Below are 144,179 nucleotides of genomic sequence, written 5' to 3' on the forward strand. Positions count from 1 at the left end.
CAGCATTCATGCAAGATAAAACTGTGAAGGCCCTCGCACAAAATTTCTAAGAATTTCCAGATGCTGATAGCAGAATATTAAACCAAGCAAAACACCCTTCTGAAGGCAGGGCCCTAGGTAGTTGCATAGGTCACACACCTGTGAAGCCAGCTCTGACTATATGCTATAACAGCCACTCAGGTTATTCGAAAGTGACATGCTCTTGGGTGGCCTGGAAGGAATAGCCTTTCCCCATTAAGTATCCCTCTTATCATGGAGAAATCCAAGATTCTCCCAGTCTAATTCACAGAAGAATTGACAGTCGTGACACCTAGAGCTCAACGACACAAACATGGCAACATTTTAAGCCTGAACAATATACAAATAGATATATCAAATGCCTCGTGTGGCCATTAGAATATATAGAAAAATGTACATATGTAAAGCAGCTGTAAAACATTTACTCTTGAGAAATAAAAATTCCTTGTACATACTCTAAATTGAAGTGTTAAAAGGTGTATCCTGGGTAACCAGATAATACACTTTCCTGAACATAGTTAATTATAATCCAGTTACTATTAGAAGAGTCTAACCTATCATGGTGAGTCTACTTATGAGGTCCTTCCTTCTGGCAACTAATAGATAGCAGGGCTCTTTGCTTATTGGGGCCCCTTAGATTGTGGTTAGAGCCACTGCATTGTACGTAAAGAATGTAGGACCTCTTACTCTCTTTAAAGCGAGAGGGAATATACATCTAGCACATTCCAAATGAGAATCAAGTCCAGAAGAGCTGCAGTGAGTCTCTGATTTAGACATGGAGAAGAGATGTCCCTTATTTTCTTTCCTCTTATGCTTTCTTTTTTTTTTTTATCCTCACCCGAGGACATTTTTCCATTTTTTGTACAGATAGAGTGGGAGGGAGAGAGAGGAAGGGAGAGAGAGAGAGAGAAACATCGACGTGAAGGGACACATCGAGTGGCTGCCACCCGCACGACCAACCAGGGCCGGGGACAAACTGCAACCAAAGTACATGCCCTTAGCGGGAACCGAACCTGGGTCTCTCCGGACCGCAGGCCGACGCTCTAACCGCTGAGCCAAACTGGCCAGGGCCTCTTATGCTTTCTTAAAGAACACATCCCACCCACAGGAGCAGCCCTACCAGCTCCTGCCAGCTGAACCAGTTGGTGTTTGTTAGGATATATTATTACTATTAATTATTATTATCCTAGCATGCATTATACATCCTAAGATATAGCATACATTACACGTTTCTCAAACGGCTTAAACAAATAAATACTTTTTTAACTTTCTAATGACAGGAAGTCCAGGGGTGAGGCACACTCTGGGTTGATTCACTGACTCAAAAAGGTCATCGAAGACTCAGGATTTCCCTGCCTCTCTGCTCAGCCCTTCTTGTGTTGCCCTCCTCCTTGGGCCACTAGCATAGCAAGATGGCAACACAAGCAGACACAGCAGTGTACAGAGACATTGTGTCTTGTTCTGATGATTTATGAGCCATTCCCAGAAGCCCTCCAGAAGTTTCTCCTCAGTCTCATTGGTCAGAATTGGGTAATGTTTTTTTCCTAAGTGAACCACACACAAAGGGACCAGAATTACCACGATCAGCTGGGGTGGGATAGATGCTAGGCAGTCAGTTGCAATGATCTCTACCTGAGCCCTGGGCCACTACTAAATAGACTAGGTTTGAACACATGACCTAAGAGGAACCAATCCATGGGCATGGTTGAGACATTGACATTCTTGTTCTCCAAAATTTGAATGAACAAGCATAGAGCCTGAGGGAGTTGGAAGCTAGGGTCTATGAATGGCAGAACACTAGATTAAAGTTCCATAAACTTGAGCTGCTGAGGTCCTTAAGGCCACATGAGTCTCACATTTCCTGGAGCCTGGTTGCTCAGTTTTTCTTTGATGTCCATATGACTCTTTATAATAAATCCTCTTTACTTAAGCTAGTAAGTTGGAGTAACAGTCTTGCAAATAAAATTCTGTGTTCAAGAGAGCCTTACTGGCCCTGGCCGGTTTGGCTCAGCAGTTAGAGCGTTGGCCTGCGGTCCAGAGAGACCCGGGTTCAGTTCCCGCTAAGGGCACATACCTCAGTTGCATTTGTCCCCCGCTCTGGTTGGGTCGTGTGGGTGGCAACCACTAGATGTGTCCCTTTCACGTTGATGTTTCTCTCTCTGTCTCTTCCTCCCACTCTATCTGAACAAAAAATGAAAAAATGTCCTCCAGTGAGGATAAAAAAAGATAGCCTTACTAGAAATTAAGACCCCAGATCCAAACCAATTATGGTCATATGATGATACAGCTGTGACCAGCTCCTCTAGTTTGTTCAAGACTGAGAGCTTCCTGAGATCTAGGACTTTCAGTGCTAAAATCCAGGACCATTGGTTATCTCAACTCCAATAATGGGCCTCTACCATATTCATAAAGCCCCTCCCATATGCACTGTTTGTTCTTAGAATCAAAATTTGAGAGTAGACCAACAATAATTTTATACCCACAAACTACCTTATGTTCTCACTTTCAAATTTCACTACAGTTTTCAGGTTCAGAATATCACAATTATGTTCAATCCAGGTCCCAAGAGGACATAAAATTCACAATGGTAGTTCCGTAGACATTGAGAAAATAAGTCCAAAATGAGTACCATTGACCCTAACATAAGGCAGTAGTTTTCCTCAAAAAAAAAAAATGAACCATCATGTTAAAGTCAAAATGCATTCTCTGAGGTGACCCGAAAGTGTCCCTTCACAAAGGAAGAGTTACCCTCGGTGTGATCCAAGTTCCACTGAGGCAGTGTTGGTGATGAATAAAATAATTATGATTATAGTGCATTGCATTTCCTCATGAAATAGTATATGAAGCCTCTTGTTGCTTTAAACACCCACAAGGAGAAAAATATGACAACATAAGCAAAGATAGTTGTCAGAAGAAAAAGTATAGTATAAAATGACAAGAAAATGGGACTCAACAAGCAGACATCTTCTCTCCCTGTCTTTAAAAGCATAATCAGAAATGTGACAAAACAAAATTTACTCTCCTTCCTCACAGATATGAAAGGACATTTTTTTTTGTACTTGTTGTAGAAAAGACAGCAAGAAAAAGAACAGAAAACTCAACTGCACCTGAGGCTGTGCGCAAACTAGCGGAATCCCACCAAAGTCAGTAATAATGTCAGAAAAAAAAGTCCCAGGTCTTTCTCCAACCTATCATTTTATGTCAGAATTAGCAGGGTATTCAAATCTCATTTTTTTTAATGGTACATAACTCTGATCTCTTTAGCCTGTTTTTCCTCTCAAGTGTTTATACACTCAAGTAAGACGTATGCTCGTTGATGACAATTTGATAATTTTATTCATTTTCATAGAGACTTCCCCGCCTAAAAATTCAACATATTGAGCACCAAGAAATATTTGTTGGACAAACATGTGAAGGAAATGAACAAAGGGGAAAGAAAGTACTTGTTGGATTAAAGAAGTTGCTAATATCAAAACTTAAACTTGGTTGGCAAACTTTCAAATAAAAATTAATAAGAAATGATTTCTGCATGAAGACATATAGTAAATGCATATATGCATATATATCTCACCTCTTTCCCAAAAGGATAAGAGGCACTTGGTAAAATAAAGACAAAATAAATTAATTAATTAAGATTTTTAAACAGGAGGAGAAAAGTAATTATTCAAAATATAACAATGAGTCAAGTGGCTGTGATTGAAAAGAATAACTCTAACTTTCCTGGCAAACAAGACGAAGAGGAAAAGGTGATAAGTGACACAGCAGTTTGATCTGAGAAGAGGAAATGGACTACTTTCCCAAGGGAGATAACGCTCTTCCTAGAGCCAACTCTTATGGAAACTGCGTGTCAGGAGGAAGCAGGGATCCCTCAGTGACATAATAGACAATATCTTTACAAATTCGGGGAAAGTGCAGAAACATTGAAAAGATGGCAATTGGTAGGGTTGAAGCAACAGTTCAAATGGTTTGCTCACAAATAAAAATGTAGGTTCACATAGATTCGTCCATAAATAAGTAAACAGAATCAGAAATCAATAAAGAGGGACATACAATCTTGCATAGATGTTGACAGATTTCTCCCTGTAATATTAAGACTGGATAGTAATAGTCAAAAGTAACATCAACAAATTTAAACAAAAACGCATTCATGTGCATCAACTGTATACCAGGTTCTGGCCTCAGTCCTTGACCAATATTATGTCATTACCATTTGCAACAACACTAACATGTACTGCTGATGTCTACAGTGAGAAGAAAACTGAGACTTGAACAGATAAAGAAACTGTGTCCAAGAAACTCTTCACGCAGCAAAGTCAAAATGAAATCTCAGGATTCCATGACTCCTAACTATTATAATCATAACCTCTGCATCTTCCTGCCTCCCCTAGAATCATAGTTATGCCTGAAACCCACCAGACCAACAGACTCAAATATGCATTTTTTTTAGAACATAGAATGAAATTTTGAAAGTTTATTTAGAAAAGTGATGATTCCACAGCTTTTGATATTCTATAATTTGTCTAAACTAAACTTTAGGCCATTTAGAGGACATATTATCTGAGAAACTACTTGAAGGAACTTGTCATGAATCAGAGCTTCCTAGTTAGAAAGAGCCTTGAAACAATTTTGGAAATAAGAAATATACACCCAGAGCTCCAGGTGGTTTATTAGTTGAATTACTATGGTAAAGAAATTACAAAGTTCCATTAAAAACAAAAACAAAAACCCAGTATCTATAAAATCTTAATCATTCTCTGATAAAAAAAAAAAAAGTAGACTTTTCAGGTGTCCTCCACGTCATCTCTAACCAATGTCATGCCATAAAGTAATGGTGGTCCCCTAATTATACCACTAGTGGTCCTAAAAGTCTATCCCCACTAGGATTTGCTATACTTGAGTCTGGGGAAAGGGGTCTCTCCACCACTCTGAAGTAATAAAAGTATGCATAGTAAGATATAAACTCTATCTTCATGATTAACTTCTTCCTTTTTTTGGTCCAGTTTTTTTGAGGTATAATTGACATGTAATATGTATAAGTTTAAAGTATACAATATGATGCTTTGAAGCATCTATTGTGAATTTGTTACCATACTAGAATAAGCTAAGATTTACCTCACATAGTTACCCTTTTTTTGTGTGTGGTGAGCACATCTAAGATCTACTCTCTTAGCAACTTTCAAGTACATAATACAGTGTTATTAACTTTAATCACCATACTGTACATTAGATCTCTAAACTTATTTATCTTATAACTGGAAATTTCTACTCTTTGACCACCATCTCTCCAAGTTCCCCACCCTCTTGCCCCTGGCAACCACCATTCCACACTATGTTTCCATGAGTTTGGCTATTTATTTATTTATTTTATTTTATTTTATTTTATTTATTGATTTTTGAGAGAGAGGAAGGGAGAGGGAGAGAGAGAGATAGAAACATCAATGAGCAAGAACATCCATTGGCCACCCCCTGCATGCCCCCCACTGGGGATCAGGCCTACAACCTGGGCATGTGCCCTGACCAGGAATCAAACCGGTGACCTCCTGGTGCATGGGTCGGTGCTCAACCACTGAGCCACACTGGCCGGGCGAGAGATTCCCCATATAGATGGGATCATACAGTATTTGTCTTTCCCTGTCTGACGTACTTTACTTAGCATAATGTCCTTAAGGTCCACCCATGTTGTTGAAGATGGCAGGATTTCCTTCTTTCTTATGACTGAATAGTATTTTATTCACTATATGTATGCCATATTTTCTTTATCTATTCATCCATCAGTGAATGCTCAGGTTGTTTCCATGTCTTCTCTATTGTGAATAATGCTACAATGAACATGGGAGTACAGATACCTCTTCAAGATCCTGATTTTATTTCCTTTGGATATATACCTAGTAGTAGGATTGATTACTGGATCATATAGAAGTTCTATTTTTAATTTTTGAGAAACTTCCTTTTTTTTTTTTCTTTTTCAGAGTAGCTGTATGAATTTACATTCCCACCAGTAAGGGACATCCTGACCAACACTTATCCGTCTTTTGATAGTAGCCATTCTAAGTGGTATGAGGTGATAGATATTTCATTGTGATTTTGATTTGCATTTTTCTGATGATTAGTGATGTTTTCATACACTTGTTGGCCATCTATATGTCTATGCATGCTCACTAACCATCTGGCAAAGCTTGCTCTCACCACCGTCAGAAGCGTGCGCAGAGAGCCAGCCGCAGGGTGGGGGGCCGTGTGGGTGAGGCACACGGAGCACAGGGGTGCCCACGGACGAGACTTGCCCAGCAGCTCATGGGTGGGCTTTTTGATGAAGTCTGAGATGCAGTCTCTAAGATCCACATGCCTTTAATTACCCTCCCACCCCAGAATCCCACCTGTCACTCTTCCAGCTTCCTCCCACCCCCACCCAGCCACTCAGTACTCTGGATGGCGTGATCCAGAAATGGGCCTCTTTGGCAGCATCCCACACAACTGGAGATCCAGGCACACCCTCACAGGTTGTCACTTTCCCAGCGAGGGGATATCAGGCCAAGAACATCTATCCTGGCACAGAAATTTGCTGCCAGGGGTGGGGGGTAAAGTTAAGCTGTACCTCTTACCTTCTCCAGTGCATCCAAACTCATGTTTTTTGCTCCAACAGTGTGCTGGAAACCTGGCCTCCGCAAGGCTCTCTGGTCCCTGAGTGGCTGTCCGACTTTTCCAGGGACTGTCAGACCACAGCCACAGGGGCTGGAGATGACTCAGGGGCCACTGCAGGGTCCCAGGTCACGTGATGTGTGGTGCTGGACCCCATCGCTCCCACAAAGACACTCTTGTCCACAGACAGATGCCAAATTGTTGTCGAAGAGGAGGGTTCAAACGAGGGGCACCTGTCAATCATGCTGCGGACGTCACTCTAACTTCTGACTTTCCCCTAATGTGTCATTCAGGAGACTTATTAAGCCTGTTTTTGTTCTGGTTTCCTTTCTCAGTCTTTATTTATTTAAGGGTAAGAAGAGCAAAAACTTTTTTAAAAATATTAATTAATATAGAATTGTCATGGCTTTGAAAACTCCCAAAACTTTATTATAAAACATAAGAAAAAAATTGGGGGTCAGGCAACTAGATTTAGGAAATATCTTTTATTGATGGAAGATACTTGAAAACTGTAGTGGCCACACTCCATCTTACCCTTCGCCTCAGTCCACTTGTGGCTATCAGCAGGGCTGAAGGGTTCCTTTTAGGGTAAGCGTGAAAGGAAAATGATAGCTTTTGATGCCACCTATAGGAGATTACAGAAGATACAACTTTTTTCATTTCCAAAATGCTGTCCATTATACTTATTCTGGTCCCTCTGGGAAAATATTATTGAGGCGCCCAATCATGACATACCCTCAGTCACCAGCTGCAGCTACAGAAGTGGGCAGGTGAACCAAGCCCAGCCAATCACAGCCCTGCACGTCTCTAGAACCAATGATTGGCCATGAAACTGGCACATGACCCCCAGGAGGCCGACAGGAGTCTTCCTTGAACTATCTGAATAATGGACATTAGAAAAAAGACTGTCCTTAGCCTACCAGACAGAGAACTATAACCCTACAAGCTGAGGGTTCCCAGGAACAACTTTCTGTGACACAGGGAAAGGGCAAGTCTGCAGCAGGAGAAACGTACACAACAGGCAAAGTGGAAGAGAAAAAAGAAGATCCCAATAACACTGAGCCCCTTGATTCAGCCACCTACCTATGTCTGCAGTCTACCACTGGACTTCCCTGAAAGGGGGTCCAATAATTCCCTCTGTTATTTCATGTGCATGGATTTGGGGTTACTTTGTCTTAGAATATTGGTTCTGTGGACAAACCAAAAGAGGGTTAACTTGTCATCTAAATCACAAGCCCCTAAATTAGAGGTGTAGGTGACATGTCTCCCCAATTTGTCTCACAACATGATTTTAAGTGTTTATGTACTGATGAAGGCTGTACTTATATACTTATGGGAGACATACTGTCTACATAAAATTTAGAAATCAGAGACTACAGATGATAATACAGGCCTATGGACCCTGCTGGATGTTACCGTGATCTCTCTACCCTGGTCTCTTCTATGCAAGAGGGGTCACAGCTCAGAAATCTGGGCTCTCTTGATTATGGAAATTGAAACCACTAGAAGATTTAAACCCCGAACTGTAAGCCCTGGTGTTTTCAATTAACGGACTACTGGCTAATAGGTTTGTTCAACCTTGTGTGTTGTCAGGATGTGAAATTATAACTGCAAGTGCGGTAGTTAAATGCACGTGTCGGACATAACTTCAGAGACCACCTCGGCGGAGGCTGTGTCTGCAGGAGGCACGTAGGCAGTGAGGATGACTGGGGGCCAGGGTGACCCGAGATCCTCCTCACCTCACTGTCAACTGTACAATGAAAAGTGACAACACTTGTTACTTCTCTTAATATTGCATACAGTTAAATAGGTTGTCAACTGCCATGATAACTAGCAAATATATATATATTTTTTTATCCTCACCCAAGGACACTTTTCCATTTTTTGTTCAGGTAGAGTGGGAGGGAGAGAGAGGAACAGAGAGAGAGAGAAAGAGAAACATCGATGTGAAAGGGACACATCGAGTGGCTGCCACCCGCACAACCGACCAGGGCCGGGGACAAACTGCAACCGAGGTACATGCCCTTAGCGGGAACCGAACCCGGGTCTCTCAGGACCGCAGGCCGACGCTCTAACCGCTGAGCCAAACTGGCCAGGGCAACTAGGAAATATTTTTAATAACAGATATTTTCTAGTGCTGAAAAGCATACAGAACAAAATTTCTACTCCTTACTTAAACCCTAACTCTTTTCAATAAAAAAAATTATTACACACACATAGTAAAATTTTCACGCAGTTTAGAAAGACACAAGATAAGATGTAACATTCTCTCTCCTCCAAATCCCACTCCTTTCTCTCCAACTCTATTAACATTTGTATTTTATGCATTCTGCTAAAATAAAGCTATAATTGACTAGCATACTGTATCTCTGCATATATCATTTTATTTGTATCAAAGAGCTCATGCACACTGTTTAGCATTCTTTTCTTTTTACTTAATTTTATGTCTTGAGAACATTCATAGCAGTGCAGGGAGATTTGCTTCATTCTTCTTAAAGGCTGCTTCATAAAATCATTGTTTATTTAACCCATTCCCAATTGATATCCATTTAAGTGGTCTGTTTCTAGGGTTTTCTGCTATAGCAAATAATGTTGCAGCATATATGTAGATGCATGTATAATATATATGTATGTATATCATACATACATATGTGTATCACAAATACACACATATATGTCTCACAAAACACACACACATAACAAATATACCCTTATAGAAATCATGATATTTTCCCCCTGTGGCAAAACTGCTCTGCTACTTAATTCACAAGGCAAAGTACAATTAACAAAGTTCTTGGAATAAAGGTGGTACATTCTGCAAATACAAAGAATCATCGTTAACTTCTTATCCTTGAGGATTTAATAGTTTCTTTCATTTGAGAAGAGTTGTCACTAAGGTTTTGTTCTAGAGAGTAAAGTACAATGATCCCTTTTTCCTATGTCCTATTTCATGCTTTTTTGAAATTCTTAGATATAATAATTTGTTTGTCAATCTTTCCTACATTTTAGAAAAATATTAACAGTAAAAAATAGAAACAATACTCATTCTTTTTTTATACTAAAAAAAATAAATAAATAACACCTTGTGGTGTGTTTGTGTATGTAAGTGTGAAAGGACAGACTTTTCTCGGAATTCTTTACCAGGGTATCTAGTCCTTCCAGGAGTGTAGCACTCAGTCTCGACTCGGGGGCATGTTGATCCATAAATCATGTCCATGCATGTGTATTTATTTCAATCAATATATACACAAGAACACACAGTTGATTTTTTTTCAAGAGCCAGGTTTTTGGCTCTTTCTTGAAGCAAATATCTCTTTGTAATCACCAAAATTGCACCTCTAAGTGTAAGAATACACATCCTTTTATTTACTGCAATTTTTATTAATAATTCTCAATTTGCATGCAAAAGCACTCATTTAGCTTTTGCATATGTATTTTAAAAGCCTCAGACCTTCTAATATAGTTACACAGTCTTTTTTCAAAATGCTTTTTTATTGATCTTTCAGAGAGAGAAGAAGGGAGATGGCAAGAGAGTAAGAGAGAAACATCATTAATTAGCTGCCTCTTGCATGCCCCCACTGGGGATCGAGCCCACAACCCAGTCATGTACCCTGAATGGGAATCAAACCAGTAACCTTTTGGTACATGGGACAACACTCAACCAACTGAGCCGCACTGGCCAGTTGAACTTCAAAACTAGTTAACTCAGTTCCATTCACAAGTAGCATACCCCATAGTGTATTCATTGTGACATTCCACACTGCATTCCTTGTGCATTATGAAAATAGGAGAAAGGGAAATCATTTGCACAAGGTTTCCTCACCAAGAACATATTAAGTACACTTCCAAGACAGTTTGCCCCTCACACACAGTGACTGGTTGCCATGGGTTACCATCTTCTCTGATGCATTTATCCCTGGAGGAAGAATACAAGATACCAATGAAGGGAAAGACTACCAATGACTACAAAAGAATAATAAATGCAAGTAGAATCTAGCATGAAGTTATTTTCAAACCACAGCAAGGACTTTCCACTTTTTCAGCTACCACAACTCCAGCTATTCTATCGGAAACATTTTTTCTTTTTTTTACTGAATCTTTAAAATAAGGTATTCAGCCATTGTAATTCCTTTCTACCAAAGACCAGAGATTGTTGGTTAAATATAAGGACTTTCCACATGAAATTAACTGCTCCAAGAAAAGAGAAGTTGAGAACACAGATAATAATGTTTGGTACTAATACTAAATTGTCCTTTCGTGTGTGTGTGCGCGCGCGCGTGTGAGTTCCTAGAGAAGCAAAAACACTTGATCGGAAGCTATGTGAAAGGCTTTAAAGTCTAGGATCTGTTCAAACTAAAGGAACCTTTGAAAAGCTTCAAACTGGCGAAGTAAATTGCAGGATGTCTGCCCACCTACCAAAGTCTCCACGCTAAAGCTCTTCAAACCACCAACCACTAAATGGCATCGAACAGGGAAATGTTTCCCCCTCAACATCTTGCTATGTTTGTGTTTTTATCTGGTTCTTAGGAAGATTCTAAAATGACAGTAGGGAATTTTAAAAGTTAGAAGCATTTTTTAATGCATTGGAAGTACCATCTCTCAGAAGTAAGTACTGTCGATGTTCACTTTACTCGTATTTAGTGACTAAAATTGGATGAGAGTTTTTCCAACTCTTGATACAGAGTTCCAAAGTGCCCTTTAGAAAGACTGCACCAATTTGCATCGCACCAGCAGTGTATCAGCATGTCCATTGCACTGGCCACTGCGGGTATTCAAGGATATGGTCATACTGAGACATTAACATTTCTTTTCCTTTGCCAAACCTTTTGACCCAGTGCAGGAGTCACCAAAGATTTTCTGTGAAGGGCTAAAGAATGAATATTCCAGGCTTCTCTGGCCATAGAGTCTGTTGCAAGTAACCAACTCAAACGAAGCCACAGCCAATGTGTAAAAAAAATGGGCAGGCTGTGTGCTGGTAAAACTTGTTTTAAAAAAACAGGCAGCTGGCCGAATTGTGTCCACGTATGTCAACCCCTCTCAAAACTCTGTGTGATTTCTATAACTGATCTCCTGGCAATTCTTAGAAATCTACAAGCAAGTGTATGGTGTGTGTGTCTACGCGTGTGTGTATTCTTATTGCAATACCTATAAACAAGACAATTCATGTTAAGAAAACAACACGAGGCAAAGGCAGCGTCAAGTTCACAGTGCAGAGCCTCTAACTTCCAGAAATGATGTTCATCCTCCTCATCATAGCTGAAGCTCTTACAGACTCTGCAGCTTACAAACCATTTCTCATTCACAGTCCATTTGATCTTCAGACACGATGAAGCAGCTTTGATTATCCCAGCTTTTCAGATGGGGAAACCAAGGCTCAATTGACCAGCGGTGAGACCCAAGGCCAGAGGTGACCTTGTGACCGCCGTTGCCCGTCAAGGTGTACCACCCAGAAAGTCAGCACTGGCAGTTCTCCAACGAGTCTACCCGCAGGGTGAAATCACACGCATGTCTTGCCTCTGCTTTTCAGGTGAATTGTTTGTTTTTTCTTTAAGACCTGAACATTTTGTCAGTGGGAATGAGTGGTAATTAGTAAGATAAGATATTGATCTTGTATTCTATTCTGTTAATGTCTGTTTTGTGCCAGAACTGTCCCTGTGGCATGGAGCCAGAATGGATGCAGCAACTATAAATGTCTAGGCGAAAGACTGCAAAATAAATTCACAAGAAAGAAAATCTATTATTAAGGATACTGTGAACTAAATTTAAAGAGATAGGCACGAACTGAGTTTATGCAGTAGTAAAGATAGATTTAGATAAACCAATAATGGCAAAAGAGAACTACATTTTTTTTTTAACCCAAAGAATAAAAGATACCAACAAGGGTGCTAAAACATTTTGAAAGAAAGAGGTAGATAATTTTTTCTTAACTAGAGAGTCAGTATTAGTCTGTGGCCACAAATAACATTCTGCTGATGTTGACCATCCTTTTCTTCTAACCTGGACTCTGCACTGTCCTTGGGCGGACATGCAGCAGCCAGGCACAGCCCTAGCACTCCAGGGCACTGAGACTGACCATCTGTCCTCACCTCAGTCGGTGAAGGACTCTTCCAATCCCAGCCGTTAACAGCCAGGCTGGTCTAAGGCCACACTTGCCCACTTACTCCCAGTACTTCAGCACTGGAGGCAGGGTGTGAAGAAGACCCTCACAAGTCTTTCTTCCCCAGTTTCCACAGCTCTTGAATTTAGCTCACTACACAACAGCTACCTGGGCATCCCGTTGTCTTTTCCTTGGATGCACTAGGCGAGTGAGATTGTGCTGCCAACAGCCACTCATTTCCCGCTCCGCTGCATGCAGATGGCTGAGCTTTCCAAGTGCACCTGCTTGACGGGACGTTTGCAAAGTCAGCACTGTATTTTGGAATAAGAACAAGCCCAGGGAGAGCTGAGGCCGTTCACCAGAATGCAGCAGGGAACTGCGGAGACTTTCCTTAGAAACACAGCCTTGAAAATGTCCGTAAAATCCCACTACATAAGCAAAATTACCACTACTCATGGTCCAGTGGTAATTGAACCCACAAAATGGGGAGAACCAAATTGGAAGGAGAAAAGCAAGTTGCAAGAAAGCTGGAAATCGATCTCTAGGTGGAAAAGCAACAGTGCCCGAAGTGATTTATAGTTCTAGCACCTTCCTTTAGGCTATGTAACCTCAACGGGCGAGTTCAGTGGTCTCAGTTGTCCCTTCTCCATTATAAATATGGAGAAGACAATGTATTCTGTGATGTTTGTATGACGACGAAAGGAGAATGAGCTTTCTAAACTGCCAAGGGCAACCCTAACATAGGCACTGTAATGGACCTTGCCCTACTAGATAACACTAGGGATGTCATAAATGATTCTTGTGCAGATGTAGCAATACCACCTAGGAGACACACGGAACATCAACTGGCACGTCAGTAGCATCACCGCCCACCTGCATGGAATGGTGCCGTAAGTGAGAAGCTACATTAAGGGAGGAAACAGCTTGTATCCATGATCTCGAAGGGCTGCAGTGTACTCAAAAAAGAACTGAAATTTCAAGAGTAGATGAAAAAACATTTTAAAAAAATCACTCACCCTGCCCAAGCTCATGCATTCTTCACATAAAGTATTTGATTACCTCCATCTTATACTTAGCTTACTGGTCAGAAAAATAAAACCTGATTCTAAATAAAGGAAATTACTTACCTGGGAAAGAAGCTAGAAATGCTCTTTTCTGGCCATTTTCATATAAAACTGCACTTCTGTTAGATTGAATCATATCTAATTGCTTTTTTTTATAGGTCAGACCCATTCAAATACTGGCCATTTCAATACAATAGATCACAGATTGAACACGATATAATGCAAACGACCTTGTCTTCCATGAGTTCACCATCTAATACTTGCTGAAATGTGTCCCACATAATCTACTTCTTATTGCAGCTTTTGTTCCAATTCATTAAGTGCTTGCTTAAATGAAGCACCTTTAAATGATTTATAAACTTATACATTCAAGGGGCAGTGTTTTAAAGGAAGTAATAGAGTCTATACCATTTAAATAAATTCTTACAGGGAGCTACTGCGAAAATAAGCTTCTTTCTCTCTCTCTCATTAAATAATAAAATTCAACCTCTGTATTAGGCTGGATTCTCCCGAGAAGTAGAATAAAACCAATGGGGGGGGGGGGGGAGAGTGGTTGATTTTAAGAAACTGGCTCATGCAATTATGAAAGCTGATAATTCCAAACTCTGCTGGGGGTGCCAGAGGCTAGCAACCGTGGGAGGAGCCAGTGTTGCAGTTCAAGTCCAAAAGCCACCTGCTGTCAGAATTTCCTCTTGCTTGGGAAGGGTCAGTCTTTGTTCCATCCCAGACCTCAAATGATTATTGAGACCAACGCACATTATGAAGGGCAATCTGCTTTACTCAAAGTCCACCAATTTAAATGTTAACCTAATTCAAAAACACTCTCAGAGAGACATCCAGAATCACGTTAGACCACATATCTGGGTATTAGCACCCAACCAAGTGGACACATCAAATTAACCATCATCAGCTCAGACGAAATATTCTATGTAGTAAAGTGGGTACAACTGAAGACAAGAGGGATAACACTGGGTTTCCTATTACTATCACATTTATATTTACTTTATTATAATAAAATTGTGGCTGTTTTTCCAGTGAGTCCTTAAACAGAAGCTGCTTCCTTCATACCTTCAGGAAGCGACCACAGGCACAGCCTTCTCCCGTTCTGGGACCATTTCTGCGGGAGACTCCATGTCATCCCTCTAAAAGCACCTTGTCACAGGTTGTTTTCAAAACTCGGGTTTAGCTTTAAGAATTTAATGGCACTTCTTGAGATAATGTTATTTTATAATACCAAGTTCTGTACACTTGCCTCTTCTCATCAGAAACAAATAGAGACTCTGCTCTGTTGAACTGTTTATAAAAGACGGAGAAGATGATCCACGGCCAGGAGACACTAAATTATTTTTAAATCTATTGATCATCTTTGCCCATAAACCTCTAAATTCATTCACTTAAATTGCATATGCTAAACTGATCTTTAAGGATCATTAAGAGACAAGCAACAGTAACTAGAAAAAAACTCACTTTGAAGTTCACTGTCATCACCCAGGAGTTCACAGGTGCTTCTGAGCCCCTTGGGTGCAGGCTCTGAGAGCAGCTGCAAAGCCCTCTGGGAGCAGGGAACAGAGCCGTGGAAAAGGCAAAATTAAACTTCCAGCAATTTCCCACTCTGAGGACCTAAGTCAGTGTTTAATCTCATCGAGATGTGTTTTTTCCTGTTGGCTTTTTAAAATTAAATTTGTCAAATACAATTCACCTAATCTTATATGTAGTATTATTCTTATTAGGGTATTACCCTGTAAAATATATTATCATTATAGGACTATTACAAGGGCTAAAGCTCAGAAAAATAGAGCAATTACCATCACTTACAGAACTATGGAGAGACAGTATAGCATAATGGAGAGAGAAGTCTAAAAAATTTGATTTCAAAAATCACTAGTGACATTCAAAAACATTTCAGTACCACAGTCACCTCCTCCCCAGCCAGGCATGTCTCAGGGTTTCCCGCCAGCCTTTCCCCTCTCTCTCTGGGGAGGAGGGGTGCACAGCTGGGCCTTTTCCTCTCTGTGCCTGGAAGACTGACCCAGCAGGTACACAGGAGGCCCAGGGAGAAGAGGGCTCCAAGTGTTCTATTCCGCTAGACTTTGTGACAGTATCAATATCATAGTCATATGTCATATTCGAATATTTTAAATCTGATATTATACAGCCCTATTCTCAATTTTCCTTTCATTCTTCCAACAGATAATAAGCCTTTTATTTTATGTTTTGCAAGATTCATGCCTTATGCTTCCTCTGCATCCCCCATATCAAGCTCCACAATGCTAAGCACTTAGGAGGAGCTAAGTGAAAACACAATGATCTATTGGGTTTTGCTTTTTAATTCCTTGTGCAGGTGGACTGAAGTGGAAAAGAGGAAAGGGTAGCTGTTCAGTTCAGTCTGTTTTTATGGTTTTACTAAATTAGAAAAGCAAATGGAGTGTACTGGCTATTGTTTTCTGGAGATTTCGCTATGGATCTCAGGCACCACAATTTTCTAGGGCTATGAAAAACAGCCCGTCCATGATCCTGACACCCACTGGTCATGAGAATAAAGAGAGGAATCGAGAACTTCACAGGTGGAACTAAAAGTGTGTGGTGTGCTCCCATCTCCTTTCTCTCCTTTCTCCCTGGAGAGATCTAACTAGCAACGACCCACCCCTCCCACTTCTGACCTCCGTCTCTCAGTCCCAACCTGATCCAAACCCAGGCAATCAGATCTGAAACCAGGAAAGTCCCTCCGTGTGTGGCTGCAGCGACGGTGGTTAGCTCTGGAGACCAAAGAGAATGAAGCTAATGAGCAGAAAGACAGAAGGAGAGACAGGGTGAAAACCCCAGGCCCAGCCCCTTTCTGAGACCAGGCTACCTTCCTCCACCTTGGTTCCATTAATCTATTCCTGCATCCTTACCAGTAGTCATTTTTTGTTCAGCCTGTTTCAGTGGACTCTTGTTACTTGCTAACAGGATTCCAAGTTAATACAGTGGGGATCTATTTTGGAAGGCAGGGGTAAAAAGAGGACAATTACCTGCTGCCTTTGGGGACAGATACATTCACTATAAAAATGATTTCCAGTGGAGACTCTGAGCCGGCTTGGGCATCTGGTATTTCAGCTACTCAGACACTCAACCATCATTCTTATCTTCTGGTTTCTTAAAGTTGAAATTCAGTAACCTTGAAGTGTGAAAAAATTCTGTACAGCATGTTCTTTTCCCTCCAGCCTAGCAGATGCACAGCTGCCTTCTGAGATTGTGCTACTTTCCCACAAGCCATAAAAGGATCTCTTCACTGTTGGTGGGATCACACATACTCCTGGGGAGACCCACACATCATGAATGCGTAAGAGAAAAATCAGCATAAGAAATGTTACCCTCCCATGCCTGCTAACTTTTAAAATTCCTCTATTTTTACTTCCATTTCCTTTATTCATCCTCTTTACATATATGCCTAGAATCCTCATTGGCCTATCACCCATTTCTGCACCTTTAATGTAAGCTCATCTCAATGTGTCTACCAGCCTGATTGCTCTCCCTCGATGTTCACATGGCATACATACTCACATCCATCATGCTGTATCCTAAAACACACACAGTTTGTAAATGTCTTCTTGCTTTTGTACCTCTCCTCCCAGGCTGGTGCGGTACACTTATTGAAAATAACTGTATCTGGTAACCGCGATGCCCCATTCAGTAGCTAAAAACAAATGTTTGATGAATGAGCAAGTGATTGAGTGAATTAATGACTTGGCTCCATCCAGCATTTCTCAGATTCTAGCCGTATATTTTAAATGCATTCTCCCCTTCTTTTATCATCAGAATTAGTAACCGGCAGGCTCCTTGGCTGAGTTCCTACAAATAGAGGCCTTTTCATTTAACACCTCATTCTTACCAAATTTTCTTCAGAGCGTTGGATAGTGTCTTGGCTAGGCTGCAATCCCAGTCACTCAATCAGACACTAATTTAGCTATTAGTGTGAAGGTATTCTGTAGATGTGATTAGAGTACATAGTTGACATTAAGGGAGACCATCCTAGATAACTTGGGTGGGCCTGAGTGCATCAGAGGAAAGGCGTTAAGAGCAGAACAAAGGCTTCTCAGAAGGAACTCCAGCCGTGGTCAGCAGCTTCAGCCCCTCCCTGAGAGTTCTAACCTTCCTTTCCTTGCCCTGTGGATTCTGGGCTTGCCTAGTAAGCCCCATGGTTGCGTGACCAGTTCCTTGAAATAAATTTCTTGATATATGTCTCCTAATTATTCTGCTTCCCTGGGGAAACCCCACTAATGGAGAGATTATCAACAGACCATGCCTGGAATAAATCCATGTACTGGCTACCATTTTTCATTGTCCTCACGCTTTCATTTCCTACCATTTCCCATCAGTGGTTTTAAAAATAGTACCATAGCCCAGCCAGTGTGGTTCTGTGGACTGAGCATCATCCCATGGGCTGAGAGGTCCTGGTGTGATTCCCAGTCAGGGCACATGCCCTGCTTGCGGGCTCAATCCCCAGTAGGGGGCGTGCAGGAGGCAGCCCATAGATGTTTCTCTCTCATATCGATGTTTCTCTATCTCTAAAAAAATCAGTAAACACATATTTAAAAAAATATTTTTAAATAAAAATAGTCCCATGGGTTGGCCACAGAAACCTGAGGGTAACTTAAAAAGCTTTCAACACATCTTATTAGCATTTAACATTTTTGCATGATCTTAAAGGAAAATAATCATAATTTGTTGGATCAAAAAAAATGCATATTAATTCAAATATAGCATACATTCTATTTACCTTTTCCTTTGAAATGTTTTGATTTTCCTCCAGTTCCTATTTTTCCTACCACATATGCTATATTACAACACCTTGTAACATGCTCTTGGTTAGCCCACCAATCACTGCAGGGAGCCCTATAGGTCAAGTCTACTGTAATAAATTTCCAGCGATGGCTGTGGCCTCCAGTTTCTAATATCTTTCTTAGTCTTTGATGTTCTTTTTTTTATTATTATTTCTTATTCATCCTATTTGCCAAAGGTTTTCCCATACAGTCCTCTAAGAGCTTTGTATAACACAAAAATGAATCCATAAGCCCTAGATCACTTACATTCTTCAAAACTCGATTAAGTGATTCTGGTCCTGAGCTACCACGTCAGATAAATATTTTGTTTCTTCATGTTTGGGGCCTTAGCTTTGCTTTCACTTTTCCAATTTTTAACCACGCTTCTTGCCAATGAGATAGTCCCACAATAAAATTTTCCAGCTGCACAGTTCTTCCTCATTGTCACCTGGATTGTCTATTTTTATTTCATAAGCTGATTATCCCTTATCTTCATTGTTATTATAAGAATTCTAGTCTCTTCCAATTTTTACCTGCCAACTTTCCCTAGCTTCTTAGGAAAAAAAAAAAATCAGCTTTGCCTTAGCTCAAGTTTCAAAGTTTTTTATTGACGTCACGATCACATCTATTTATTTGTTATAGCATAGAACTCTCGTGGGTCCCATTCATCAACTTTCTCATTTTATGTCTATGTTACAAATTCCACTTGAATGTTGTGCTTCAATTCCACATTCTGGCCAATTTATTCTAAGTAGCTGGCTTCATATATCAGATATTGGTTGCTTTGGGTGTCACCATTTTTTCTCAAGGTGTAAATTAAATTCTTACCCCAAAAGTTCATCCCTACAATGCAGAAAGGTGCATGCCCTTAACTAATTTTTCCACTTTATGTACCTTTGAGGAAGACATGCATTCACAAATCTCATTTTTCATGAACTACATCCTCACCCGAGGATATTTTTCCATTTTTTGTACAGATAGAGTGGGGGGGAGAGAGAGAGAGAAACATCGATGTGAAGGGATACACCAAGTGGCTGCCACCCGCACGACCAACCAGGGCCGGGGACAAACTGCAACCGAAGTATGTGCCCTTAGCGGGAACTGAACCCGGGTCTCTCCGGACCGCAGGCCGACGCTCTAACCGCTGAGCCAAACTGGCCAGGGCTTCATGAACTACATCTTCCAACTCAGGCTCCATGCAAGAGAAATCTCACCTTGGTACAGCTCTCCTGTCCTGCTTCCTGAACAGTGGGATTCCCCTTCGTGTTCAGCTTGCTTGTTGGAACTAAACTTACATCGAGTGCCTCTTCTCTTCAGCCACATACTCTGTACTATCTGTCTCTCTCACTCTTTTTGTGTCAGGTGTGCCTACTCCAGCTTGTATTTACTTTTCCCAAGAAGCTTTATGTTTTATCCCATCTCTCTGTGTCCCAATTAAAAGCCCAGCTCCTTGTTATCCCCTCCCCCAGCCCTTTCTTTCTGTTTTTGTTAATCCTCACTGGAGGATATTGTTCTATTGATATTTAGACAGAATTGGAGGGAGGGACAGAGAGAGAGAAACATCGATATGAGAGAGACACATCAATTGATTGCCTCCCAAATGACCCCGACCAGGGGTGGGGATCGAACCTGCAATCCAAGTACATGCCCTCAACTGGGAATCAAAACCTTGACCCTTCGGTCAGAGGGCCAACACTCTAACCACTAAGCCAAGCTGGCCAGGACATCCCTGCCCTTTTTCTTGGTCCTCCTCTTCTTCCCTCTTCAATAACAGTTCTGGACATCTTATTTATATCCATTGTACGGATCCAGCTTGCTTTCTTGCCTTAGTTTTTAAAATGTTGATTAAGCAACCAGTATATGGCAAGAAGAACACAGAGGTAGACAGTGTCTTATAAATCAAAGAGCTAAGAGTCAGGTAATAAAGAGAGGCTTGGGCTAATATAGCAGCATCTGCTCCTAGTGCTGATGAGCTCTAAATCATCTTCTACATCGCACTAAGAAAGGGAGATCTTTCTAAAATGCACATCACATTGCTCTCCTGCTTAAAATTCTTCAGTAAATTCTCACAGTCTGAAGGATGAAATCCAAACTACTTAGGAGGGCATTAGTCATCTGGCCCCTGACTACTACTCCTGATTCATCAGTAGAAGTATTATACTTCTATTGGCCTGTATCTGTGTGTATGCATGTGAATATATGTGTATACCTGCGCACGTATGTGCAGGTACAGGTAGGCAAGTAGTACAATGGACTTAATGTTTAGGCCCCCCCTCCAAATTCATAAGTTGAAATTCTAACCCCCAATTTGATGGTATTTGGAGGTGGAGCCTTTGGGGAGGTAATTGGGCCACGAAGTTGGAGCACGTATGGGTGGGATTTATGGCCTTACAAAAGCGACTCCTGAGAACTCTTGCCCTCTTGCTGCCATGTGATGACATAGCAAAAAGACCACTGTCAATAAAGTAGAAAGTGGTCCTTCACCAGACACCAAACTTGCCAAGGCCTTGATCTTGGACTACCCAGCCTCCAAAACTGTGTGAAATAAATGTTGTTGTTTTAAGCCACCCAGTCTATGGTATTACAGCAGCCCAAATATAAGACCAGTGGGGTTGGTGAGCTAAAGCCAGAAGACTTAAAGAAGAAGATAAGTCCAAAATCCTGGTGGGACAGGTAGAAAGCATGACACATCTGGAAAGGGGTGCAGGTGGTTGTCAAAATCAGAGGGCAGGTTTTGGAGACAGAGTGAAGGCAAGTGGTCAGAATCAAAGAGGAAGGTGCCAGTGGAAGTCCTGAACGCTGCCAGCTAGCCTCTGCAGCTTTGTTCATAGTTGGCCGTTTAAAAAAGCTGGATGGGCCCTAGCCGGTTTGGCTCAGCGGTTGGAGTGTCGGCCTGCGGTCCGGAGAGACCCCGGTTCGGTTCCCGCTAAGGGCACGTACCTCGGTTGCAGTTTGTCCCCGGCCCTGGTTGGTCGTGTGGGTGGCAGCCACTCGATGTGTCCCTTCACATCGATGTTTCTCTCTCTCTCTTCCTCTCTCTCTCTCCCGCTCTATCTGAACAAAAAATGGAAAAATGTCCTCGGGTGAGGATAAAAAATAAATAAAATAAAAAATAAAAATAAAAAAGCTGGATGGGATGATGGTTGGTACACGCCCTTCTTCTATGACCCTTCCCTAGGCAGTGGCTCTTGAGACCACCCTGGATTTGCCAGATGGCACACATTGGCATGACTGAGAAATTACTGAGATGATTGGTGGTCTGTCACCCAATCTTTATAGTCAGGTGTTGGAAGACATTGTTGTTCTCTGTGGTGGCAAAGTCTGCTCCCATATACTCTGTCTACTTTAGGCTTGGAGGGCTAGATCGAGAATGTGAGGTTGGGAGAAGAGTTTCTGAGAGTCAGATGTGATAAGGAGCAATGAAAACCAGGGTCCACAGGCACAGGATAATGGAAGTGAATGCCATTATTTTTCTTGACTTTAAATAGTTCCAAGGAGTGACTTCCAGATTTTGTCTGGGATAGGTTCTGTATTTGCACTGATCTTCCGTTCAGATTGTTTTCCTGATGTTTGAACCTATAAGAATTAGCACTGAGTTGCTTCTCAACTTGGAAAAGGGTGTCTTACAGATATTCTTAAGCAACTGGTAGCTTTTCCAGGTACCTGCCAAATGTTGGGGTTGTGGAAGTATTTGGAGGAGCAATAAAAAAATAGGGAGGAAAGCTGTAGGGTTTTCCGCATGGAGGTGTGGTAAATTACTATATGTATCATACACCAATTTAGCAGTGTTAGCATGTCAGCTTCCATGTCAAAGGGGTCACAGTACATTTCAATGGACCACTAGTGTGAGGACAGAGGCCAGAAAGCAGATGGTTTTGGACCAGCAGGATCTTGAATTTTGTCCAGTAGATTCATAATATAAACAGATACCTGGAATCAGACGTCAGATTTTACATTAATTGTGGAGGCAAGAAATTCCTTAGTGAACTTAGTATGACCGACTGCTATGTGCTCTGTGTTCTAACATTTTGGTGAGGGTAACAACCTTCACTGTGGCCATGGGAGGGGGGCAATTCCATCATAAAATCCATAATGATAGCAGCCTATCAGACCTGGTGGATTAAGGGCACAGCTACTTTCTCCTTTGGAATTGTGGGCTTATCTTGCCTAAGCACAGGTGTTGCAATAGTTGGTGTGCAGAAATGGGCTCCATTGTAGTCAGGGCTACCAAGAGTTCCTCCAGCCAGGCTGAGTCTTGAATGGCTTTTAAAAGTCAGCCAGTTAGTAATACAGCAACATGGCAAACTCTTGTCAATTTGCATAAAAAATATCCGCCCCCAGAAATAACCCAAGAAATTCAACAATTTTCATCCTTTACCCCTAAAACATACCTCATGACGGCATATTTATACTCCAGTGATTGCTTGGGTTATATCTATAGCCTGCTTATCTTTGCTGTTTCCTGGACTGGTTAAAATTCTTCTTTATTTCTAAATGGAAAATGCAGGTGTTCAGATCATCGCATTCTCACCTGCCAGGTCCGAAGCGTGTCTGTGACTGCAGCTGTTAAACACCAGTCTTCCATCTATTCAACTCACTCTTCTCCCAGTCTCTCTAGGAGTTAGTGTTTTGGGTAAGCTAAACAGGAAAACAGAGGATTCTAGAAGTTCTGATCCAACTTGCCTTGACTCTGTCGTTCATGTAACTAATAGAAACAGTGTATGAAGGAGACCCTGGTGGGTTCACAGTTCATTAAAGTCTAAATGTTGGGCAAATGCCTCAAGGTCAGACTTTTTAATACTTTCTTAACACACCTCTGAGCATATCTACAAATTCACCCCATTTTACCGGGGCAGCTACTACTTTCCAAATCACACATACACACAAAAGAGAAGCTGTACAAATCGCCCTAGTTTTTGAAAGACAAATCTTTAGAATGAAAGCACAAAAAAAGATTCCTTTACTAAGTAGAAGTCCCCAAACTATGCTTACATGGTCACTTCTTCTAGCATATGAACAAGGTCCTGAAACCACCCCTAGGAGCAGCAGCAGCAGCCAGGATAAGAGCGCTCTACCTGCTGCACCTGGTTTGCACTTCCAGGGCCTTGCACCCACCTATCTGTGTACCTCACAGTCCTCATATTAACCTAGGTGCGCAGTCAGCAGATATGAGTGGTGCATTCACTCATTTATTCACGCAACGCACATTTATCTGGAGATTGCTTTGTATTCTCGGGGGGTTAAGTTACGCCCGGGATCCACTCATTCATTTATTCACCATTCAACAGGCGTTTACTGGTAACTGCTCTGTCCCAGCACCTGGTATGGATGTGCTGGGAGGACAGAAATGACAATATCGTGCCCTGGAGAAGCCAGCAGTGCATAGGGGTCCTCACAGTTGGATTCATAAAGAGAGGTGCTGCCCAGCTTCTCTCATTAGTGAGGCATGAAACATCACAACTAACTTTCCCCGAACTGCATCTGTCTTCTCTCGCCTTCCCTTTCCAAAAATTGCAACATTTTTCCAATCTTCCCCCTTCTGTCCTCCCATGGACCGTACGAAAAGCAAAAACGGTCTTTTTTCTGCACCCCTCTGTTTTCTCCTCTTCTCCACCCTCAGGCAAGGGGTCCATGTTCGTGTGATTCCGGCAGGTTCAAAGTTAGTGCTCAAAACACTGTATCCTGGGCCTAACTGCTATTGGGAATATTTGTCAAACAAGAAAACAGATGCTGAAATTCAGACACTGCCCCAGACCTAAGATCCAGGTCTTTTCATTGTGTTGTACCAATGCCAACATAATCTCCCCTGAATCGATCAATATTATCTTCCAAGAGCATATGAACTAATTTTCATAAAATCAATCTAATTTCAGTTTTCTTTTATTCTTGGAATCACATCTATTCCTTCATCTAAAATCTTTTTTTTTTTTTTTTTATTCCTCACCTGAGAATATGTTTCTATTTATCATTAAATAGAGTGGGAGGAAGGGAGAGAGAGAGAGAGAGAGAGAGACAGAGAGAAACGTCGATGTGATAGAGATACATCAACTGGTTGTCTCCTGTACAACCCAACCAGGGCCGGGCACAACCGAGGTACGTGCCGTTGACCGGAATCCAACCTGCGATTCATTGGTCCGTGGGCTGACGCTCTAACCGCTGAGCCAAACTGGCTGAAGCTAATTTTTTTTTTTTTTACTTCACAATTAGAAATGACAATCAAATGATATTAAGTTGAAGCCAAACTGGCAGGTTTTCCTGGCCACGTTATGACTTTACCTGTTACTCTCTGACCCCACTAGAGTTTGTCTGCAGACAAAAGGCAACTTTATAAATGCTGAGGTAGCAAGCTTGCTTCTAAGGATGCTGAAGGGCTTCCTTTATTTATGAAAAGAGGGCAAGATAAGAATCTACAGACACTCTGGCTCTCTCCATCCTTTAAATCCAGGCACTGTTGAAATGCACATTACAGAGATAAAAAGCACTAGAAACATAAACACGGACTTCCTCTAGCAACTGATTGGTGTCTGGAGGCACAAAGAGACTAATATGTTCCTTAAGTAACCTTCACACGTTTCTAGAACTAGAAGTCTTGTGAGCACAGACCCTGGGCGACTCACCAGTTTGAAGAAGTAGATGATCAGAGCATCCTAGCTGTCTAGATTGGGATTCTGAGGTTCTCTGGGTATGAAACTGGATCAGCTACCATCTGAGCACATACGTTTATGGACAAAAACATCTAGGAGCTGTTTCTGAATAAAAGAGAGGGCAGAAATGTTGGTGCAAGGGTGTTCGGGAGAAAGGGAGACACGGAGGAGGAGAGGAGAGCTGAGCAGAGTGGAGGGACATCCTGTGGTTCCTCTTGGACTTAGGAACAGGTCTCGAGCCCAGCGGGGAAGGCCGGGGGACCAGAGCTGAAGGCACTGTGTTCAGGAAAGACTGAAATTCTGAGAACGAGGGCTGCTTTGAAGCCTGAGAGCCCAAGTTCTTGGCAGAGCTGGAGAGAGGGGTGTTCTCTGGTTTCATCACTGAAGCATAGCAACACCCTAGAGTTGTGGAGCAAAGCCGCCCAGCAGTGGGTCCCCCCACCCACCAGACTGGCAGGTGAGCCGTGTTTTCGTGGAAAGCCAACAGCCAAGGAGGCAGCAACAAGCTTTCCCCAAGTGACTCTAGTTAGCAGACTTCCACTAGGAAACCTGAGGCGTCCATGTGTAAAACTCCTGGGGCCCTGGCCGGTGTGGCTCAGCAGACCAATGCGCCGCGGGTTCAGTGCCGGTCGGGAATGCCTACCTTGGTTGCAGTTTGTCCCTGACTCTGGCTGGGGTCATGTGGGAGGGAACCAGTCAACGTGCCCCTCTCATGCCCATGTTCCCCTCTCTCTCCTCTCTTCCTCCCTCTCACTCTGTCTGAAGATAAATGGAAAAATATCCTCAAGTGAGGAAAAAACAAACAAACAAAAAAGAAATAAAAACCCTTGGGAACTTCCAGAAACACACAGTGGAAGAAACTTGGCCAAGAATCGGGTTCTCTGTGTCAGTAGGTGGGTGCTAGAAGCTAACAAAACATAGTATTAAATGCTAATGTTTGTACTCAGAACCTGGTGAAACCCAGGACATTCAGGTAAAAGAGATTGAATAAAGCAAAGAATTCTATAGTTGATTGTTTTAAAACTTTAATAGAAAAAGTCCAACAGAAATAAAAGGATAGTGAGTGAAAGAAATAAACCTAGTCCAGCTTCACAGCATAAAAATCCTGGGTTCTGACCTTCCTCTCAACCAGGCTGCTTTAAAGGTCATTCCCCACAATTTCCTTGGACACATTTGTCCATTCCTTCTGCATTGAAGTCAGATCAACCCAATCATATACACAAAGCTGAAGCAACATTTTTTAAAGCCCTAGGCAGACGGAAGTCCAATAGAGGTCACTAAGAAGATAAGCACCGTCTGCTCCTTCCCTCATCCAGTTCCCTACCCAGGACCCCATGCCCTCTGCACAGGCCGGAAGCCAGAATCCTAGCCAGGATTTCTCACACTCTTTGACCTTGGAGCTAAATTCAATTAATCCTGTGCTTAATGAGAGTAAACTGGAGGGTAGATGGGGTGCATTGACAGTCACTCTGGTCAGCATTTCCTCGGGGAACAAAATACTAAAAAGATGAGAAGGATGAGGTGAGGTTCTAGTTGCAGCCTGGGCACAAAGTCCTGCCGCTGCTTCTCTAAAGCCCAACAAGATCCCTGGCTGGTTTGGCTCAGCGGTTAGAGCGTCAGCCCGCGGTCCAGAGAGACCCAGGTTCGGTTCTCGCTAAGGGCACAAACCTCGGTTGCAGTTTGTCCCCAGTCTCAGTTGGGGTCATGTGGGTGGCAACCAGTAGATGTGTCTCTCTCACATCGATGTTTCTTCTCTCTCTCTCTTCACCCCTGTCTCCTCCTCTATCTGAAGATAAATGCAAACAATGCCCTCGAGGAAGATAAAAATAAAATAAAATAAAATAAAAATAGATAAAGTCCAACAAGAAACAAGCTCCAAAGAGGAGAGAACATCTTTGTTTCCCCCAAGGGGTCTCTGAACAAAGGGACAGCCGATCTATAGACAGCGTTCTTAGGGAAGTTCTAGCACCACTGCTCAGTCAGGAGAGTGACTTACTGATGATGTCTAGGGTGTGCAAGGAGAGCTGGTGACCCTTCAAGGGTTGAGGGAAGATACCAGCCCAAGGGGTAGACAGTGGCCCTTGAGGAGGTACAGCTCAAGACCCTACGAAAGAGGACGAGGGGGCCAACACTCCTCATGGAACCCTAATACTGCCTTCCCAGCCCCGAATGGAAGGGGCACACAAGGATTTCAAGTAGCTCGTGCCAACAAGGGCTGTGGCCAAAAAGATTACTCATCGCACTTCTGTGAACAACACTGGAGAATAGCGCAAAACTTAAGAGTGGTAGAGAGCTTGCAGCCTCACGGAGCTTTAGATTAGAATAATTTATCTCCTATGAAAAGAAGTGATACACCACTTTGGGAAAGATTAGGATGTCTCTGCTAAAGCCAAACATAAATATGTATAACCTATGGCCCAGAATTTCTACTCCTGTGTACATGCCCAGATGGAAGAGTACATGTGGCCACAAAAAAAAACATGTACAGGAATGATCATGGTACTGTTTTTCACAGCAGCCTAAAAGGGGAAGTAACTAACAAGTGCACCGACAGCTAAATGGGTGGATAACGGTGGTGTGTTCTTGCAGTGGAATACCAAACAACACTGGAAAGAAAGAAAAACAAAACTGCTGTTACAGGCAATACCACAGATGACTCTCACAGACACAATGTTGGACAAAAGTAGCTACAAACAAAAGAGTAAATACTGTATAATTCCATTCATATAAAAAGTTCAAAAACAGGCAAAACTTATCTATGGTGACAGAGGTCTGAAAAGTTTCTACTTTACTGGGGGACATGAAGGAGTCTACCATGGTGCTGGAAAAGTCCTATAACACAATATAGGTAGACACGTGGGAAAATACAAAATGTATTGAGCCAGAACACTTAAAATCAGTGAGCTTTCTATCTGTAAGTTATAGTTCAATAAAAAGGAAAAAAGGCAAGGGCTATACATATTTTTTAAATAAAAGAATTCTGGGCATGCCCATGAAGCACATGGCACTAACTAGGAATGAAATAAGCAAAAGCCAACGACGTTTTTGAGCAGGTTAAAGAGCTGGGACTAAAAGGGACTGTGGCTGTTCAGTGGTTGTTGTTTAAGACGGCAGCTTCGCACCTGGGGGGGGGGGGGGAGGAGTGCACAGTCTGGAAGGCCATCTTCATGTAGGGCCAGGGAGGATAAGTTAAGAAAACCCTCTCTGGGGAGAGCCAGCTGCCTGGAAAAGTATCTTCTGGAACAGAAGTGAAGCCTACCCAGGAGTAAGTGGCCTGCACGGAGGTCAGGATCGCACAACCAGAGGCTGCTGTGAATTCGCTTCCCCTTACTGACGGTAGGAATTAATGGAGTTCTTTCGTTTCTGTCCAGAACTGTCTGCTGCATATGTGGGAGGTAGATAATTCGGCAGGGGGCGGGGGGAAGCAGGTGAGTAGATCTGTTTCCTGATCAAGAGAAGCCAGATCCAGAAATGACATCAAGACACTCACGAGATCCTGGACCCTGAGTTGAATGTCATCGCTGTTACTATCTCCGTTTAAAAAGGAAGAAATGCCACACCCAATCCATTCATTCTGAAATGCTGTCTATGCACATGAGAGGGTTCTCCTTCTGGTTGAGGTTAATTTCTGCATTTATCCTCTGGCTCTCGTGACCAGCACCCTTTTATCATCTTCAAAACATCACTGCATCAACTGAGCCTTTTTCTCAGATCTTCAAACTCTCTGGCCCTCTCTCTTGGCTCATCAGCTCTGTCTCCTTTTCTGTCTTTTGTTTGACCCCTAAATAGTAGCGTTCCCCAAATCCCCCCTTCACCTTGTTCCTCACTGTGCTCTTTGCAGTCTGTCTCAGGTTTACGTTTACTTCCAAGGCTTGAACAACTCTATCCTTGGCTCGTCACTCCCATATCTAAATCTAAACTAGTACACTTTGGTCGAGTGTACTGCACTAACTCATCAGTAGCATTACTTCTGTGGTGCTTCACTAACATAGCTAAAAATGTTGTTTTTAAGAAGAGAGTGTACGGGAAGCAGACACAAAACCCACATGTTGCCAAATTTTCTTCTCTCCCTCGGAGCTAAACAATTTGCTAACTCCGGCATTCAGGAACACAATATTTTAATTGTGCGTTTATGTTTCTGTGTTTTCTAGTTTGAAAACAAAGCACATGTCAACTCTGGGTTTCAGTCTGACTTATTATAGTAACATGTTGTATTCAATGCTTTTGAGCTGACTTTGAGCTCAGTGTGGATGTCTGTTATTGCCTTTTTCTCTCTGTGAATGAGATAGACCTTTCTAAGTCATTAAAAGACAAATGATTTCTCAAAAAAAAAAAAATTAGGAAATGGAGGCACAGAGTGGTTCAGCAACCTGACAAGCATCACAGGGTGGATGAGTGCTGGGGCAGCTTTTTCTTTGGGCAGTGTGGCTCCAGGGTCATTTAGTGGCTACATATAAACTGGAAATTATATCGCCTGATGCTATAAATATTCTACATTTCACACAGCCTATGTTTGCCAGTAAATAAATAATAACTCCATTTGATGTGTAAAAGTACCCTATTGTATTCTTTAGAAGAGGCTTATAAGATTTTTAGAAATACTTTAGAGAGCTAGGAGGAGCCTAGAGAAAACAGGCGAAGGAAACATTCCCCCCACCGAGATGATGAGGGCCCAGGACTAAACTCAGAGGAAGGAAGCAGAGGCCGGGGGTGGATCAGGACCGGAAGCTGCACAGCCAGAGGTTTTCATTACAGTCATCTCACTTCTAACCTCAGCACAGCTCTGCAAGGGCAGGTGAGCACAGCTCCGGCCTCCAGCACAGCTCTGTCCTTTCTAGGTAAACAGAAACAAGTCTTCCAAAGGCTTCCCTTGGAGCAACAGAAGCAGAAGGCCTTCACGAAGCACAGCAAGGGCATGCGAAACATTTGCAAGCCTGCAGGATGCTTCCTCTGAGACACCTGGAAACGCAGCTTTTGACAACTGAGTCCCAAATCCCCTGAAGTGATAACAGGGGGACGGCCCTCAGAACAAGGCCAGATCACCTTGATGACACTGGAGAGCCTCAAGACCTCTTCCTACTTGGATAACCTTGGGATTTCCAGAGCTAATGCAACGTGACAAGCTCTAATTCAGCCAGAAGGTGCAACCTTTCATTAGACACCTTCTGCCTGCTCTGCCTGCTGATTTTGTGGCTCTCCAAACAGAAATGGAAAACGGGACTTTCCTTTTTTTGTCTTTGCCCCACCTCTAGAACTGCTTGAGAGGAAACACTGTGCTGAAAACCTCTCTCTGAGGAATGCCAAGTGGAAAGAGATCCTAATCAGGAGGACACGGCACCCCAGTCTTCCCCAGGGAGACAGACGCACGCTTGCAGCAGGCTTGTGGGGGCGCACGTCGCCGGCAGTGGCCCGCTGCAGTCCTTTTCACAGGCAACCATACTCAGGTGCTTTTGTGGCAAGCTGCCAGCTCAGGGCTCTAATTAATTAAAGGGCTCTTCTTGCCAAGGATATTGGCCATTTTGACATCTCACTTGGAGACTGGAGCTCAGGAAGGTTCAGCTTCAGAAGAGCAGCTTTGCGTTTTAACGTTTGATCTCCCCACTGGGAGAAGCCAAGTGCCCGGAGTTGCAATAATCACGTTAAGTGCCAGTTTCCTTTGCCAAAAGAAACAGTACACTCTTTTCTTTATCCTTCCCTTGGGGGAAACTCCCACTGAGTCATTTACTGGGTTCTCTGCTTATCTTGCAACTCCCCATCAGCAGCACCATTTCTTTTTTTCAACATATGCAGGCAGTTCTGCAAGCCTGCATGGTCTGTGGTTTTAAAGATCATTAAATTGAGGCTCACCCTCAGAGCAGGACAGAGTGCACGGTCTCTGTGACAACGTTTAAAGGGCTAGCAACACTGGAGAGTTATCTCACTCATTACCATGGGGCAGGCACGTCTTTGATTTAGACCATCCACCAGTCCCTGGCTCAGAAGATAAGTCATCCCGGCCACCTAGTGAGAGAACCCAGAGGTGCATTTAGACATGGCCCTGGTAAGTGTTTAGGATGGGAAGGGAAGACCAAGTCAGTGGCTCTCCCAGGGAAGGCTATTTACAACCTTTTCTCTGCCAGCAAAGCATTGTGTTTACAGCTATTATAGAACTCAACCCTTTGTGATTTATCCGAGCAAAGTAATGTTCCCTGCCGCCACCACCAATGAACTGCGAACTTATTCAAGACAGGGATTCATTTGTCTTTTATCATCCAAATAACCATGGGTGACTTTCAATATTTATGAAACGAGTTATTTGGTCTAAGTGAATCCGAACCTCCTTCGCAGTCAGGGCCTAAAGAAGGACTGAACAAGGTTGGTGTGTCTGTGGGGAGTAGGGTGGGAGATGGAAACGATTTATAACTTGCACCTTGTTACCTGATATATTAGGTCAAGGGAGGGAGGGAGGAAGGAAAGAAAGAAGGGCAGAGAAAGCTAACTAGAGAAATAAAGAAAATTAGAAAAAAGACAAAAAATTATGGAAAGTTACTGATGTTCAGTTATATGAGTTCCTTATCAAACAATCCAAATAAAAAATGGGCAGAGGCCCTGGCTAGTTTGGCTCAGCAGTTACAGCATAGTCCAGTGGGCCTGGCAGACCAAAAAGTCAGGAGTTAGATTCTAGTCAAGGGCACGTACCTCAGTGGTTTGATCCCCAGCCCTGGTCGGGATCATGTGCTAGGCAGCCAATCCATGTGTCTCTCTCACATCAATGTTTCTCTCTCTTTCCCTCCTTCCCTCCCACTCTATCTGAAAATCAATGGAAAAATATCCTTGGATGAGGATTAAATAAATAGATAAATAAATAAAGAAAATGAGCAGAGCTCTGGCTGGTTTGGCTCAGCGGTTAGAGCGTCGGCCTGCGGTCCAGAGAGACCCGGGTTCAGTTCCCGCTAAGGGCACGTACTTCGGTTGCAGTTTGTCCCCGGCCCTGGTTGGTCGTGTGGGTGGCAGCCACTCGATGTGTCCCTTCACGTCGATGTTTCTCTCTCTCTCTCCCTTCCTCTCTCTCCCTCCCACTCTATCTGTACAAAAAATGGAAAAATATCCTCGGGTGAGGATAAAAAATAAAAATAAAAATAAAAAAATAAAAAAAAAAGACAATGAGCAGAGCTCTGGCTGGTTTGGCTCAGCGGTTAGAGCATTGGCTCACAGACCAGAGAGTCCCGGGTTCGGTGCCTGCTAGGAGCACGTATCTCGATTGCAGTTTGTCCCCAGCCCTGGTTGGGGTTGTGTGGGTGGCAACCAGTCAATGTGTCTCTCTCACATCTCTCTCTCTCTCTCTCTCTCCCTCCCTCCCTCCCTCCCTCTCTCCCTCCTGCTCTATCTGAAGATGAATGCAAAAAATGTCCTTGGGTGAGGATAAAAAAATAAAAGAAAATGAGCAAAGGACCTGAACAGACACTTCTCTCAAGAAGACATACAAATGGCCAACAGATATAAGGGTAGGGCAAATGCAGGTTTACAGTTTTTTGTACAAAAAATAATACAATATTTAATAAATAATAATACAAGAATATAATCTGTTTCGCATTCTCAAAACTATAAATCTACTTTTGCCCCACCCTGTAAGAAAAGATGTTCAACTTCACTAGCTATTAGGGAAACGCAAATCAAAATTGCAATGAGATACCACTTCACACCTGTTAAAACAGCTATTATCAACAAGACAAATAATAACAAGTGTTGGAGAGGTTGTGGAGACAAGGGAGCCCTTGTTTACTGCTGGTGGGAATGTAAACTAGAACAGTCACTATGGAAAACAGTCTGACAATTTCTCAAAAAATTAAGAATAGAGTTACCATATGACCCAGCAACCCCTTTGCTGGGTATGTATCTACCTGAAAAACTTGAAACATTTCTTAGTAAAGATATATGCACCTCTGTGTTCATTGCAGCATTTTACACAGTGGCAAGACATGCAAACAACAGAAGTATCCTTAAATAGATGATTGGATAAAGAAGCTGTGGTACATATATACAATGGAATACTACTCAGCCATAAGAAAAGTCGAAATATTGGCATTTGCGACATGGATGGTTGCAATATCATGCTGAGCAAAATAAGTCAGATAGTAAAAGTTAAGAACCATATGATTTCACTCATATGTGGGATATAAAACTAAAAGAAACAAATAAACAAACAAAAACACAAATACTCACAGACAACAGTATGGTGGTTACCGGAAGGAAGGGGAACGGGGAGAGACAGTAGTAAAAGGGTGAAGGGGTCAAATATATGGTGACGGAAGATGATTTGACTTTGGGTGGTGGGCACACAAAGCAATGTGTATAGATCATGTATCGTAGAAATGTACACTTGAAACCTGTATAATTTTATTAACCAATGTCACCCCAATAAATTTAATAAAAATAGTTATTGAAATGCACAAGCTAGGAATTATGACTATAAAAATGCCCAGTGCTAGGTTATATCTTTTTTTTTTTTTTTTTTATCCTCACCCGAGGACATTTTTCCATTTTTTGTACAGATAGAGTGGGAGGGAGAGAGAGAGAGAGAGAAACATCGATGTGAAAGGGACACATAGAGTGGCTGCCACCCACACGACCAACCAGGGCCGGGGACAAACTGCAACCAAGGTACTTGCCCTTAACGGGAACCGAACCCGGGTCTCTCCGGACCGCAGGCCAACCGAACCCGGGTCTCTCCGGACCGCAGGCCAACGCTCTAATCGCTGAGCCAAACTGGCCAGGGCCTTTTAAAGACAGACAATTACAGGCTCTTTGCCCAACACAATGATCTTTTTGTGGTCAAAGCCTCAGTATTAATGGAATGCTACAAAGCTAATTTTTTTGTTGTTGTTAATCCTTAAAACGAATGTATTAAAGCAGCTACAACCTCCATAAATATGAACAGGCTTCAGGTATCAAACTAAACTTGACTAAATATGATACTTATCGATGCTTGAACTGAGTAGAAGTAAAAAACTTAAACTATCGAAAACTGGTTACATGAGAATTTGGTAATAGGTTCAGAGCTAGTCCTGAGACAAGGGCAAAACTAAAGAATTCCTGGAGGCTTCAAACTTCAAATGTCACAAACCAACCGCTAACTCTGCAGGCTTTTGTAATGAAATAGCTAAATTAACACTGTCTTTGTTCCTGGACTCCTGAATCTGCCTAAAGGCTCAGGCAAGACACAAACTCAACAAGACACAGTGGCAGGAGGTGAGGGTGCACCCCAGAGTCTCTTCCTTTACCCAAGGAAGAGTGGCACTAGAGATCATCTCTGGTCACTTACAGCTCAAACACTCTGTGGCCATTACTTGCTATGATTGAAGATGGTGGTGGTGGTAATAGTAGTACTAGTAATTCATTTAAAGTGTATATTTTGAGGAGCTACTCTGTTCAGGTCTCAGTTAACATCAGTGAGTAAAACAGATTAAAAAAAGACCCTGCCATCTTGGAATTTATTCTATTGGTGAGAAAACAGATATTAATACACTAAATAAATTAATTACATATTATCTTAGAATGTGAAGTGAAATATAGGCAGCTTGGAGGTTCTTCGGGCAGGAGCAGGTTGTAATTTTAAGTAGGGTGGTCACTGAGAAGGAGTTGATAAGATGATACAGTTGTGTCCTGTTGCACAGAGGGGAGGTGGCAGGACTCCCCCCTTCCCTCCTCTCCCTGCTCACTGCCCCAGCATAGAGAGAGCTCTTCGCACTCATTTGCAATGATTGGGGTAAAGACAGGTGGTTCTGCTGGCTCCTTTCAGCTCTACTGCCCAGTCTTGGTTTTTACCGCTGCATTGTCTAATCCTACTCCCGAGAGGCAGGATGGTGCAGGGGGTAAGAGCACAGGCTCCGGAGACTGATTTCTGGGACTGGAATCCCTGCTCCACCACCTCTGAGCTCTACCACTTTGCCCAAGTCATTCAGCCTCTGTGTCTCACCTATATCATGTGTAAAATAAAACAATGGTATCAACTGTTAAAAAGAGAAGACAGGTCCCAAATGGAGTCACTTGTGCTAAGCCCCATGTTAGGAAAGACAATATTTAACTTCAGTTTCAACCTCTCCCAGGAAGGTAACCTAAAATCTAGAAGTGCATGGTTAGCACTCATGAAGTAGTCCGCCTGATAGATCCCTCTCATTCCCCATAGGAAGGTGACCTTGCCTGACACAATCCACTCTTTGCCAGTAACTTCCTTTTCCCGCCCCCTTCTGCCTATAAAAGGTTTTCATTTTGTACAGGTCTCTGGAGCTCTTGTCTATTTTCTAGATGGGATGCTGCCCAATTCATGAATGGTTGAGTAAAGCCAGTAAGATCTTTACATTTTACTCAGTTGAATTTTTTTTGGCACAACCTATAGAATTATTCTAAGGATTGAATAGGTGAATGCATATAAAATTCTTAGAGCAGCCCGGCCGGTGTGGCTCAGTGGTTGAGCATCGACCCATGCACCAAGAGGTCACCGGTTCAATTCCCCGCCAGGGCACATGCCCAGGTTGTAGGCCAGATCCCCAGGGGGCATGCAGGAGGCGGCCAATCAATGTTCTCTCTCAGATGTTTCTCTCTCTCTCTCTCTCTCTCTCTCTCTCTCTCTCTCTCCCCCTTCCTCTCTCTCTGAAAATCAGTTAAGAAAATAAAAATAAAAATTCTTAGAGCAGTGTCCAAAGCTGGCTCTGGACCTGGCAGTGCAGTCAACACCATGCTGGCCCCTAACTGAGGGCCCTGCCCCCAGCATCACCACAGCTGTCTTCCTTAGTGGTTGGCTTGAGCAACGACTTCAGGAGATTATAGTAATCATCAGAGTGTAGAATTAAAATAATAAAGAAAAACAATCCGTGTGGGAGGAGAGAGCGGGGAGAGATCATTTGGCCTGTACAGATCATTTATGAAAACAAAGGAAAAGCACAGAGCTAAGCAGCTAAATCAGAGGTTGCAATTAGCTCGATTGTAGAGTGACTTGGTCCCATTTGGAGCAACAATAGCAAGAGTGATCACTGTTAATTGAGGTAAATTAAGAATTCTCACTACTCAGCTTTTATAAAGATTTGTAAGCCAGTACAACAATTCAATTTTTATGAACTCTTCTCCATGCTTCTTATCGATTCATCTTTTATTTTTTATGCTTCTTTTCATACCTAGCACACTTTTCTGTAGACCAAGAAAAGATAACTATCTCTATGAAAGCTCATCTTCCAGAACACATTATGTAAACTTAAATGTGTGTGCGCGCACACCAGAGGATTTTAAAATAACTATAGCCCAGCCTTGATTATGTAAGATTCTGAAAAATTTGAAAGGAAACAGGAGAAGAAAGGGAAGGAGAAAAAGTTACTGCAGTGTCCTTGAGACTCAGTAATACAGGAGCCAAGAAGAAAACTCTCTACAATCACAAGGGAAACTCGCAATTTACCAAAAGTTCACTGCAAAATCTTTAGTACTTGCACACAAAAAAACCTAGTGAGATCAGAGTGGTGATTACACAGCTGAAGGGAGTACCGTTTGTGGCATTTACCACCCCCCACCACACACACACAAAAGGCACAAAACAGTATATCAAATACAATCCTTAAGTGCCCCCTTTGCATGTATAATTTGTATGATTCATCAACATCCCTTTATTTCTGCTACCCCATTATACTATTTCGGTAGTCTGCAACTGCTGTGACAAAAACTCATGCTTTATTTGTAGCTCAAAATAGTTTTTTCAGGTGTATGGGATGGGAAGGATGCTGCTAATTTTTATACTCTCAAATACACGGGCAGCTATGCATGAACCATAGACGGTGAAGGTCATGGTCTCAAAATTTGTTTTCGTGCAAATGCAGCTGGGAGAATTACAGCTCAAATGGGATTAGAGCAACTTTTTCATGACATTTGCCCTTAACTACCTGCCTTCCTATTAGCAGTGTCACTGCTGCAGACAATGACCAGATCACACAATCTGTGGGTCTAAATGTGCTGTTGATTCTGGAGTGACAGTGACAACCACAGCAGCTGCTGGGAGAGAATAATGGGCACTCTGGCCTTGGCAGTGGTAAAGTTAGCAGTCAGACCTCATTCACGAAAATGCCCACACCCCAGCAGGCATGAGGCGTGATGGGACTCTATTACTGTATTTCAAAAATATATATCTAGCCCTGGCTGGTTTGGCTCAGCGGTTAGAGCATTGGCCTACAGTCCGGAGAGACCGGGGTTCGGTTCCTGCTAAGGGCACGTACCTTGGTTGCAGTTTGTCCTCGGCCTTGGTTGGGTCGTGTGGGTGGCAACCACTCTATGTGTCCCTTTCACATCGATGTTTCTCTCTCTCTCTCTCTCTCTCTCTCTCTCTCTCTCTCTCTCTCTCTCTCCCCTACTCTATCTGAACAAATATCGAAAAATGTCCTCGGGTGAGGATAAAAATATATATATTAAACTGTAAAATTAAGACCACTATATTTTACTTGTAAATTATACCTCAACAACAATAAAATGATTATAAGGTATTCCTTGGTTCTTGCTGAAGGTAGGAGACACACAAAACAGGAAATACATTTCTTCTAGTCAGAAGACTGTTTTCTGCAACCAATTTTAATCCTGTACATCATGACTGCTTGATTTGACCTCGGGTGTGTGTGTGTCTTTCTCTTTCAAAATTTCAAGATCACAGGGTTAAGAATAAAAAAAAAATTCCTAGGCTAAGGATATAACACAATAATACTATGGAGGAATCACCAATTTTCACTCTATTCAATTGTTTCCACCGTTACTACACCAAAAGCAAGTAAGCCCATATTTCCATAGCATTTTGTGTTCACCAACCCAAATCCTCCACCCACTGAAATGCCTCCTTTCAATGAAGATAAAAGCCACAGGCCCACTACCCACAGTATTGACTTTATCTGGCCCATTTAAAAGGATACTTGCCCAACAAATGATAATGCTAATGATCAAATGGGGCCCATATTAATATTTAGAAAGGGCAATGACTATTTATTTATTTGAGGGATAGGAATATTTTATATTTTATTCTGTACCTATACACATGGAATAAGATATTTTTACCTGCCTGGTAATGTTCTAGGTACAGGCATAAGAAAGCATTCTAAAAATAGACTCTTCCCCTTCCTTTCTCTCCCACCTCAAGCCCTCTTCTCGAGGCCTTTGGAGGAACAATAATACTATGCCAAGCTTATGAATTAATGAGCATTATTAAATATCTACTATGTGTTCAAAATTACGCCGGGTACTGAAGACACAGTAAAGTATGTTTATTTGACTATTGGGAAGGTTTGATGTTTTATTCAGTAAGAAATGCTTTGCCTCTACAGAGCTGGAGCCTGTAGCAGAATTGAGCTTGAGTGCATTCTAATGATTAAGATTTAGAATTACTAGGAATTAGAGATCCACACAAAGATTTCTCCACTGCAACTACAGTGTACTTTTTTCTAGAAGTAAACTTGATGTGGTTGCTCTTTTAGAGCAAAGAGGGACTAAAAGCACCAAGGCTCGAACTATTCTCTACTGGCACAGAGGTAGGATTATAAAGGAGCACCTCTCACTGAGTGAGACATTGTTCTGAGAATTGTACAGGGATCCACCTGTTCAATCCGCACAGCAATCCTATAGGCTGACGTGATTATCAGACTCGTTTTATACGTGAGACAAGGGAAATACAGAGACGCTGAGTAATTTGGGCAAAGTTGTAGCATTCCGCAGCCAGTCTTCAGAACTTGTACTCTCTTAACCACCTTGCCTCTCAGGAGAGCGGGATTGGGAAATGCCATGATACAAACAAAAACTGGGCAGTAGAGCTGAAAGGAGAGGGTAGGGAATCCAGAACCACCTATCGTTATCCCTAACATTGCAGATGAGTGTGAAGAGCTCTCTCTTTGCTGGGGCAGTAAAAGGAGAAGAGAGAGAGAGAGAGAGAGAGAGAGAAAGGGAGGGCGGGCAGGCTGCAGTGCTTTCTCTCTGTTCAAACTGGTACAACTTTCTTTCCCATAAATTAGTGGTTTGTGTTGGCACACATGAAAAAAGGATAGAACTTTGCAAATGCATATATATCATCCTTTATCCAGCAGAGAGCCCCACAGCAAGTCAGCAAAAACAGCACTCTGCCAAAAATGAACCTTCATCGCTTCCCAAAAAATCTATTTAGAAAGCAAACACCATTTAAATTTACTTGAAATGATACCCTTCAGTGTGACTGTTCCAAAACATGGGATCCTGTCCTCCTGGGGGGAACTAAGGAATTTCCTCAATGCTGACTTGGGTTGATTTGGACCTTGTGCCCTTTCTCAGGGTACAGGAAGAAGTCACCGTGACCTGCCAGCCAGGAAATTTTGCCAAGAGGCTGAGTCATGGGAATCTGCCCAGCCAGCTTTGTGGAGGTCAATGAACGCAGTCTAGATATAAGTCTTAGTCTTAAAAGAGGCAGGCTGATAGGATATAGTTTCAAAAGGCTAAGGAACCAACTGTGGGTAAATATCTTAACCACTGATATACTATCTTGGGCTGTGTTTTCCCAGAAACCCATTCATCAACATTGATGACAAATTTGAATCTTCTAATAGCTCATTACATTCTATATTCTTAATTATCTTTTCCTGAAGGAAAACTTCCTTCTCTGTGTGAGTAAAGCATCATTTATGTCTATTAAAATAAAAACATCCTCCAGTGGGCTAAGAGACCATTTAGGTACATACTCTGCACACTCATACATCATTGGTAACAGCGGAGGGGCCCAAGTGAAAGCCAAGGGTTGGACAGAATAGAAGTCAACATGACCACAAATAATCCCACAAATTACAGCCACCAACAGATGGATTTCCTTTAGGTTCCCACATATTCTCAAACCAATACTTTTTTGATGATAGGGATACATTTCCTAAATAACCTACTTTTTTAAAATTGTCATTTGTATGGGTTAAGATCTCAGAAGTCCAGGGAGAACAGAGAGGGAGACACAGAAAGAGAAATGGAGCTATTTCCCTGAACTTTTTCAATAAACTCTCCAACCTGGGGAACCTATTCCTATGACTATAGGCAAGGATTCTGGATAGGGCTCTAGGTTACCATATGTAGATGGAAGTTACAACAGGATAAAGCAGGGCATTTTGATAGCAAATTGGAAAACCACTGTTTTTCATTTCCCAGTAATTTGTGAAACAAAAATCTCTAACCTTTAACCCATCCCTGGGATTCATCTTATCCCTGACCCTCACCCCATTCATCACCCTCAGCTGTCCATCAGCCCTAGCCTATCTCTGGCCTATGCTCCAGGGGTGGGAGTCAGGGTCAGAGCAAGGAGCCAGGGGGAAGAAGTGAAAATCTCTTTTGCACATTACCTTTAAATTAAAATGCTGGAAGTTCAATGCTGTGTCAGAATATCCCTACACAAAAATTACTGAGCCAACATACCTAGGTCCAAATATCTTGCACTGAGAGATGGAAAAGTATCAAGACACAAAGATCTAAATATCAATAAACACAACACGGGTGGCAGGAGATGCCATGGAGCATGCTCGATGCTCGTTCTCTGCTGCACATCCACCCAACACCCCCACCCCCATGTGTCAACTCTAGTTAAATAGTGTGGGCTGGAGAAGTTACAGAGGAAGACAATCAGAAGATATGAAATAGGTCTATCCTCCATAAGTCTCCTTGAGTTTAATGCGTACCCTAGAGTAAGCCACTTCCTGTCTTGGCATATTTGTTTTTCCTCTATAACATATTCACAATAACAACTGCCTTGCAATAGGAGGCACTCAATAAATAATCATGAATGAGTTCATGTATCTCCCTTGGATATTTTAAGGCTTTCTAGAACTGGTTGGTCTTTGGCTGAAAACAAGAACAGGGGTTCTTACAACTGCAGAAGGTGGTGTTTAGGAAGTAGGCCTTGGGATACTTGCTGTCTTTGGCTAAACACTTTGGCGTACCATCCTCCTCCTTGCCCAGATAGCCATTAACATCTTATTTTAGTGTAAAAATTACCTTTGTAAATAAAACCAGAATATCAATATTCTTTTCTCAAAAACTATGAAAAATAAAAAAGCTGCTTTTTAGAAAAAAAATGGTCCCAGGATGATATCACACTAATGAATAATCATGTATGTAGCAAATCCATTTACTAAATAAATCCTTATTGAGTTCTTACTACCTGTGGGATATTATTTTATTATTCCTAAGAGAATCAGCCTTTGTTCTTTCCCTTTATGAGCTGACATTTTAGGGGAAAGCTGGACCCATAAATTAGTAGCTAAAACCCAATGGCAGAAAGAGATAGCAAAACACTAAAAGCAATGGTCCTGGTGTCCAGCTGCCTGGAGACACATCCTGGCTCAAACACCTACTCCTGGCTTTTCCTTAGGCAAAGTCTTTAATATATCTAGGCCTCAAATTTGTTATTGCAAATGGTAGTAATAATATTACCTACCTCAGAGGGCTATCGTAAAAATTAAAGGGGATTATCTATGTAAAGCATTTCTCACAGGGCTGAGAACATGGTCAACATTTGACAAGTTGTGTGGTTGTTCTTATACTTGGAGTAAGTACAAAAATATAACAAACCCAGTAGGTAAAACCACTCACCCTTCCTGGAGAGACCAAGAAAGTCTTTGAAAGGGAAGTGACAATGTGAGGGTCTCTCCATGGAAGAGTGAGTTTTCCAAGCCAACAGGAGGGGGAGGAACGCATTCTCAGAAAGGAAACAGCTTGTACACAGGCATAAAGTTGTCAAAGAGTTTGCATTCAGGAGCAGTCTGCCCAAGGCCTTCACACTCCAGTGCCTACTGGAATACCAGGAGACGAGGCTGGAGATGTTGGGGATGACTTCTTAAGTTATGCAGAAGAGTCTGGAGTCTATTTTAAATAAAGTTGAAATCCCAGAGATGTTTTAAAGTAAGGGTTTGAGCCCGTGGAGAAAAGAGAACCCTCGAGCACTATTGGTGGGAAAGCAGACTGGGGTAGCCGCCATGGAAAACAGTACAAAGGTTACTCAAAAAAATTTAATTGAACTGCCTTAAGACCCAGCAATGCCACCTCGGGGTATATATCCAAAGAAACCCAAAACACTAATTTGAAAGGATATACGCACCCTTATGTTAATTGTAGTGTTATTCCATATGTACAATGAAATACTAATTGGCCATAAAAAAGAACCATGAAATCTTACCATTTACAATAGCATGGATGAACCTAGAGGGTATAATACTAAGCGGAATAACTCAGACAGAGAAAGACAAATACCATATGTGTCTTTATATATGGGATCTAAAGAATAAAATAAATGAACAAACAAAATAGAAACAGATTCATAGATACAGAGAACAGACTGATGGTTGCCAGAGGGGAAGGGGTCAGGGAGATGGGTGGAAAAGGTAAATGGATTAAGAAGTACAAGTTGGTAGTTACAAAACAGTCATGGGTATATAAAACACAGCATGGGGAATACAGTCAATAATACTGTAATAACTGTGTATGGTACCAAGTGGGTACTTGATGCGATGCCAGGGGTATTACTTTATAAGTAGATGATTGTCTAACCACTATGCTATACGCTGAAACTAATACAAAATAATATTGAATGTAAACTGTAATGGAAAAATAAAATTTTTTAAAAGTAAGACTTTGACATGAACAGATATGTTTGTTGTTGTTTTCTGGAAAGTAACTGGTAGTGTTTCGGAAAATGGGGTCGAGAAGGGAAAACTTGGTATAAGAAAGGAGCAAGGAGAGAGTTGGTACAACCTTCCAAAGGAAGGATAAGGACACATGGATTTAGATATTCTAGAGGTGTTTTAAAATGGAATTTATAGGATTTGATAGCTAGTTGGATTTGGGAAGTAAAGGGAGGAATCAAGGATGACAGTGAGGTTCCTAGCTTAGAATGGTAAAGCAATTAACTGAGGTGCTGAGTATAAGAGAAGAAAGAAAGTGCAAGATAGGAGAGAATATGTGGGAAAGATCTGTTTACATTTAGACATGGTCTGTGGGACACCAAGGTGGCAAAGACTCTAGTCAGTCAGCAACACAGGCTGAGGCTCAGAAGAGATTTCATGACTTGGGACACAGATTAGAAAGTGAACAGGCAAGATTGCCAGAGATTGTTGATGATGTGAATGGTACTACATATGCAAAATATTACGGGGGACTATCTATAGATTAAATAGATTGAAATGGTATAGTTGTGCAAATTCAAAGCTGGTTGAATAATCATCCCTTCCCTCTCCCACCCCCAAAAGAAAAGTAGATGAATTAACCAGAATTATCTAATGGCCCCATACTGATTCCCTGCTTCCATAACTATTACCCACATGAATTCTAGCCTTGCTTCCTTCCCTTCTGTTATACAGCAAGGTGTATCCTTCCATCTACCTAAGGTTAATTCTGTGCTTTGGCATCTGAAGTCTTCAGTCTCCTCAATAACTTCACTCAAGGGACTGCCCCACTTTTCTTGGATCCTTAGCCCTTCCCTTTCTATTGTCTTTTTTTCTAACTTTATTTAAACACACTAACTCAAATCTATCCCATCTCAGGGCCTTCCCTCAGTCCTCTAATCCTCTTCCAAATACTCATCTCTCTCCTTCCTTTTGAAATCCCTTTGAAGAAGACTCTATTCCACCATTTCTATTTCCTTCCTCACTCAACCCTAAAGCCACTGCAATCTGGCTTCTGTACTCGTCACTCTGACCTCACCGAAACCAACAATGACCTACGATATTGATAAGCCCAGTGGATACTCTTCAATCTTTATTTTACTTAACCTCTCAGCAACCATTTTGATACTACTGACTATTTTTTTATTGACTTAACTTCTGTGAAATAACATTCTTCTGGTTTCTTCTAACCTCTATGGTTCTATCTTCTCACTTTCCTTCACAGGTCCATGGTCTCCTCCAGCCCTTATGTATCATGCTTCTCAAGGTTCTTGTAAATCCTCCTCCTTTTCACTCTACACACCCTCCTGGACAATCTCGCCCATTCCCACTCCTTCAGTCATCCTCTGTATACATAATCCTCCCATGTTCACCTCTCCAGCCTAGAATGCTTTCCTGAATTATAAATAGACATGCCTAGCTGCCTGTTGGTCATCCCTACTAGGAGATCTTACAGACACCACAAATTTGACATGTACCAATCTGAATTTATCAACTTCCTAACTCTGTTTTCTATCTCAGAAAATAGCACTGCTATTCTGCCAGTTGTTCATGTCAGAAATCAAGGAACCATCCTTAGCTACTTCCTCTCCCATATATCCAAACCATTATCACATACTATTGGGTTTACCACCCAAATATCTCCTGATCTCTCCTGCCATTATTATGATCCTGGTCACTATCGTCTCTTGCCTAGATTATAGCTTTACACCTAGACTTCATATCTAAAAATTTTGTTTCTTCTGTCCTTCAGTAGCCAAGTGATCTTGAAATAAAAATCATATCATGTCACACACACCTATTCTCCTAAGTTCAAAGTGCTTTAAAAAATTTGTCACCTTTCAGCCCTGGCCGATTTGGCTCAGCAGTTAGAGCATCAGCCTGCGACCCGGGTTCAGTTCCCGCTAAGGGTATGTACCTCGGTTGCAATTTGTCCCGGACCCTGGATGGGTCGTGTGGATGGCAACCACTCGATGTGTCCCTTTCACGTTGATGTTTCTCTCTCTCTCTCTCTCTTCCTCTCTTTCCCTCCCACTCTATCTGAACAAAAAAAAAAAAAAAAAAGGAAAAATATTTTTTTGTTGCTTTTCAAATAAATCTAAACTCAATATGGTTTTGCAAGGTCCTGCATGATCAGGCTTCATTTTGTCTCACTGTTCACCATTCTGTTTCAGGTTGTAATTTCCAGATATTCTGAACATTTTATAGTTCTCAACCTCTCACCTCCAGACTTTCACACTTGCTGTTTCCTGCCTCCACCTTGTCTTCACATGGCCAAATCCCATTCATTCTTTGGGTATCTGTGTGAAGGTCATGTTTTCAGGGAAGTTTTTCCTGAACCCTAGATTATATGAAGCTCTCCTAGATGATCTCATAACCTCCCTACTTAAAAAAATCATCATTTATCACAATTTTACTATCCCAATATATCATCTATCTAAATTTTACTTTTTTAATGATTATAAGTTCTATGAGGATAACAATCATATGTGACTTGTTCATCATGATATTACAGTTCATGTCACATAGCAGGTGCTCAGTAAACACTTGTGAACTGACTGAGTAAATGAATGGATGAATTAAAATGAAGTCACAGAAACTGACTATGCTACTCTAATTTGTACATGACATATAACAGGGAAAGGTTGTAAGTAAGTTGGATAACAGAACTGGGTTTATAAGTTATCTTGATTAATCAAAAAATTTTAAATAAATAAAAATAAACATAACAGCCTACATTCATACTCAAAGAATTATTTATATAAATATAAAAGAGGGTCATGTTTTAACAGCAGCTGATGTGAAAATGTATTAAGGGCACATAAAAGGACTTTTAAAACTTCATGTGGCCAACAGAAGGATATGGCTTCCAAGTAGAACTGATGCCATCTTACACTAAGTCCACAAAATATTAGTGCTACACTGAAGAAAGTCTACAGTTTAGCCTTTCACCATAGCCCATGTCTGACACTGCCTGGCATCATCAAGCATGTTGGATAAAGCTTGTTGAATGAAGAGTGAAAGTCTCACAATGCTTTGCCACGTGGACAACATGCAGAGAATGCTACACAATTCTTGACATTGGTATTAAAGGCTATGAGGAAAAAGATAACCTGGTCTAACAGCAGTAATAATAATAGCTAATATAGTACTTATTACGTGTTGGGCACTGTTGTAAGCACTTTATTTATATTAACTCATCTACCATATGAGGCAGCTACATTTCTTATCCTCATTTTACAGATGATAAAAGTGAGGCACAGAAAGGTTATGTAACCAACCCAAGATCATGTAAGTAGTAAGTGGCAGAACCAGGTTTCAAAACCAGACAACCAGCTCCCAACACTCCATGCTTTTGGAAATCAATCATATCAATGTCCTAGTAGAAATGAAGGGAAATCATTAGCCTACTGGTGGGGGGAGAAGATTCAGAAGAAACATTTAACTGACTTCATATGTAAATAACCAGGCAGAAATCAAAAGGAGGCAGATATTGACTCAGTAAAATGGAGAACTCTAACACTCTGTCTCACTAGCAAACAGTTAGGCTCATCAAGTTCCCTATCAGCAGAATATCCAGGTAGAGGCTAGAAGTCCATCTATAAATGATACCCATGGCAGTACCACTGTGGGGGAAAGGTGAAACTAGAGAACCCCTAAAGTCCCTCCTTCTTCTAAGATCTATTTTATTTATTATTATTTTTTAAACATTTTTTTAGAGAAGGGAGAGAGAGAGAGAAACATCGATGTGAAAGAGATACATTAATTGGCTACCTCCTGCACCACCACCCCAACTGGTGATCGAGCCCACAACCCGGGCATGTGCCCTGACAGGGAATTTAATTGGAATCTCTCAGTCCATGGGACGATGCTCAATCCACTAAGCAACACCGGCCGGGCTCTAAGATCTATTTTAGAAGCACTACATGGACCTTACTCTCAGGAAGCTGAGAACAAAACAAACACAGCAAAGCTCAATTAAGATGGAGATCTAATAGGCAATAAAAAAACTATCAAGGTACTGAAACGGGTGGCATTCAGAATGGTGAGCACTCACACCACTAAAGATGAATATCTCTGCTACCCATTTCCATATCAAGAAAATTCAGAAATGGAAACAGCACAGCAAACAATGTCATGGTACAAAAATCCTAAGAAATGTCAAGTAACTAAAATATGAGGTATTGGGCAATGCATTATGCACCTGGTTTTCCATATCAATAGTGTCAAAGAATTTAACTGAGTTGTTTGAACTGTAAAATCACTTCTTTCCCCTCAAGAAGGAGAAGATCTAGTTAAACCTGAGATTAAAGAGGTGGATAAAAGTGCCCCCTGGACAGCAAAGGCCAGGAATTAGACACGCTGCTACTGCCATAGCAGGCAGTCTTCAGACATGATCCATCATAGGGACATCTTATGTCAGATGCCAGCGAGGCTAATCCTTTTGCAAAGCATGGCAGCTTCTCAAACTTGATTATGGTGAATCCAAACCAAATTTTTATGCCATATGATCACCTATTTTTTTTTTTTTACAATACAAATCACTTTCAAATTGTATTGGCTTTAACTTTATTAGATCCAAATTTGCAAACAAAGATATAGACGTCTGCAGTGCAGCGTGCTCTGGACTCCCTTGACGCTCATCTTGCAGAATAAAATGTCAAATAATAGTGAGATAAAAGTACATGGAATCGAGGCATTGGTCCATGCACTAAAGGGTCTTGGGTTTGATTCCTGGTCAAGGGCATGTACCTGGGTTGCAGGTTGGATGCTCGTCCCGCTCAGGGTGCATGCAGGAGGCAACCAATCAACCAATCAGTGTGTCTTTTTCACATCGATGTTTCTCTCTCTCTCTCCTTTTCTCCCCCTCCCTCCCCCGCTTCTACTCTCTCTAAAAAAAAAAAAAAAAAAAAAAAAAAAAACAATGAAAAAAATATCCTCAGGTGAGAATTGTCAAATGGTAACACAATTTTCAATTTCCTTAAAGAGAACCATTCAAATTTCCATCTCGAAGAAAGAGGGCTACGAGATGTCATCAGATTATTCTCAATGATAGCAGAGCTTTTCAACTGAATGTCATCAACTCTGAAGCCTTTATTACTCTGACAGCAGGCTGAAATTCTTAAAGCTGACTTACCTTTTTGCAGTCAGATAAGGACTTCTCACTGCCCAGTGTGCTGAAAACAGTGGTCTGTAAAACAGGAAGGTGGGAGACACATTAGAACTGTCAGAGTGTAATGATACTGGCCCAGATCTGTGCATCTCCAATTCAAGGTGGGTACCACTTCCTGGAACCCCAGAACTTTTCTGGATTTTAAAAAGCATCTGCCCTTCACTGCTCTCACCAACACACACACACACAAATTGGAACATTTATTATGGCCAACAATAATCTGATGAAGTAAAGATTCTTACTTATCTTCATTTCACAAAGTAATTGTAGCACAATTAGGATGTCAAAGATCATATACCTTGGAAATAATTAGACCAGAACTTAAAGACAAGTAGTCCGACTCCAAAACCCACCTTCTCAACCTCACACAGTACTTTCTCTTTATCTTGAAGAGATATATCCTAAATGTCAAATGCCAAAAATCTTTCAAATGACACCTTTTATGAGCCTAGTGATGACATGGAGCTTCTCTCCATTCATGAGCTTTGTGAGTCTGAACAGCAGTACTGGACTTGCTATCTCATCTCCTCTTCCCTAGTGCATCCTCCTCCCAGTGACTGACATATTTGTGTGCTTATTTTCTTGGCTTCATGAACTACTAGAAAGGCACTTAAGCATTCAAGGCCAGTTGAAATTTACAAGTTTGTTCCTTTTGGATTATCCTATGAATTGTTCGACTAGGCAATGGTCAGCCACATAGTATTGAATTTTTTTTCTCAGAAACCTTTCTTTTTCTTTAATTACAAAACTAATATACATTTAAAAAAAATTTTTTTTTTATTGGCTTTAGAGAGAGAAGAAGGAAGAGAGTGAAAGAGATAGAAACATCGATGAGAAAAAACATCAACTGGCCTCCTCCTGCATGCCCCCCACTGGGGATTTGGCCCACAACCTGGGCATGTGCCTGACCTGGAATCGAACTGGTGACCTCTTGGTGCTCAACCACTAAGCCACACCGGCTGGGCGTTCTGTCCATTTTTCAATTGGATTCTTCGTCTTCCTTTTGTTGAGTTGTAAGAGTACTCTACATATTTTAAAGATTAACTCCTATTTGATGTATTGTTGGCAATTATGTTCTCCCATATAGGGGGTTCCCTTTTCATTTTGATGGTTGTTTCTTTTGCTGTGCAAAAATATTTTAGTTTGATATAGTCCCATGTATTAATTTTTTTCTTTGATTCTCTTGCCTTAGACGTTGTATCAGTGAAAATTCTGCTGTGTCTGAAATTTTGTTGCCTACATTTTCTTCTGGGATTTTTATGAATTCATAAGTCACATTTAAGTCTTTTATCCATTTTGAGTTTATTCTTGTGTATGGTGTAAATTGGTGATCTAGTTTCATCTTTTTGCATGTAGCTGTCCAATTTTCCCAACACCATTAATGAAAGAGGCTGTCTTTACTCCATTGTATGCTTTTGCCACCTTTGTCAAATATTAATTGAACATAATGACTTGGGTCAATTTCTGGGTTCCCTATTCTGTTCCATTGACCTATATGCCTGTTCTTGTACCAGTACCAAGCTGTTTTGATTACAATGGGTTTGTAGTATAACCTGATATCTGGTATTGTGATCCCTCCTACTTTGTTCTTCTTTTTCAAGATTGCTGTGGCTATTCGGGTTTTTTTTTTTTTTTGGTTCCATATAAACTTTTGGAGTATTTTTTCTAGTTCTGTGAAATATGTCATTGGTATTTTAATGGGGATTGAATTGAATCTATAGATTGCATTGGGTAGTATGGACATTTTAATGATGTTAATTCTTCCAATCCATGAACAAGGTATTTTGTACCTTCCTCTATTTCTTTTTTCAATGTCCTATAGTTTTCTGTGAACAGGTCCTTTACTTTTTGGTTAAGTTTATTCCTCGGTATCTTAGTTTTTTGCCACAACAGTAAATGAGATTGTTTTTTTACTTGCTCTTTCTGTGAGTTCATTATTTGGTGTATAAGAATGTCATCAATTTCTTGATGTTAATTTTGTATCCTGCTGCTTTGCCAAATTCGTTTATTAGCTCTACTACATTTTTGATGGAGTCTTTATGGTTTTCTGTGTACAGTATCAAGTCATCTGCAAATAATGACAGTTTCATTTCCTCCTTTCCAATTTGGATCCCTTTTATATTTTCTTCATATCTAATTGCTGTGGCTAAGACTTCCAAAACTATGTTAAATAAGAGTGCCAAAAGTGGGCATCCCTGTCTTGTTCCTGTTCTTAAGGGAAATGCTTTAACTTTTTGCCCACTGAGTATGATGTTGGCAGTAGGTTTTTCATATATGGCCTTATTATTCAAGATATGATTACTTTATTCCCATATTGCTGAGTGTTTTTATCAGAAATGGGTGCTGGATTTTGTTGAATGATTTTTCAGCATCTATTGATATGATCATATGGTTTTTATCTTTCATTTTGTTTATGTGGTGTATCACATTTATGGTTTTGTGAATATTGTACCAGCTGTGCATCCCTGGGATAAATCCACCTCAGTCATGGTGAATAATTTTTTAAATATATTGCTGGATATAATTTGCTACTATTTTATTAAGGATTTTGGTGTCTATGTTCATCAGGGATGTTGGCCTGTAGTTTTCTTTCTTTGTAGTGTCTTTAACTGGTTTTGGAATTAGAATTTTGCTGGCCTCATAAAATGAGTTTGGAAGTCTTTCCTCTTAGATTTTTTTGGAATAGATTGAGGAGAATGGGTGTTAGATCTACTTTGAATGCTCGGTAAAACTCCCCTGTGGAGCTATACAGGCCTGGGCTTTTGTTTGCTGGGAGTTTCTTGATTATATCTTCAATTTCCTTAATTGTTATTGGTCTGTTCAAGTTTTCTCTCTTCTCAGTTTAGTTTTTGGATGCTGTGTATTTCTAAAAATTTGTCCATTTCACCTAGATTGTCCAATTTGTTTGCGTATAATTGTTCGTAGTGTTTTTTTTTTTTTTTTTTATCCTCACCCGAGGACATTTTTTCCATTTTTTGTTCAGGCAGAGTGGGAGGGAGAGAGAGGAACAGAGAGAGAGAGAGAGAGAGAGAGAGACATCGATGTGAAGGGACACATCGAGTGGCTGCCACCCGCACGACCAGCCAGGGCCAGGGACAAACTGCAACCAAGGTACGTGCCCTTAGCGGGAACCGAACCCGGGTCTCTCAGGACCGCAGGTCGACGCTCTAACCTCTGAGCCAAACCGGCCAGGGCTTCATAGTGTTTTTTAATGATCCTTTGTATTTCTGTGGTGTCAATTGTTACTTCTCCTCTTTTGTTTCTGATTTTGTTTATTTGGGTCTTCTCTTTTTGTTTCCTGGTGAGTCTAGCTAAGGGTCCATCAATCTTGTTTATCTTTTCAAAGAACCAGCTCTTTGTTTCATTGATCTTTTGAATTGTTTTTTTAGTTTCTATCTCATTTATTTCCACTCCAACCTTTGCTATTTCTTTCCTTCTACTTCCTCTGCGTTTTTCTTTCTGTTTATTTTCTAGTTCCTTAAGTTGTAGGGTTAGAAAGTCAATTAGAATTTTTTGTCGTTGTTTCTTGAGGTAGGCCTGTAGTGCTATGAACTTCCCTCTCAGGATTGCTTTCGCTGTGTTCCATAGATGTTGTGTTGTTGTGTGTCATTTTCATTAGTTTCCAGGAAAGTTTAAATTTTTTTCTTTGATGTCCTTGGTAACCCATTCATTGTTTAATAATATGCTATTTAGCCTCCATGTGTTTGAATGTTTTTGCTGTAATTGATTTCTAGTTTCACGTCATTGTGATCTAAGAAGATGATTGATATAATTTTAATCTTCTTAAACTTGTAGAGACTTAGTTTGTGTCTTAACATGTGGTCCATCTTTGAGAATATCCCATGTGCACTTGAGAAGAATGTGAATTCTGCAGTTTTGCAGTGTAATTCTTTGTAGATATCTGTTAAATCCATTTGACCTAGTGCATCATTTAGAGTCTCTGTTTCCTTGCTCATTTTTTGTCTAGAGTATCTGTCCAGTGATGTCAGTGGGGTGTTAAAGTCTCCGGCTATGATTGTATTGCTGTCAATTTCTCCTTTGAAGTCCTCTAGAAGTTTTTAATGTATTTTGGTGCTTCTATGTTGGGTGCATATATGTTTATCAAGGTTATATCCTCCTGTTGGATAGATCATTTCAATATTATGTAGTGGCCTTGTTTCTAGTTATGGCCTTCATTTTGAAGTCTGTTTTATTAGATATAACTCATTATTCTTAATAGCTGCATAACATTCCATAATATGGATACCCCATACTTTATGTATGCTTTCTTTTTCTTGGTATTTGGTGATTTCAGATTTTGATTCATTTTTGTTTGTTCTTTATTGTTTTCTTTGTTTGTTACAATAAATACCCTTGTACATATATGTATGTGTGTGTGTGTGTATATATAATATCTACATACACATGTATTATGTAAATGTGTGTATATATGTGTGTGTGTGTGTATGTATATATATATATATATATATATACTGGTATTTTATTTTGGTTGAATAGGGTCAAAAGAACTAAAAGAAATGTATAACAAAGACTGATAAGGCTCAAAGATGTAAAGTACATAAACTTTCTCCAACTCTCTACTTATATATCATAAAAATATGTATCACTTCACCTAGAGTTTTATTTCGTTTTGGGTCAAGCACTAGGGAAAGTTAAGAATCTGAGCCAACACATGATCTGGCCCAAAATAATATGCGGTATTAAAGGACAAAAACACAGATGTGCGTATATACACACACATACGAAGCATCTTGAATGAAGAAAAAATAAGTTTAAAATTTAGGTTGAGTATGATCTTTAAGTTTGGTTTGCTGGCAGTTTTTTGGTGTGTGTGTGTGTGTTTCTATTTTGTTTGTGAGGGAAGAGATACATTTTATTCAGAGTTTAAATTAAAAGGGGAAAGGAGGGAAAATTTTGGTGGTGGAAGAAAAGAAGAAAGGCAAAAGTCAAAAAGGAGAAATAGTTCATAAAAACAGACACACCAGAATTAACCAAGAAGAGGGAAAAAAAGAGCTCCCAAAAAGAAACAGCCATCAAAGAGAATGAGGGTATATGACATTCTTCTTATCATAACCGATCCCACCGATCTCATTTCGACCTTGACAAACAGCAGCCGTGTTGGCAGGAGCAGGTAGTTCCTGGAGTTCTGTGCCATCTTGATCTTTGCTTTGCCAGGTATGCCTTCATCCTGTCATTTCTATATTCCTTGGGGATGTAAGGAAAGATGTTCTTGCTTGCTGCTCAAAGATTATGCCAATGAGAAAGAGAAAAGCCAAAGAAGGAGATGGTTCTCACATGCTGTAGTGACTTCATCTGCAATCTTTCAATCAAATACCTTCTTCATGACCTTTCACCATCTTGACCATTTGTATACCTGAGCATCGTGGCATAGGGGGCCCTCAGTGTTCACTCTCAGATTTCTGTGCAGGAAGGTAAAGACCTAACAAGACTTGGTCAGTGTTGTGGCCCTATTACCTAGCCCAGTGCCTGACAGTGCCTGAGACAAAGAAGGTTTTCAGTTAATATGCATTGAATGGATGCAAAAAAATTTTTAAATGACATCAGGTAAAACTGTGATCCTTATCCCAAAACACTGTTTAGAAGCATGATGCTGAGAAAGCAGCCTCACATGTAGTAGCATCACAAAGTAAAGCCAAGGGAGAGAGACAAGACTCCTGAATAGTAGTAAAACACATTTCTCTCTATTTACATATGTCTATTCTCTATTATCCACTTGGTTTGACTATATTGATTTTTCAATGTTGGGCCTATGAACATTTTGAACTGGATAATTCTTTGTTGTAGGGGGAGGGGGTGCATGTACTATGCATTATAGGATGTTTTGCAACATCCCTGACCTCTACCCACCATATGTCCTGGGAGGTGGTGCAAAATTAACCCCTATTGAGAACAACGGGTCTAAACTCTAAAGGAGCTAGAAATTATCCGAATTCACTGGCCAGTGCAACAAAATGTTTTCCAGGAAATAGAAGTCTAACGGTGAAATTTCTCTTCTAGTCCATGATTTCAAGTCTCATTCTCTGTCCTAAATGGAAGTCAAAATCTGAGGAGGACCCAAATTCCAGCTAATGAAGACTGTGCAGGCAACTTGAGAGACTAAATGCATTTTTAACTAAGCTTAAGATACACCACTGGGGAGACTAAATTAACTACCATGTCTAAAATGTCAGACATTAGTGTTATAGCCCCAGGGGAAATGATCTTTGAAATTAAACAATACCATTCAACCTTCAAGAACAGTGTCAGGTAACCTGAGAAACTCAAGAAAGGAGAAATGAGAGCCAGAGATGGGTGAAATTGGCCTCCCTAAAATAAATTAATACAATTAGCTCTAAATGTTACATTTATAGAAAGGAAACACTTGAGCCAAAGGACAAATGTATGATGAAATCTCAGCACCCGGAAGGAGCGTAAAAGAGGTATGGCACGGGTCAATGAGAGTCTGTATCCTTAATCTGGCCATTTTCTAAAGGGATTTTGCTTGTATGCTTGGTCAGTCTCATTCCGTTCCTGTCTAAAGACTTTAACTGGCATTCCAGTTCGCTAATTGCAGCTATTGTAAATGACTTTGGGTGGGCTTTCTAAACCTTCCATAACATGTTCGCTTTAATTGCTGAAAATGAAAGACTCAAAGCATGGTGATTTACCCATGCTGTGAGCTTCTTGATTGTTGCATCAATATTTTTCTACTAAAGAGGAAACTCCTCATGAGTTCCCTCCACCAAAGTTGCAGGATGCTGCGTTTGTCGCAGGAGGGCAAGCGTGATGAAGCACAAGGACTTGTTTTAGAGCACTGACTTCTAACCCTGTTGGCAGGGTGGCCAGCATGGAGTGAACAGTATCACACATGGACAGTTGTAGCAATTTCGCGAAATGAATCTGGAAAGGTGAGGCCCCACTGTTTTCCATGTATACTCTGACGCCTGAAATTTCACTCACTAGAGCTCAGTTTTTAGCATAAGGCTTTCCATCTTAATAGACAAACCCTCAAGGGATCCTAGGGTGTCAGAACCACTGAAAAGGGGGAAATGGAATATTTCATGTATTATAATTCATGGGTCTGTTACACCTTAGTGGGAACTATTTTATCAGATTCTTTCCTACAAGCAGATACTAAAAAATAATTTCAAAAGTAGATTTAACAGGACATGAAGACTTACACCATGATGACATTGGAAACACAATGGTGATGGAAAAAGATCTAAAGACATAGCTGGTGACTTAGGCTCTCTAACAAAGCAGACTGTGAGATGGAGATGAGCACGCGGGAGGTGTATTAGGGAGTGCTGTTTGAATCTTCACTTGCAGAAGGAAAGGGAAGGGTGCGGGTCTCAGTAGAGGGAGATATTGGGTTGTGGTGCAAATTCAACAAAGGTCTCAGCCAACCAAATGGGGGAATCCGAAGATGAGATAGACCTGTCCCAAGCTGGGGTGAGGGGAAGGGCTGACCTGGGAAGGGGACATGATCCTAGACAAGAAGTCTCTTTTCAGCCAAGGGCAATTTCCTGAGAGGACTGAAAGCAGAGGGCAGCCTAGCAACAGGGAGATCTATGTGGAGCATTGCTATGTCACATTTTTGCTAAGGGCACATACTGGCTGTGGCAGATTCACTCTAGTTGAATGGTGACCCCTTATTAGTGCTTACAGTTTTGCTGGTCTTTCATGATAGAGATAAACAAGTGGACCACTTGCTCCGGAGTCTAGGTGTTTAATTCTTGTTGCCTTTTTTTTTTTTATCTTTATTGTTGAAAGTATTACAGATGTTCTTGTCACTTCTTAATAGACTTCCTTGTGAGCTTATGATGGATTGCTGGCCTTGAGGTCTTGAATTTTTCATTATAAAACGAGGAAACCCATATACATTTCCTTTCAGGTCAGAAGAGCCCTGGCTAATTTGCAGAAAATGAGACTGATTTTTATCAGGTACATTGTTTGAAAGTCAATGAGTATACTGCCTGCTTCTTTCCTCCATCTTCTGAGGAAAGAATATTTGACCAAGTAACATGCAGTTGATTCTCTATGGAGGTAAAGAAAGTTTTACAGGTGATCCACAAAAGCATAACTTATAAGATGTCTTTACATCTGACTTTGATACACAGTAAATAATGGCTAATTTAGAAGACTGAGGTGCTTAAACATGTCTTCCTTAAATTAACATTAACAACCATGTGTAGAAATATTCCATTGGACCCTGGCTGGTTTGGCTCAGTGGTTAGAGCATTGGCCTGTGGTCCAGAGAGACCCGGGTTCGGTTCTCGCTAAGGGCACGTACCTCGGTTGCAGTTTGTCCCCAGCCCTGGTTGGGGTGTGTGGGTGGCAACCACTCGATGTGTCCCTTTCCCGTCGATATTTCTCTCTCTCTCTCTCTCTCTCTCTCTCTCTCTCTCTCTCTCCCTCTCTCCCTCCCACTCTATCTGAACAAAATATCAAGAGGAAAAAAAGTCCTTGGGTGAGGATAAAAAAAAAGAAATATTCCATTGCGCAGAAAGTTCAACGCAACCCAGAAGGAAGAGTGACCGCGATAACAGTTGATAAGGCCGCGGTCAGAAAACCCAGATGGAGGATCAGTGATTGATGGTTCATCCAGTCCTGCCTACAGAAAGAGACTTCTGGAAGGGCAGCTGCTTACCCGAGTCTTACTGGTGGGAATGTTTTGCAAAGTGAAAGTGATTGAACACTGCATAGAGACTCCATATGTTCTATACTCCTTTATAAGGGAGAGTATACTTCTGAGAGTTATTACGATGTTATTTTATTCCCACTAAATCAGGTTTTTAAAAAACAGAAATAGACATATTCTATCTTTACTGAGCCGATTTCTGCCATGGAATGTCTATAACTAAGATTTATATTTTAAAATCAGCAAACATGTGACAATTGAATTGGAACAAAGGTGGGTGCAAATGAACAGAATTACATTAAGTATTAGATTATAAAAAATTAAGAAATTCAGAAACTAAATCTCTGAGATAGATGGCAATGTTATGAAATTTTATTTGAAACATCAGTTCCTTTATGCTGTGTGTGTGTGTGTGTGTGTGTGTGTGTGTGTGTGTCGCTCTCAGCCAAGCCCCACCAGAGGCCAGCTAGTTTTGATAAATGGTCAAATACAGTTGAAAGCTATGAACCATGTAAAGGAATGATGCCTGCATAAAGCATCTTCATTTGATACCTGCAATTTGCACCCCACAGACACACTGGGTGATTTCTTCCTCATTGATGGATGTCACAACTAGGCCTACTCATATTGCTAACAATTTGGAAGTCTCTTACACTTGAATCGATGAGTCCCAAAAGTGCATAGTACTTGGATGCTTTCACCGACATTTTAGTTGGCCAATTTTAGGATTTTTAGTATGAATTTCCATTTGGTCTTCATATTTAGTATATTAGTATTGATACATGTATACTAAAAAGAGTGTTATCCCTCCGGGCAAAGTATGGCATTCATATTTTTCTAACTGCATAAAACACAGCTATAAAATACAACCAGCTAAAGGGAAAAAATTATACCCCTGAATAAATGATAAAATTACAATGTTTTCTTATAGTCCATGAATACTGAAAATTTCAATTAACCAAGTGAAAAGCCATTGAATATGCCAGCAGGATTTATATCCCAGACTAATGACCATCATCTGCATCCTATTTAGCTAATGAAGGTTTGGAACACTTGTGGATAATTAAGGCAAAGCTGATGGGAGGAAATTGGAACCATGGAAAGATCAAATCTATTTATGTCTGCATTTAAAACTAAACATATCTAATAGTTCACTCAATCAAGGCATAATGTCTGTTCATTTGGGATAAGATAGATTCTCATAAGTTAAGTAGGCAGGTTAGTTCCCAAAACATGAAATTCATTCCTCATTCATTTATTCAATAAATACTTACTGAACACCTACCATGTGCCTCTGCCCTTGTAGATCAAAACGACAGCACCATGATTCCTCTAATGTCTTCCCACCACTTTCCCTCTTCTACCTTAATTAAGTTTACAGCTCTGGGTTTCACTTTACCCAGGTAACTACCACCCACCTGTCATAACATTTGTGGCATAGATACAATCCAGGGGCATGATAGGAAAGCACAGGGTGTGCAGTAGGGCACCTGGCTTATTCTGAGACCTGGCAGGGAACCTAAGGGGTGAGTCTCAGACTCATTAAGAGGTAGGCACTCATGTGAGGAAGACTCAGACTCTTAGAGGGAAGACAACACCTGATGAACAGGGGGAGCCAGAACAGGAATCAAGCTCAGTGTAACTTGACTGAATTTCACTGAATTGCTTACCAGTCATTTCATTCAACTACTATTATCCCACTTAAGTAAGGAGTACCTTCCAACCCCCTCTCTGGACCCCCACCATAATCTCCAACTCATTTTCCTTTAACAAAGGCCATGCTTCAAGGACCTGCAGTCCTTGGGTCTATGTCACTGCTGAAAATGGCAGGTTGTAGGAAGTCAAGTGATGGTGGTGACAACTCCATCTCAGGTGCACACATTTGTGTCTTTCAGAATCGTTTTCACGTCTGAAAGGAAGGCCAAGTAAAGCAAAATCAGAGCCTACACCTACCCAATTGGGCATAACTTTAAGCCAGTAGATCTCAAATGTTAGTAGCATGAGAATCACCTGAAGGTCTTGATAAAACCCCCAGCGGCTCTGATTCAGGAGGTATGGGGTGAGACTCAAGAATCTGCATATCTCACACATTTTTAGGTAAGGCTGATGCCCCTAATCTGAGAACCATAACTTGACAACCAGTGGTCTAAGACATGCCCAAAGCAAGTTAACCATAATGATAACTATGCCTTTTATACCTCACAACAGAAAAAAAAAAGTATTTTGATTGGCATTTCCATAGCATGATTTTTAATTTGTAATAATACTAATAATACCTTCTGACATTTATATAAAACTTCCAATTTCTAGAGCTCTTTGACACCCATTGTTTCACTTGAATTTCCAAACAACTCTATCAAGTAGTTGTTACACTCCTGGAGGACTAAGGAACAGAGAGGTTAAGTGACTTGCCCAACTTTTCTTAACTAGTAAGTGGTCAAACCAAGGTCAGGTCATTGGCCTTCAGAAGCAATTTAGGATAGAGTTATACTCTGGGACCATCAGAGTACAACATGAAATTCACTTAAAAACTAACAATGTGAGGTCGCGCTAGTCTCATATCAATGTCAAAGGTGCTTTACTAATACATTAATATTAATTCCTTTGTACTCAGCATTATTTATAAATGCTAAGGAGACTTTGCATTCATAGAGAATTTTATAAAAGAGATTCAAAAGACTCCCTTAAAAGGGCCAGGTCGAACAGAGACTGAGAAATGTGTGCATAAAGTTCAGACACAAAGTGAAGGTCGGCAGCAACTGTGACCCCTAGGAAGAGAAGACCACTGGGAGAAGAGCTGTTCAGTACCAGTTCCCCCTTCCTGCAGGGAGTGAGTCTTTGATGTTCCCAGGTAGCAGCTTTGGGGTATACAACCTTTAGGAACCTCTGAACCTACAGGCAACACAAGGAACTCAATGGTTTACAAACGGCACAGGAGAAAGACAGGACCCAAGCATGCTCGCCACAAACAGGCCCCACAGCACCCCTCCCTTGGCTGAGCCCTCACACCCCTGACACTGGTGAGGACCATTCTGTATGTGCTAGATGCTGTGCTCTGGGCCGGGGAGGAGACGCTGTCGGAAGACGATTGGTGCACTTCACCACAGTATTTGAATGTGGCCAATTTGTGCCAGGAGAAGAAAGCAGAGCCTCAAAGCAGACACAACAAAATGCAACATATCGGGACAAGAGGTGCTGCGTGGGGGTCAAGCTTCCCACGCAGCTGCAGACTGAATCTCCCTAAAAGTCATCAGCGTTTAATGTGACAAAGCTAAAAGTGCCTACAGTACTCCGGTTCATCCCATTATTTTTTCCAGAGCAGAGTATCCTAATTTGACATCGCAAATGCTGAAGGAAGATGGATTGAAGGAATTGAGGCAAATAAGAAGAACAAAATGTTTCTTTATATTTTGACTTCAAAAGAATAGTGAGACCCTGGCCAGTTTGGCTCAGCGATTAGAGCATCGGCCCTCGGACCAGAGAGTCCCGGGTTCGGTTCCCGCTAAGGGCACATACCTTGGTTGCAGTTTGTCCCCAGCCCTGGCTGGCATCATGTGGGTGGCAACCACTCCATGTGTCTCTCTTACATCAATGTTTTTCTCTCTCTCTCTCTTCTTCCCTCCTTCCCTCCTGCTCTATCTGAAGATAAATGCAAAAATGTCCTCAGGTGAGGATGAAAAAAGAAGCTAGGAAGTGGCGAGGAAGGGTTCTACTCGGGGCTCGGCTGGCACCTCGGTTTTAGACTTCTGGCCTCCGGGACTATGAGATAAATGTCTGTTGTATTAAGCCACCCAGTTTGTGGTACTTTTTATGGTAGCCCCATGGAACTAATACAGAGACCTTGTACCGGGGGTCTCTATTTACTGACCCTCTATTACGGTGACTGACAATCTTTTCCTGTACAGAGACAGACAGTAAATATTTCAGGCCTTGTGGGCCCTAAGGCCTCTGTCACAGCAACTCAACTCTGTCACATGAAAGGAGTTACAGACAAAACATACGCGAATACATGTTTCTGTGTCCCAATAAAACTTTATTTTATAGACACTGAAATTTGAATTATATCTAATTTTCACATGTCATGAAATAGGATTCTTCTTTTGCTTTATTTTTCAACTATTTGAAAATGTGGAGCCCTGGCCTGTTTGGCTCAGCAATTAGAGCGTCGGCCTGTGGTCCAGAGAGACCCGGGTTCGGTTCCTGCTAAGGGCATGTAGCTCAGTTGCAGTTTGTCCCCGGCCCTGGTTGGGTTGTGCGGGTGGCAACCATTTGATGTGTCCCTTTCACGTCGATGTTTCTCTCTCTCTCTCTCTCCCTCCCACTCTATCTGAACAAAAAACGAAAAAATGTCCTCGGGTGAGGATAAAAATAAAAAAAAGTATTTGCACTGGCCGGTTTGGCTCAGTGGTTGGGGCGTCGGCCTGCAGTACAGAGCGACCCAGGTTCGGTTCCCGCTAAGGGCACGTACCTCGGTTGCAGTTTGTCCCCGGCCCTGGTTGGTCGTGCGGGCAGCAGCCACTCAATGTGTCCCTTCACGTCGATGTTTCTCTCTCTCTCTCTTCCTCTCTCTCCCTCCCGCTCTATCGGAACAAAAAATGGAAAAATGTCCTCGGGTGAGGATAAAAAAAAAAAGAAAATGTGGAAACTACTCTAGTTTGCAGGCCATACAAAAACAGACAGTGGGGGCCAGCTTTTGGCCCGCAAGCTAGAGTCTATCTGCCCTTGGGGACAGATCTGGGGATCAGAAACACCTGGCTCTGGTGCTGTTCCCCTGATTCTTGTTCTTGGAAACTTGATTAAATCACTGGCTTCCATCTTCAAAAGAGCATAATAAACTTGTGCCTACCCACCTGGAAGTTTGTTAAGAGAAGATGAAAATCATGTACCTTAAAATACTTTGCATATGGTAATGGTATTGATACTTTGATATATTTAGCTCTGTTTTACTCTTCAGAAATTAATGTTAGCACTGAGGTCAGGGCGCTGATCAGCTGACTCTGAGTCATGGAGCCAGGCCAGAGTAGCAACAAACACATCATCCCCTTAATCAGCCACAGCTTCAGATAGATCAGGGAAAAGGACAAGAAGGTGCATATCACAGATAAAGCTGTGGGCGGACAGAGGACTCTGAGAAAACAGCAAGTCCAGGGAAAATGCTCATCATCTTTGGTCACACGTGACCCTGGGCTAGTGCAGAACGAAGAATTTTCTTGTTTTAGGGAATGTTCTGGTATAGAGCGGGCCTGCTGCTGGGAGGCTTTGCTGTAACTGTTCCCTGGATCATCATTCTAAGCAAGCATTCATCATCCACTAAGGCTCTTTTGGCCATCCTGAGCCCATGTCCACCGTGCCAACAGCTGACAAAGCCATAAATATGACCCACATGCAGAACCGCCTCACACTCGCCGCCGTAGAATTGGAACACTGCCACGGCACATGCGCTGGGGGCCGGACTGCAGCTGACAGCTCCAGATTCCCAGGTCTGGCACACGGCAAAGCCAAAGAAAGCACCAGGAATAAAGAAAACTGTTCACAGGGGGAATTACCATTTTGCTTACACTGCATCGGGCTGTAGACCTCCCTGGAACTGAGTTAAGCCCTTGAGGAACTGAGAACTGATCATTCCAAATTACTAGCATAACCCACCATGGTCATAAGTCCTTAGAAAACAGGGATTTTTATTGCAAATTAGTTCATCCCAGTTCTCCTTCTTCCCTAAGACTGTGCACTTCCTTAAGACGGAGAAATGTGCTGCCAGTAAGCTTTTTCTCAGCTCCTGACTCCTCATACTCATGTTTGAAGTGAACAGGAGAGAATTTACATCCTTAGCCAACTCCTGGCTGCTACCAAAATCTGGGATCGCATCCTCCCTGCTGCCCTCCTCCCCATTCCCACCTCCACCCTGGCACATTATCACCACCTGCCTTCAAAATAACAGAGAAAAAAGCTAGGGTTGTTGAATATCTCTTACCAACTTGACACATAAATAGGCCAAGGAGTCCTTCTTGGGAGCAAGTAGCTTAATGAAAAGGGTGTGGGCTCAAATCCTAGCACTACCACTTCTTATGTGGACTGGGGCTCACCACTCAAATTCTCCGAGCCTCAATTCTTTATCTGTAAAATGGGAACAAGACCATTTACCTTCAAGTATTCTGTAAGAATTTAAGAGGACTTGTGCTCAATAAATAGTAGCTATTATTACTACTTCTGAGAATTCTGAATTCTGTTCTTCTCCAGCTCTGTTTCCAACCACACTTACCCTGCAGCCTTCACAAATGCCTAATTGCAGGGATATATCAGTGCCACTAAAGGCATACTTGTGGATGGGAAGTCAGGAAAGGGCCACGAGGTTCCCCGAAACCTGAGCTCTAGAAGACCACGTGGCTGGGAGCAGGAAGGGGAATGAGCCTTTACTTCCCTCAAATGATCTTCCAATTATTACATACTGGCAACTTGTCATGCTGTTTGTCAAACTGGATGGATAATGACTTATACTGTGAATACTATGCAGTACCTGAGAGAGAGTAAAGGGGTATGAATGATCAGTTTACACACACACACAGTCATGCTTGCCAGTCTGACTTACTGAGTAAACTTCTATAGCGTACCCCCCAGAAAAGCATGATCTTTCCTGCAGCAAGAAAGAGAATACAATCAGGAAAAAAAAAAAAAGTGGGTTTTTTTACTTGAAAAACTACTTGTCAGCCAGATAAGACAATGAAGACATGAACCAAAGCCACCGTTACTGGCGGAATTAGTCTTAAGCCTAGCTGTAGGTGTTTGATGGTAAGATTCCCTCCTCATTGAGCAAAAAAAAAAAAACCAAAAACGCATGAATGCGGAGGTGGGGGATGGAGGGGAGAGTATGGAGGTAATAAAAGGTGATGGACAGAGAACTGACTTGGGGTGGTGAGCACACAATACAGTGCACAAATGATGTGTTGTAGAATTGTGCACCTGAAACCTATATAATTTTGTTAACCAGTGTCACCCCAATAAATTTAATAAAAAGTGTAAAATTCCAAATCAAAAAAAGAAAAAGAAAAAAATTTTTAAAAATAAAAGACTCCCTCCTTCACGCTTCCCAGGAAAGATGGGATGAAACCGGAGCCCAGCCTGGGGCAGTGAAGTTGAAGGCACTCGGCCCTGGAGTGGCCGGGCTATCTTTATCACAGGGCTTTCGTGCAATGTCTTTCTTTCTTTTCCTTTTTCACAGTGATTCCATGCACCAATGTATACCGAAAGAGATCCATCTTTAAAAAACAAAACACCAACTAGGTTCACTTGCAATCCAAGCTGATGAAACACTAACATGTAAAGGTGGGGGGCAGGCGAGGAAGAAGGTCAAGGAAGAAAGACGTTTCATCATGACTGGCTATCACACATCGTTTAAATGCATGCACAACAGAACGGAGGTTACAAGGCCCGGCGTGATGGGTTCCTGCGTGAAGCCCAGCACTGTCATTAGTAAATGAATGGTGGCATGCCATTATTTCAGACACGCTAAGTGATGGTTTGACAGAAAATCGATGGCTACACATTTTCGCCACACACCAGAAATAAAAATAAAAGATCTGGCTTGCCCTGAGCACGTTGCACAATTAGAGCACGGGCGGGTGCAGCCTCACCTAGTTCTAAACTGCGTATTTATTTCTTCAGAGGGCGCATTTTGAGTTCCACCTGCACAAGCCCTCCAAGTGAAAGGCTAATAAGAGATGATTAAAGTGTTCCCCAGGGCTTGGGGAAATCCTGTGCTTCAATTTTTTTTTTTTTTTCATTTCTTTCCAACTGCCTTGAGCCCATTTATTCAACAAACATTACTGAGCACTTAGGTTGTAGACAGGTTGGGTTCTGCTGGGGGCTTCGAGATGAATGAGGTATGACACATGTGCCTTGAAGCGATGACAAGCAAATCTGTGAAGCTTCTCCTAGTCTTTGGAGAAGATCTACTGAGTTCTTAGCCTGGTTTTCTTCTCTTCTGTGCCTCCTTCCTGTGTGATCTCTTTCTGTTTTATGCCACTTCTGGAACTTGTACATATTTCTGTAATAACCTTTTTCATACCTACATTGCATTTCTTTGATTTTGCCTCTTGTCCCAGAGAACTCTTTGGAAACACAGGCCATGCCAAACTCTTATTCCTATTCTAAATGTCGCAATGGCTGGTACATAGTAATTTTTTTTTTTTTAATTTGTTGAATATGAACACAATCTATCCACTTCTATGGCTTTAACCACCGGCTATATCATGGTTATTCTAAATGTGTTTGTTCAGCCCTGGTCCTCCTCCCAAGCTTTAAATTCACTCTTCCGATGGCCTGTGTGTTTTTTAATTAATTAATTTTATTTATTTTTATTTTTGTTACGGATGTTTCTCCCTTTTCTCCCATTGACACCCTCCTCTCGATCCCGCACCCCTCCCCCGGCATTGTTGTCTATGTCCGTTGGTTACACATACATGCATATAAGTTCTGTGGTCTATCTCTTCCTTCCCCCATGCCCCCCTCTTCTGAGGTTTGTCAGTCTGTACTCCACATCCATGTCTCCGGGTCCATTCTGTTCATCAGCTTATTTTGTTCGTTATATTTCACAAATAAGTGAGATCATGTGATATTTATCTTTCTCTGACTGGCTTATTTCACTTAGCATAATGCCCTCCAGGTCCCTCAATGTCATCTCAAAGGATAAGAGATCCCTCTTTCTTACAGCTGCATAGTGTTCCACTGTGTATATGTACCACAGCTTCTTTATACACTCATCTATTGATGGACACTTGGGCAGTTTCCAGATATTAGCAATTGTACATAGTGCTGCTATGAACATAGGGGTACATATATTCTTTCCAACTGCCTGTTGAATATCGCCACTGGAATGTCCATAGGCTAAACACAATGTATCCCTTACTGCAAACCTGTCTCCATCGTTCACATCTTGGTTAATGGTGAGACCATCTAGTCCCCCTTCCAATCACAAATCTCACTGTCTTTTCTGAGTCTTCTCTCCCCTTGCCCACCACATCCTATTGATTCCACTACAGAAAACTCGTCGTGGACCGTTTCTTTCTCACTGGCCTCACCACTGCCTTCGTTCAGATCGTTGCCACCTCTTATTCAATTTCCCGCCAGATTTCCAAGTCATCAGCCCCTCCTCCACAATGCCACCAGAATATCTACTTAAAACAAATTTGATTGTGCAGGTTGGCAGTTCAAAGATCTCTGTTGGCTCCCACATGCCTACAAGAAAATGTCCTTGCTTCTCAGCATGATGTCTATTGACAATCTGACTACACCTTACTTCATCCGGTTAGATGCCATGCTTTCCACTGCACATCTTACAAGCCAGTCACGCTGCATGTCTGACTGTTCTCTGGACCAGCCAGGGAGGCCTCCCAGCCCTTGCACATGCTATCATATTCCCTCTGCTGAAATCCCCAATCACCTGGCAAATTTCTACTTCCTTTCCAAAGACTTCTCTCTCTCCCCCAGGAGTAGTTATTGGTTTCCCTCTCTGTGTTCCTAAAGTCCTCAATTCTCACGTATTTTATAGTTTTCAATGTAGTTTTTGCTAACTAGACTGAAAAGTCAGTAAATGCTAAAGAGATCAATTGCACTTATCTCTAATACCTCAGGCACAGACAGTCAATGAATGTTTAATAAAATAATGAATGAGTCACTAATTTGATGGTCTAAGGCTAGCTGGAGATATAGTGAGGCTCCAATTGCTATAAAGGTGGTTGAAGCCACGATTATGACAGAGTGTCTAGAAAAATGTGTAGTTATAAAAATAAAGGACTGGGACAAACTTCTAGGGAGCACTGCTATTTATTAAGAGAAAGAGAAAGAGGGTAAGCGGAGGTGGAAGATGGCAGAGAGGGGATAAATGGTTATAGAAAAAATTAAAATTTTGAATTTAAATTAAAAAAAAATTTTAAAGATGAAGAGAAAGCCCTGACCGGTTTGGCTCAGGGGTTAGAGTGTCGGCCTGTGGTCCAGAGAGACCTGGGTTTGGTTCCCACTAAAGGCATGTACCTCGGTTGGAGTTTGTCCCCAGCTCTGGTTGGTCATGCAGGTGGCGGCCACTCGATGTGTCCCTTTCATGTCTATGTTTCTCTCTCTCTCTTCCTCTCTCTCCCTCCCACTCTATCTGAACAAAAAATGTCCTCGGGTGAGGATTAAAAAAAAAAGATGAAGAGAGAGAAGAACCAGTCGGAGGAGTAGAACAGCCAGAGTGTTGTCACAGAATAGCACTCCCTAAGAAACACCCCTTGATCTCCCACGTCAAGACTAGAATCCCCTTCTGTCTCCCAGCTCACCCCACAGTTATTCTACCAGAATGCTCGCCCACTACACTTCAACAGTCCACTTGTCTGCAGCCCCCATAGGAGATGAGTCCCCAAAGGCAGGGGCTCTGTCTGACTGAAGCATATGGCGCAGTGCATGACACAAAGCTGGTGTTCGTTAAAGATTTGTTGAACAATCGAAGACATAAATAATTAAAGAAATGAGTGAAATGCAGACAAGAAATCACATAAGGATTGAAAGATGCCCCCTAATTTTAGTATGCAAGAGATACTGGGCGACTTCTGTTCTTGCATTTTATCACACGTATCCACATAGCTCTCGTTAGTTTTACATCAAAAGATTCAAGATTTGAGATACAATACAAAGCCTCATGGTTGTCACTCGGCCTGCCTTCCCAAAGAAATCACTATGAAGATGGATAGATGGCTCTAAAAAGGTGCAAATAATTTTCACCCAGATAACATATAATAGAGTTATTACTTCCCATAAAAAATGGAAAGTTGCCCTGGCCAGTTTTGCTCTGCAGTTAGAGCATCGGCCCTCGGACCAGAGAGTTCCAGGTTCAGTTCCCGCTAAGGGCCCGTACCTTGGTTGCAGTTTGTCCCCAACCCCAGTTGGGGTTGTGTGGGTGGCAACCACTCGATGTGTCTCTCTCACATCAATGTTTCTCTCTCTCTCTCTCTCTTCTTCCCTCTCTCCCTCCTGCTCTATCTGAAGATAAATGCAAAAATTTCTTCAGGTGAGGACAAAAAAAAAAAAGATGGAAAGTTAAGTACATCATTTGAAAATTGCTTCTGCACATAGTATTCTTTTAAGCCAAGGCAACGTCAGACGATTAAAATTAACTCATCTCACCTGGCCAGTGTGGCTTAGTGGTCAAGCATCGACCCATGCACCAAGAGGTCACTGGTTCAATTCCTGGTCAGGGCACATGCCTAGGTTGTGGGCCAGATCCCCAGTGGGGAGCATGCAGGAGGCAGCCAACTGATGTTCTCTCTCATTGATGTTTCTATCTCTCTCTCTTTCTCCATTTCTCTCTCTCTAAAATCAATAAAGAAAAGAGTTTTAAAAAAAATCACTCATCTTTTAGTGACCTTGAATTTTTGGCTATTGTATCTAGTACATGTTATAATTATATGCCCTCTATTTGAGGGATCCTTGCAAAATGGGACAACAGATTATTTATCTTCATAAGACCTCAAGTTGCTGATATAAAAGGAGTAATTTAATAATAAATCCCTAGACAAATGAATGGAACAGGGCCTCTGACAGATTGCTAATGTTTTGTTTTTAGATTTACAAATGAGGAGAACTTGAAATAAAGAGAATTGGAAATGGAAAACATAAGTACAGCCTGCAGACAACAAATGCTCTTGAGGACATGAAATGGGGAATTAGAAGGGAATGTATTTCAGCAACTTCTGAGATTTGCTGGGAATTAAAATGTAGCTATCTTGGGTCTGTCCAAACACAATGATGATCAGTAAACTGCCTTCTCTCTCAACCCTCCTTGACTTTACCAGTGAGTGTCATTTGCATGCAGGGACTGTCAAAAAAAGGAGGATGTATGAAAGGAATTTGCTGTCAACTTTGCCTCCTGGGAAGTTAAGGGAAGTCAACTGAATCCTTCCTATCAATGACATCTTGCATATGGCCCAAATCTCCAGGGCTCTTGTAAACTCATTGCAAACACATTCTAAAGTTGATAAACTGGCTTTCTGTAAGTTAGAGACATGAAGGAAATCATTTTTTAAAAATTGAAGGCATTTAAAAAACTATTTCCCTAAGAAGCCTGAAACACCAATCAGAAAGAATATATGTACCCCCATGTCTGTAGCAGCACTATTTACAATAGCTAAGATCTGGAAATAGCCCAAGTGTCCATCAGTAGACAAATTGATAGAAAAGCTGTGGTACATATACACAATGGAGTACTATGCAGCTGTAAGAAAGAAAGATCTCTTATCCTTTGAGATGACATGGAGGGACCTGGAAAGTATCATCCTAAGTGAAACAAGCCAAACAGAGAAAGACAAGTTTCATATGATCTCACTTATTTGTGGAATATAATGAACATAACAGTCTGAGGAATAGGGTAGTCCCAGAGACGTGGAAGTGGGGTACAGACTGACAATCCCCAGCAGAGGGTATGGTGGGGGAGAGATAAACCATAGAACTTATATTCATGTGTGCATGAACAATGGACATGGACAACAAAGCTGAGGACAGGGTGGGGAGGGAGGATGAGGGGGGAATCAGTGGGGGGAAAAGGAGAAACATCTGTAACAAAAATAAATAAATTAATTAAATAATAAATAAATAAATAATAAAAATAAAAACTATGTCCTAGAGTGGTCTGCCAGAAGATGGAGGGAACCCATAGCCAGGAAGGAGTGTGCTGTGCCCCGTGTGGACTCCCGAGGGGCCCTGTTCACTCTCAGGAGCCCAAGGGCTTCACAGAGAAGCAAGTCACACCTCAGGGGCATCAAGTCTCCCTCCATCCTTTTGATCACAAAGACTGAGGCTGGAGTTCAGAAAAAACATTTCTATATTGTTTAATTGGAGGTCTCAACATTGTTAATGTTGAGAAAACAACTACACCTTGTTCAAAGAGGACTACATTCTATGGGCTGTTAGGAAAAAACTTCCAGAGTTAAAGAGAAGTGGCGTACCCTAAAATATCAATGTGACATGGTAGAAAAGGTATATGATGTGTAGTTAAAATACACAGATACACTGTTTTGAACAGTAGCCCATCTTAGCACATGAACTTCCTAGGCCCCAGTTTCCTCACCTAAAAATAGGGAAACAAAAAGGACCACTTCATAGCATGATGAGGATTCTTTCCGACTAGACTGTGTGCAAAGCGCAGCTCAGATACCTCGTGGGCATGACACAAATATTGATTTCTCTTCCACCTGAGCTCCTTTAATAAATTAGACTAGAAAGGGAACCTAATCTGTCACAAAACTTTTAACACAGCATTGAACTCTAATAAATCAAGATGGATGGATATACCATAATATCAGATACAATATTTTATCACATAAAAGAAGACATAACTGATTATGAGACATCATTAAAATAGAAAAAGTAGTACTAATTATAATATGTCACCATTGATCATGTGATCATTGATCACAACTTTAAGAATGTTAAAAATGAACACATGTGCATACTTCCATAAAATCAGTAAAATACAGTAAATGTCTATGATTCCAAATAAGTTTGGGGATAAAACAGAAGTGAGCACCAGGAAACAGCCCCACATCTTCCTCACCGGCTTCCGCCGTTTGTCTTGAGGGTGATCATGAAGGTTTAGGCCAAAGAGTCAAGCAGTTGCTCAGTTGCCTTTAAATACCAGTTTACCCAATGTACACCAGTAACCAGGTATGCAGAAGAGCATTTTAGGGAAAAAGTAAAGAACATTTTAGAAGGTTTTACCACCTTCTTTTAAAAATCATAATTAATGTCCATCTTAGCATTTTTTTTATTCATGTTTGACTGTAAGTATTTGAAGCGTGTAGCTCTAAACCTACTGGGAGACCTGGAGGTAGTTCCCAGGCTGGTGGACCGGCACTAACAGCTGTCCTGACCACTTAGTTATGTAACCTACAGCGACATGTAGTGGTGGCTCCCTAGAATTACAACCAGGTGTCCCAAAAGGGTAGGAGCAGGGCTCCAATGGAATGGCAAACAAAAATTCTCCTTTCTCACACCGTAGGTGGCGTCTCCATGTCTCCTGACAGCGGTTATTAAGGCATCTTCTGGAGGTGGTGCGGGCAGGTGGCAGCTAACATCATCGCAGTCCGGTGTTTTACATGGCCTGGCGCTGTCTTCACTTCATAACAGAACCATGGGGCTGGAAGAGACCCCGGGGATTATCTAATCCGAGTCTCTCATTTGCAGATTAGAAAACTGTGTTCAAACCTGCTAGCCCAGGGTCATACAGCTAAGCAGGGGCAGATCCAGGCCTTTAACCAGGCCTTCCAATTCCAAGTGCACTGCTCCCTCAATTAACGTACCTTGCTGTTTATAAAATGCAGGTGACAGCATTGGCTCTGCATATTTTCCAACACTTATTCACTAAGCATTTAGCATGTTTTGAAGTGTATGGAGAGGGTATTTACAATTCTGTAAGAAAGTTTGAGATGAATTAGAGACTGGTACATAAAAAACAAAGTCAGTGCAAACTAATACTTAACACTTGTAAAATCTGACTACCCTATTATCCCCATTTTACATTTGAAGATATCGGTATAGAGAGTTTCTGATAATTGCTAACAAACAACAACAACAAACAAAAAAAACCCTAAAAGTTACATAGAAAAGTAAATGCAATTGTAACGTACTACATGGTTCTGCTGTAAATTATAGTAACAGAGGCTCAATAATACAAAACACCACTTTAGAACATAACTATATTTGGAAGACAAGAGGGAAGCGTGTGCTGAAGAACGGGGCCAGGGAGACATAGATGGGGGATACAAGGAAACTAAATTGTCAGTTCCTGCAGTGGATAACAATAGAAAATACCTACACTGAAAAATTCAGACCAAAATAGCAATATACCCAGAGATATTTATATGGAGGTAAATCTAGGTGAAAAAGAGAGAACAGTGTTGAAGTAGTTGTCCATGGGGAGAGGGCTCAAAGGTTGGGTGGGGAAGGATGGAGTACTGCTGTTTTTAATGACACTTCAAAATATGTATATTTATACTATGACAAAATATAAGATCACATTTTATTTTTTTATTTTTTATTAATTTTTGTTACAGATGTTTCTCCTTTCTCCCCCACTGATTCCCCCCTCCCCCTCCCTCCCTGTCCTTTCCCCAGTTTGTTGTCCATGTCCACTGTTCATACATACATGCATATAAGTTCTGTGGTTTATCTCTTCCCCTCCACCCCCTCTTTAGGGGATTGTCAGTCTGTACCCCACTTCCACGTCTCTGGGACTACCCCATTCCTCAGACTGTTATGTTCATTATATTCCACAAATAAGTGAGATCATATGAAACTTGTCTTTCTCTGTTTGGCTTGTTTCACTTAGGATGATACTTTCCAGGTCCCTCCATGTCGTCTCAAAGGATAAGAGATCTTTCTTTCTTGCAGCTGCGTAGTACTCCATTGTGTATATGTACTACAGCTTTTTTATCCATTCATCTACTGATGGACACTTGGGCTGTTTCCAGATCTTAGCTATTGTAAATAGTGCTGCTACAGACATGGGGGTACATATATTCTTTCTGATTGGTGTTTTAGGCTTAAGATCACATTTTAAAAGTGAGACATAAGAAAGGCAAATCACAAAAAATCTTGCTGTCAAATTATGTGTAAGAAAGAAGATAGTGTTTCACAATTATCTCTAAAGAAGCCAAAACAGAACATTTTACACAGTAATGTAAAATATCAACCAAAGAGTCCATGATCAGCAAACACCTTGTTCCTGTAATTAAAAGATTGGCAAATAAACACACATTGATATATTTTAAGTTAAAAAAAAAGTATTTGTGGATGTATGTACTTTTTTTTTATGATTCTCCTCTTTAACTGAGTTTGTACATGAACCAACCAGTATCCCAACCATGTTAGTGTAATAGTAGTGGGTGCTGTGGTGTGTCTGGGAGTCGCGGCAATGATGGCTCTCCACTGAGTCACTCTCCAGTGGTTGCCTTCAGCCACAAAATGTCATCTGTCCCAAGGTCACCAACCCTTTTCCAATAATGGGCAATGTGGTAATGTAAAGACTCAGCCTTCTTGACCCAAGATGGAACAACTCTCAACTGCCTTGCAGGATATTTGGTCCTGTCTAAAAGTCCATGAAGACATCTGGTCCACGCTGACCCATCTACCAACACCCAATATCTACTAAGCCACCAAGGTGAGAAGGGTTGTTATTATGGCCACAACACAATTACTGGACCAATAAAACATGATAGTGTTTTTTATGTATTAATTTTGTAAACCAAAAGCAGAAATAAGTGTTATAGGCTATTTAAATGCAACAGCTGATTTTCTAAGCGTGGATTTTTTTTTTAAATCCTCACTGGAGGATATTTTTCCATTTTATCTTCAGATAGAATGGGAGAGGGAGGGAGAGAGAGAGAGAAACATCTATTGGTTGCCTCCCATGAGACCCCAACCAGGGCTGGGGACTGAACCACAACCAAGGTACGTGCCCTTCACCAGAAATGAACCTGCCACTCTTTGGTCCATGGGCCAACGCTCTAACCACTGAGCCAAACTAGCCAGGGCTAAGCGTGGATGTTTTTATCAGGACCAAATATCAAGTACCATTTGGCATGGATCGAATGTCCCTGTGGATGTTTTGAACAGGATTAAATGTGCTCTGATCCTAAGTGACATGCAGCTCCGGAGCCCTCTGGAGGACCCAATGAGGGCTACGTCGACACTGCCCAGTCCCCCTCCTTCCGCCCTCCCTTCCCCAGGCGCTGGTCCCATCCGGGTGGCACCCCCCAGTGCATTTCTTCTACACAAGCTTCCATGTCAGAGTGTGTTTCAGGGAATCTGACACAAGGCAGCCAACTAAGAGCCCTTTTATTGTTCGACAGGATGAGTTACTATCATTATTTTGGTTTAAGAGACTTTAAAGACAAAGTTCCTTGACTCTTTTACCATCTTTTATTTAATGTCCCTTTTCAGAGAAGTTTAAGTGGTGCATGCCACTGATCTTATTTCATTTTAATAATAAAGTTTATTGTCAAGATAATGTAATATCCGTTTGAATATCTACTGCATGCAAAGTACAATGAAAAGGGAGGAAGGGGAAGGCAGAAGAGAACATACAATGAATAAGATGTTATTTTCTTCTCTGATGAGTTTATAATTAGGTAGAAAGATCAAAATGTACAATAATTGTCGTACAAATTAGAATCTAACAAAAAGGTAAAACGTGCTGTGGAAGTTCAGAGACAAGATGATTCTGTCGGTTTTGTGTTTAGTTTGGGGTAGAGGAGTGAAAGAGAGAAGGAGGTAGATGAAGGGTTGTTACAATTTCCTGCTAACACCCATTTAAGATCAGCTAGCCTTTCAACACTGGGCTACGGGTTGGTAGATGAAAGGGTAGAAAAGTAATTTCAGACAGATATAACAGAAGGGCTCAGAGATGCAGTGTTTGGGGAACAGTACTCATCTAGTTTGACGGGACTGGACGTACAAAATGAATTAATGAAGTCATTAATCCTTTGGAGGAGGGAACCTACCTGGAAAAATATCTTCTTGTTCTGTTATACTTTTCAAATCAGACACCCTAGGATGAGGGCAGTGACCTTGACCAGGCCAGAGATCATTACCCATCTTTGGATATGTCATAAGGAATGTTGGTGACTGCCCTTTGGGCTCTCAGACAGATGGGCAGCCACGAGGCCCCTCCCCACTACAGATGCATTTGCTCTTCCATTCATCCACTACAGATAGACCAGGGGGCTTCTCTGTCAAATCTCTTCCAAAGAGTTACTTTTTTTTTTTTTTTATCCTCACCCGAGGACATTTTTCCATTTTTTTTTGTTCAGGTAGAGTGGGAGGGAGAGAGAGGAACAGAGAGAGAGAGAAAAACATCGATGTGAAAGGGACACATCAAGTGGCTGCCACCCGCACAACCGACCAGGGCCGGGGACAAACTGCAACCGAGGTACGTGCCCTTAGCGGGAACCGAACCCGGGTCTCTCAGGACCGCAGGCCGACACTCTAACCACTGAGCCAAACCGGCCAGGGCCCAAAGAGTTACTTTTAATATACTATTGCATTATAGTTAAAAACAAACAAAAAAACTATAGCTTCTCCAGGAAAAAAAGTTTTAAACTTTTTCATCAGCTAAATTTTTTATAAAGTTATCTTTTAGTATTTTTTAATTCTTTTGCTATCATAAGATGATTTTTTTATATAGAGTATTTTGATCCTTGGTTATCTGCATTTCTAAGTTTATTAAGTTTTATTTAAAATTCCATACTTGAACTGCATGAAAGCAATTAATTTTCTGTGGATACGTGTTCTTCTTATTCAGTACCCTTCTTTGTATTTTACACTCTATTTACTTTTTGCTCATGAGGTAATCAGGAGGGGAGCTGTACCCGCTCCCTTTCCTGAAAGTGGTCTAATTCCAGCATTAAATCTTAAAACATTCCTGACTATATTTTTAACAGTAACCACCACACTCAGTATATGAAGACGTCCTGTTTATAACTTTGGAATTGCTACAACTCACACATGTAAATAAATCCCCAAACAAGCCTTTAATATCCTAAAGACGACTTTTGAGCATTAACTGCCCCGGGGCGCACAGAGGCCCCTCACTGCAGGCAGATGCTGCCTTGCCCTCAGCTCGGCCCCAGCAGCCGCCTCTGCCTGCATCAGAGCGTCTTCTATGTGCAGTTCTTTGAAGATTTTATTTCTCTTTTTGCCCCTTTTTTAACCAAAAGGAAAAAAAAAAAGTCAATTCATTCATATGTTAAAACTAATAAGAAATAAAGATCTCATCAAAATCATAATACAAAAGAGAGACGAGGATTGGATGACCACTATAACTACTGTTTCGTGTTATACTAAAAGCCAACACACTGTGAAAAGGAAAAGAAATGAGAATAATAAATATTAGAAACAGAGATAAGTGTCGTTGCTTGCAGACCACATGACAGCTTAGAAAAATCAAAAACTCGAAGAACTAGTAAGAGAATTTAGCAAAGTAGCTAGCTGAAAATCGATGTATAAAAATCTATTGATTTCTTATATTCCAGAAATTATATGAAATACATAAATTCCTAAATATAAACCTACCAAGAAATGTGTCTGACCTATATGAAATAAACTACTGAACGCCAATGGAGGTCATAAAAGAAGAATCACTGGTGAGAAATGGCATGTTCCTGGGGGTGGGGGTGGAGGAAAGAAGCAAATTTTAGCATTATCCAAAGTGACAAATCCCAACTTTCGATCAGGATATGATGGGACTTCAATAGTGTGTTCAGTAGGAAAGAAAAAAATAAAGAAAGAATGTGTATGAAATAAGATAAATATATCTATGAAGAGAGTATCTGCAAGGCTAGGAGCAATTAAGATTTTAGAATACGTTTCTGCGCTCTAACATTAGCTATCCATCCTACGCGAAGGCACCTTGAAATTTTGAAGTTTCTTGATCATCTTGGATGCATTCCACTTTCATGCACATTTTCAAGAGTGCATTATGTCTGAAAATAGGCAATCATACTAATTTGGAGTTCTTTTTTAAAACATATTTTAACTTAGCCGTACAGTCAGGCATTCAAATGAGGACATAATTTTTAAGTGTACACCTATGTCATAAATTTCATGGCTAGTTCCTAAAATATAAAAGCCATCATTTGAAATTCAGAGCAAAATTAATTGCTGTCTGCAAGAGAAAACAGAATTTCTAATTAGAGGGAAAATTAAACAAGACACAAAGGAGTCCTATCTCCATATAATACAATACTATGAAAACGTGATATAAAAAGACAAAAATGAAGACCTAGAGAAAGAAAGCCAAATGTGAATGAATGATTAAATACATATGCATACAACAGGGACACGACTCTATTCAAAGCATGGAAAAAGTAGCAAAAACACTGGACTAGGTTGACCTGGGTGAGAAGCCATCTGGCCACCAGCATTCCACATTAACTTTGCAGATTTTGCTCTCCTGTTGGAAATCTCCCTATTTTCACCGGGGGGAGAGAGAGAGAGAGAGAGAGAGAGAGAGAGAGAGAGAGGGAAAGATCAAGGGTTTTAATTACTTAAGTGAAGGAAGCAACCTGTTGCTATTCAAGCGCTCCATGTTTACAGAAAGGTTCACCACAAGGGGCAAAGAAGCTTGTTATAAAATGATAAACATTGTTATTAATTTTACATTTTCACATCCAGTTACTCCTACCAGACTCTTTACTCCTAGAACTTAGGAAGAGGTTTCTAAACCCCATTATTACAAGTGTACGGAACCACCTAAATTATCCAAAGATACAGAGTTTAACTTCCTAACAAAGAAGGGGACACTATACCAATTCTCTCTTTAGAAATAACTGATAATTGTACTTACTAAGTAGTACAGAAGAGCACATTGCCTACATTCAAATGCAATTATTAATAAATTCATAAAGAGAAGAAATTATCATACAATGAAAACTATTTATAGAGAAATTAGTTATGAAGAGAAATACAAACATGATGAGTAAAAACAGGACTTCACATGTTCTCCACAAGATGCACCTTAGCCTTGGATTCCTGTCAACTCTCCGTGTCAGACTCTAGGCCAGTTTGTTCACAGGGCTGCCCAAGAAAGTCTGTTTTTTGGTGCCAGGCTTCTCTAGCCAAATATCAGCATGGCGACACCCCTGGGTCGGTAATCTCTAGCTAATTTACCATCGTTCCAGAAACTCCACACGAGGTCAAGATGGCTCATGTCTGCTCCCAACCAACAGAAAGCCACAAATTTACCATCTCAACTGGCAGATGTTCAATGTAAAGTTCTATATGTTAGTAACTGTGACCTACATCCTAAGAGGATCCATGGATCCCCAGTTCAAGAAAAATTAAAAGATTTGGGTTTATTCCACAGTTCAGCATATGTCTGTCTGACTGCAGAGTGGATAGAAATCTTGCCAAATTACCTGGCACTGTTAACCCTGGCTTTCAGAAGACTAAAAACCATAAAGCCATTTTAAGCAAACTGCCAAGACAATAAATTGGTATGTCTCCCAAATAATTTCTTAACTCAGAATGAAAATAGAGTTGGATAATTTCCCCATCTTCAGTAATTTCAATGTAATATATTAATAAATTCTTCAAAAATATATAGAAGGAAAAGAGTAAAAGATGCTGAAATCTTATAGGTTCCTGGTTTAGAAGCTACCCACCCAAGTGCTAGACAACATTTGTTCAAAAGGAAGATGGAGTATATCAGAGTGATTGAGAGCATGTGTAATTCCGTTCATGTCCAGAGACAGCAATCTAAATTTCAGTTTTTCCTTCTCAGTCTCTCTCTTCCTCACTTGCCGTATATTTGTGTCCAGAACAATGCCTGCACAAATAAGTACTAAACAAACATTAATAAGAGTTGAATGAACAAATAAATTTAATCTCTAGAAGGAGCTGAAGGCTCTTCCTCTGTTTCCCTACTCCTAAGAGAGCATGTGATGGGGAGGGTGGAGTCGAGGACCGTACTGGGTCACAGGGTGAATTTGGCCAAGACAAGAGGAAAGGCTGTCTTCTGGGTAACTGGTCATTTAGAATGTTCACTTCTAGGAGTTCTTCTCCTACAGTCCTCCTGTTGGAGTTCCAGCTCCTGCCCCACAGCAGGGGAGCCCTTGTCCTCCTTCCTGACCTCGTCCTTCCTTGCCTCCTCGTCTCTCTAGAAAGGCAAGCCGGCACTAGTGTAGACCCAGGATAAATGAGTTCTATAGAAGCTGTGATGGGGTGCCCAGGAGTCACCCCAAGGTATGTCTCTGTGGTCTTCAGACTGTTTTGAGCTAAAGGCAATTTTAGCCACGGGCTCAAGAGAAATTTGCCCCCCCACCCCCACTTCCCGCCTCACTTCTTAACTACCTAGAAGCATTTGAATTAGAGGACTTGCCCCTAAGAGATGATCAGAGATAATTTATCTTGATCTGTCTATAAGGCAGGGCGAACTTTTATTTACTAAATGTCAGTCCTTCTTATCATCCTGCAATGACCCTTTGAAGCTCCCGAGGCACCCTACCTCACCCCTAGTTCAAAATGTCTTATACACTCATTTCTTTTCTGTCTCTGAACCTCTTGTGCATGCAGGGTCTCTGACTTTCATGTATGTAAGGCTCCCATACATATGTATGTATTAAATTTGTTTTTCTTCTCTTGCTAATCTGTCTCACGTCTGTTTGGCTATTAGACCAGCCAGAAGAACCTTGAGGGGAGAGAAAAGTGTCTTCATCCCCCACACTGCCTTCGTCCTTCTGTGGTAGGCTGGCCAGAGACATGTCCTGCTCCTTCCTGGATCTCTCTGACCACCAGGACAATGAGTGAAGTTCAAGGAAAGAAGCCGAGTAAGCAGCAGGCCATGTTTTCAGTCTGAGCTTCAGATCTACTTTGGAGAAAATGTCAAACATCTTCCTGTCCAGAAGAACTGGAGACTACAACATGGTCTGTGACCTAAAATTTCAGGCAGTAATAAGAAGAGTGCATTCGTCTGGCCTTGCCTTTTGTAAATAATGTGTGTGTGTGTGTGTGTGTGTGTGTGTGTGTGTGTGTGTGTGTAGATAGTTAGATAGATCTAAATAATGCATACCTATATATCTTTATAGCTCCTTAATTTTTGGTAAATGGTTGGTTAAGGATTCAAAGCACTTGATTATGGTCAAAGTCATCTTGACATAATTAGTACATAAATATATAGATCTGCAAGAACAGCTTTATATAAATGGGATTAACCCATTACTGTTCCAAAAGACTTCAGAGTGATGAACACAGTATTACAATGTGGGGCATCACTTAAAACTGCACGAAGTGAAAAGGGGGAAAGGCTGAAAACTAGACCTGAGACCAAGGTGACAAACAGTACATACTGTCTCTGAACAAGCAGTAGCATGAAATCCATTCAGATCTCAAGGGGATGACAACCAGGTACCCAAGTCACCTATGACCCAAGTGAACTTCACCATGAATAGGAACAGAATCTAGAAGCAGCCCTCAGAAGGCCCCAATCTCATCTGTAGTTGTACCCCTTTCCAGACCTGCTGGCCGATTACCTTTCCTACATTGGAGCACAGTAACATGCACTAAAGGCAGCTAATCTCTAATGTTTTCATTATATTTCTGCTGGCAACTTATTTTAAACATTGAGAATTTTTATAAGCACTACTTCCTCTTTTAGAGAAGTCTTTTTTTAAAAAAGCCAAAGTTCATATGAGCCTAATGGCCACTTTCAACCAGGGACTAAGTTGTATGAGAAATTAGGCAGGGCAACTGGAAAAGAAGACATTCTTACCCCTAATCCAGTTCTTAAGATGTCCTTTGCTATTTTATTTGAAAAGAAAATTATGCAAACAGCAAAGTCATAATTTATATTCTTTTGCATCATCTTAATTTTGATTTTCTTGTTGCAGAGTTTGTTATAACTCAGAACAGCTCTACTTCTAAAATACTAAACTGCAATACAATGATGTATGATCACAACCATCTGTCCATTCATCTTTAGTATTACATTTCTCCAAACTATTCCTATTCTTTCAGTTGTTCAAAACTCCTAAGCCTATATTTCCATTCATGCTCTTACTACTATTCCAAACCCACATATAATCCTCTGAGATTTCTTCACCTGGGTGGCTTACAAACGTATAAACTCAGCATGTCTACATTAAATTTATCACACTCCCCATGAGCCCTGCCTTCTCCTTGAGCCCTGTGCTTCACATAGACCAAACTCCTTGCTGTCCACTGAATGGGCACTTCCAAATGTCTCTTTACTCTATGTGTTTGCTCACATCTTTGCCTAAACAGATCTCATATCACCTCACTTTTACCCAATCCCTTCCTATTTCTCCCCTGCAACATGCCTATTCAACACTCACTCAACATCTCAAGATACATTTCAACTATTACCTCTTCTCCAATCCCTTTCCCACTCAGGTGGATGGCCATTCCTCCAGTGGGTTCCCACTGACCCCTACATGTTCCAAACATTTGAGCAATGAAGCAGAGATTGGTATTACAACCAGAAGGGTAAAAATATTGCAGAAAACCATGAGCCATTTTCAAATCCAAAAGACATCTTAGGAACCCCGAGACCCTAACAAGATATCTTGTTAATCTATTGAGTCACATTCTCTGTCAAGAGTAGATTGAGGTGGAGTGGGTATACATTCTCTTAACTTGGAGATGTCTAGGAAACAGGAGGAGAGATGAGTGCTAATGAACTCAGATAAAGCTGGTTAGAGAGGCGAGTATTGGATTGGAAACATGCATCTACACTTGTAAAACAGTGGTCCCCCAATTAATGTAGTCATAACCTTTCCCTTCCTCCACTTTACCAGAGAAATTGGACTTTGTGGCTAATACAGCTTTTTTTTTTTGGTTAATCCTCACCTGAGGATATTTTTTCATTGATGTTTTTAGACAGAGCAGAAGGAGGAGAGGAGGGAGAGAAAGAAAGTGAGAGAAACATCAATGTAAGAGAGACACATTGGTCGCTTCCCTCATGACCCCAACCAGGGCCAGGGATCGAAGTGCAACCCACATATGTGCTCTTGACGGGGACTCGAACTCATGACCCTTTGGTCCGCAGGCCTATGCTCTAGCCACAGAGCAAAACTGACCAGGGCAAGACAGCTTGCGTTACATTGATTCAAGGTACAGGATGAACTGGAGAACAGGAAGAGTCAGGACAGCTAACATGATTTGTACCAGGAGAGAAAAACAGAAGAGAGGAGAGCGAGGAGAGGAGAGAAGGGATCCAGCAACGCAAGGACGACAGTGAGAGACGGAAAGCAATGCAGACCCCTTGCAGCGGGGTCCTTTGAGGAAAAAAGTTTTAGGAACAAACGCTATGCCATGTGAGACATCCTATTTCATTAAATCTGAGATGCCATGGCTCATAAAGAACATCATTACTTTGTGTATTGATGAAACACAGAACTGAAAGAAAAAGATGGGCAAAGGGTTTTTGTTTCCTTCTTTGCACTGTATAAAGAAGGCTACAGACATTTTTTACACACTTAAATTTTAAAATTATTTTTAACACTGTGTAATGCAATATTGGATAGGTGTTTGGGGGTGGTGTTTGCTTTTGTTTTGTTGTTGTTGTTTTGGGGAGGTTTTGATGGTGATGTTGTGATTTGCTTTTTTTAAGTGAAAAAGTTCAGAGATGAACTTAAAGGCAGCTCAGCTTTATATGGTTACATTTACCTGTGTAGAACCCTTCTTATCATTAAAATATATAGACTTTTCAGATCCCTCTTTCTATATCCCTTTCTGGTACCAAGTTGAAGAGAAATGAGTGACACCTCAAATAATGATAATAGGTAATATATTTTAACACTTTGATATAAACTTTTAAAATGAATTAACTTTTTCAGTTTTCACAAAAACTCTGTGAGATAGATATAGTTTATCATCTTTAATCAGGCACAGAAAGCTTAAATAATTGTCCAAATTTATATAGCCAGTATGTGGCAGAGCTGGGTTTCATACCCAGGCAGTTGAGATCTAGTGCCCAGGTTGTTAACGGCCATATTCTCCTGCCTCGTGCTGTTACGAATGCAGCAAATGCTTTCCCTAAATGAAAGCCATTTATTAGTCTTCCACACGATTGAAGCCAGTCACACTCTGTGTAGTATACTTCAGTCAGCAGATATACACCCAAAAGCCTACGATAATGAGGAAACCAGTTACTCCTAAGCCACTGATCACTGAAACTTGCACGATAAAAAGAATACTATCAGACAAAGTGAAGATTAGGTTTCCTACAACTATAGTATTTTATCCTAGAAACTAAATAGCAAGTACATGTAATCATGAAACATAGTTTAGCCCTGGCCAGGTGGCGCATACTGGAGGCAACAGATGAATGCTTCTCTCTCTCTCTCTCTCTCTCTCTCTCTCTCTCTCTCAACCAATTGAAAAAATATATCCTCAGCTGAGGATTAAAAAAAAGAAAGAAAAATAGTTTAAGTTTAGAGGACAAAGTAAAGACTAAAAGACTCTGGTGAGAAAGTCACAAAGATTAAAGAAGATCCTCTTCATTTTGATATTGAATTATGTAAATCATAAGCAAACTACGCAGGAAGATGGGGAGAGGGAAGCTGTGGTTGTTTTTCTTTCTTTAAGCCTTATGTAAACACCTTCGGAAATGAACAGTGAGGGTACTGAACATAAATTTCACAATAGTATGATTTGCTAGGTACTTTAATAAAGTCTCTCTCATAGAAAACTGAATTAACCACATATTCAAAAAATGTAAATGCTATAGAAAATGTTGTAATCTTTGTATCATTAGGGTCATTTAAAAGTGATTTTTAAGTATCTTCTAGGATTCTTTCTATTTTCAGAGATTTGCTTTCATACAGTGAGTAGGTTCAATCCTCAGCGGGGGGCGCATACTGGAGGCAACAGATGAATGCTTCTCTCTCTCTCTCTCTCTCTCTCTCTCTCTCTCTCTCTCTCTCTCTCAACCAATTGAAAAAATATATCCTCTTTTGCACTGGTACTGAGAGGCAGAAATATCACTTACATCAAAAGTTAAGCATGTCACACCAGAATTGGTATCATAAAGGTGAAAAGACTCAGTCTGACTCTGAACATATTCTAACCTATATACCAATAAACTGGATTGTAACAAGCTGTATTTGATTCCCTGGGGTCATTTGCATTGGCTAACTCTTTTATAGAGGGACAGCTATTTTGACACTATATTATTTTAACTTAGGATGAGGACCATTATGTGAAAAAGCCTGGTCTTCAACCTGTTCCAGTAACACAGAACAGCTATCTTTCTGCCTTATCTGCAGAATCCATGACCCTAGAGATAGATGAAAGAGAATTCCGCAAAATAAGAAGAAAAAGGAAAGTAGATGCATAGAAATTATGATGAGCATGGAAAAAGCCAATTAAAGGGGCCCAAAAACATTTCTACCAGTTACTTCTTTAGAAAGAAAATCCCCTGCAGGATATTGGAGATACTAATGTAAATGAAACATGATTTTTCTGCCTCTAATCTTCTCAGATTTTTTTTTTTTTTTGGCCTAGCAGGAACTAAACCTGGGACTCTCTGGTCTGCAGGCCGATGCTCCAACCGCTGAGCCAAACCGGCCAGGGCTTCTCAGATTTTTTTTAACATTTAGCTGGAACCCAGGATATGAGATATTTCACATTTTTCAAAGTACAAACAGTCCTGAATGAAGCCCAGCAATTGTCTGTTAAGCAAAGTTAAGGAGATCTCACACTGTTTGCCCCACCCTGGTGATTCCTGTCCCACCCAACTTTCAGGCCCACCCAAGCTGTTACCAATTGCTTTACCATAGGATTGGCCTGTCTTGAATCCTGCTTCAGATTTTCCTAAAATCTCTCAAACAAGCAGAATCTGGTCTCAGCAAGCACCATACTTCTCATTAAGTGGCCCCAGGCCTGGCACTAGAAGCAGCCAGTATGGTTCACAACTTGGCTTTTCCTGGTACCTCCAAGCCCAGCACGAGAAGCAGCCATCTGCAGATCACTCTGTAGCTTATGTCTGGTGGCCCAAGATAGAACACAGGCCATGGCTGACCTTGCCCCAGAGCCAGCACACCCAGTGGACAGCTTCAGACCACATTGAAGCACCACCAACCAACCACCTCCACAAGTGACACACTCAATGAGAGAACTCAGTGGGTACCAGAGCCCTGATGAAGTAAGTCTTGCTCTGTGTGTTGGGCCCCTACACTGCTGATCCTCCAAGGGAGTCAGAGGCCAGTGGGCAGTGGGCACAGCCAGTCCTTGCAGCTGATCAGCCTGAGTAAATCCCTCCCATTGATGTGCCAACAGCAATCAAGACTCAATTACAACAGAAAGGTGTAAAGTCAACACCAGGGGTGCACCTTGAGGGCCCAGCTGGGGTGATTAGGGAGGCTGTGACACTGGATCCTACAGGACACCTATAACAATAGGCTGGTATACGAAGCCTATGAGACAGAGCAACTCTAACACAGTGGTTCTCAACCTGTGGGTCGCGACCCCTTTGAGGGTCATACGACCCTGTCACAGGAGTCACCTAAAATCATCAGAAAACACATATTTCCGATGGTCTTAGGAACAAAGACACCGCTCCTCTATCCATCTCCAGGCAGGTCCGCCCACATGCAGATATGCCCACATACAACATAAGGAACTGTATTAAAGGGTCGCAACATTAGAAAGGTTGAGAACCACTGTCTAATACATAGAAACAATCACAGGGAAGCTGCCAAAATGAAGAGACAAAGAGACATGTCCCAAGTGAAAGAACAGAACAGAACTCCAGGAAAAGAACTAAACAAAATGGAAATAAGCAATCAATCAAATGCAAAATTCAAAACACTGGTTATAAGGCTGCTCAAGGAACTTAGTGAGACCTTCAAGGAACTTAAGGAGACCTCCAAAGACCTTAGTGAGACCATCAACAACATAACAAAGGACCTGTTAGAATGAAGGAGGCACTAACTGAAATAAAGAATAATTTACAGGGAATCAATAGTAGAGTAGGTAAAGCCAAGAAGCAAACCATCCATTTGGAATATAAGGAAGCAAAAAACAAACAATCGGAACACCAAAAAAAGAACAGAATCAAAAAAATTAGGATAGTGTAAGGAGCCCCTGGGACAACTTCAAGCGTGCCAACATTTGCATCATGGGGGTGCCGGAAGGAGAAGAGAGAGAACACTAAATGGAAAACCTATTTGAAAAAATAATGATAGAACATTTCCCTAGCTTGGTGAAGAAAACAGACATACAAGTCCAGGAAGCACAGAGAGTCCCAAACAAGATGAACCCAAAGAGGTCCACACCAAGACACATCATCATCAAAATGCCAAAGGTTAAGTACAAAAAGAGAATCTTAAAAGCAGCAAGAGAAAAGCAGTTCTTTATCTACAAAGGAGCTGCCATAAGACTGTCAGTTGATTTCTCAGAAGAAACTTTGCAGGCCAGAAAGGAGTGGCAAGAGATATTCAAGGTGATGAAAAGCAACAACCTACAACCAAGATTACTCTATCCTGCAAAGCTATCATTTAGAATCGATGGACATATCAAGAGTTTCCCAGACAAGAAAAAGCTAAAGGAGTTCATCACCACCAAACCAGTATTATATGAAATGTTGAAGGGTCTTCTTGAAGGAGAAGAACAAAAATATGAACAATGAAATGACAATTAATACATATCAACAATTGAATCTACAAACAAAATGAGCAAGCAGAACAGAAACAGATTCACAGATACAGAGATCATTTTGTTGCTTGCCAGATGGGCAGGGGTTGGGGGACTAGGTGAAAAAGATGAAGGAATTAAGAACTACAAATTGGTTGTTAGACTGATGAACCTCAAAGGGAAACGGGGAGGGAGGGTGGAATGAGATAAACCAGAGAACTTCTATGCATATATGCACAACCAATGGACACAGATAATACTGTGGGGAATGCAGGAGGGGGACAGGATTGGGGAAAAGAGAGGGACATCTGTAGTAATACATTCAACAATAAAGATAAATTAAAATAAATAAATAAAATAAAATCAGATATCACATAATTAGTTTACAGTTCAAAAAAAGTTAATGATCCCTACCTTTTATTGGCAGTGCAAGGCAGGAGATCCACCACCCTCCTTTGCCAATTAAGCTTTCTTAAAAGGAATGGTGAAGAAGGAAACTAGATCCACTGGGTGACATCCATCAAGTATCAGCACTGGAGGATGCTTCAAAGAATTTGTTTTATTGCCTACTTAATCGGATGAGGAAACAGAAGAAAACCAAGGCCAAGAGGTTGAATGAACTTCTTAAAGTCACAGGTTACTTAGTGTCATGAGAAGGAGGCCCTACCTCTTATCCATTTTTTACTTGTTAAGCCAAATAATTTTCATCCAAGGATTTCAATTACTGATGCTTTTCTAGACTCATGTTATCATAGTTGGCTGCCGAATGCATGGTCCATTAAAATTAGCAAGTAACATGGACTCATGGACCACTTCCAGAGCATCTCACTAAATTTAATGTTAACAAGTCATTCCCCTGCTTCAGAATACTTTTATCCCCAAAGGAAAAAAATTCAACACAGATAGACCATAGGTTCTTATGTGGTCTAATCCTCCAGCCTACTTTTCCAGATCTCCCACCTCAGACCCCACATTCCAGAAAGAGCAAACTGCTTCTGGTTCTCAAAGTGAGCTTGTTGGACACTGCCTTGCTTTGCACAGGCTCCTCCCTCCACCCGACATGCTCTTCTCCCACTTGTTTTCAGGGAGAACTCCTACTCATCCCTTAAAACACATCTCATTCCTAAAGACTACCCATTCCACCTTTCAAGATAAAAGTAATCACAGCCTCCTTTTCCAACACTCCTCTGCTGTTAAGCTAATCACACTGCTTAGCAATTATCCTTCCATTTCTCTCTCTACTGTGACACTTCAAGGGGACAGTCTATAGACTTACATCTTTACATCCCCAGCTATGAGCACATAAGAAATATACTCAATACTTGTTGCATAAATGAATAGAATGGGGCTAAAATGGATGTCATTATTTCTGGCTCTCTTTGTTTATATCAGAGAGATCCAGTCCAAAATACAATTGATGCCCTGCCTGGTTTGGCTCAGCAGTTGGAGCGTTGGCCTGCAGACCACAGAGGCCTGGGCTTGGTTCCCGCTAAGGGCACATACCTTGGGTATAGTTTGTCCCTGGAACTGGTTGGGGTTGTGTGGGTGACAGCCACTCGATGTGTCTCTCTCATGTCAATGTTTCTCTCTCCCTCTTTCTCTCTCTCTCTCTCTCCCGCTCTATCTCAAGACAAATGCAAAAAAAAAAAAAAAAGTCCTCAGGTGAGGATAAGAAAATAATAATAACAACAAAATATAGTTGATAACAATGATGCTAAGGATTAACATTTGCAATGATTACCCATTTTAAATTAGAAGAAAAATATTTAAATCCTAACTGTGGATAAGGGGTTGCATCAAAGAACAATCTATATACAATGCACATTGATTTAAGCATGTTTTTGGATGTGTTTTTTTTTTTTCCCTAAAAACCTTGTTGGAATACTGACCTTTATTACCACTTTGCTTTAATTGAAAATACTTTTAGTACCTGATGCCTATTAATTTGTCAGCCCTGCCAGGAGCAAAGCCAAGAAACCACAACAAAAGAAAAATAAACCTTTAAATGCAGGCAATAAAGAACTCACTCTGAGTAACAATTACCTTGGGTACTGTAGAAACGCTAAAGCAGCCAGTATCGCTCACTAAATAAATTTCATTCTTAATTATGGAAAATAAGGAGGGCAAAATAAACTTTTAAAAAATCATTGTTTATCGTACATGCAGGAATCCAAAGGGAAGTACATATTCCTTCCTTTTATGTTGTGGAGTAGAACAGTTCGGCTTCACTGGGCAAGCTCACCCAGCAGAAAAGGCCTTGCCTGCATATTTATAGCAACCTGTGTGCAGTCAGGGGCAGGGGATCCAGATATAAGCAGCCAAGGACTGTCTCTCCAGCCATGCTAGAGGTCACTCCAATGACAGCAAGTAGATGGAACTGAAGAAATATTCAGCTAATGTCTAACTCTTCCTGAAAATTGACTGGATGCTAAACTTAGCATCAATAAAATATTTGCTTTGATGTTGCAGCATAGCAGAAGATAAATGTTCTAGACATGCAGCTATTTCTCTGAAAGTCAAAGTTCTGTAAAGTTCCTGGTTTTGGTGATTTCAAATCTACTGACTGGCCATGGGATGGATTACCCACTCCTGGAGCGAGGGGCAAGGGAAGCGGAGGGAAGCAGTGTTCAATCCCACCCAATTCAATAGCTCAGACAGGAAAGAGGGAGCTCCCTAGAGAAACAATCAGAAGGCTTTACCAGAAGAAGAGAGAATAAGGGAATGGATGCTGGGCAGGTGAAAACATACAGTGTACATTTCAGAATTTGAGAAAGTTAAGAACTGCTAAGTGAAGGCCAAGGAATAAAGATATAACAAGCAGCATCTCAAGTTCTTCCAGTCTGCTGGAACCATATGTAGTTTTATCCCGAGTGTCAGAACAGACTGAGGGCCCAAAGGCAGAACTTATTATAAAAAGGTGCCTTCCACTTAAACTTTATCCTAAAAGGAGATGTTTAAGAATAAGTAGGCTGCTCTGAGAAACAGTGGGTTCCCCATGCCCGAAAGGGGCAAGCAGAGATCCTTCCTCCAACATTCTTGCCTTGGGCCCCTCTATCTTGTTTTAGAAGAAAACCTTCTCTACTCACCGTATAATGTCCCTCTTCCCCATGGGCAGAGGAGGAGCCCAATGTTCATATTTAGCCAAGGTCCCCTCTGGACTCTCCCTTTCGGAGCTGACTATACATGGATCATATGCAGTTCTCCTCCCCACTCTGCTTCCTCATTGTGGGAACACTCCCAGGACAGATCCTGGCCCCACTGGGGTTGGGAGAACTCCAGCTGTCTAGTCTGCATCTGGGTGGTGGGCTCAATTAAGGAGATAAGAAATAGAAAGTTCACTTGGACCACATGATTCTGAACCAACTTTGCTAGAATTAGAGTCAATGTTTGATTCTTATCTGACTTCTCTATGTATTTCTCAAGTGGTTCAGCATTTAGAAAGAAGGACTGGCTCCCTTGCACCCTAACAGTTTTTCCAAAGGGATTCAACTCGGACTAGGAATGGTGTTTGGAATGAGGATGCTGTTTGGCAGAGTGCAATAGACGTCCTTCCACTCTATGATACTAATTATATAAAGCATAAAAGGTCACTGAAAATGGCCAGTCATTATTGGCACATATTTATTCTTCAGAAATAGTCTGAGACTTTCACCTGATAGACCACTAGAAAATTTAGCATCTTTCATTTATTGAGAATTGACATTATTTGCCTTGGGCAGTATGATTTAATGGAATTCACTGTCCCTAAAGGCAGAAAACCTGATTCCTACTTCACCAAATAGCCGTAAGGCACTTATCTACTAAACCCTCTGCCCCAGTTACTCTTTGCATGACATAAATAATGACAATGTTGTACTACAGGGTTGGAGAATTGTTGATTGGCTGTTTATAAAATATTCATAATATGCTAAATGCCTAAAAGGAACTTTTAACTTCTAAAAGAGGACAGGTTATATTGTACAAAAATAATTTGCTATGTTCTGAGGCTAAAATTAGTGGAAAATATGGTAAAATGCATGTAATGGATCTAGAATATCCAAAGCAATCTTGAAAAAGAAAAATAAAGTTGGAGAACTTACATTATCTGATTTCAAGACTAACTATTAAGCTACAGCAATCAAGATAGTATATTACTAGCATAACAATCAACAAGCAAATCATTGTAAGAGAGAAACAAGAACAGTCGAGACTTCAATTCCGATCAAGGGCACATACCTCAGTTGCAGTCCGGTCCTGGGGTAGTAAGGAGGGTAACAAATTGATGTGTCTCTCTCACATCGATATTTCTCTCTCTCCTTCCCACCCCCCACCCCCCATTCTGTCTGAAAATAAATGGGAAAAATATTCTCGGGTGAGAATTTAAAAAAAAAAAAATAGAAACACTCTAATTTTTGCCAAAGCCAATCTAATGAGGAAAGAAAAGTCACAGAAAATGTTGCTATAATAACTGGAAATCCACATGCAAAAAAATAAACTTTGACCTATACTTCACACCAAATACAAAAATTAACTTGAAATGGATTCTATACTTATAAAAATTAATAAAGTTTTTACAAGAAAAGGTAGAGAATATCTTCAACACTTGAAGATAGATAAATGTTTTTTTAGATTAACCTTCCCAATAAAATGTAACATCTATCACTAAAGCAGTTATATGAAAGGTCAGTAAGAGCAATTACATTCTTATTAGAGAAATGCAAATTTAAAACCCCACTGAGGTACCACTAATAGCCATCAAGATGATTGAAGTTAAAAAGACTAAAAACACCAAATGTTTACAAGGATGTGGAGCAACTGAAACTCTCTTCTAGTGTAGGTGGGAATAAAATACTACAACTAGTGGTGTGCAGGAGCTAGCTGGCACAGGCTCACAAGAGCCAACTACATGTTTCATCCCATCTTAACCCTCAATGACTTTACATTGGTAGCTTAAAATTGGCCATGGTAGGAGTATTTACACTGTGTAATTGGCAACTTTGCACTTGTAGTTATAGGTGATCCTCTTCTTCTTCCTCCCCATTCCTCCTCCTTCTTTTGCTCCTCCTCCTCCTCCTCTTCCTTGTCCTCCTTATTCTTCTTCTCACCCCTCCTCCTCCTCACCATTTTTCTTCTTTTTTAGAGATCCAGTTGGTAACAACTTACCAGCACACTACTTGGTGCAGCCACTTTGGGATAATTGATGACTTTCTTATGAAACTAAATATATACCTATACTCTGACTTAGCAATTCCACAAAAAAAGACATTCACAGGAATGTTTATAGTAGCTTCATTCATAATACCCAAAACCTAAAAACAGCCCAGGTGCCCCTTTATAGGAGAATGGATAAACTGAGGATGGTACAGTCATATACTGAATGTTTCTCAGCAAGACTAACAAATGGCCACTGTCATGGATGAATCTAAAAAACATAACCCTGAGTATAAGAAGCTTTACACAGAGTATACACTATATGATTAGCTTTAAATAATGTTATATAACAGGCAAAACTAATCTAAGGTTTAATTAAAAAAGAACAGTGGTTACCTCTGGGGATGAAGGGTGGGAGCAGGGATCGACTGGGAAGGTGCATGCAGGTACTTTCTGGGGTAATGATAAAGTTCTGTAACTTAATAGGGATTTTGGTTAACTATAAGCACTTGTCAAAACTCAGTAAATATACACTTAAGATTTAGGCGGTTCACTCTATGTATATTACCTCAAAAAAAAATGTGAACAAATAATAAACTCTAGTTAATGATTTACTTGCTGAAACAGTTAGGGGACATGTACTCATGTCTGTGACTTCCTTTGAACTATTTCACAAAAATAAGATGGGCTGGTGGATAGATAGGGAGATGGATAGATACAAAGAGATACCATAGAGCAAATATAGTCAAATGTTAATAAGGGAATCTAAGACATGGGTAGGGGTGTTCACCATAAAATTATTTAATTATTCTGTATGCTTAAAATTTTTCATAATAAAATGTTGGAGAAAATCGTAAAAGATACAATGTATAGCTCTTATTTTCTGAGTACTTACCATTGTCAGGTACTATACTAGATGTCTTATAAACATTATATAATTTAATCCTTATAACTATTCTATGAGTTAGATGCTGTTATCACTTCCATTTTACGTGTAATTAAACTAAGGCTTAAAGAAATAAAGTTACTTGCCCTGGCCAGTTTTACTCAGTGATTAGAAAAGGTCATGGGTTTGATTTCTGGTCAAGGGCACGTACCTGGAAGTTCAATCCCCAGCCCTAGTCAGGGGCATTACGGAGGCAACCAATTATGTCTCACATCAAAATGTCTCTCTCTCTCTCTCTCTCTCTCTCTCTCTCCCCCCCCCCTCTGTCTCCCTTCTACTCTACCTAAGAATCAGTGGGAAAATATCCTCAAGTGAGGATTAACAAACAAAAAAAAATTTTTTTAAAGAAATGAAGTTATTTGCCCAAGGTCACACAGAAAGTAAATGAGAAATGACCTCAGCTCAGTCCATCTCTTAACTATACATTATACATATTTCTTCTCTGTATGGAAGAAACAGAAGAAGGAAATAAAAAACAGAAACAAGTAAAAAATAAAAGCAAATTCAATTAGTAATAAACAAGAGATGGGAATATTTAGTCAGAGTCCCTGCTTTATCACCTTTTTTATTTTTTGCGCAGTGTTTTCTAGTAAAAGGATAGATAGCTCAGGAACAGGCAGATGGATGAGACGCATAGGGTCAGGAGTGGGGAGGGGCACAGAGCTTCCCACATTCCCACATGCTCACCAACCCAGAGCTGGTACGTGTCCTTGTGGGGGTTTTGCTGTGTTTAGTTTCATTGGGTTGGGTTTTTTTGTTAATTTGTTTTGTTTTGCTTTACCATCTTTTAAGACTAAACTATAAGTGGGACTGGCTACCGAACTTGCAGGCTTTCGTGCAAAACAAACGTGAAAGATTCCTTGCTCAAACAATTAAGAATTTCAGGACAGGGAAAATGACGGTGGGCAAGACCAGAGGGAGGGTGAGTGTGTGAGAGAGTGAGCTAGTGTGTGAGAGAGTGTAAGTGGACATGAAGGTGGACGACCAAACTCATGCAGTGCAGAGAGGCGGAGCAAAAGGTTCCTGTGCTGTGGATGGGAGCAGCAGGCTACTGCAGTAAGCAGCTCTTTGGGGCACTTCTCCCTGCACCATGGGGAGGTCCCACCATTTTGGAAGATCCTGGGTCTTCCCTGGGAGGAGGCAGTGGAAGCGCTGGGGCCCAGCAACCAGAGCCCACCAGTGCACCTGGCACCATTGGACCAGTAGACACCCTATGGCAACACAGACCAGTGCACAGTAGTGGAGCTGTCAAGGTGCCGGTTTCAGAAACTGCAAATGGCTGGGAGCCCTGCACCATCCTCCACAGTAGCAGCCCAATCAGAGTAGAGATATACCCCCAGCAACAGAGGCTGGGGAGCAGCCATCTATCCCCAGGCAACAGAAGCACAGACCAGCAGCTGAGACCCATCCCCAAAAACTACAGCAAAGGCTGAGTAGGAGCTGAGCCCCACTGGGCAGCAGCACTCCCCAGCCACCAGTGGCGGGAACTGGTGCTCCATAGGGACCTGCGTAACACAGCTGCCCACAAGAGAAGTGGGGAACCAGAGATCCATAGGGGCCTATGTGACCCAGCGGCCCACAAGAGTGGTGTGGAGCTTGGGCTCCAGATGAACCTGTGTGACCCAGTGGCCCACAAGAGCAGTGGGAAGCTGGAGCTCCAGACGGTCCTGTGCGACCCAGCAGCGTACAAGAGTGGTAGGGAGACGGGACTCAAGAGGGGCCAGTGTGATCCAGCTCCCAAAGGGACCTGCGGGGAGCTGGGGCCCTAGAAAGGCCTGTGCAACCCAGCTGCCAACAAGATAGACTTCGAGCCGAATTTCCAGAGGGGACTGTGCGATCTAGCTCCCCATGAGATCAGTGGGAAGCAGAGGCTCCAATGGGGCCTGTACAACCCAGGTGCCCACACAATCTGTGGGGAACCAGGGCTCCAGTAGGGCCTGTGCAACACAGCTGCCCACTGGTCCGGTTGGGAGCTGGGGCTCAAGAGAAGCCTTTGTGATCCAGCTGCCCAAGTTGTGGGCAGGGAGTGCGGCTCCAGCAGGGCCTGAGCAATACAGCTACAGGTGGCACCAGTGACCAGTGGGGAACACAACTTCAGAGGGGCCCACGCAATCCAGCAGCAGCACCTACCAGGACATACCAATACCAGCCCCCAGTAGTCAGTCCTCCAGGATCCACAGCAGGCAAGAGGCAACACACAACAGAACAGTCTGAGAGGCACAGTAGCCTTATTTGATGAGTTGCCTACACATCCAAACATTCCTCACTGGGTCTAGAGCTACCAGATGGCTAAAATGGAGAGACAAAGAAACAACACCCAAAGGAAAGAAAAAGAGGAATCACCAGAAAAGGAACTACAGGAAATGGAAGAAAGCAATTTGTCAGATAAAGAATTCAAAGCAATGATTTTATGGGTGCTCAAACAATTTGGTGAGAACTATAAGCAACTTAATAAGAATTATGAAGAGCTCACTGGGAACTACTTCAACTTAAAAAAAGAAGTAGAAGCTATGCATAAAAATCAAGAGGAAATAAAGAATGACATAGCTGTTATGAAAAATACCTTAGAAGGGTTCAATAGTAGATTAGAAGAAGCTGAAGACCGAATCAATGACTTAGAAGACAAGGAAGAGAAAAACACCCAAATAAACCAGCAAATGGAAAAAAAAGTTTAAAAAGCAGGAGAAGAGTTTAAGGGAGCTGTGGGACAATCAAAATGTAACAACATTCGCATTATAGGGGTACTGGAAGGAGAAGAATCAGAGAAAGGAGTAGAGAACCTGTTTGAAGAAATAATGACAGAAAACTTCCCTAAATTGATGAAGGAAAAGGTCACACAAGTCCAGGAAACACAGAGAGCCCCAAGCAAGATGAACCCCAGAAGACCCACAGCTAGACACATCATTATAAAAATGGCAAACATTAAAGACAAAGAAAAAATCTTAAAGGAAGCAAGAGAGAGATAGAAAGTTACCTACAAGGGAGCTCCCATTATACTGTCAGCTGATTTCTCAATAGAAATGCTGCAGGCCAGAAGGGAGTGGCATGAAGTATACAAGAATGCGAGGCAAAGGTCTGAATCCAAGACTACTCTATCTAGCAAGGCTATCATTCAAGATTGAAGGAGAAAGAAAGAGCTTCATGGATTTAAAAAAAAAAAAAGGCTAAAGGAATTTACCACCACCAAACCAGCATTGCAAGAAATGCTGAAGGGACTGTTGTAAGAAGAAGAGAAAAGAGAGGGAGGGAGGGAGGGAGGGAGGGAGGGAGAGGGGAACACAAGCATAAAATTAAAATGGCAACTAATAACTATCATTCAATAATTACCTTAAATGTAAATGGCTTAAATGCTCCAATCAAAAGACATAGGGTAGCTGATTGGATAAGAAAACATGACCCATATATATGCTGTCTACAAGAGACCCACCTAACAAAAAAAAACCTCACACAAGACGGAAGTGTAGGGATAGAAAAAAATTTTCCAAGCAAAAAAAAAAAAAAAAAAAGCTGGTGTAGCAATACACCATATCTGATAAGATAGACTTCAAAACGAGGACCATAATAAGAGACAGAGAAGGTCACTACATAATATTACAAGGATCAATCCAACAAGAGAATATAACCCTGGTAAACATATGCACACCAAATACTGGAGCACCAAAATATATTTAAAAACTTCTGGAGGACTTCAAGGGAGAGATCAATAGCAATAAGATCATAGTGGGCGACTTTAACATGCCACTGACACCACTGGATAGATCTTCTAGACAAAAAGTTAACAAGGACAGAGAGTCCTCACAAGACAAACTAGATCAGTTGGACTTAATTGATGTTTACAGAACATTTCACCCCAAAGCTGCAGAATATACATTCTTCTCAAATGCACATGGGACATTCTCAAAGATAGACCACATGTTAGGACACAAAGCAAGTCTGTACAAATTCAAGAAGATGGAAATCATATCAAGCATCTTCTCAGATCACAGTGGCATGAAACTAGAACTCAATTACAATAAAAACACACAAAAACATTCAAACACTTGGAGGCTAAATAGCATGTTATTAAACAACGAATGGTTACTCACAAGATCAAGGAAAAACCTAAAAACTTCCTGGAAACCAATGAAAATGAACACACAACAACACAAAATCTATGGGACACAGAAAAAGCAGTCCTAAGAGGGAAGTCGATAGCACTACAGGCCTACCTCAAGGAACAAGAATAATTCCTAATTAACTTTCTAACCCTACAACTTGAAGAACTAGAAAGTAAACAAAAAGAAAAACCCAGAGCTAGTAGGAGGAAGGAAATAGTAAAGGTCAGAGCAGAAATAAATGACATAGAGACCAAAAAACAATTCTAAAGATCAATGAAGCAAAAAGCTGGTTCTTTGAAAAGATAAACAAGATCAATGGACCTTTAGCCAGACTCACCAAGAAACAAAAAGAGAGAAACCAAATAAACAAAATCAGAAATGAAAGAGGACAAATAACAACTGACACCACAGAAATACAGAGTATCATCAAAACATACTATGAACAATTATATGCCAACAAATTAGACAAATTAGGAGAAATAAACAAATTTCTAGAAACACAAAGCCTCCCAAAACTGAACCAGGAAGAGATAGAAAAGTTGAACAGACCAATAACAACAAAGGAAATTGAAGATGTAATTAAGAAACTCTCAGCAAACAAAAGTCCAGGCCCGAATAGCTTCACAGGGAGTTTTACTAAACATTCGAAGAAGAACTAACACCCATTCTCCTCAAACTATTCCAAAAAATTCAAGAAGACAAAACACTTCCAAACTCATTTTATGAGGCCAGCATAATCCTAATTCCAAAACTGGATAAAGACACCACAAACAAAGAAAACTAGGGGCCAATATCCCTGATGAGCATAGATGCCAAAATTCTTAACAAAATATTAGCAAATCAAATCCAGCAATACATCAAAAAAATTACTCACCATGACCAAGTGAGATTCATCCCAAGGATGCAAGGATGGTACAATATTCACAAATCAATAAATGTGATATACCACATAAACAAAATGAAAGATAAAAACCATATGATCATATCAATAGATGCTGAAAAAGTATTCAACAAAACCCAGCACCATTTCTGATAAAAATGCTCAGCAATGTGGGAATATAGAGATATCTCGACATAATAAAGGCCATATATGAAAGACCTACAGCCAACATCATACTCAATGGGCAAAAACTAAAAGCATTCCTTTAAGAATGGGAACAAGACAGGGATGCCCACTTTCGCCACTCTTATTTAACATAGTACTGGAAGTCTTAGCCACAGTAATTAGACATGAAGAAAAAATAAAAGAAATCCAAATTGAAAAGGAGGAAGTAAAACTGTCATTATTTGCAGATGACATGATATTTTGTACATAGAAAACCCTAAAGACTCCATAAAAAATCTACTGGACTTAATAAATGAATTTGGCAAAGTAGCACAATACAAAATTAACATCAAGAAATCGATGGCATTCTTATACACCGATAATGAACTCACAAAAACAGAAACTAATAAAACAATCCCATTTACCATCGCAGCAAAAAACTTAAGATACCTACGAATAAACTTAACGAAAGAAGTAAAGAACCTCTTCACAGAAAACTACAGGTCATTGAAAAAAAATAGAGGAAGATATAAAAAAGTGGAATCACATACCTTGTTCATAGACTGGAGGAATTAACATCATTAAAATGTCCATACTACCCAAAGCAATCTATAGATTCAATGCAATGCCCATCAAAATACCAACGACATATTTCACAAAACTAGAACAAACATTCCAAAAGTTTATATGGAACCAAAAAAGAGCCCAAATAGCGACAGTAATCTTGAAAAAAAAAAAAAGAACAAAGTAAGAGGGATCACATTACCAGATATCAGGTTATATTACAAAGTCACTGTAACCAAAACATCTTGGTACTGGCACAAGAACAGGCAGATAGATCAATGGAACAGAACAGAGAACCCAGAAATGGACCCTAGACAATATGCTCAATTAATATTTGACAAAGGTGGCAAGAGCATACAGTGGAGTCAAGACAGTCTCTTCAATAAATGGTGTTGGCTGCTGGTGGGAATGCAGACTGGTGCAGCCGCTATGGAAAACAATATGGTGCTACCTCAAAAAATTAAAAATTGAACTTCCATTTGACCCAGTGATCCCACTGCTGGGAATATACCCTAAGAAGCCTGAAACACCAATCAGGAAGAATATATGTACCCCCATGTTCATAGCAGCACTATTTACAATAGCTAAGATCTGGAAACAGCCCAAGTGTCCACCAGTAGACGAATGGATAAAAAAGCTGTGGTACATATACACAATGGAGTACTATGCAGCGGTAAGAAAGAAAGATCTCTTATCCTTTGAGACGACATGGAGGGACCTGGAAAGTATTATCCTAAGTGAAAGAAGCCAAGCAGAAAAAGACAAATACCACATGATCTCACTTATATACGGAATATAATGAACATAACAGTCTGAGGAATACAGTAGACCCAGACACATGGAAGTAGGGCACAGACTGACATCCCTCAGAAGAGGGGATGGGGGGTGGGGGGGTGGGAAGAGATAAACCACAGAACTTATATGCATGTATGCATGACCAATGGACATGGACAACTAAGCCGGGGACAGGGTGGATGGGGGGTGGGGTGGGGGGTGCCAATGGGGTAAAAAGGTAAAATATCTGTAACAAAAAAATAAATAAAAAATTCATTAAAAAAAGAAAAAAATAATAAAATAAAATAAATGGTGTTGGGAAAATTGAACAGCTACTTGCAAAAAAATGAAGCTAGACCACCAACTTACACCACACACAAGAATAAACTCAAAATGAATAAAAGGCTTAAATGTGACTCATGAATCCATACAAATTCTAGAAGAAAATGTAGCCAACAAAATTTCAGACATCATACACGGCAGAATTTTCACTGATACACCTAAGGTAAGAGAAACAAAGGAAATAATGAACACATGAGACTACATCAAACTAAAAAGCTTCTGCACAGCCAAAGAAACAATCATCAAAATGGAAAGGGAACCCACTATATGGGAGACCATAATTGCCAATGATGCATCAGATAAGGGATTAATTTCCAAAATATATAGCATACTTGTACAACTCAACAAAAAGAAGACAAAGAACCCAATTAAAAAATGGGCAGCAGACCTAAATAGACACCTCTCCAAACAGGACATACAAATGGCCAAGAGACATATGAAGAAATGCTCAACATCACTAATCAGCAGAGAGATGCAAATTAAAACAACAATGAGGTATCACCTCACACCTGTCAGAATGGCCGCCATCAACAAATCATCAAACAACAAGTGTTGGTGAGGGTATGGAGAAAAGGGGACTCTAATACACTGCTGGTGGGGATGTAGACTGGTGTAACCACTATGGAAAACACTATGGTGTTACCTCAAAAAGTTAAAAATTGAACTGCCATTTGACCCAGTGATCCCACCTCTAGGAATATACCCTAAGAAGCCTGAAACACCAATCAGAAAAAATATATGTACCCCCATGTTCATAGCAGCACTGTTTACAGTAACTAAGATCTGGAAACAGCCCAAGTGTTCATCAGTAGATGAGTGGATAAAAAAGCAGTGGTACATGTATACAATGGATCACTATGCAGCTGTAAGAAGAAAGATCTCTTACCTTTTGAGATGACACTTGGAGGGACCTGGACAGTATTATGCTAAGCGACACAAGCCAAGCAGAGAAAGACAAATATCACATGATCTCACCTATTTGTGGAATATAATGAACTAAACAAACTGATGAACAAAATTGACCCAGAGTCATAGAGGTAGGGTACAGACTGACAAACCTCGGAAGAGGGGGTGGGGGGGGGGGAGATAAACCACAGAACTTATATGCATGTATGCATAACCAATGGACATAGACAACAAAGCTGGGGATGGGGCAGGGGGGCGGGGGATGGAGAGGAGGGTGTCAATGGGGGAAAAAGGAGAAACATCTGTAACAAAAACAAATTAATAAAAATAATTTTAAAAAAAGAATTTTAAGACAATGAAGCAGGCACAGGGCTCTCCTGAGGCCCTGTCCTTTGCAACTGCCACACACCCTTGAAGTGGGCCCGGAGTCCAAGAATGAACCGTGCTTGGTGTGTTTAAGATTACTACAAATTCCTCAAAACATCCAACAAGCTTTGTGTGATTCCTTTTTCTCCTGTCTCCCCCTCCTGGAGGGTTTTCTATCCGAGAAGCAGAAGAGGCAAGTTCAAACCTTGGTGGTCATGATGTCTGAATACTGAAGCTGCAATAAGTCTCCATAAAAGACTGTTTTATGTTTTTGCCCAAATCAAGACACATTAGTCATAAAAGGTACTGATCTTTCTCTCAAATTGGACATCACAGACGCAGCTGAGAAATGCTGATGGATCATCCCACAAAAGTAAACAGGTTTCAAAGAGGCAGGCTTCATCCCTGGTGGAATCAGTGAGTTATCCGTCACTCCCCTCCAACTCCAAAACCAACAGTGCAGCCCGAGAAAGTCCCCTCCATTTATGTAGCCGCCTTTTACCCTCAGGATTTCTAACCAAAGAGCTCATTTGTACTTCAGAAAATGGAGACCATGGCCCCAATTGAAAGTGCTTTAAAAAATGAAGCTCCCATCCGCTTCCCAGCCACGGCAATTCAGCAGCAGCTTAGTTGCTTTCTGCCTGGGCTGTCGCTGTAATCAGTAATTCTCAGATGGACATAAAACACAGTAGTTTTGCTATGGATAATAGGCTGTTCATCCACTGAAAAGACTTCTATATTTTTTTCATGTACTGTGCAGAATGCCTCATTTCGACTAGAATCAAAATGACAAATCCTTTTACATCAGACAGTTACTGGCTGCCTCGGGAAGCTGAAAAATACTTTTACTAGAGAAGAATGGGGAGGATTTGAAGAAACCCCAGCTAGGGAAAGACACAGGAGATATGATTGGTCTCCCTTTTCATTCTGCATCAGATTACTGCGAAGGTTATTCAAATTAGAATAATCACTCTATAAGCTTTGATAACTCTACATTCAAAAATGATTCCCTAAATTACTAAACCTAAGATCTCTACCTAAGGGGGAAAAAAAAAAAAAAACACAAGAAAATGCAGCACAAAAATCGGTTGTTTTGAGGACTTCCAGGAAGTCCTTCATTTTAAAGGGAGAAACCACTTAAATTGGACAAGGGGGAAACACACCGATTCCGTAGCAATCTCTGGGCTGCTGCCTCATTACAGGCTACAAAAGTCACTTTGCAAAATCCAGAAGGCCAGCATGTTTCCACAGTGACTGAGAAGCTAGCTGCCTTCCTTTTGGAATGTATGCATTTTTTAGTAAAAAAGACATTCTCCTCTCCTCTGCAGACTTTGTCCTCAACAGGCATGGAAATACATCCAGAAATTCTGCCTCACAGGGGTGGCTGGGCTGAACTGTTTGGATCAGTCTCTTATGTCTTGGTAGAAGCTGAGAGCAAGGATAGGTAAAATCAGCGTGGGTTTTTAATTTGTAGAATTTGCCAGCATTAGGGCAACTGCATCCAGTGAAGCAAATCACTAGAATGAAGAATTGGAGCAGATTTCCTGCCAAGCATGTTTACAGCACAGATCAATGCACACCAGCCGGGAAGTGTGATGCTAAGGAGGTGGCTGGAGACATATGTGTGTAGCTTCAACTACCTCCAAGCAAAACCAACCTCTCCCTCAAATAGTGAACAAATGCATACTTGACTAGAACTGGACATGCAACAGATAACGTGTCTGACTACAAATAAACCAACTGTTCACTACTTTTATTTTTAGTTAGATGTTTACCTTTGGAAACCATCTTTTTTTTCCTAATTTACTTTATTTTACTGTTGTCAAGCCAGCTGAGCTGGGAGAACAGCATCGTTTTAATATCTACCTTTTAAATAATATGTTCACCTGAAATCTATATTTCTAATATTTGAAATATATCACCATGTGAACCTCCCAGCTTTTCTCTAAAGCGTCAAATTAGGAAGAAGATGAGCTTTGAGATCAGTAAAACTGGTTCAAATCCTGCCACCATCCATTAGCAGTTACTTGTAAGATGCAGAGCAAGTAGTTAGCTCCAAATCTTGGATTTTCTCCTCTGCAAAATGGAGGAAATGATTCTACAGCACTGGGGTGTTGTGAAGATTAAATAAGACAATGTGTGTAAGACTCCCAGCACAGGCCTCCCACATGGAAGATGTTAAACATACTTCTGGGATGCTTGTCACTGTCTCCTGTCTCCTCCCCTCCCCTCCCCCGGCCTGAGGACCTGCCCCTGTGCTGCCTATGCTGCACACTAATGATGGCCTGAAGGTAGATTGAGAGCAGTTTTAACAATCGCAAGTTATGCTACTTGTTAGTAGTTGCAATGAATAATATATACAACATTTTATCATTCCAGACACTTTGTGCATTGGAAAAATTACAGGAGCGGTTTTGCATAACAAAAGGTTTAAATGTGAGCCTCAAAAGAAATCAAGCTTGATCACTCAGCTCAGAACTCAGTATTTCATACTTTTGCCTTTCAAATGAGTCCCACTGAAGTGCTTACAGCTGTCTTTCACCAACATTTAATCCACATTTTCCTCTAATAGATATTAGTAAATTTGTAAGATTCTCCATCAAATATAGTCAGCGCTCTGGCCCAGGGGCCCAGCCACCTGGGTTGGAATCCCAGCTGCTTCACATAGTAACGGTGAGAACGTGACAGTATCCTTTCAGACCTGGGTGTCCACAACTTTAAATGGGGACAATAATAGTACTGCTTTTATCTTACCAAGTTGTGGTTAGGATTATATAAGTGTATGATAAAATGTACATAGATAGTGCTTGACACAGAGTAACAGTTCATATAACTATTTTTTTCGGTCTAACCCTTTCTTTCTGGGAATCAGGACACTGCACTGCTCTCTTCAAATACTACAGTTATCATTTTCCTCAGTGAGTCCATGTTCCATCTGTGGCTCTACAGATCACTAAGGACAGAAGTATGAAACGAAGGGGAAGGTGGAAGTGAAGATAATACACAGATCTGCTCTGACTTGAGGCTGAAAGGCACACCCCAAACACACACACACACACACACACACACACACACACACACACACACTTAGACCAACCAGCTCCTCACAGAGAGAAAGAACTTGAGGGCTGAGAGAGGATGGGACCAAATCAAGTTCCATATCTATTTTCAATGTAAAAAGAAAACAAAAAGAATATAGTTTAATTGCCCCTTTTCTAATGATGATATCCAAAACCAAGTTAAGTGACCAAGTTCTAGAAGAGCTCTTCTGACTTCTAGGTCAAGGTTGGGTATTTAGAGCTGTATTTCTCCAACTTTAATTATACATAGGAATCATCTGCATTAAATGCAGGTTCTGGTTAAGCAATTTGGGTTGGCCTTGAGATCCTTCACTCCTAAGAAGCTTGGGGTAGTATCAATGCTACTGATCAGCAGGCCACACTTTGAGGAGCAAAGATTCAGGGACCTACTCCTGTGTAGTCTATTGGCCACACTAGCAAATTTCTCTTTCCTAAAGGACGGCAACACAATATTCAAAGAAAACGGGTCTATACAGATCCTTGGTTACAAGGATTGCCTACTTTGGGCTTTCAATATGTGTATGGACAGTAGTTCAGTTGGTGAGAATGTGCTGCTCATAGGGGTCTAGAACTTGAACTTGACTTCACCAGAACTTAGACTCTAGTGAGGGAGGTGATAAATAAGTAACCAAGTAAATAAACAGCATGCCAGGGGGTGATGATGCTATAGATAATAATAACATGAGCAAAAGAGACAAGTGCCATGGTGGGGTATTTATTTAACAAGAACTGATCAGGAGAGACCTCAGTAATAAGCTTACATTTGTACGGAATCCTTAAGAAGGTGAGGAATGGGGCTCTGTGGGTGTGGAGAAGAGTGTTCAAGACAGAGCGACAGCAAGTTTAAAAGGAGTTCACCCCACCAAACCAGTGGAATGCTGACGGGCCTTCTTGAAGAAGAACAAAAATATGAACAATAAAATGGCAATAAATACATGGCTATCGACAACTGAATCTACAAACAGAATGAGCAAGCAGAACAGAAACCGAATCATAGATACAGAGAACTTTTTGTTGGTAGCCAGATGGAAGGAAAATGGGCGAAAAGGGTGAAGGGATTAAGAAGTACAAATTGGTTGTTAGATTGATGAACCTCAGAGAGAAGGGGAAGAGATAAACCAAAGAACTTTTATATGCATAACCAATGGACACAGACAATAGTGTGGGGAAGGCAGGAGGGGGAGGGAGTAGGGAGGAGGCTGTCAAGGGGGCAAAAGGGGGGATATGTGTAATATATTCAACAATAAAAATAAGTTTAAAAAGAAAAGAAAAAACTGAGGTTGAAAACAAGAAATCTAGGGCCCTGGAGTTTCAAGAGCAAGGGCAGAGCAGTAAGAAATGAGGTAACGTTTTCAGTTGCACTGCGGTATTACTTTGAGTTAAAATCATGCCAAAGTGAAAACAGGAACACAACGATGCTGTAATAATTTGTCTAACTTATGATGAAAATAAACTTTTGACGAGAGGAACTCTTATTATCAGTGGTCATTAGTTAGAACTCACTGGTGGACTATCCTCTCTACTAGAAAAACAGAGAAATCCGTGTTCTCCTGACAAGGGTTACAAGAGGAAAAGTAATAAGGTCTTTAACATGAGAGTGTTCATTACAAACAGTTAAGTAATTACTAAGGTGCACTGGAGTATGGGAAAGTGAGTGCTTTTGTCATGTGGTCAATGGGGTATCACAAATTAGTTTGTCTATCAAAATTATCCCTCCTAATGATGCACCTGCCTAAATGCAAAGCCCTCCAAGTGTTTGAACAGAGCTGCTGCAGAACCAGGGCTTCTGCCGTCAGACTCCGAGGGGACACCCAGAGTTCACTCTAGTGAGGTCACATATTCAAAATGTATGAAAAAGGAGAAATATCTGTAACAGAAATTAATTAATAAAAAAACTGAAAAAAAATAAAAATAAAAATGACTCATGCTAAAAAATAATAATAAGCACCGAGAAGCAGGGCATTCTAGATACTTTCCAAAAAAGCTGTTGTTCTTTTTAGTGAACGATCTTATTATCAACATGTGTGATTATATATTCATTTTGATGACAAAAATTACCTTTGCAATCTTTGCAATTGATTTCAGTGACAAGCAGTGATTTCCTGTATTTTACTACATGAAAGAATTCATTTTTTATTGCAATTTACATCAGAACAGTTTCCTAGGGAAAAAATAAAAACAGTGAATGGAAATAGCCATCCATTCATTGAAAAAAAAAAAAAGTATGTAGACCACTGTTCCTGGAATCCATGCTCTCCCAGAAGACTCAAATGAACAGCAATACTGATACATCGCAAATCACAAAGGTGTGACCAGCCTGCACGCAGGCTCTTACACTGTGCTACACTCTGCAGGGAATACCCTGCCCCAGCAGGAGCGGGTCCGAGCAGGAGCTGGGGGCTCTGGCAGGGGGCTCTGGCAGGGCAGGAGCAATGGCACAGAGTTCTAGCCGAGCTCAGTGTACCACCTCGCTCCTGTAAACCCCGAACACGATTCCGGGAATAAAGCTACCACTGAGAACTCATTATCCATGGCCAGTTCTGTGCGCAGAGATGGATGCTTAAAAGTCTCCCATGTTGATGCAAGGCTGGTACAATATTCGCAAATCAATAAACGTGATACACCACATCAACGAAATGAAGAATAAAAACCACATGATCATATCAATAGATGCTGAAAAAGCATTCGACAAAATCCAGCATCCATTTCTGATAAAAACGCTCAGCAATGTAGGAATAGAGGGATCATATCTCGACATAATAAAGGCCATATATGAAAGACCTACAGCCAACATCATACTCAATGGACAGAAACTAAAAACATTTCCATTAAGAACAGGAACAAGACAGGGATGTCCACTTTCGCCACTCTTATTTAACATTGTACTGGAAGTCTTAGCCACAGCAATCAGACAGGAAGAAAAAATAAAAGGGATCCAAATTGGGAAGGAAGAAGTGAAACTGTCATTATTTGCAGATGACATGATATTATACATAGAAAACCCTAAAGACTCCATCAAAAATCTATTAGACTTAATAAATGAATTTGGCAAAGTAGCAGGATACAAAATTAACGTCAAGAAATCGACGGCATTCTTGTACATCAATGATGAACTCACAGAAAGAGAAACTGAAAAAACAATCCCATTTACCATTGCGCCAAAAAAATTACGATACCTAGGAATAAACTTAACCAAAGAAGTAAAGGACCTATTTGCAGAAAACTACAGGTCATTGAAAAAAGAAATAGAGGAAGATATAAAAAGGTGGAAGCACATACCCTGCTCATGGATTGGAAGAATTAACATCATTAAAATGTCCATACTACCCAAAGCAATCTATAGATTCAATGCAATCCCCATCAAAATACCAACGACATATTTCATAGAACTAGAACAAATACTTCAAAAGTTCATATGGAACCAAAAAGACCCCGAATAGCCACAGCAATCTTGAAAAAGAAGAACAAAGTAGGTGGGATCACAATACCAGATATCAGGTTATACTACAAAGCGACTGTAACCAAAACAGCCTGGTACTGGCACAAGAACAGGCAATATAGACCAGTGGAACAGAACTGAAAACCCAGAAATGGACCCAAGGCAATACGCTCAATTAATATTTGACAAAGGTGGCAAGAGCATACAGTGGAGTAAAGACAGCCTCTTTAATAAGTGGTGTTGGGAAAATTGGACAGCTACATGCAAAAAAGTGAAACTAGACCATCAACTTACACCATACACAAAAATAAACTCAAAATGGATAAAAGACTTAAATGTGACCCGTGAATCCATAAAAATTCTAGAAGAAAATGTAGGCAACAAAATTTCGGATATCATACGGAGCAGAATTTTCACTGATACATCACCTAAGGCAACAGAAATAAAGGAGAAAATGAACACATGGGACTACATCAAACTAAAAAGCTTCTGCACAGCAAAGGAAACAATCATCAAAATGGAAAGGGAACCCACTGTATGGGAGAACATCATTGCCAATGATGTATCAGATAAGGGGTTAATTTCCAATATATATAGAGTGCTCATACAACTCCACAAAAGGAAGACAAAGAATCCAATTAAAAAATGGGCAGAGGAGCTGAATAGACACCTCTCCAAACAGGACATACAAATGGCCAAGAGACATATGAAGAAATGCTCAACATCACTAATCATCAGAGAGATGCAAATTAAAACAACAATGAGGTATCACCTCACACCTGTCAGAATGGCCGCCATCAACAAATCATCAAACAACAAGTGTTGGCGAGGGTATGGAGAAAAGGGGACTCTAATACACTGCTGGTGGGAATGCAGACTGGTGCAGCCACTATGGAAAACAATATGGTGCTACCTCAAAAAATTAAAAATTGAACTTCCATTTGACCCAGTGATCCCACTGCTGGGAATATACCCTAAGAAGCCTGAAACACCAATCAGGAAGAATATATGTACCCCCATGTTCATAGCAGCACTATTTACAATAGCTAAGATCTGGAAACAGCCCAAGTGTCCACCAGTAGACGAATGGATAAGAAAGCTGTGGTACATATACACAATGGAGTACTATGCAGCGGTAAGAAAGAAAGATCTCTTATCCTTTGAGACGACATGGAGGGACCTGGAAAGTATTATCCTAAGTGAAAGAAGCCAAGCAGAGAAGGACAAATACCACATGATCTCACTTATATACGGAATATAATGAACATAACAGTCTGAGGAATACAGTAGACCCAGACACATGGAAGTAGGGCACAGACTGACATCCCTCAGAAGAGGGGATGGGGGGTGGGGGGGTGGGAAGAGATAAACCACAGAACTTGTATGCATGTATGCATGACCAATGGACGTGGACAACTAAGCCGGGGACAGGGTGGAGGGGGGTTAGGGTGGGGGGTGCCAATGGGGTAAAAAGTAAAATATCTGTAACTAAATAAATAAATAAATAAAATATTAAAAAAAAAAAAAAAAGTCTCCCATGTTAAAAACAGACAAATAAATCTCTTACATGGTTTCCCATCACAGTGAAAATAAAACCCAAATTCCTTTTCATGGCCTACAAAGCCCACTTAACCTGAACTACCAACTCCCTCAGGTACTCCGTTCAGCCACACTGGCCCTCAGGCTCCTCCAGGAGCATACCGAGAACATTCTGTCCTGGGGTCTTCGCAAGAACTGTTTCAACAGCCAGGAAAGCAGCCAAAAAGCCTTCACATGGCTCGTGCCCTTGCTCCATTCAGGTCTCTGCTCAATGTCACCTCTTCGGGAGGCCTTGCCATGTAGCACAGCACCCATGTCACTCAATCACCCTCGCCTCCATCACCGTTCTATACAGCACCCTCACTATCTGACAAGGTATTGTGCTTGTTCAGTGCCTGTCTCCCCTCAGCAGCATGGCTGAAGGTTGTTCTCTTTGGTCCGCCGTTGCATCCTCAGGCTCGCATAGTCGGTACTCAAGAAGTATCTGCTAAGTGAACAGCTGAATAAGGAACCAGTTTCTCTCCTCAATCTGTATTAAAGTAACAATATTAGCTTTCTGTGTACATTTTATCAAAATAGGAACTGAAGGTCTGTGTCTGTCTTCCAGGCACCCACTTCATTATCAAGTGATATATTTTTCAAGCTAAAAGAGTGAGAAAAAAGATGTCACAGATATTAGTGAACAAAACAAGGCACTGAAGGAAAGAGAAGGAAATAGAGCAGAACCAGTTCCCCCAGGGACCTGGCAAAGACAGATACTCCTAAACGATGGCACGAACGAGCGATCTAGGAGGGTGACACGGAGGGCACTGACTGCAAACATGTCTTCTGCATTGAAAAATGATAACTGAGTAAGAGGGGGTGCTCAGTGGATGCTGGGTAAAGAGGCTGATGATCATGTAGTGGAGAAATTAATTGGTGAATCTTCAAAATCTGCATAGCCCAGAACAGAAATACAAATAATTTTTTTCTCAAGAAAGACTACATTACAAATGCAATTTTTATGACCAATGAATGAACATTCTTAACATCGTGACTTTTTTCAGAGGCCCCATGTTCCATGCTAAGTGATATCTTTTACTTATTCAGTCATAAGCTATTATGTGGGTCATAAGTGTAAGTGCCCACAGGAGTCGGGCAGGCGACAAGGGACAAGGGCAGCCGGGCTAGGGCCGCCTGCAGACAGCCTCCATGCCCTCCCCCGGACAGCAGCTGCTCAGCACCAGCCTGGACGAGCACCATGTTGTTAGCAAACCTGGGTTTTCCGGTAAGACTTCTTCATTCTTACCATTGACAAAAAATTCAGACATTTTATAAAGCAAACAGTAAATTTGCGGGCACCATAAGTCTTCTGTTTGTGATCTTTGATAAATTATTTAAATATGAAACTCAGCTGGACGGACAGTAGAAATAGACCTACTTACTAATCATCTGACCAAATTTCATGAAAATAATTGCTATCTACACAAACCCAGGTCTTTTTTGTTAATTACTGATGAGGGAAACTGAGGAAAATCCAAGATTCCCTATGTGATAGCGGCTAGGGACTTTATAACAGGACATTAAATGGTAAGATGATTTCATAGTTACCCATAGACTCAAGATCTCAATTATATTTATATGGCTAATAATTCAGTTATCAGGTTTGCATTAAATAACAAGATTCTGATCAACATATAAAGCACTTGAAAAGCCAAGTAAAGAAAATGGCTGGCATACGCACTACCTAATCTATTAGTTTAACTGAGAAACGAGCCTACAACTAACATAAAAATCAAAGCCCATTAGTACTTGTGGTTTCACTATTTGCAAGTGACCCGTAAAGAGCCATGCCATGGAAAGATCCCTCAGCTCATTGAGAGTGAACTTGGTGAATGAACCCAGCACCTGCCTAGCAGGTGCATCTCACTGTAGCTTTATCATTCCGTGTGCACCCACACACAAACATATTTGCTGTCTAAAAGAGGGTCATTTAATTTTTAAGTCATATTTTACTGCACACTGTGATCAGATTTCAGTGTTACCCGAGTAACAGCATACTGGGGGACTGGTATGTTTTTCTCATTAATGCCAAGGTATACCTCACCTATGCACATGGAGTGAAAATAGTCCTTAACCTCATAAAAACCCCCAGTGCCAGGAGACCTCCTCGCTCTTCCTGCCCTCAGTTTCCACCTGGCTTCACCATCTCAACGTGCATTGTTTCCTGGCTCCTGCTCCCCACTGATCTTCCCCCACCCATCAACCCTGCCGAAACTCAGCCATCGCTTTCCTGACTTCCTAGCTCAGCCTGCAGGCCCAGTGGGATGCTGCATCAGTTTAGGTCCAGCTGCAGACAACAGACACTATTGTAGCTTGTTTAACCTAAAAAACAAAAACAAACAAACAAACAAAAAACACATTTTATTGCCAGGTATTAGGTGCTTAACACAATCATCACAGGAAAGGGAGGAGCAGACTAAGTCAAGCTTCCAGGCACAGCAGCCGTAACCATACAGCCTCTGCTGTGATCTCAAGAGCTCCTGTGGCAAGTGCTGAAACACAGCCCAGCAGGGCGCTGCTGATGGAAGCAGGCGCCTCCCCCAGGATCGGGGGAGCACTGCAGCTACAGGAGCCAAGGACTCGGGAAGTCACACCTTGCCTCTGGCTCCTTTTACACATCTAGGCTCTTACTAGAGGTCCAGTAGGAAGCATCTAACTCCTCCTGGGAAGAGAATCTCCTTCCAGCCTGTCCTTTAGAGTCGAGTGCCCTGGAGGGAGGGTGGGATGGAGGAGGTCCAGCACAGCAGTCCACAGTAAACACCACAGAATCCCTTCCCGCGGTTACCCGTGCAGTTCTTATTGTAATTACTGTTCTGTCTTTGGTGAGAATCTTTAAATCTCTAAAGACAAAAATCAGATTAATCACCAGTAGAAAAATAGGCTAATGTCTGGTACTGAAAATGTAATGGACATTTCTGGGGCAAAGAAGAGAGGGTATAGGGATCACTTGAAAACCATCCGAGGACCTTCTCTTGATAAGGGGTATTAGTGGGATGTTCTACTCCCCCAGGTGGGATACAGTAAACCCTTCATGTCTAAGGGTCAAAATACTGGAGGTACCAGACCTCCTGGGAAAGAATGGTTTAATAAAAAAAAAAAAACATATTTTATTGCCAAGTATAAGATTATTCAGATAACTTGTTTAGAATGTTTTCTGTTTTCCTTATAAATCTGTTCTCCCATGTATAACACTTCCCTCTCTTCTCTAGGGAGGTTTCCTACACTGCTTTTAGCTAGTGCCAGGCTCTCTCCCCTTCTGGGTCTTCTAGAGTACGGGTCAGGGCCTGTTGTTGTAAACAAAGTTACAGCGGAACACAGCCACATGCATTCTCTTACCTGTCGTAGGGCAGTTCTCATCCTGTATGGGCACAGCTGAGTAGCAGAGACCATGTGAGCCACAGAGTCCAGAATGTTTACTAGCCAACCCTTTGCAGATAAGTTTGATGACCCCTGTTCCAGAAGGTCTATTCCCTTCCACCCTCTGAAATTCCTTCTTATCAATATCTTCCCTCTCTCTGCTATCTTCAGCCTCTCCATTGAAGGGTTTCCTTCCCTTCGACCTTTAGTATTTATATCATCGTTCAATCACTATTCAACAAACCCCAACTGAACACCTACTAAGTGTCAGGTGGGGGTGGGGTACAAATATTAACAAAACACAATCCCTGCCCTCAAACTGCTTATGGTCTAGTAAGGAAAGGCAAATATGTAAGCAGCTACATTTTCTCTAGTATTTCAGAAGCAATGCTCATTTCTACCTGGGGAGTTAAGGAAAGTCAAACATACCAAAGAAGTCCAGAAGGACATACAACTAACAAATAGTTCATAAAGGTCGCAATTCTTTTTTTTTAAATCCTAACCTGGGGATTCTTTTCCATTTATCTTCAGATAGAGTGGGAGAGAGAGTGAGTGAGAGAGAGAGAAACATCAACGTGAGAGAGACACATCGACTGGTTGCCTCCTTCACAACCCTGACCAGGGCTGGGGACCGAACCACAACCGAAGCACATGCCCTTGATCAGAATCAAACCCGCAACTGTTTGGTCCACAGGCCAACGCTCTAACCACTGAGCTGAACCGGCTAGGGCAAGGTGGCAATTCTTATATATATTTTCACCATCCTAACAAATGCATCTTCTCTTAACCATCCTTCATTTTCTTTTTTTTTTAAATCCTCACCCGAGGACATTTTTCCATTTTTTGTTCAGATAGAGCGGGAGGGAGAGAGAGGAAGAAAGAGAGGGAGAAACATCGATGTGAAGGGACACATCGAGTGGCTGCCACCCTCACGACCAACCAGGGCCGGGGACAAACTGCAACCGAGGTACGTGCCCTTAGCGGGAACTGAACCCGGGTCTCTCTGGACCGCAGGCCGAAGCTCCGACCGCTGAGCCAAACCGGCCAGGGCCCATCCTTCATTTTCTATCTACCATTCCACACTTTTTTTTTTTTTACTTTATTGCTAATATTCTTGACCTTCAACACATTCTGTAAATCCTTGCATCCTGGTGCCATTTGCACCACTCTAATGAAACTGTTCCCTCCAAGGTTACCAGGGCCCATGACTGACTTGTTTACAGCATCGTCTCACTTTTCACCTATCTCGTCCTCTGTGTAGTATTGGACTGTTGCCCGCTCCTGCCCTCATTCTCCACCTATCCAAGTTTCAGATTCCTCACATTATCATATAAAGCTTCTTCACAGTCTCTATGTGCCTTTTTGTCCACAGAACACGTTTCATATCCACAAGCTCCGTTATTGTGTTGTCTCTCCTGCCTTTTTATGCTTTGCACCTTGCTGGGATGGTCTTTACTACCTCTCCCCACTCTTCACACTCCTACTTATTCTTCAAAACCCACTTCAAATCCACTTTTACTGTGAAAGAACCCCAAGCTGACTTCCCTCTCCTTTCTCTCTACTCTCAAAGTACTTGGTACGGTAGCTCCACTGAGGGTTCTGGATTCCAAGTATATGCCTATATGTACAACTCTCTCACTTTACTACGTACGGGAATCATGGCTCATTCCTCTTTAAATCCCGAGTGCTTGGATTCAATCCACCTAAAGCTATACTAAATAAATGATTAGAGTCACAGCTAGGCTTGGCAGTTCCAACCGGGGAAGGTGGAGGGGGGAGGGGGATCCAGATCCTTAAACATATTAAGACATGTTATTTCTCAGGCATACTCTCTTAAAATTCAGTCAACTTTCAGAATATGCAAATGATAATAAAAGTTCCCTCAGTACATTACAGTGACAGTTACAAGAAGATGACATAAAACTGTTCCCTAAGGAACCAGCTCAAGATAGCATCAGATGAAGTCAAGCTTTCTGCCAGGAAGGGCACCGCCAAAGTCATTTTATTTTTTGTTTTAGTAACAAAGATGGCACAGTGTTCGGTATAGTTCCATGATCACCTCTGCCTTTAGAACTATGGGCAGAAAAGTATCTATTATGAATGTTAAGCATGTGACACTAGAGCGCCACTCAGGTAAATAAGCACAAGAGATGTGGGTTTCCAGCCCAGGGGGCCCCACCTTCTCCAGGAGATCCATGGAGACGCTCCGCCTTGGAGTTTCCCCAAGTTTTTCTAGTGCTTAAATGCGGATTGAGCTACTTGCTCAAGTCCCCACCAGAGCCTGTCCCAGATGCTGGCTTCCCTCGGAGCTTTAGGAGCTAACAAACACCCTGAGGCAGGAGGAAGAAGGCAGGGCACTTGCATGCAACGTTCTTGGAGCACCAAGGGGCACACAGTGCCGGGAAGTTAGACAGGCATGTCACTCTACACATTTTCACAGACAGCACTGCATCGGAATAAAACCCTGGCAAAGCCCAGTGCCGGTTCTGTAGGGCAGAAAAGCATCTATCATCTCTCATAAAAAATGTCCACTTTCTGGCTCCTGCATGTACTCTGCTAGTCAAGTGTCAGCACAGAGCCTGGGACGCATACGCTCTGCGGCTTTCAAGGTGACAGCTGCGTTTTCAAGCCTATGGTTGCAGGCAAGACAGCATTTGTAATTGTCTTGTTGGCTAAGGGTAGAACAAATTCACATTTAGATCACATCAGATAAATGCTTCCCCTGAATTAATCACACATGGAAGCCAGAAAACATACTTCTATCAGGGAAATTGAATCTCACAGTGGAAAACCCACCCACAAGGAAGACACAACCCCTTGAAACAGAGGGAAGTTGTAGAATATTTACAGTCTCCTTGAAGCTGGAGTTCTTGTCATGAAACAAGTGCACAAAAGGCAGCACGTAGAAAAGGCTGATGGAGCATGCCCAAAGGTGGAGGGCAGTCAGGGGTCTAGGGAACCCCTTTCACCCCAGCTAGTGAGAGCACACTGATTACAGGCTAGGTGTAATTCATTTCATCATATACTTATTGCGGGCGCACTGTGTGCTTGGCACGAAAGACAGGAAACCTGCTACCACACGCTACTGGCTGGAGAGAAAAGGAACCCAAGCTCTCTTGGTGAAAGCCCCTCCCTACAGAACCATAAATAGACGTTTCCCCTTTTCTTCTAACAGATGAATTAAGAAGGTGCTTTGTTGTTCTGTTCTGCAAAGAACTGGGCATTAGACAATGTCTGGTGGGCAGTAAGGAGCATGGGAGAAAACAGATTTTGTAAAAAGCACATTCTGTGTACAGAATATAACATCAGTACAGGTCACTGATAGTGAAAGGTGAGCAGAATGATCCATTATGAAACAAATTCACTATTAGCTGGGCAGGCCTCAGGGAAGAACTCGGGAGAATGCACAAAGAGCCCTTGACTTCCAGCTGGAGTCACCTTGTCCAACTACACTGACTTCGCAGAGGTGGACTGGGATGCCTCAGGGACTGCTGCGTACGGCAATCCACGCGGAAGAAGTCCCTCTCCTGTGGGTCCTCCCTGCTGCTTTCTTTCCTTTCCCTTCTCTTCTCTACTCTAGTAGGCCCAGTCCCCCCGGAAACAGACTCTGGGTCAGAGTCCCACAAGGAACGTCACTGGAAGTGCTCTGGGAACCACAGCTGTGAAGAAGGCAAGCGGATCTGGGCAGGAGGAGACATGGAACTGTTTGCAGCAGAGGCCTCAGTCTTTCCCACGGGAAACTGGGAAGCTGGGATGGCCCTTCAGAGAGTCCACAATGGATCTTGATAGTGCCACCTTGACAAGGGGGGTTGTGACCTTGGGCTAGGCAGCAACCTTCAACCAAGGGCAGCTTCTGGGAGAGGACTCGGCTCTGGGCCCTCAGCAGCCAACACATTCCTGGCAGCTAGGGAATCAGTACTTCAGCCCCAAAGGGGAGATCCAGGTGGCCCACCACAGCTCCACTTCCCTTCCCTGCCTCTTCACCTTCCCTGCCCCTCCCTTCTCTTCTCTTCCCATGGCCCTGTTCGCCATTCCCCAGAATCTTGTCTCTTATTATCTTTTGTCTATGGGACAAGTTTGTAATATTCCATTCCATCTACTAGGATGGGGTATCTACAAAACAGCCTTGCACATTGACAATATGCAACTTCTCTTAGACAATCTGCAAAAAGTTTTCAAGAGAAAATTCTCCTTTTTTCTAAAGTCCACACTACCAAATGGATACCATGTTACCATAGCCTGGTATGTGCCGTGGCCCCCATAGGAGCTATTAATCTAGACGTCTTTACCTCTTCTTCCATCTTAAGATATGCAACTACTTGTTCTCCTTGAGTTGCCTTAGCTTTGCATGTGCCATAATCATAGCTGAATAAAAACAAATGTTAACATAGTATCTTAATTAAATTGAAATATGAAAAGTAAAAATATTATAATAGCTCTCATATATTAAGCATATACTGAGCACTATTGCTAGCTACTTAAAATATATGTACCATTTAATATTTACAACAACCATTAAAGGATAAGTACATTATCCCCATTTACAAGTAAGAAAGTGAGACCTGGAAAGGTCATGAACTTGCCCCCACAATCATATAGCTAGGAAATGCGAAAGACCAGATGTGGTAGAAATGGCTAACTATACACCAAAATCCATTTGTCACATCCATGATGTTGAATCTCTCTTTGAGAAAGCTGTCTAGCCACAGTTTCCTAGATTGGATCATGTGCTAGTTAGCTGAATAAATGTAACCAAAAGTGATATGTGTACTTTTGCCTTCTTCGGGTTCTCTTTTCTGTCTGCCCACCAGCTTCAGTGGGCCTTGAAGCCCCAGTGGAAAGTAGAGCCATGCAGTGGGAAGGGCCCAAGTCCCTTATTTACCAAGTAAAAAAAAGCATGGATACCATGGATCTACCATGGACACCACACCAGACTATTATGAGTGATAACCATAGTTCTGTTGTTCAAAGACACTGAAATTTAAGGGCTTACTTATTATACTAGCTAGCATTATCCTAATTAGTACACAGGACGAAAGTTAGTCTTCCACTTATGTATTCATCTACTCATTCAATGAATGGTAGAGGTTGTTAAGTAACCTCTACCAGCTAGGTATATATTAGACACTGGGGATATAAATGTGCACATGACATAGTCTCTTCCTTCTAGAAGCTCATGGTGTAGTGAATAAGAAAGATAATTCACAACAGTATGGAAATACTGAGAGAATGAATGGCTCTGCCTGGCCTCATTTATGGAGTTTCTTCCCGGTGTAGGCACTAATTTACATGACAATCTTATTTTTACTTATCTTTTCTAAATGTATTATACAAATACAAACTTTTCTCGTGTGGATATTCTGATAAACATAGACACCTGTTTTAGAAAAAAAAAAAATCACTGAAATCAATTTGGAGTGGGTAGTTCAAATTTAAAGTTAAACAACATGTTCGGTGATTACTAGTAACTCTCTTAAAAATAATTTTTTAAGTGCCGGCCACTTTTGTCTTCCACCTTCAAAAATTAGTTGGTAAAATGTATACATTAAGAAACACAATAATTATAGATGCATTTCTGGAGTCTCACTCTAAATTATGTATTGTTGTGAGAAGAAGAAAACCAAGTAGAGCAGAGACCAAAGAAATGTGTATCTACACACACCCCTCACCCCCTCCGCTGTCACACAATTACCCCACACTCCGAAACTGTCCCACAACATTCCCTTCCTACTCCACGTTTCCTTTGGTAGAAAACCTTTTCTTGCCCTCCTATGCCTCATCCACCTTCCATCCCTATTCATCCTTCCATAGCCGTTCATACAGCAACCTCTCTGCTCCCCAAGTCTTCCAGCCTACTTCAGCTCTTTCCCTTTTTTGAGCAACTCTGCATTTACCTTTTAGTTGTAATTAAAACTTAATTGTTCCCTAAGTATTTTGTTTACATAATTCATCTTCCAATGTGACCGAAAGCTCCTTAAAGACATAAAGCATGACCTAATTTATTTTTCACTATGTGCCTAGAAATGTACTGAGCACTAATATAATTAAAAAAGAAATGCCTAATGAACAACTGACTAACATGATCCTCCTGCCTGGTCTCTTGGGTCCTCATAACAAGAAGCCAAGTTACAAGCTTTACCAAACTTGGAGCAACAGGCAACTCAACCCAGCAGGGTACTGAGGGAAAAATCCAGGATTAGGAACAAGTCAATCTGAGTTCCCTTGTTTCAACCCTTGTATGGCCTTGGGCATAGCCCTTCCATTAATCTCTTTGAGTCTGTTTTCTTGCCATTAGAAAGGGAATAATAATATCTTCTTCTTAGAATCAAAACAGGTTAAGTAGAAGAAAGCCCTTCGAAACTCTAAGGGAGTTTCATTTGTATTAAATTAGTGGATAGCAGACAGAATCCAGTCAATCTTGTCCAAAGTAATTCTAATAAGTATCCTAATATTGATAGAGAAGGATGGTATCCCAGAACAAAACAGCCCTCTCTTCTAAATCCATGCTTCTGAGAAGGCAAGCCGGGTGCAGACAACCCCCTTAGCTGACAGTGCAGAGACCCCACCCCTGGCTTCTGTAATCCCACTTGCCTCTTACAACAGCCAACCACTTAAACTACAGAGGAACTAGAAAGCCCCCAATATCCAGAAGCTTATCATGTATAAAAGGCACTGGAACCCAGGCATGGAGTTCAGCCTTTGGAGGTGACTCTGTGGGGCCAGCACCATTGTGCATTAAACAGTCATTTTTCTAATCCTCTGAGTGCGTGTAGTCTGTTTCTTCCTGCCGACCAAATTTCTGCCACAACACAGCTCCTAAAAGCAATTGACTAAATAAATGAAAGATATGATGCAGTTAACTCTGTGCCCTTTGCTTTTGCATCCTAGTCCTGAAAACTGCTGAAAAGGCACTTCTATAATGGAATCAGGAGGGCAACAGTGAATTATCTGGTCATGGGCCCAAGATATGAACAATACGGAGAGGTGTCTCCTGTCATCACACTGTTCATTAATTGTCCTATATAAGGCAAGTCATGGGAGAGAGAGCCCTCTTCCAAGATGCAGCAGGGAGGCTGGAAGTCAGGGGAAGCTCAACAGCGGGGGATCTTTTGCTGCTCAGTCAACAAGCTCCAGGCCTCACTGGGGGGCCCCTGGCTCCTAAGGAGAGCTTTATTTTTCTGTCAGCTGTGACTCCCCTTCCTCTCATTAATGCATGCCCTGGGGTCTTCTTTTCAGAAGCTGAGGCAGCATTCTTCAAGACAGCTTTCTTAATTGGTGAAAGTTGCGCTGGGGGGTACACATTCCAGCAGAAGCAAATGTTTACACAGCTTCTTTACTCACCCCCTTTTCTCAGCAATACTCACAAGACCCCTGGGGCAGAGTTTCCTGGAATGTTATCAGTACTGGCTGTCTCTCCTTTGTCTATACCTATTGCCTCCCTGCTTTATATACAGAATCTCCATGGTCTCTTCTGTCTAAGGAACAGGTTAGTCCAGAGGCTCCAGGTTCGGACTGCCAGGGACAGAATCCTCATTCTGTGTAAATTTAGGCAAGTCCCTTCATTCTCTACTCCCTAACCTGTGAAACAGAGGTAATCGTATTTTTCACATAGGGTTATTATGAGGATTCTATAACATAATGTAAATAAAACATTTCCAAGCACAGTCCTTGCCACAGAGTTACGTGGTCAATATCCATTATCATCAACTTCCCTATTTGGCCACCTACAAACTAGTTCCTGTTTGTATCACTCCCACAAAACTACTCTCCTGGGAAACACTTTAACTTCCTCCTCCCAACCTCACTCAGCCATCTGACTCTTTTCCTATTCTCTCTGGTAATTTAAACATGATGCACCAGCTTGGATGGAACTAGAAAGTGAGCACTCACTGTATGTGAGACCTCTGTGCAACAATGCAGAGCACACGGACCACCTGGAATATTCACAATTTCCTTCCGTTATAGTCTAATTTTGGTGTGACCTGGAAATATGAATTTGTATGAGAAGGGAAGAAATCCCTACCTTATCAAGGATGAAAAATGCTGCAATGTGATTTTCAGCCATAATCAACCACTCTCATTGTTTCCCCATCTACCCTCACACATTTAAGAAAAAGATGTGTTTTCATTAGAACAGTGTTCAAGCTTTTATCAAAAGGGAATCTTAAGAGGAAAAAGAAAGTCTTTCCATACAGTAACTTATTTAGCCGGCCCCAATTATTTTCCCTTATAATTAAAGTGATGACTACTGACTTTTCAGTTTCAAGACGGTAGACATTTCTAATCTCTCTCATCTTAAAAATCGCCCTAATACCCAAGAAACGAAGAATTAGAAACACAAATTCAATCTTTGATCAGTCTAGAAGACAATCTTACTTCTGAATTAAATGATAAGATGGTGGAAAGCCATAGAGAAATAAATGAATTGCCAGAGAAAAGGAAATATACATCTAAGTGCTCACCAAGGAAGATAATAATGAAAAGCAAATTAAAAATACCTACCAAATCCTGACAGACAAAGAGCACAAGTTACTGAAGGTGGAATAAAGCTGGATCCCACTCCTCCTCCCTCACCCCTGAAGAAGGAAGTGAGGGTGCAGATTCAGAGATAAGAAGTAAAAGGGAGAATGGAGGTGAGGCAGACAAATGAAAACTGAGAGATTAAGTGAAAGTCTGTAGACGGATCAAAGAGAACAGCCCAGAAGACTAAAGGAAACTAGCAAAACTGGACCACTCCAAGACCAAATAGTACAGGTTCAGACATTTGAAGGTCTCTGATGAAAAAGCCGCACCATCCTAATGATCCTACAGTGAAGCCCACCATTGAAAAGTCCAATGAATAAACAAAGACCTTCCAACTAGCTTTCTAAAGACTCACTCATAAACATGACTGGACAGTCAAGGACTCCAGGCATTTGAGGAAAGTCTACAATATTTAAGTGAGACAAACAGATAATGAGAAAATAAAAGGAACTCAGAAGAAAAAGATACAATGCAATAAGAAAAAGAAAACTACAAAGATACTCTAATATTCTGAACATGCCGAAGGGATGTTCATTTTCTCTTAACATGCCTAAGGGATATGGTATACTTGTAGGCAAGAGACTCAATAGTTCCTTCCTTTTGGGGGGGTAGGGGAAGGGATACATTAGCATCTCTACTGGTGGAGAAAAAGAAATGGATCTAAAATATTTTTAAATTACATCCATGAAATAAAAAATAATTTTATAAAAATAAACACTAAAGAAAATCTTTCAGATATAAAAATATTGCTACAATTTTAAAATAAGAAACTATACGATGGCAAGAAAATTAAGTCAAAGAATTCATCCAGAAAGTAGCACAAAAGGACAAAGAGGAGAAAAATAGGACAAAAGATATTTAAGGTTAGAGGCTCAATCCAACCAACCAATAAAAGTTCCAGAAAGACAGAACAGAGATAACATTGTTGAAGAAGTTCTCAAAGAAACAGTTATTTACCAAATCTAAAAGACATGAATTTTTGCTTAAAAGACACAGCAAAATGAATAAAAAAGGAACCCATATTGAGAATAGCACTGTAAAATTTAAGAATCCCAGATATAAAGAGATCTTAAAGTTTTCTAGGAAGGAAAAAACAGATGACAGGCAAAGGACCAGATGTAGGAAAAGCATCCATCTTCTCAAAGCAACATTATCGGGTTCAAGTCAATGTAGTAAAACTTCAAACTTCTGGGAAAAAAATTGCAACCAAGGATTCTAGATTTAGCCAAACTATCAATTAAGTATAAAAATAGAAGAAATACTCTTTTTCAAATATGTAAAGTCTGCCTGGCTGGTTGAGCATCATCCTGTGCACCAAAAGGTTGTCGGATTGATTCCCAGTTAGGGCACATACCTGGGTTGTGGGTTCGATCCCCAGTCAGGGGTACATGTGGAAGGCAACTAATTGATGTTTCTCTCTCACACCAGTGTCTGTCTGTCTGTCTGTCTGTCTGTCTGTCTCTCTCTCTCTCCCTCTCGACCTCTGCCTTCTTCCTCCTTCTAAGCTGTCCTTGGGTGAGGGTTAAAAAAATAAAACCCAAATATGTAAAGTCTCAGAAAATTTACCTTCATTACTTTTGAGGAAGTGAAAGTAAACTAAGAAAGAAAATGACATGAATTATGGATACAAGAGAGAGAGAAACAAAGTGAATTAGACAAAGGACGGCAGCTCTGCAGCAGGCCCAGGGAGGAACCAGTCTGGGGTGGACAGAGTAACTGAGGGTTCCAGAAGATATGTCTCAAAAAAAGTTGGGGGGAGAGATAATAGATTATCTGATAGGTTTGACTATGAGGAAAAAAATGAGGAAAACATTTTACAAAGCTGGTGGAGGGTATGTGAAGAGTTGGGCCAGAGACTAGAAGTCAGGGAAGCAAATAAAAACAATGAATGAGGCAATTATTGATTCCAGAAGAAAACAAAAGTTTATAAAATAAAGCTAATGTAATCATAGCCTATTATTTGGCTCAGCAAAAATTAATATTTACCTAGCAAAAATAACAAAAACCACAAACATGGAATTAAACAAAAATTATGGAATAAGTATATTAAAATGATACAAGAAGTGTGAAGTTAGGGGATGAAATTACAAATTTTGGCTTCACAAACTAGAAAGTCATACAAAAGAGTTGCAAGTAGTTGATTGGCTCTGAGAACAGCATTGAGTGAGGGAAGTGATGACTGCTATTTTTTTATTCTTACGTCTTTAGCATCATTTGACTTCTAAAACCATGTATATGTATTCATGTCATAAATTTAAAAAATATATACAAGGGGGGGAAATTGGATGAAATTACAATAGTTAACCCTATGAGCTTTCATTTTACAACATAAATATTTCTAAAATACACTGAGAAAATAAAAAATATTTTCCATTAATAGAACTAAGCTAAACATTTGTACTAAGCTGATTTTTTTTTTTTAAAGACGTGGTTATAAAGTATTAATTCCTCTCCCTCATCTATCCTTATAGCCCACAAAATACCAAAATCTAAAACTCTCTGCAGTCATTATTCTTTTTCATGTCATTAGTACTCACTCATAACTGTAGGTATTTAAGATGACTCAAACTCTGGGAATACCCTTAACATATATGAAACCTTCTCCCTTACTCTATTCTCTTATACTAAAATATTAAAGAAATTTGGACATTTGTCTGTACTATCTACCATATGAGCCTAAGACTTTTAGCAATGATATTTATCATTTTAGTCATACATTTATTAAGATTAATAATAAACTTTATGGGCTATAATAAACAGTGGAAGCTAGCAATTTTCTGATGTCATGAAAGACCATGATATTAGAAAAGAGTCTCTTCAGAATTTCAAAAAGATAAAGCAAAAGCAAAGATTAATTTAAGATTAGGAGACATAGACTTCCGGTCAAGATGGCGGTGTAGGTAAACGCGGTATTGCATCCTCCCACAACCACATCAAAGTTACAACTAAACTACAGAACAACCATCATTCAAAACTGCCTGAAATCAAGCTGAATGGAAGTACTACAGCTATGGAATTAAAGCAGCAGTCACATTCAAACTGGTAGGAGGGGTGGGGGCAGATGGGCTGGTCCCTCACCCATGTGTAGCGGATAAAGATCAGGAGGACACCTAGGCTGGGAAGGTCCTTCCTGAGGACTGAGGGGTCCCCGTCCCACACCAGGCGCCCTGCTCAGGGTTCCAGTGCCAGGAAGAGAAGTCCCCATAACTTCTGGCTGGAAAAACCAGTGGAAACTGAGGCTCAGGGAGGCTGAAGCGGCTGGAGCCCCAGGCAGCTCCCTAAAGGGCCCGCGCAAGAAATTACCAAACTCTCTCCCTCTAAGCTTGGAGAGGAGGCAGCTGGAGGGGCACCAGAGACATACAGGGAAGAACTGAGCTGTTTGGCACTGGAGTGAGGGCTGGAGAGGGTCTTTCTCCAGGACAAACATGCTGTCAGAGGCCTTTGTTCCATTGGTGAGGCCTTCCCTGGGGCGGCAGACAGAAGCCATATCTGGGACTCCAGCAACCTGGCTCACACTGGTAGCCCCGCCCTGCTGACTCCCTGAGGCCCTGCCCTACCCAACTTGCAGGCCCACCCAACTTGCAGGCCCACCCAACTTGCAGGCCCACCCAAGCTGTTGCCAGTTGCTTAACCATAGGATTGGCCTGTCTTGGATCCTGCTTCAGGTTTTTCCTAAATTCTTTCAAACAGCAGCATCTGGTCTCAGCCAGCCCCATCCCTCTCCTTAGGTAATACACAGAAACAAACACAAGGAGGCAGCCAAAATGAGGAGACAAAGAAACAGGTCCCAAATGAAAGAACAGAACAAAACCCCAAGAAAAGAACTAAGCCAAATGGAGATAAGCAGCCTAACAGATGCTGAGTTCAAAATACTGCTTATAAGGATGCTCAATGAACTTAGGGAGGGCCTCAAGAGCATAAAAAAGAACCAGTCAGAAATCATGGATGCACAGTCAGAATTGAAGGAGGCATTAACTGAAATAAAGAATAATTTACACAGCTTCAATAATAGAGTATGTAAATCCAAGGAGCAAACCATCGATTTGGAATATAAGGAAGCAAAAAATGCCCAATCAGAACAGCAAAAAGAAAAAAGAATCCAAAAAAATGAGGATAGTGTAAGGAGCCTCAGGGACAACTTCAAGCGTGCCAACATTCGCATCTTGGGGGTGCCAGAAGGAGAAGAGAGAGAACAAGAAATCGAAAACCTGTTTGAAACAATAATGGCAGAAAACTTTCCTAACTTGGTGAAGGAAACAGACATACAAGTCCAGAAAGCACAGAGAGTCCCAAACAAGATGAACCCCAAGAGGCCCACACCAAGACACATCATCATCAAAATGCAAAAGGTTCAAGCAAAGAGAGAATCTTAAAAGCAGACAGAGAAAGGCAGCTAGTTACCTACAAGGGAGTTCCCATAAAGCTGTCAGCTGATTTCTCAAAAGAAACTTTGCAGGCCAGAAGGGAGTGGCAAGAAATATTCAGAGTGATGAAAAGCAAGAACCTACAACCCAGATTACTTTATCCTGCAAAGCTGTCATTTAGAATCGATGGCCATATAAAGACTTTCCCAGACAAGAAAAAGTTAAAGGAGTTCACCACCAAACCGTTATTATATGAAATGATGAAGGGTCTTTTTGAAGAAAAAGATAAAATATATGAACAAACAAAATGGCAATGAATACATATCTATCAACAATGGAGTCTACAAACAAAATGAACAGGTAGAACAGAAACATTCTCATAGATACAGAGAACATTTTGTTGGTTGCCAGATGGGAGGGGGATTGGGGGAATGGGTGAAAAAGCTAAAGAGATTAAGAAGTACAAATTCATGGCTAGACTGACAAACCTCAAAGGGAAAGGGGTTGGGGGGGGGGGGGAATAAACCAAACAACTTATATGCATAACCAATGGACACAGACAATAGTGTGGGAAAAGGTGGGAGGGGGGTGGGAGTGGGGAGGAGGGGGTCAATGGGGGAAAATGTGGAACGTCTATAATACATTTTACATTCAACAATAAAGATTAAAAAAAAAAAAAAGATTAGGAGACATAGAAGATCTATCTAATACACAGAAACAAACACAGAAAAGCAGCCAAAATGTAGGAGGCAGCCAATCAATGTTTTCTCTCGTCGATGTTTTCATCTCTCTCTCCCTTTCCCTTACTCTCTAACATCAATGAAGTAAAAAAAAAAAAAAAAAAAAATTTTTTTAAGCAGTAATCAAAAAACTTCCATCAGCCCCAGCTTGTGTGGCTCAGGTGGTTGGGGCACCATCCTGTATACCAAAATGTCATGGGTTCAATTCCCAGTCAGGGCATATACCCAGGTTGCAGGTGTGATCCCCTGTCGGGGTGGGTATGGGAAGCAGTTGATTGATGTTTCTCTCTCATATTGATGTTTCTCTCTCTCTCTCCTTCCTCTTTCTCTGGAATCAGTGGAAACATATCCTTGGGTGAGGATTAAAAATAAAAAACTCCCAACACACAGAAGTCTTGGACTGGATGGCTTTACAACTGAACTTTACCAAATACTCAAAGAATAATTAACATCCATCCTTCTCAAACTATTGTAAAAATTCAAGAGAAGACTCTCAAGCTCAGTTTATGAGGCCAGCATTCTCCTGATTCCAAAACCAGATAAGGACATTACAAAAAAAGAACATTATAGGCCAATATCCCTGCTGAACATAGATGCAAAAATCTCAACAAAATATTAGCAAACCAAATTCAGCAATACATTAAAAAGATCATACACTCTAATCAAGTAGGATTTATTCCTGGGATGCAGGTTTGGCTCAATATCCACAAACCAATTAACATAATACACCATATGCACAAAATTAAGAATAAAAATTATATAATCATATCAAGAGATGTAGAAATAAACATGACAAAATCCAATACTCTCTATGATAAAAACTCTCAGCAAAGTGGGAACTGAGGGAACATACCTCAATAGAGGCATATATAACAAACCCATAGCTAACATCATACTCAGGAGAAAAATTAAAAGCATTTCCCTAGAGATCAAAAATAAGACAGAGACGTCCACTTTCACCACTCTTATGTAAGACAGTACTGGAAATCCCAGCCACAGCAGTGAGCCAAGAAGGGAAAAAAAGGCATACGAATTTGAAAAGGAAGAAGACTTGATGCTATATGAAGAGAACCCTAAAGATTACACACACACACACACACACACACACACACACACACACACCTAGAACTGATCAATGAATTCAGTAAAGTAGCAGAATACAAAATAAATATTTAGAAATAGATTGCATTTTTACACACCAATAATGAACTATCAGAAAGGGAGGATGGGAAGAATTAATACAATTAATAGGTCCATACTACTTGAAGCAATATATAGATTTAGTGCAATTCCTATCAAAATACCAATGGCATTTTTGACAGAACTAGAATATATAATCCAAAAATCTAGATGGACCCGCGAAAGACCCCAAATAGCAACAGCAATCTTGGAGAAAAAAAACAAAGTTGGAGGTATCACACTACCTAATGTCAAACTATATTACAAGGCTATAATAATCAAAACAGTATGGCACTGGAATAAAAGCAGACACATAGATCAATGGAACATAATACAGAACTGAGAAATAAACCCACACCTATATGGTCAACTAATATATGATAAAGAAGGAAATAACATATAATGGGATAAGACAAGTCTATTCAATAAATGGTTTTAGAAAACTAGAACAAATATATGCAAGAAAATGAAACTTGACCACCTTCTTACATCATACACAAGAATAAACTCAAAGTAGTTAAAAGACTTAAATGTGAGACTTGAAACCATAAAACTAGAAAAAAATATAGCAGTAAAATCTTGGATATTTCTCTTAGTAATTTTTTTTATGATATATCTCCCCAGGCAAGGAAACAAAAGAAAAAAATAAACAAATGGGACTAATTCAAACTAAAAAAGGTTTTGTACAGCAAAGGAAACCATCAACAAAATGAAAAGACAACCTACTGAATGGGAGAACACATTCACCAATGATACATCTGATAAGAGATTAATATCCAAAATGTATAGATAACTCATACACCTTAACACCAAAAAAATCCAATTTAAAAGAGGCCAGAGGACCTGAATAGAGGATATATAGATGGCCAATAAACATATGAAAAAATGCTCAATGTCACTAATCATCAGAGAAATGTAAATTAAAAACAAAATGAGATTAAAAACCTCTCATCTGACAGAATTTATCATTGATAAATCAGCAAGCAATAAGTGTTAGTGAGGATGAGAAGAAAAGGGAACCCTTGTGCACTGTTGGTGGGAATGCAGATCAGTGCAACCACTTTGGAAAGCAGTATGGAGATACTTCAGAAAATTTAAAGTGGTCTGCCTATGACCCAGTGAATCCACTCTGGGAATATATCCAAAGAACCCAAAATATTAATTCACAAAATGTATGCCCCCTATGTTCATTGAGGCATTATTTACAATGGCCAAGATATGAAAGCAACCCTAGTGCCCATCAATAGACAAGTGGGGGCGGGGGGAAGGCTGTGGTACATATATATGATGCAATATTATTCAACCATAAAAAAGAATGAAATCTTACCATTTATGACAGCATGTATGGACCTAGAAGGTATTATACTAAGTGACATTAGTCAGAGAGAGAAAGACGAATACCATATGATTTCACTTATATGTGAAATCAAAAGAAACTAATGAAATAGAAACAGACTCATAAATACAGAGAACTGACTGTTGCTGGGTAGAAAGGTGAGGGGTTAAGAAATACACATTGGTAGTTACAGAATAGTTACAGGGATATAAAGTACAACATAAGGAATATAGTAAGTAACATTGTAATAACTATGTATAGTACCATATGGGTACTTGAAATATAGGGGGGAACACTTTGTAAAGTATATGATTATCTAACCACTATGCTATACACCTCAAACTAATACAAAATAATAGTAAATGTCAACTGTAATTGAAAAAATAAAATTTAAAAAATAATAATTAAAAAAATAAGAACCCAGCCCAGGCCAGTGTGGCTCAGTCTGTTGGAGTATCATTCTGTACACCAAAAGGTTGAGGGTTCAAATATCCGTCAGGGCACATACCCAGCTTGCAAGTTTGGTCCCTAGTCAGAGTGCCTGTGGTAGGCAACCAATTGATGTGTCACTCTCACATTGATATTTCTCTCTCTCTAAAATCAATAAAATCAATCAATCAATAAGATCTCAGAGCAACATGGAGACCAGAGTACTATTTTATAACTTCCTCCACTACCTCCAGTTCAAGTCTTTTGCCGATTCTTCAAGCTTAATATTGATACTGTGGAATAATTTCAGAAAGTGGAAATGTGGCACGTCGGAGACAACTTCCAACAACTTTCACATCACTAGGTAAGAATGGGACTTCTTCCTGAGTTCGGATCCAAGCAAAGGCTCAGCACGTTTCTTCCTCACCTTCCCATTACCTGCTTCCAAAATACACTTCTTTGAATGCTTTGGTTAACATTTAAAATAGTAAGAACAGCTAACACTGATTAGAATTGTTATCACCCAACATTTTATGAAATAAAATTTCACATATGTCATTTGAGATTCTGTTCATAACATTTTGATATATGAAAAATATAACCTTAAGGGGAAAGGGTTTCCTACTCTTTCAAAAATTCATGTTCTAGCCTCAAATACGTCATATATGATTTCATGTGACTTTTCAGGTTTTTTACCCGGGAAGTAAAGAAATCAAGGGGATATTCAGATAGGTCTCAGGGCCCCTTCCCTGCAGACTCCCCTTACCCCACTGCCTTCATTGTCTCAATCAGAACATCTCTGACATTATTAGACTAAGTTGCCTTCCATGGCAGGATTTCACCTGAAACACATTATACGATGGTAGGAAAGCTCCCTCCAGCTCCAGCCTCTGGTAGAGCTGCAGCACAAGTTCTGAGACCTTCGCTCCAACACCGCCTTGTCTGCCCATGCACATCCCGGCTTAATGTTTCCACTGCACTGCCTGCAGGGTCTATGCACGTATGTCTACGCAGGAGATGTCTGTCAGATCCAAACTCCGTAGCACATAATCCAGGGCCTTTTAATATGACCCAGTTCAATCATTTCTTCCTCCTCCCATTCTACTCTTCTCTAATTCTCCCCACCCCACCCCATCCACACATACTCTTTGCTTTGGTCCCTGAAGCTCCTGCCATTCCCTAGTCATGTCCTGCTCCTTCATGTCTACATACCTTTGCTGAGGCTGTTCTCCCCACCCAGCATGCCTTCTATCCATCCATGTCTATTTTGAAAACTAATATTCATCATTTAATGGTCTACCCAAATATCACCTCCTCTATGAAGTCTTTCCAGACTTTTCCAGGCAGGATTATTATTCTCTTTTTTTTTTTTTTTGTGCTCCCTGTATCAAAAGCATCAATTCCAAAATATAGTTCACTATTTATATACCTATTTCCTGTGTTGGGTGGTGAGCTTCCAAAGGACAGAAACTTACTTTTATTTGTATCTCTAACATAGAACCTGGCACATAACAGTTTCCACTGTTTCCTGAATGATATGTGACAGGATAGCAGACCAAAGGTGGCAGAACCAATGTCTGTAAACTCCCTGGGTACAGCTCCTAGCCCAGCATCACAGGCAAAGAGAAATCTCACAAAAGATCTGTTACTATAACAGACACACCCGGTGCCCCAACTGACATTCTTTTGAGCCACCTCTGATTTCAACCATGCCTGGGATGGACAATTGAGTTAGACTCCTTTAGGGTAACCACCTCTCTCCTAGAGAAGATGTGACAATAGACCCATGACCCCAGGATCATTGCTCCTATTGTGTACAGCATCATCCAGAAGCATCCTGCCTGATAGAATATTAGAATGACCTCATATTGGTTCAGGTATGGTACCAACTCATGTCTACAATCTGCAGAGTTGGGATACTATTCTCCAGGATGCATTATATGAATTGAAACAATAGCCTTTACATGGTGCTGTATACCCCAAAGCAAGAAAACAAAGGTCTGGGTACCAAGGAGTGCAAGCACTGGTTGGCTTGCCTCATCATCACTCCCAGTGCTACAATTGCTAAACTTGAACTTCTTGTTTCCACAACTTTAAACTTTGCTAGAATAGAGGCCCTGGTTCTTGGAGAGCAACACTTCAAGAGACACTGAGTCTGAAGCTGATCATTCGGGCACTTCATGCCAATGGACCACAGGCAAAGAACAGATTTTCTACTTTGGCAGAGAAACTGTATTTATCCCAATGAGACAGGGTTGCTGCTACACGTTGTGGAAAAGGAAGAGTAAGTCGGATCTCAGGCGATTCACTAGGTATCTCTTGGTGTTTCCATACCCACTGATCACAGGAAACAGGCAACTGCAGGAAGTCAGTCAACCCAGTCTCAGACCCCCTCAGAGTGACCAAGCCACCTCCGAAGTGCTTGCTGAGGGTGAGGGAAGCCTGGAATAAATAATGGAGAGGAAAGATGATGGATATCAATTGTGGCCTCAGACTGTGCTGTGCAAGGAGGGCTGTAGCTTTTTACACTGTTTAATATTTTCTTAGAGGCAGGGGTCAGCCCACTCTTTAAAGAGTCAGTGACAGAAAGGGATTAATGAAGAGCATCAGTAGATCTGAGCAGTGCCAAGAGTGTAGTGTCACAAACAGCACACTTTCACCCGAGGGCACACACCGGCAGTGCCATGCAGGCTTTGGCTGACAAGGTTTGCCTCAAGTGCACACATTGGAGCCCTACCCACACCCTGCAGGGGCCTCGATGGTGCATCTGGCCTTTCCTCCAACCCTCTTGCACTCTCCCCACTCCATCACTCCCGTCTGCTAGGACCACCTCCAAAATAAACTACCTTTACCCAAGTCCTTGTCTCAGGCTGTTTTCAGAGGAAGCCAAGGGAAGATGGAGATCACGCTGAAACTGGAGCTTTCACACTAGCTTTATAACTTTGCATGGCCCTCTTCCCGACAGACTGGCTACCTACTGCCACAGCACTTTCTTTCTTTCAAAGCACATTTAGGAGTGATAAAGTGGTTATTACCAACTCCCCGTCTTTTTCATTATTTAAAGAGATAAGGGACCTAGGCTTGGAGCAGTTATTGTCTTGTCCAGTGCCAAAGGGTAAGTAAGTGGTGTACTGATAACCACAGTAGATGCTGTGGGTGCCTCCCACATATCTCCTTTATTAGGTCAGTTGATCCATCTCTCAGCTGCTGTAGGTGCTGCTGCTGAGAGACTTCTCCAGAGAAGTGCCTTCCATGGACATAAATGCCTGGGAGGGTGTGTACTTCTACCCTACCAGGGGCCACCCACAGTGAATGACTGACTTAACAGGGGTACCAAAGCCCAGCCTCCCTGTCTCAAGGTGGACTTCTCAGTGGTCTCATTCTTCCTCCAGAGTCCCCATGTGATCAAGCTGAGGCTAGACTTCAGCTGAAATACATCTTTGCTTATCTTCTTCCCCTGCCCTGCCCCGTTCCCTCACTTCCTTACAGGTCCTCCCTCCATAAATCACTTGCACATCCCTGTCTCCAGCAAATCCAACCCAAGATAAGGCCTATGCTTTATGATTCCTCGTCCAGTGCTTTCCCCACTGCAAACTGCCACATGGGTAAAGAAATGCAGGTGATACTACATACTGGCCCCTTACTTACTAATGCTGGCAACTCATCGGGGATAGACATTTTTCCTCTGTCCAGGAAAATAATGTAAACTGATTTCGTAGTCTATCGTAGTCTGCCTTAAATAAGGATACAGATATTGTACTTTTAGGTATAAACTTTTAAATATTTCAGTTAACATATTTTAGCGGCATCACTTCATGCCACACTACATCATTGGCTAATTATAAAATGCTAGAAACCCAAGGGATACAAGGAAATCATAGGTCTATGTCATTAACGTGTCTCATTTTAGAGCAGTATATAAAATAATTCATCAGCTCAGAAGTACCTGTGTACAAAATGATAAAGTTATTATCTGTTTTTCCATATTACTCTGTTGTTGTTGTTTTTTTGTGCGTGCCCCTAGCGGGAACCAAACCCAGGACTCTCTGGTCCGCAGGCCGATGCTCCAACCGCTGAGCCAAACTGGCCAGGGCCACATTACTCTGTTTCTTGAGACCTAAAATGAGGTAAATTTTATAAACTTTAATTTTCTGTAAATTTTTACAGAAAGACAGTGGTTCATTTTTTTTTTTTTTTTTTTATCCTCACCTGAGGACATTTTTCAATATTTTGTTCAGATAGAGTGGGAGGGAGAGAGAGAGAGAGAAACATCGACGTGAAAGCAACACATCGAGTGGTTGCCACCCACACGACCCAACCAGGGCTGGGGACAAACTGCAACCAAGGTACGTGCCCTTAGCGGAAACCGAACCCGGGTCTCTCCGGACCGCAGGCTGGCGCTCTAACCGCTGAGCCAAACCGGCCAGGGCCAGTGGTTCATTTTGTTGGCAATCATCCCTCCCTGAGAACTGATGTCTGTATGAGTCAAGGTCCAACCAGGAAATCAGAAGCCACTTTCCACGCCTAAAACAGGGACTTGGGTAACAGAGAGTGAGTGGCACAGGCGAGAGAATTGCTATAGAGAAGCCAAACAGGAAAGGGAGGCAGCCCAGAGGTTAGCAAAGCAGAAAGCCAGGACAGCCCAGGAGAGAGGGATCAAGGCAGGAAGCAGCTGTTGGGTCCCCTACAGGAGCTGGTGGTGCCTGGCTTCATCCACCTCCAACCCTGCAGCGCCCCTGCACGGGCTGACCCCTGCAGACACCAGCTGACAAGGAGGAGCCTGGGAATCACTGCACCTGCCAAGTTCAGACCCCATCACGGGGAGCACAGCAGAGGAGGGCAAGGAAGGCACGGCAGGCAAGCAGCCGGACCAGCGCATCCGCCTGCCACCCACTGCAGCACAGGCCCCTGTGTGGGAATGTCAGGGTCATTGCCTGGAATTCTAACACCAGAGAACAAAACGAGGGGGATCTCATCTTTGATTTTTGCAGCTAATCAAATTAGAAATCAAAATCACAGGGAGCCCTGGCCGGTTTTGCCCAGTGGTTAGAGCATCAGCCTGCAGTCCGGAGAGACCCGGGTTCGGTTCCCGCTAAAGGCACGTACCTTGGTTGTAGTTTGTCCCCGGCCCTGGTTGGGTCGTGTGGGTGGCAACCACTCAATGTGTCCCTTTCACATCAATGTTTCTCTTTCTCTCTCTCCTCCCACTCTATCTGAACAAAATATTGAAAAAATGTCCTCGGGTGAGGATAAAAAAAAGTAAAAAAATTAAAAAAAAAAAACACAGGGAAAGCCTCTGACCCAGGCTGGTAGCGGCACTTAATGCTTATTTCAGAAAACCTCACTTCCAGCGTTAGGAACAGCCTTGGGAACAGACTAGGCAGCTTTGTAATAAATATATATCCAATAAGACTGAAGAAAAATGTACCCAGTTCGTTGTTGTTTTAGTCCCCTAACCTCCAAGCCCTTCTATAGAATGTAAATATTTGCTGCCTCTCTTCTGTGGCAGGCTTACAATGTAAGGGCTTACCGAATTTAAAAATGTGTTTCTACATTTGGGAGTGATAATCATAGTGTGAACACTAGATATTATAATTAATGATTGTTAACGATACTCGTTAAAATAAAAGAAAAAGTTGATTCAAGCATGAAATCTTTGAAGCAAAAAATTAATTTAGCAGAGTAAAGTCTATTGTGCAAACCAAATAAGCACTCATTAATGTAATAAGTCCAATGAATTCTTTGAATCATTACTTTTCCTGTTTTGTTTTGTTTTTCATTTCGAAGACAATACCATCAGAAACCGGTGTATAATCAGAAACTGTTATGAATGATGGAGATTAGGGAAAGCATAAAACTTGGGGGGGGGGAGACAAAATTGTCATCATCCCACCAGCACAAACACTGTTAGCATATTCGTGTTCCAGTCTTGAATCATTTTTCGAGAGCTCCAAATGGGAACCATTACTGAGAGTCCTGTGCTAGACGATGGACAGTCTCAGTCTGATCATGGTCTAAATCAAGACCCCGACTTTCACTTGTGGGCAGCACAGGGGATCACAGAGAACAGAAGCAGGAGAAACAATGCATGTGCTCCCCTTCACACCACATCTAGTGACCCGAGAGTCTGGGTCCAAGGAGAGCTACCGCTGCCTGGACTGCCATCAGCTATCAATCAACCGTCTGGATTCCCAATAGGGTTTCCTATTCCCAATTAGAATCATATTCCATAGACTCCATAAATAGGTTCTATGAGAAGGAAATCCCTAAAGTTCTATTAAAGAAGATTTTCCCCACCTTCTTGCTTCAAGTTCTATTGTCTTGTGCTGAAAAATATATATATATATATATTTTTTTTTATCCTCACCCGAGGACACTTTTTCATTCTTTGTTCAGATAGAGCAGGAGGGAGAGAGAGAGAGAAACATCGATGTGAAAGGGACGCATCGAGTGGCTGCCACCCGCACGACCAACCAGGGCCGGGGACAAACTGCAACCGAGGTACATGCCCTTAGCGGGAACCGAACCCGGGTCTCTCCGGACCGCAGGCCGACGCTCTAACCGCTGAGCCAAACCGGCCAGGGCTGAAAAATATATGAATCTAGCAAAATTAGACATTTAATTCTGAAGATGGAAGACCCAAAGGGTTCTACCAAAACCTAGAATCTGTGTTACACAATTAGCACCAAATAAAAAATAATGTTTTATTGTTTGATATTTTTATGTGTATTGTTCTCAACTTCCATCAAGGTTGTGAACTTGGTGGCCAAAGTCAGATCTCATATTTTCCTGTTACCCAACAGCCCAACTCACCCTCCAAGCACCTCGTACATGCTCAGTAAGTGATACTATTAACTCTAATTCTGAAACAAAGCACAAATAATTCATAAAAATTGTAAGTTACATTCTGGGATATATTTCCCTAGATACTCATATGGCTTTCTCCCTGATTTCATTCAGTACACGCTCACACACTAGCCCCTCAGAGAGGCCTTCTTTGACTAAGTAATGAGAACTCCCTACCACTTTCTGCTTGCTTTCTTTTCTTAGATGGATATTGAATATATTCCCCACAGAATGTGAGTTCCATTGTCCTTCTCATGAACGGCCACATCCCCAGTGCCCAAACAGAACCTAATTCATAGTGACACTCGGTAAGCATGGAACAACTCAATATGTAAATGAACTAAATTTGTACATACACATACAAAAATTATGTACAAAACATAAAAGTAATTGGCTAGAAAAGGTTTAAACTACTATTAAAACCTTTTTTTTATATATTTTACATTTAAATTTTATACATGAAAGCCAAATAAACTTGACTCCACTAACTGACTATTGTAAAAAGTTCAAATGAGCCCTGGCCGGTGTGGCTCAGGTGAATGTCATCCCTTGTACCAAAAGGTGGCACGTTCAATCCCTGGTCAGGGCACATACCCAGGTTTCAAGTTCAATCCTTGGTCAAGGCATGTACAGGAGGCAACTGATCAATGTTTCTCTCCCACATCAATGTTTCTCTGTCTCTCTCTCTCCCTCCCTCCCTCCTTCTCTCTCTAATCAATTAAAAAGAAAGTTCAAATGATACAGTGTATAAAGTAAGCCATCCGCCCACTCTATCCACCTACCCTAAAGGCAGGCATCCTGAAGTTCTTGGGGCACAGTCTGGAAACTTTTCTCTATAGACTACACACAAGCATAACAAATGATTACTAATGAGTAAAAAGTCATAAAGCTTTAATCCTTTTAAATATAATGCATTGAAATTTAATCTTTCATAAACATAAAGAATTCTAAGAACAAGAATCCTTTTTTTACTTCCATTGAAATTTAATCTTTCATAAACATAAAGAATTCTAAGAACAAGAATCCTTTTTTTACTTTAGATTTTGAGTATTTATTCCCTGAGTCTCAATTTCCTTATCTGTAAAATAAAGATAAATAATAACTAGCTCACCGGATTGATATATGATATAAGTGACAAAATATATTTAAAGTGCTTAGCACAGTGTCCGCACATAGGAAAAAGAAAATAGGTGATAAAGATAGTCAGTTCAGGGACCAGCAAACACCCACGAGAAGGACCTACCCATGACAGTGGAGGTCAAAGGAGCTGCTTGGAAATGATGGCCCTTGAAATTTGAAGGGTCACCAGGCATCGGTCAAACGTAGGGACTGGAGGTTGAAGGTCTTTTTAGGCTGAAGGAAGACTTGAACCTTGAACAAGAATTTTAATAGCAAGCAGCTTTAGGGAGGAAAGAGCCTTTTCAGAAAACATCTTGAAGGGCTACTCTGCAAAGGGAAGGCAAAGCCACAGGGCAAAGAGACCTCTAAGCAAGACAGAAGTGAAATTGCTCAGCATGAAATCTGAACCTAAACTGCAAGTGGGTGAGAGCAGACAAGACAGAGGATAGAAAACTGAGAAAATAGAAGACTTGGTAATACAGCAAAAACTTTGTTTATAATTATTTGAGTGTAGAATTGAGCTCCATTTTACATATAATCACAAAGTATTTTTACACACTTTGACTATGCAATAAATTTCCAGGAAGGAAGCTATCATATAAATTTTATAAAAATTGAACTCTGACAGTTGGGAATTTTCCAAGAGTTGCTCACGATATTAGTTTCCCTTTGCTGCTGTAAGAAATTACCACAAATGGAGTGGCTTAAAGCAACACATATTTATTATCTGACAATTTTAGAGGTCAGAAGCCTAAAATGGATCACCAAGGCTGTGTTCTTTCTGAAGGTTTTGCAGAGAAATCCCTTTTCTTGCCTTTTCCAGCTTCTAGAGACTTCCCACATCCCTTGGCTCATGGCCCTGCCACACTCCAACCTCTTGTTCCCTCGTTACACCTCCTCTGACCCTGATATGAGTGTCTTTGTCCTAGGAGAACTCTTGTGTTTACACTGGACCTATTGGGACCATCCAGTATAATCTCTCTATATTAAGAACCGCAACTTAATTATATCTACAAATTATCTTATGCCACATAAGGTAACAATTTTCCAGAAATTGGGCTATGGACATCCTTGGAGGGGCCAAGGATGGTTTTGGGAAATCATCACTGACTATATAACATTGCTCATGGATTTTGAGTGGCTACTGGAAAATACCCATGTCAGACTGCATTAGTCACGGTCCCCGTCTGAATGATTCTAAAAAGAGGTGAAAACATCTGATATCTTTATATGTATGTCTCTGACATATTCCTGCCCTAGAATTTACATTTATGTTATTTATTTACTTAACTTATTTTCATTTTACTTCTTCTTTTATAGTTAGAGTATTTTAAAAGGTACATGTAAATAGGTTTTATTATCCGTATAAAAAGTAGAGGGATCATTACAAAACACATCTAAAATATTTACTGCCAAAAGGAATTATCGGATCTGATAGGACTGAGAACCACTGAGCTAGATGGTTAATTATTATTTTAGTGAGCTGGGTGGTACTGGAAAATCTACCAGATGTATTTTCAATCTTGCAGCAGTAGCAGCAAATCTGAAGTTGAAGGTCAATATTCTCTGGGAAACAGGCCAATAAAGTGCAGATGCGGTGCAGTGTGCTGCTACCTGAACCTCCTTCTTACTCCTCCGCGCTTCCTTCTCAGACACCAGCCCCTACGCGGCCAGCCCTCTCTTGTCCGGACCCTGTGCTTCCAGCCCTGCAGGCATGAAGAAGACGACAGATAACGAAGCACTTGGAGAGCCAGCTGAAGGATCACGGACAACTGGCTCTTTACAGCTTCACGAAGCATCACAAAAAGAAAAAGGTGGCCCAGTGACGCAAGTTCTCACGTGAGAGTGTGGTGAGCTGGAGGAGCTGTGCGGCCGAGAAGGGAGGGGCCGTGGACCGGGCAGAAGGGCCCGCTGGGCTATGTCAGGTTTCAGTGGCCACCTCAGGATGTCTGTCAATAGCCGTGTAGGGAAGAACAGGGCAGAACCCACAGTAAGGGAGACCGAAAACAGGCGCGAGGGACACGACATATTCCCCCAGACTGGAGCATCATTTCCCCACAGCTCAGTGTGCAGTTATGTGTGTCCCCTTCAGCTGCAGGGTTCCCGTGCTCTTCGTTCGGAGCTTGAATTTGATGATAAACCAGCCTCTTCCTCATTGCTCTTACCTCTACCAACAATATCTGTATTTGTTCTTGGTCTCACCATCTTTAGGTTTCTGTCTCTTTCTGTGTACAGATGCAGTTCCTGACTCTCCCTTCCCCCTGCCCCGTCTCTTCCCCGCCCCACCCCCCTTCTCTCCTAACACTGGGCTGGACAGAAACCATCTAGTGTAGAAAAACCGATGAGCTAGGTCTTCCCATCAAATTAATTCAGCTCCTCTGGGCCAGTCTCCACATGGCTGCTCTGAGGTCATGAACTTGATCTAACTGTGGGCTGAGCTACCCCTGAAGCAGTAGATAGCATGGTACCATGGACATGAGCAGTTTCTGGAGTCAAGCTGCTTGGATCCTATTAGTCATGGGCTGTAACCTGGGGTGAGTTAGGCCTCAGTTTTCTCAGCTGTGAAATGGAGAGAATGGGAGAAAACAATGGAACTTATCTCATGCAATTATTCTGTATATTAAATTTTTAAAAAGAGAGAAAAAAAGCATTTAAAGTACTTCCTGTTGGCCAGCAAGACCATTTTATCCATCATGGATTGCTTTGCATTAATGTTGACTATGAAAATACTGCATTCCATTTTAAAATGTGGCATTAAAGGGTGTATCACGAACACGTGTTTTTGGCCCCTCTTCAGTTTTGTGCTCACCTCACTCCTCTCACCCTGGACGTAGAGGTGGTGACAGTAATGGTGCGGTCACTCGGGCGCCATCAGCCCGGGCATCTGTAATCCTGTCATTGGCATTTATTTGTCCAGATTTTCCTTGCTACTCCCTCCTGTGTGGACTATTTTACTTCTTTGCTATGTTTTATCCCTCTATCAGTTGTTTTGTGACTGAGTTATTGATATTTGAGAATATTTTTTTGTTTGAGAGATTTAAGTCTAATATAATGTCTACATTTGGACTTACGTCACTATGTAGGAAGCTAGCATTATGTACGAAGCTAACCACAAAGGAAAATGGTTCTTAGCTTAAATAAAAAGCAGAGCAAATGTTTTGTAAGTCCACGACCTGATGAAAAATGCAAGACCTATGAAACTGATCTTTTATTTAAAAAGTTTTTACTATCGCCCTGGCCAGTTTGGCTCAGTGGTTGGAGCATCGGCCTGCGGACCAAAAAGTCCAGGGTTCAGTTCCCGCTAAGGGCACTTACCAAAGAGAAAAAAGAAAAAAGTCTACTATCATAATACATTAGAAGAAAATAAGTTTAAACCAAAGAATGTTTGAAATAATTCTTTGCTGAAGCCAAACATGTCACTAATAAAGTCTGAACCCTCATGAATGAATTTTCTAAGTAGGATGTGTTTGCAACTCGGTCTGGGGTTGCTCTCTATGTAAGGACTTACAACTCCTCTAGGAAATAAGTAGCATCATGCCTCATAGAATAGAAGTAAAAAACTCAAATACCTCTCGGGGGCAGGAAGGCAGTAAAAGGCATGAGTTGGAAGGTGCTGGGAAGACAGTGGAGGAAACTAAGGAATGTGGTGGCCTGGAGGAGCCTTGCCCTGTGCAGAGGGGGCAGTGGCCGTTGAGCTACGGTTGACTATTTGGAAATTTATGCTAATGTTTCAGATATTCCATTTTTTTAGAACAAGCCTGAAATCCAGACATCTGTGTGTAAACACTCATATTTTATAATTGGCTCCGTATTTTTAAAAATCACTTAAATAGGAAAAACAAAACATGACTGAGTTGCCAATTTCCAATTTCTGCATAGAGAATCACCTTTGTTATGAGAAAAGAAGAAAAAGAGAGAATTTTCATTATTTCTTTCTGAAATTCTATCTATAGCATTTCTGAAGCATGGAAGAATTTCATTTATGCAAATCAAAACAACTTCCTTGTCTTAATTAACCTAAAATAAAAGGTCACTTGGAGAAAACTGAAATTAATGATAATCCAGGTTTGTTTGTTTGTTTGTTTGTTTGTTTGTTTGTTTTTTCTAGGAAAAAAACAGTAGGCTCTCCTAAAATCCCTGTTGCTGTGAGTCTGTAGAGGTGAACTCCATCTCTTTTAAATTCATCTTGCTGGTTCTCTCATTTTTTATTCGAGCTGCATCTTCCAGAAAGCCACTCTGCAGTTTCCATGGGCCATGAAAAGACAACATGAACTAAAGGGTATATGGACTCCGCTTCAGGGAGTCTGATTTCCGTTCTATCTCCTGTCAGGACCTTCAAGGGGAATTGTCACTACCAGAAAGCACTGGCTTTTAATTTCCCTTAAGCTAGATTTGGTGTTCAGATCCTCACTGTGATGTAATAAAACCAAAAGACTCTTGTTTTGATGCCAGTAGGAACTGCATGAGCAGACAGAATTGAACTCTTGGGTGCTATAAACTCATCTTGTTTTCTACTTCTTTCCCAAATATAGCTGCTCCATTACAGACTTCTGCATACTACTATTATGTAGTGTTTCTCTCTTTCCTTACATTCTTCCAAGTGGAGCACAGATCATTCTTAGACACTCTAGAGGCTCAATGAAGAAAGTACACAAAGCACATGTAGGAAAACACACAAGTTAGAGCAGATACATAACACCAACCAAGCAAAGGCTACAAGTCATTTGTGGGAAGATAATGAAAAAGAAAAACTGATCCAGAAGTCACACTCTTTGGTATTCACCCAAATGAATGAAAAGCTTATATTCACACAAAAACCTGCACATAGATGTTTATAGCAGCTTTATTCACAATTACCGAAATTTGGAAGCAATCAAGATGTCCTTCAGTAAAGTGAATAGATAAATAAAATGTGTTACATCCAGACAATGGAATATTGTTCAGTGTTAAAAAGAAACAAGCTATCAAGCCATGAAAAGATATGGAGGAACATCAAATGCATATCACCACCTGAAGGAATCCAATCTGACAAGGTTATATACTGTATGATTCCAATTATAAGACATTCTGGAAAAGGCAAAACTATGGAGAAAGTAAAAAGCTCAGCAGTTGCCAGAGGTTTGGGAGAAGGATGGCATGAGCAGGGGGGAGCACCGAGGTCCCTATGATACTATAATGGTGGATCCATGTCATTGCATTTGTCAAAACCTATAGACTGTGTACCAAGAGTGAGCCCTAATGTAAACTGTGGACTTAGGGCATAATGAGGCATCAATGTAAAAATGGATCACTCTAGTGGGGATGTTGATAGAGGAGGAGCTGTGCCTGGGGCTGGGGTAAATTGAATGGATGGATCAGAAAAGCAAAAGAACACTGCTGAGGGGGCATAATGATGGAATTAGAAGATGAAAATAATACCACAAGAACTGTTCAAGAGTTTTTTTTAGTCTTTAGCGGAAAAAACTAAAAGCTACTTCTCCGGGGACCTGAGACTAGCATTGGGCTTCACTACTGTCTGTGGCATGATCAGCTCAGGTGTAAATGGGGGCATGGGGTGTTTTCTCAATATACTTATCAACATTTCGGAAGCTCTCAGATACCAGGTGCCAGAGAGAAAGGGCTGGAGGAAATATTAATAAAACTCAATTTCTGTTTGGAGGAGAGCTTGCAGTTCTGTGGGAAGGGAGGGACTTTACACTCGTACACAAGGAGGCTGATGGGAGACGGGGAGGGAGGAAGAGGGGATGGGGAGCTGAACAGGGCGGTGCCAGCCTCAATGTTCCATACTGGGATATTGGCTCCCTGCCAACTAACTATATACATTTGTGACCCTAGGTCATCTAACCAGTTAATGTTTTGTCTGAACTGATATTACAGGTAATGTAATTTTAGGAACAAGGATAAGATCTTCCTACCAACCAAAAATTGTTCCCTACTTGCTAACACCAGAAATTCCACCCCTTCGACTCAATTTCATTAGCTTCTGTTGCCTATTAAAATGCAAATACCCTTAGGAGAGATTAGACTTTAAGCCATATAATTCAAGTGTAACTTGCTGTGAATTTATTTATCAGATCTGTGAAGATGGCTGTGAAAGAAGAAAGGATGTAGTAAACTCAAGATTACTGAACACCAGGAAATGCCTGGGCAGGAGACTGAGAATATTTAAAACGCTCTGTTAACTAAAGGCTTTGGCAATTCAATTTCTGATTAAAATCAAATGAAAACAGTACAACCACTGAATGCCTGCAAAGCAACCAGAACACTGTATGCTATTTTTACTAGTAATATTGTTATTAATCTTGAAAAGATACTTGAGAGTAGAAAGTATTTTGTGGGATGGGGAAAAAAAAAAAAGTATCTTCTATTTATTTCAGCCTCACTCACTGAACTTCTACATCGGATAACAGAATAGTCATTTGCCAGTCTTTGTTTCCTATGTATTTATTTCCCTCTGATTCCCTTAAGCTGAGGGGTTCAAGAACAGGTTTGGGGTATTCCCATGGCTATCTAATAATAAAATAGAACTATTATGACAATATACTGTAATAAATATATATTAGTGTATTATACTCACCTTTTCACTTAAAAGAAACACTTTATAGCCTCTCTTTGGCATATCCAAACTACCAGCATCACCACTTTTGCACGTCGGTGCCACTAGTAAGTAACATAAAGATTACTTGAGCACAAGCACTGAGATACAGCAACAGTGGATCAGGAAACCAAGAGGGCTACTAAGTGACTCTAGGCGGGAGCGTCTACAGTGTGGAGATGCTCAACAGAGGGATGAATTACGCCCTGGGTGGGACAGAGCTGGACAGCACTGCTTAGAACAGCATGCAATTTAAAACATGAATTGTTTATTTCTGGAATTTTCCATTTAATATTTTCAGACCACAATTGACCAGGAGTAACTGAAATTATGCGAATGGGGGGTGGAGGTCAACTGTGTAGCAAAATGTCACAAACTGGGTAGCTTATAAACAACAAAAATTTACTTCTCACATTCCTGGAGGCTGGAAGCCCAAGATCAGGGAAGGGGCCAGAGAGCTCTGTGGGATCTCTTTTGTAAGAGCATTAATCTGATTCATAAGGCCTGCCTCCTAACACCCCCCTATTACCTATGGGGGTTAAGATTTGAGTTGGGGGAAAACAAATATTCAGACAACAGCACTAGGCAAACACATCTTAACACATCTGTGCCTCAGTTTCCTTGCCCACAAAATAGAGCTATTGAGTGTACCAGTTAAATTATCGTCTCTCACTTATAAACCCATCTTTCTGTAACCAGCTTTGTGATGTTAGGCTTGAAACTCTGTAAAACACATTCCTGCTCAGTCAGCTGGTGTCTTGTTAGCCCTGCCAGTAGGGGGCGCTAGAGGGGCTGCAGAGCTGGAAGAGCAAGAAGGAACTTTCCTATGCATTTCCTCTGAGCCTCGCCTTGGTAACACACCCATCTGCCTTCTTGCAGAGCTGCTGAATCCCGTCTGCAGTGTTTTGTTTTGTTTTGTTTTTCCCCAGAACTTGCAGAATCAGTCCATAGTGTGCTGGCCAGCACCCTCTCCTCAGAGGGCTGGATTTCAGCTCTGTGGAGCCCTTTCTCTAAGTACCTAAGAGGTTTTAGTAGTCCTGGGATTGCCACCCCAATCTTAGAACTCTCTTTTTACTCTTTCTATTACCTAGTTAACAACTTTCCAACTGTTAACTTAGGTAGCTGGAGATTAAAAAGGGAAGGGAGAAAATGGAATCAGACATTAAGCCTAATAAACTAGCTAAATCTAAGACTGCTTAAGCCTGGAAGTTACAGGTTCAGATGCCCCAGTGGGCAGCCTCATTCTCCACCTGGGACCTAATTTCCCAGATGGGCGTTGGGGGTGGGAGGGACTGAGAACTGGCCCTTATCCAGGATTATTGAGGGAGAGATAAAACAATAAAGGGGAAATTCCACGGCTGAGGGCATGCCCAGTGGAAGCCAAGATGGTAGAGGAGGAGATGCTTCTACTTTGAGGCATGTTCAGTAGGAACTACGATGATGACCTGAGGGGTGGAGCCTAGCCTGGGAAAAGGATCAGACTGGATAAGGGACACACAACCCCTGAAGATCTAGGA

This window comes from Molossus molossus, unplaced genomic scaffold (assembly GCF_014108415.1).
Source record: "Molossus molossus isolate mMolMol1 unplaced genomic scaffold, mMolMol1.p scaffold_m16_p_1, whole genome shotgun sequence".
NCBI classification, from domain to species: Eukaryota; Metazoa; Chordata; class Mammalia; order Chiroptera; family Molossidae; genus Molossus; species Molossus molossus.